Consider the following 135,774-nt stretch of genomic DNA (forward strand, 5'->3'; position numbering starts at 1 on the left):
TCTCGAAACATGCGACCCGATTGCAGGCGTTCCACCGCCATCTGGCAGCCAATCAGGAAGCATTGTTTTGTTTTGTTTTTAAAGTGTCTGAGGCAGGGTCTACATTGTAGGCCTCTGTAGCGTGTCTACGGAGATGCATAGCCACGCTTAAGCATGCGGCCTGGTTTTGACCAGAAGTGGCCTTGGGCGGGCTTAAGCATTGGTATGCGTCTCTGTAGACGTGAGATAGACACCTTAAATGTAGGCCTGCAAAATCATGGCTTACATTTAAGGCATCTGTCCAGGAGTGTAGACACGATCCTTAATAGGACGTTGATATGTGATTGACACGTGATCGGTGGTCGCTTCTTAGGCAGCTGCCAATATCTGTATCCTATACAGAATCAGGCCCTATATGCATCCTTTTCTCCAGAAAATTGGTGTTTATTTGCATACCTACCAAACAAGTTAGACAGCCTGTTATAAAATAGCCAACCCGAATTAGGGAAGGATTATCATACGGAACACAGTATAGCAGGATGGGTAGTTAGTTTAACTTTTTTCTTTTCAACATTTTCCTTTGTGTCTCCACCAGACTTTTGATTTCCTCCTTTTTGCTTAATCAGTACACGACTGTGCTACAGTATAGGTTTAAATATGATTTTTTTTATTGATCCTCTGCGTGCTTTGTTTCTGTATCAAATTTTCTTAAGAAGTTTTGTGTCGGTATGAGTATTCAATTTTAAAAAATTAAAACAAAATTTATCTCCCTGTGATCAAAAGTACAGGTGCATTTTCCAAAGTTGCTAAAAATCCACTTGCCTGGATATAGTTGACTTAGGCAAATTAACGCTGTTGTTATTTGCATAAAACATCGAAGCCTATGAAAATGTACCCTTATAAATATTGCACTTTAAATTCTGTATATTTTATATCACAGTATATATATATTTTTTAGACATTTAAATTAATAGCTTTGAAGTAGTCATATGATCAAACAATCCTGATGTGTATTTAAGGCAAGTGATCTTTAGGTTTACAAATCAGCCCATAACCAGAGCATCTGATACTAGAGCAGAAACAAAAGTCCCCCACAGTGTGTGCATGACCGTGTCAGCTAGAATCTTCTGGAAGCAATTACAGAGGTCAGGCACATCTGACCGAGTTCATAGTTCAGCACCGCTTGTTTTTTAAGGCATTCAGAATCTTTTGGTTTTTAGTCTTGAAACTCATGACAAAGTTGTTGGGTAGAACTTTAGCTCGGCCATCGTCGTCAACCTGGCCCATAATAATATAATTTAAGCCTGCAGCAAGAGAACATAAGAAAGAAAAGACTTCAGAAAGATCGGTCAGCACAGTGAGTTAATATGTTCATCTTGTATGCAAGAATATAAAAACATTTTGAATGAATGAACACAGTTTGGAATTACAAATCAGTTTATCATAAAAATCTTAGTTTGGTGGATTGAAAGTATCATGTGGCAGGTTGCTCAAAATGTCATTTTTAATTGCTGAATTTGGATTTGTTCTTCAACCTACCTTCTTTGCTTCCTGGGCATTCCCACTTTGTCTTCCATGCCACCCTTACCCCCCTGTTTAGCCCATCCATAACAGCAGTGGTCTCAAACTCAAACCCTTTGTAGGGCCGCAGAAAAAATAGTTAATGTCTTATTAAAGAAATGACAACTTTGCATGAGGTAAGTACCTACAAATCCAAAATGTGGATTATCTGAAATTATCAGAAGCAATTAAGGAAAGATTTATAAACTGAAAGCAGTGCAACATGCAGAAAGTGAAAAACTATCAAAGTATCAACTGCAAGAGACAAGATTTTGGACCATTTTGAGGCCCTCGGTATTATAAAAAATAATTCTTTATGGAAAACTTGTGCCTTAAATGTCCGGCGGTCGTGTCCGCTACCGCCTTCAACTCTCACCTCCAGCACCGAACACACAACGCTGCACTGCTTCCAATGGTTATCTTACGTTCTGGAACGTTGCCTGCCTCACTGTTTAAAACCTCATACAAGCGCTTTCCTGCGTTTGTACGTGATTGTGAGGTGGAGTGGAGAGGACAATCGCGTACAGACGCAGGAAAGCGCTTGCGTGAGGTTACAGCAGTGAGGCGGGCAATGTTCCAGAACGCGACCGCCGGACACTTAAGGCACAAGTTTTTCATAAAGAATCATTCTTTATAATACCTCAAAATAGTACCTGGCGGGCCACGAGTTTGAGACCACTGCATTACAGGAACAGTCAGGCTGCAGTTCTTGAATTCAAGAACTGATGCACCCCAACTCTTACCATTAGGCTTCCCATCCTTGTTTGGAATAAATAGTGCGCAAGTTATATTTCAAAACACAAACATGCAACTGACCCCTAAAATTCTTCACATTCTTTTATATGGCATTTTCTAATTTATGTATTTCTTTTTAGTGGCTTTTAATTGCTGTATTTTAAATAACTTGTACTGCTTGTATCCTATCCAATTGTTGTGAACCACTTAGAACTCCCATACCCGGGAGTTCTAAGTGGTTCACAACAATTGGATACATAAATTATAAAATGCCACTTAGAACTCCCGGGTATGGCGGTATATAAAAATAAATTAATTATTATTTATTATTAATATATCACAAAATAAAACAGGGGAAACAAAACCACAAACTCAAAAGCACAGAACCAAAGTGGAATTGTCCCAATCAGAATGGTGCACACTAAACAAAAGTGTCCTTCAACTCATCTGATAAATCCAAATGCCTTTATTCATCCAAAGCCTCATAAAATTCATCCAATGACTCAATGACCCGACATGCACATGTTTCGGCCTAACCGGCCTGCCTCAGGAGTCTTTTGAGTCTTCGACGGGTGTATTTTGAAAAATCGTATGGAATACAGAAATGCATGCACCCACAAAATGCGACTGCTAAAGTGAAAAGTCGTAAATACACCCGTCGAAGACTCAAAAGACTCCTGAGGCAGGCTGGTTAGGCCGAAACATGTGCATGTCGGGTCATTGGATGAATTTTATGAGGCTTTGGATGAATAAAGGCATTTGGATTTATCAGATGAGTTGAAGGACACTTTTGTTTAGTACGCACCATTCTGATTGGGACAATTCCACTTTGGTTCAGTGTGTGTTATTAATATATCACACATTAGCACTGGGAATTCAATATTAGTGGTCACACTTGACAGGATCCTCAGGGCGCCACCCGAGCAATATAGCTCAGTATGGAAGCACTCCTCATCGATCCTTACAAATAGAGTATGATGTTACAACTTTCTTTAAATTTTCTTAGTACTTTTTCTGTTTGTCATTTTGCATCTTTTTTTTTTTTTAAATCATAACTTATAGTAATAACTTGTTATATCTACGACTGAACTTAGCTTCAATTGCTGCACCAGCCCCACCGACGTGTTTCATTACGTCATCGGGGTCGGGGATAATGCCGGAGCAAGTCTGAAAAGCTGATTAACTTAGGGCTCCTTTTAGCTGATTAACTTAGGGCTCGGTTTTAGCGCGCGCTGCATTGCCACGCACGTGAGACGCTAACACCAGCATTGAGCTGGCGTTAGTTCTTGGTGCGTATGCAGGGTTAGCGCACGCTATAAACACTAGCGCACCTTAGTAAAAGGAGCCCTCAGCCTTTCAAAACTGAACCGCCGTATTTCAGACACGTTCCTTACATAAGTTGCCATTCGTTTGCTTTCAGGTTGCATTCATAATTTCTATGCAAGTTAGATGTCTGCTTGGTGATCGGATAATGATCAGCATGATATGACTTCCATTTACTTCATATTCAGAAACATAAGAGCAGCTAACTACAAGAAATTTTCCAAGGTTTTTTTTTTTTTTCTCTGAAGTAAAAATTAGAAGGAAAAAAGAAGGAATTTTTCTAACCTGCTAACTGCATTGTTAACGCTGCTTTTGTTAGTCCTGTAGCTGTAAATATGGTGTACTTTAATAGCATTACCTATAAGACTTGATTTACTAACATGTTAATGATTTAAGGGCCCTTTTACTAAGGGCACACTTGCATGCACCAAGCCCATTTCCCTGTCAAAAAGGGCTTTTTTTCCTATTTGTTTTTATTTAGGCAGTGCTAAGGACTCCTATGTGATCGACGCACTAACCAATTGAAGACTGGCCGCAGAATTAGCACCTAACTTCCCTCCCCCTTTTACAAAACAGTTGCATGTTTTTTGGCGGCAGTAACAGTTCCGATGCTCCTAGGAATTCTATGGGCCAGCGCTAAAAACCGTGCTACAGTTTTGTAAAAAAAAAAAAAAAAAAAAAAGGGGGGGGGTTTAAGCACTATTTATAGAATTCCCTAGTTAATGCAGCAAAATTGGCCTAACATGGAGCATACTAAAGTGTTCTGTATTATTTTTGGCATCTGCATACACTAAGGGCTCCTTTTACAAAGGTGTGCTAGGGCCTTAACATGCGGAATAGCGCACGCTAAATTGCCCCGCGCACTAGCCGCTACCATCTCCTTTTATGCAGGCGGTAATAATTTTGCTAGCGCACGGTAATTTTGTGCGTGTGCTAAAACCACTAGTGCACCTTCATAAAAGGAGCCCCTAATTGCATGATGATTATTTTTGCAATTTTGGGGAAGGGGTACGATTGCACTAATCAGCTAGCTTTAGCTCCTCATTGCCTATTTTTTGCACACAGCTACCATAATAGTTTCTTATAGTATTGTTGAGTGCAAATATTGAAATTAGAAATGTTGCATCGTCTTTTGCCCAGGCTTGTGGTAACTATAACTTAGGATATTAAAAATTAGTCAAAAAACAATGACTGGTCAGTACTAATGCTTCTATAGTATCATAATATCTCTAAAATTCAAATGCTATTTGGATGACTGATAATAATCAAATGCATTCCTCTATATATCTGTCTTTGTGAAGAATAAAAAGGAAAGCCTATGGGTCCTTATTTACTGGTGAGTTATTCCTGCAGCCCCTTACAGTTCTGCTAACTATACCTCTTTACTCACCTCGTCTGATGAGAGGACACTTCTTACAAACAACAGTAATCTTGGCGCTCATGTTCTTGCCAGCTTGCTGGACTGCCAAGTTTCCTTCTTTATAAATATTAATAATAGAAATTGTTGCATACAGGCTTCCTCCTCTGCTCAATGTTGTGATAATAGTACCAGTTATCACTAGAGAAACACATTCATGTTGATTAGGAAAAGAGAATGAGAGACGTGGTAGTGCAATTTTAGCAATATACTTTTTTTTTTTTTTTTACCAGCTGTACTGCAGTTCTAACAATTATTTAAAGAAATGCTTTCATTCAAGCCGATGACCTGATTCATCAAGGGCCTGCGCAGCTTCCATTCACGGGTGCTTCTATGGATTTGGGAAGATAAATGTGGTGGTTTTGTTTTTTGTCCTAGTGATGCCACCTGCCAGGTCCATCAAAATCAGTGTAACAGTCCTCCCGAGGCCAGGCGGTACACACCAGAGCTTCTTCATGGACTATGGTTTAATATGTTTATTGATGCAAGCGTGAACATGTACACAGCAACAAACAAGGAGCAGCATCAACATTTTCAAATAGCATTTTACAAACATCTCTTGTACCCCCTGTAGAACTACAGCGATACAAAAAAAAAAAAAAAAGCACACCAGACAATAATGATAACCTGGTGTCAGGAGTGTGGCACATATGTTCCACCTCAAAGATATGTAATACCCTACTCCCCAGTTAGATCTCTTAGATCAACAGATCAGTATTTGTTGACCATTCCATCACTGAAAGTAATTGGCACCAGAAGAACCACAACTTTTTCTATTTGCGGACCTCAGCTTTGGAACAAATTTCCAATCTATTTGCGCGCTGAAACCTCCTTAGAAAAATTTAAAAGTAATCTAAAAAGCTATCTTTATAAAGATGCTTATGAATCTTAGATCAGACAATCTTTTTGATTCTCCTATTTACTTTTAGATCAGGTCTCTTCTTAACAATTACGCTTAGACTAAGTCTTCATAAAAATTGTTCTTCCCTAATTGTTATTCTATTTTAATTGTTTATTTTAAATCAAATGTAATTTAACCTCTAATTCTTTACGTATCTTTAATATAACTATGGATAAAATTGTATGTATATGGTTTTAAACTGTTTTATTTGTCCCCCCCAAATTATTATTGTTATACGCATTGAAAATACTTGATATTGCGTTTAAATCAAAATCTCAATAAACTTGAAACTTGAGGTGTAATTGATTGAAGAAACATAGCCCCTGAGAAAACTTGGAGTGAAACGGCCGGGCAGCTGTCGGGCTTGAGTTAAGTGCTCTTTAAAAATTTTTTACACAAATATATACACCAGATTGTTAATTTAGAGCCTGTCAGAAATGACTAAACCTATACAAGACCAGTGATGAACACGTCACCCCTGTAAGGACACGAAAAAATAACTGAGTAGTGTCTTGGGTGTTTGAGATCTTGGGCAGAAAAATTTGAACTTTGCATCAATTTGTTCTCTGTCTATTGGGATAATTGTTGTTTTTAACACGTTGTAATTTTTTTCCATATTGTGTTTGGATTACAGGAGCACTGCAAGCCACAAAAGCGCCCTGTGCAACATGCCCCCAAGTGCTCCTGTTGCACTCCTGCCCCACCCACTTGAGTGACATAAAGCAAGGGAATCCAATGGCATTCTGCCCCTCCCCCCCGGCATCCTCTTAATAGTTTTTATGATTATAGCTCCAAGATGTATTAATGCTATTCTCATTTCTTAGAATTTTAGGGCTCCTTTTACTAAGGTGCGCTAGCGTTTTTAACGAGCGCTAACCCAGCATATGCACCAAGAACTAATGCCAGCTCAATGCTGGCATCAGTGTCTAGCGTGCACGATAAAACCGCTAGCGCAGCTTAGTAAAAGGAGCCTTTAGTGTTGCAGTCACTTCCTGCTGTGATATGTGAGTAATGCACAGTGTCTAATGTAGGTCTCTTCCATGCAGCAACCACCCCTGCGTATCTGTACATAGGGTTACCAGACGTCTGGATTTCCCCAGATACGGTCCTCCTTTTGAAGACATGTCTGGGGGTCCAGACGGCTTTTCAAAACCCGGCACTTTGCCTGGATTTTGAAAAGAAATCACAGCAGGAGGGGGCATCTGCGCATGAGCAAATGCAATGTGGTGACGTCGCATCTGTGCATGCGCGGATGCCTTCCTGCTCGACGAACAGGCATTGTGAGGGGGGCTGAGCTGAGGGCAGAGCTGGGTGGAACTGGGCGGGGCTGGATTTTACTGACGTCAAATCTGGTAACCCTGTCAGTATAAGCCTTGCTATCAGTGGTTCTTTCAAGTTTATTTTAAAATTTGATAAAACGCTTATAAAAAAAATGTCTAAGCAAAGTACATAGAAATGGAAAATATCAAACAATTAAGATTAAAAACAGACTTAATGAAAAATGGACGTTTTACAAATAGAAACATGACGGAAAAAGGAGGGTAGAATGACAATGTTTATAGGAGAGATAACACTAATGGAAAGAGGAAAGGGATCGGGGGCACAACAAAATCAAAATCTTTTGGAAGAGGTAGTGTAGGGCCAAGGAATAAGCATTGTTCTGTTTGGACAGGACTGAATTAAAGGGCTCCTTTTACAAAGGTGCACTAGCAGTTTTAGCACGCGCGCTTTTTCGGCTAGCACACACTATAGCATGCGCTAATCTGGTGCGTGCGCTAAAAACGCTAGCGTACCTTTGTAAAAGGAGCCCAAAGTGTTTAAATTTCTCTTGCAAAGACCTTTGCTCTCTCTCAGCTGAGCTTGATTCTTTTGTCTACTTTCTATGCTAAAAAATACGATCATGTTTCCCCCCTTTAATGTAATGCACATTGGCTGCCTGTCAAACACAGGATTAGTTATAAAATCCTTCTACTTATTTTCAAAATACGCATAAGTAATCAACCCAAATTTATCAATAGCCTCCTTATTCCCTACTGTCCAGCCTTCGCTCTATGAGTCAAAACCTCCTTGTAGTTTCATCATTAAAGCAGATTAACACGTTAAGGCTGAACAATTTTGCAGTGACTGCACCATCTCTTTGGAATTTTATTCCCAATTATATCCGCGAAGAAATATCTCTGCCCCATTTCAGAACAAAGCTGAAAACATTCCTGATCCAGGATGCTTTCGAAACTTAACTGCCCTTATAAGGGCTAAATACTTATTGACATTTTTATGAAATCCCCTCCCTACTGTTAATCCCTTGACTGTTCTCTTTCCTCAAAAATATTGTAGTTCTTCCCCTTTTTCCCTCTGTTTTTTTTTTTTTTTTTGTCTTTAGTCAGTTTGGTTGTTTTTTTTAAATCTCCCCTGTTCGTTTATTGTCAAATCTTACATCAATTTCATTATTGTAATTCTATTTTTATTGTACACCGCTCAGAAGGTTGATTGAGCGGTATAATAACTTTTAATAAACTTGAAACTTCCTGTGCACCTGGTTTCAGGTTCTGTTCCCTATTGGTCATTTTACCTCACCCCTCTGATGTGGGTGTTTCTTTGGATCTTTGTGTCAGAGTGAGCCCAGGCGAAAGCAAAAAACACTTTGGAGATGATATCCAAGATGCAGGCTTGCACTCCTGAGCAGGATCATTCTTTTTAGCTTTTTGATCCACGTGTTTCCGCCTTAGGATTTCTAGGGACCCCTGAGGAAGACAGGGTAGTCCCGACACGGACCGTGTCGGGTCCAAAGTCCCCATCTTTTGGGTCCTAGACATCTATCATGTGGATTATATGATTGTACCTTCAATAAAAAGCCTGCATCTTGGACATCTTCTCCACAGTGTTTTTTGCTTTTGTTGTTCTTTGGTTCTGTGGAGCACCCAGGGCCAATTTTTGTTTGTTTGTGGAGTGAACCCTGGCCCCAGACATGTTTCACCTTCTCTATGAAGCCCATCTGCTTCTCTACCCTCCCCTTTGGAACTTTTTAACACATACGCACACACGTAGCGCATATATACAAAACTCAGCATTTCACTTCTGGAACTACTTTAATCTACCTGACGACTCTCCAGCCTCTGCAATAAAACCTCTTTGTCTTCAGAATTTCCATCCTCACTTAGTACCACAAAGGGCTGCTTTTATTAAGCTGCGATAGAGTTTTTAGCGCGCGCTAAGCCTGCGCTATGCGGCTAGAATTAACGCCAGCTCAATGCTGGCATTAAGGTCTAGCACGCGCTAAAACCGCTACCGCAGCTTAGTAAAAGGAGCCCAAAGTCTCTTGCCTTAGGGCAACAAACTTCTGAGTATCTATAAACCGGTGGGTAACTACATTTATTCAATAGGCTGACCGGCAGCAAGATGCTGCTCCCTCAACAGTGCCACACGAGGCCACTGCCTCAGTTGGCTTAATTATAGAACCGTCCCTGCTCCCGAACCCAACCTGCGAAAAGACGAAAGAACCCACATATATAGATTTCAACTCCTTTTGCAGAGAACTTGCTTCTGCTGTGGCACCCAGTATTCAGTGGCATAGTAAAGGGGGAGGGGGAAGAGAGTGGTCTGCCCCGAACGCCGTCTTGCTCGGGGTAACAGCACTCTTCCAACTCCCCATGCCAGGCGTGCACCGCTTCTCTTTCCCCGCACCTTTTTAACTTCTGCGCAAGCAGCCACCAACTTGCTGCCTGCATCGGCTTAGGCGCTCTCTTCCGGGGACCCGCGTCTATGAAGTGATGTCAGAGAGAGCACGCCAAGGCTGACGCGGGCAGCAAGTCGGTGGCTGCACTCGCAGAAGTTAAAAAGGTACAGGAAAGGGGGGGGTGCACGCACGGCAGGGTGGGGGAGGGGTTCCGCTGCCCTGGGCGCCACTCACCCTCGCTACTCCACTGCCAACATTCTCAGCATCTTCCTCCTGATCTTATGCAAAAGAAATCCCCCAGCGATTGTAGGCAGGGCTCTGAATCAGCTCAATCAAGTATCATCGCCCACAACTTTCAATGAGGCTGATTTTGCACATCAACTTGGAAGAATGTTTTCATATGTACAGCAGTAGCTCCCAATCCTTTAAAAAAAGATTTTTACCTACAAACTGAATTATGGACTTGTGAGGAAAACATTTCACATGACAAACACATCACTGTGAACTAAATATATGCAAGCTTCCAGCGAGACAACGTGCCAGCAAAGGAGCTGAATCAGTACTTTCATATAGCAACAGTTTCCCTTCTGTTTGGTCATTTATGTGTTTAGATTTAGAAAGTGGGTTTGTTTCTAACACATTTATGGTTTTTCCTTCAAAACATCTGAGATAATCTACAAATACAGACACTGTGAGGCACAGATAGTATAGCTCTAAAACCTAGTATTATGTATTAATGGTTGTTTACAATCAAATTCTCCGTGACTTCCCCAAGACTAAATACACAGCCACAAGTCTTTGATCAAGAAATAGGAAACTGGCTTTTTCTCTTACCAAAGTTACTTGAACAGTAGTTTTTCTCTAAGGTTCCACTTCGTCTGCATTTCTGTTGGCACAAGGTGACTGTTGGTTTTAAGCCTTTTCAAAACAGCAAAATATTAGATTTAAAAACAAGAAATATATTTTAAAGTTTCTTCACAATGTCAGTTCTTGATATTTGCGTCCCAATGTGTTAAGACACATGTGACAAGCATAGAGGATTTGTTGTTGCAAGAAGTGAGTAACATCAGAGAGTTCTAGGCAGGCATCTGGAACAACACTTAAAGCACCCTCCTCTTGAATTCTCCATCTTACCAATCCTTCAGAAAATCTCTGAAATCCCACTTATTCAACAAGTTTATCTGATTCTTCGAAACCCTTCCATCCCATGTACAATCCCAAAACGCACCCCCTCCTACCTGTGTATCCCCACCCTCTTCTCCCCCCCTCTAAACCAATGCTATAATCTTCATTTGCATTGATACCTGCAGTATTCATACTGTATTTCTACTTTACTGTATACCGTCTTGAAATGAATAGGTATGACGGGATATAAATAAAGTTATTATTATTTGCTAAGGATAGGCTGATCCAAACCTAGTTTTACTTCTTTGCATGTATTATTGCATTGGGAAATCAGAACAGCTACATGAATACAGTGGAAGGAATGGATTAAAATGTCCTGCTGGAGCCATTTCACTACTCACTTCTGGGCAGAATAAATTTATTGCTATGATTATACATTTTAAGATTCATTTACGAGGGTCAATAGAAAAGTTTCCAGCCTGACCAAGAAAGAGCAAGATTAGCATCACAATTCTATAGCTGTCTGACAGATGGCATTGACAAACGTCTACAGTTAGATTTTCAAGTCAGTCTTTTGTCTAGTTTTGTCGGGTCAGCCATTTAAAGTGAACAAGTGCTCTACTTTATTTAAAAAATGGACAAAACTGAGTATCCCGCTGTGATATAATGCCTTCAGTTGCCTAGCAAAATTAGATCTGAGTTAGATGCAATCTATGGCGATGCATATCCTTCATTTTCAATGGTGAAAGCATGGGCTGCTGAGTTTAAATGTGGCTGGACAAGCATTGTTGATGCAGAATGTTGAGGCGTTCTAAAACAGTAGCTCACCGAATCGTGATGAGATAGCAAAGGCTACTGACATTTCATCAGATTGTGTACACACCATCCTACATGAATATTTAGGCATGAGGAAGTTGAGTGCACGATGGTTGCCGCATTTGCTAGCCATCGACAAAAATGAGTTTGATTGGACATTTCGAAAATGTGGCTTGAGTGTTTTAAGCACAATGAGAATGACTTTTTCTGGTATTTTGTGACTGTGGATGAGTCTTGGCTTCATCTTGTACTCCTAAGACAAAACAACAATCCAAACAATGGACAGCAACAGATGAATCGACTCAGAATAAAGTGAAAACAGCTCTCTCAGCTGGGAAGGTGATAGTGGCCGTCTTTTGAGATTTCCATGGGATAATTTTTATTGACTATCTGGAAAAAGGGAAAACCCATTAATGATGAATACTACGCTGGCTTAATAAAACATCTAAGTGCTAAAATCAAGATGAAATGTCCTCATTTGGCCAAGAAAAAAGTTCTGTTCCACCAGGACAATGCATTGGCTCACACATCATAAGCGATCATAAGCATTGCCTCTGCCGGGTCATACTAGGGGTCCATCGTGTCCAGCAGTCCGCACCTGTGGCGGCCCCCCAGGTCCGTGACCTGTCATTGGATCTTACCTAAGTCTTTCATCCCCTATTCATTTAATACCTGTACCTATACCCTTCAATCCCCTTATCCTTCAGGAAGTCATCCAATCCCTTTTTGAAGCCCAATATTGTACTCTGCCCTATCACCTCCTCTGGGAGCGTATCAAAAACACAATGATGAAATTGCATGAATTATGGTTCAAATTAATTACCCATCCACCGTACCCTCCAGAGTTGGCCTTGTGCAACTTCTTTCTGTTTCCAAACCTGAGAAAATGGCTGTCTGGGAAGAAATTTTCTTCAAATTCTGCAATCATAGATGTAAATAGCTATTTTTCCAGTTTAGACGTTTCGTATTTTACTGAAGGCATGAAAGGTCTGGAAAAATGTTGGAGCAAATGTATTGAATTAAAAGGAGACTATGTTGAAAATAAATTCCATTTTCCCCATAAAAATGTTTTCTTGATTAGTACGGAAACTTTTCAATTGACCCTCATAAATAGGGTCTGGATTGCTATTGTAATAGGTTGGATAAACTACACTCCTGGAATTCTGCACAACACAGAATTTGTGCAGAACTTCCCAGCCCCACAGAATGTACAAAATTCTGCAAAGCTGCCACCATCTGATCTCTCCCTAGTCTGTCTCCTCCTTCCCTGTAGAAATCACATGGCAGAAGGAGGAGGAGGAAGAGGAAGTCCTAAACATCGGGTCAATTCCTCCTCCTCTGTTAACATGGGCCAGACTGTTTATGAAAATTGTAGGGGTCCCATGGTTCACATAAAGTCGAGTCTAAATTGGCAGAAGAAGAGAAAGTGATCCAATTTGCAGCAGTTCACTTTCTCCTCCTACATGTGATCTTTACAGAGATGGGGGAGAGCTAGCATCTTCAGGCAGACAAGTAAATATGCCATGGAGAGGGGTGGGCAGAAAAAGATGAGTGTAAGGAGGGTGGGAGGAGCAGACAATGGAGATGTGCAATGTGCTATGGAGATGGTGGGAGCTGGGAACAAACAAACGTTAATATGCAATGGGATGGGGACAGAGCAAGGTGGGTTTGCCATAGAGTGTGCATGTGTGTGGGGGGGGGGGAGTGGAGCAGCCCAAGGTTAGTGTTCCATGGAGTGGATTGGAGAAGAGCGTGCTGCTGGGATTTTTGCGAAGGGGCAGAGAAAGCTGAGAGTGTACCATGTGGATGAGAGGGGGCAGCAAAAGTAGAGTATGCATCATGGGGGTGGGAGAGGGGGCCAAGATAGCTGAGAGTGTGCCACTAGTGTGGGGAGAGATCAAGCTTGAGGGTGTGCCATGGGGAGGGTGGGGGAGAGATATAGTGGGGGCGAGGAGGATAAAGAATAAGAGGTGGTATGTGCCTGGTGGAAAGAAGAATAAGAGGTAGGGATGTGTGCCTGGAAGGGAGGGAGAATGAGACCTCCATAGATAAAAAAATACCTACTCTACCTGTATGTACATGGCTTCAATAGCCATTGCATTTGCAGGTTTGCAAGTTTGGAAGCTATTGAAGCAGTGCACACTCAGATACAGTAGGTATGTTTCTGTCTTTGGAGGGCTCATAATTAAAAAAAAAAAAAATCACAAAGAGCCAAAGTGGGATTTCAACCAGGATCCCTGGGCTCTCAGCATTAGTCTATGTGGCCATTTGCTGCCACAATGATGTCCATAAGAACATAAGAATTGTCGCTGCTGGGTCAGACCAGTGGTCCATCGTATCCAGCAGTCCACTCCCGCGGCAGCCCCTAGGTCAAAGACCAGTGCCCTAACTGAGACTAGCCCTACCTGCATATGTTCCGGTTCAGCAGGAACTTGGCTAACTTTGTCTTGAATCCCTGGAGGGTGTTTTCCCCTATAACAGCCTCTGGAAGAGCGTTCCAGTTTTCCACCACTCTCTGGGTGAAGAAGAACTTCCTTACATTTGTATGGAATCTATCCCCTTTTAACTTTAGAGTGCCCTCTCGTTCTCTCTGCCTTGGAGAGGGTGAACAACCTGTCTTTATCTACTAAGTCTATTCCCTTCAGTATCTTGAATGTTTCGATCATGTCCCCTCTCAGTCCCCTGTTCATAATTTGGAGGTTTCACTTTGTAAAATGGATGCTCACTAGAACATGGGTGTCCATCTCTCATGTACAGTAGTTTAGAACAGGCTATATGTCATCAGATTCTGTTCTAAAATACTAGCACCACCAGTGACATACTGATCTGGACACCTTTAATCTGAGCTGGGCGTCCTTTCTAAAAGGCCATTCAATATAAGCAACATTACATAATGGTATATTTTGCTAGGACAATAAATGTTAGCTTTGAAGGGGAGCTCCACCTTGTGATATTTCTTTACTATTCAGAGTAATGTCTTTTATCTTCGCTGTCACATAGTGTCTTATTTTCAAAAATTCAGCAATTGTTTTTCCAAAATAACACATGTTGCATTTTAGCTATGAGCCAGAGGATGCTGATGCAAGGAGTCTTGCTTGATGCTGTCCCCCATAGTTGGGTGACAGAAAGGGGTCAAAAGGAACAGAAGAGTCAATGACACGCCAATAGAACTGGGAGAGATGATTATTCACATGCAGCGTGCAGGCATCTTCTCAGAATAATGCTTTTTAATCTCCCTACCAAAGGCTCCATAGAAGCTGACTTTTGATTGGACACTGAATGAAGTAGAAATCAGCTGATGAGTAAAGCTCCCTACCAAAGGCTCCATAGAAGCTGACTTTTGAATGAACACCGGAATGAAGTAGAAATCAGCTGATGAGTTTTAAGTTAGCAGCAAAAGAGACGCCACAGCCATGCTGTTCAAACTGTTCAATTTACTTCTACAGAGTCTTTGGTAAGGAGATTTATTTTTGTGTGATGTTAATTAACAGCGACAAGTAAACGTTTGAGGCTATTGTGAACAATGCTATTTTACCATGCTACCATTACAACACTTGCTGTTATCTGGACTCATTTTTAACTAGTGTTAGCTTTCACCCCCTCTAGGTTTGTTTTATTTTTTTTATACTGGTTCAGCATATGCCATGGCATTTCTTCCTTTTTCATTGGAGTGAGTCACGTCTTGGAATGAACTTATTTTAGTTTTCTTTCAATGTGATTCATACCTTTAGAGGTCCACCACAGGCTCTATGAATGCTGCTATTTGCTTATTGATTTTAAAGCCTTCCACAGCTGTTCTTTTACATCGGTTCTTATGGTTATGGCTTAGGCCATTTAGCACTCAGCATGATGATCACACATTTTTATACCTAGTGTATGAGTTTTGATGTTATGACTGTCCATTTCTTATCAGCATTTATACAGGCTTGCCATGAGTTTTAAATAAGCTCTTATTGATTTTCATTTATGATGTGATTTTTTTAATGCCTGGTTTATGAGTTTTTTTTCCCTGTTATGACTGTCCATTTTTTAGTATCTAAATGTTCCTGTTATCTGTTTTAAGTCTGCTCTTATTGATTTTATTAATTTTTATGGATGATGTGATTCTTATGCATAATTTATTCCTGTTGTATGGGATCTTTATTGTTATGACTGTTTATTTTTAAATTGGTATTTTAAAGTGCCTGCTATAAGTTCTAAGTCTGTCTTTTTTTTATTTTCATGTATGATGTGCTCTCACACATAATTCATTTCATTCACAGCTTTACATGTATGATGTGGGTCTTATGTATAATTTATTCCATTCACAGTGTAAAGACATTCATTCTGTCTTTAGTCTACATTTGTTTTCTGTGGGAATAGAAAAGGAGAATTGGGCATGGGTGGACAGCAACAGAAGGATTTACATAAGATGGGAAAGCGGAAAAAAGAAACTAGGACCAACTTGATGGAAAAATAAGTCTCCAGACAACAAAAATAAAAACCGGAATTTATTGACTAAAATATGTCAGCTTTGGGAAATGTATATAGCAGATGTCTTTGTATTGTGTTCAAAAGAAAAGGAAATGCATTTCTGGGTTTATTTCTACTGTTGCTGACCCTTGCTGTGACTGGTGGGAATCCCCAAGCACCGCCAGCAGAGGACCTCCTCTAGAAATAGCCAGAACTCCCCACAATTAAGCGCAGCAGTCGCTGGCAGTATCCATGAGCTACTGAGGTGCCAGCATCTGTGACTCAGGGACGCTACTACTGCTGGTCAAGCTTGGCAAAAGGGACCCCCGGCCAACTGCAGAGGAAATCCTCAGCTGACAGTTTAGGGGTCCTCATCAGCTGAGTATTTATATTTTATATTTACATTAGAGGCTCTGGTAGAAACCCGTTTACAAAGTATGTATTCTTCCCAATTAATATTTCCCAATTAATAAAGTGTCTTTGCTTATTTGTAAATGGGTCTCTACCAGAGCCTTTAATTCAGTAGCATAATTCAATGAAATAACTACTTCTGAAGTTTATGGGGACGGGCGGGGACGGATTTGATTCCAGCGGGGACGGGTTTGACTCCTAGTGGGGACGGACAGGGATGGGTTTGATTCTATTGGGGACGGGTGGAGATGGATTTGATTTCTGTCCCCACGCAGCCCTCTAGTGTGAGCCTCTACCATTACCTATTTTGTAGGCGTTTGGGATTTGCACTCTAAATCAATTGTAATTGGTTAGGATGTGGCAGTTTGGCTGCGTTAACTGATGAATGTAGAGCACACCCACTCTCCATCCCCAGACCTGTCCCCAACACCAAAAACGAAATATATTGTTAGAGCACGGGTAGCTTGTGCTTATGGCAAAATTACCATGGAGCACTAGGGTGGTCCATGGTAGTATGCAAAAAAATTAACCTTGTCAAATCTTCAGCTTGGTTAGACAATATTTAGAGGTCAACCCAGCATGTAATGCTTGTTTGTGTGTTGTGTTTTAGGTGACTGTGCATAATTAGTTTGTATGGTGTCATCTAGTTTGCGATCTGTACCCAATAAATGGCTTCTTAGAAAATCAGTCTGTCAGCTGTCAACTGTTAGACTGCTAAGTGGATTGGATGTTCTTCGACTGGTCAAATTTTCATCACTATGACGAAGGAAAACCTACACTGGAAAGCTATAAGTTGGCGTGTGAATTAGCGATGAAGGTATGCGATCAAGCCAGGATACCAACACAACACATAAACTCTTGCATTAGGAAGCTAAAGAAACTACACAAATAAAACTGTAGCAAACAAGACACTCGCAACCATTTCCCTATGGTTTCTGTTCGAGCGCCTAGCAGCACTTGCCTTTTCGATGACAGAATCGCACAAATCTACGAATTGTGGAAAACTTACAGCATCCACCGTTGCCAGACATTCCACGATGTCTCACGCATACAGATGAAACAGAACCTGTGACCTTTGAAAGACTTGTAACACAGAGAACACAGTCATTTTTTGATCTCTTGATTGAAGGAGGATCAACAAAATTGAAAATATTCCTGAAGAAACATCCCCCAGACTGGATTGATGATCCGGATTTCAAGGAACTGTGAAACTGGGCATCCAAACTGACTGTTGTTAATGATGCAGCAGAATGAGGGATAAGCCTCATTGAAAAATACAATGATACTTTTTACAAAAGTTGAAGAATAGAAGTAATTTGTTCTTTGGCTATTGGCCGGCCACCGAAATAAGTTTCCTTCTGCATCAAAGATGGCTCTTATATCATAGACAGTTGATTATTTGTCAAGTGCACAAGAATTACAATATACTGTTATGCCTAGCAGTAGTTTTTAAAAAAACAACGAGTTTGGAGTGACCCATAAACTTTGTTTGTCTTAAGTAATATTTTGCGTGTTTTACATTTTTATATAAAGGAATAGAATTAGCCTTGTGAATAAACAAAATGTGTTCATTTTTTGGGACCACCCTAATGAACACCTCAACACACCCTGCGGCAAGCCCTTTTTTCGGACTACCCTAATGAACATGTCAGCTCGCCCTGTGGCAAGCTCTTTTTTCGGACTGCTCTAATGAACACCTCAGTGTGCCTTGCGATATGCCCTTTTGGACCACCCTAATGAACACCTCAGCGTGCCCTGCAATATGCCCTTTTTTCGGACCGCTCTAATGAACACCTCAGAGTGCCCTGCGATATGCCCTTTTGGACCACCCTAATGAACACCTCAGCGTGCCCTGAGATATGCCCTTTTGGACCACCCTAATGAACACCTCAGCATGCCCTGTGATATGCCCTTTTGGACCACCCTAATGAACACCTCAGCGTGCCCTGCGATATGCCCTTTTGGACCACCCTAATGAACACCTCAGCATGCCCTGCGATATGTCCTTTTGGACCACCCTAATGAACACCTCAGCATGCCCTGCGATATGCCCTTTTGGACCACCTTAATGAACACCTCGGTGTGCCGTGTGGCAAGCCCTTTTTTCGGACCATCCTAATGAACACCTCAGAGTGCCCTGCGATATGCCCTTTTGGACCACCCTAATGAACACCTCAGCGTGCCCTGTGGTATGCCTTTTTTTGTTGTTGTTGTTGTAAGCACCTGTTAGTGCTTACTCCAACTTTGTAAAAAGGCTCCATATGTTACAAGAGAGTATATTGTCATGAATTACTAATAATATACTTATTGAAAAATATAGAAAGGTAAGTTGTGTTCCTACTCCTAATAAAATTAATAAACGTTCATTAAATCCGCTCATATTCTTTTAGATCACTGAGTGTTGTCTCACCATTACTCAATTTGATTTCTAATTCTTGTGCTCTAATACATTATTCTCAACATGAGCATGTAGTCTTCTCTAAGTGCTCTGATAAATGTACATGATAAGGGAATAAAGCACTTTACAATCTAGTCACCAATAGATAATTCTTTTCTCATAGTGAGTCCATTTTTAGAGGCTGGAGCCCAGTAAATGTTGATAATAAATGAGATCGGTCAGCAGATTAGTTGATGAGACAATTCTGTTTGGACTCTACCAACCAGTCTTAAAAACATTTCAGTGCAAACTAGAAACAGAATCCATTTCATAGTATTCTGCTTATTTAAAAATAATAGGACTGAATGCACTTTCCTGTTAGCTGGGTAGGATTTTGTGGTACAAGTATAAAATGAATTCCACAGAGTGCAGGGGAGAGTGTGGCGCAGTGGTTAAAACTACAGCCTCAGCACCCTGAGGTTGTGGGTTCAAACCCATGCTGCTCCTTGTAACCCTGGACAAGTCACTTAATCCCCCCAGTGCCCCAGGTATATTAGATAGACTGTGAACCCACCGGGACAGACAGGGAAAAATGCTTGAGTACCTGAATAAATTCATGTAAAACCGTTTTGAGCTCCCTTTGGAGAACGGTATAAAAAATTGAATGAATAGAATAAACCTATGCAGTTCACTCCATATAGAAGTATCTTGAAGTATGAACAAAATTCTAAGATATCATGAATATAAAAAAGAAACACTGAGAAAATCACAGCTGACACTCTTCTGTTGCCTTGCAGTGGTTAAAACTACAACCTCAGGGTGATTGTGAGCCCACCAGGATAGATTGTGAACCCACCGGGATAGACAGGGAAAACTGCTTGAGTACCTGAATAAATGTATGTAAACCGTTCTGAGCTCCCCTGGTATAGAAAATTGAATTAAATAAATAAAATAAAATAAAATTATATAGAAGCTCATTGTCAAAAAAGAAAAACATCCAAAATGTGGCATAAAGGGGCAAATGGATGTTTTTCTTGCCAAACCTTTCCAATTTGCTATTTTAGAAATAGATTTTGAAGACAAATGTCTATGGTGCTTGTCCGCAGTGCATCTAAATCTCAAGAGGGTATGTTTAGAGGCTTGGTTTGGATGGGATTAGGGCAGGCTTATGATTTGGACATTTTTCTGCAATAATCAAACATTTTAGAAAACATCCAGGGCACAATTTGGTTGCCAAAAAGGTGCCAAACTAACCAGATGACCCCAAACACACACACACACTCTTCCAGGGGTCACCAATCCCTTTCCACCCTGCAAAGATGTGACTGAAACAGTACATACCAGCCTGTATGATAGCTTCAAATGTTATGGCCAGTTCTAGTAAAGCAGCAAGCAGGTTCCTAGAGTAGCCTAGTGGGCAGTGGACTATAGAGATGGGGACCCAGGTCCATATCCCACTCTACTACACTTACATTGTAGCATGATATAGTTAATGTTGCTGGGGTTATGAATTTTGAATATGAATTATTGCCTGACCCAATAGATCATTTATTCTGAGGGACTTAAAGTAAAAATGATATGGTTTTATAATTCTGCTTGGAGTTAAAGTATATTAATTTGATGGATTTAAAAGTGAATTTCTGATGTCTTTGAGCCAGCACAGCCATCTGTTCAGAAAGGTGTTAAATGCCCCATTCAATAGAACATAAAAGAAAGGACTGAGCCATCTGCCTTCAGAAAGTGTTAAGTTCAGAAAGTGTTAAGTTCAGAAAGTGTTAAGTGTTAAGTTCACATAAGACAAAAGACATGACCAGGGTGAATAGCAGAGCTAAACAGAACTTTAACAGGATGTAGATCAAAAAGAAGCCCTTCACACCAAATTCATCTCTGGACTGCAAGATCAACAGAACCTCTTATACCATTTTAAGCTACTCAAAGAAGATTCGATCAGATGACCTCATCTGCCTAGAACAGAGGGAAACCACTCAGACATAGATTCACATCACATCCAGTAAAGACAGTACCAATACTCTGTATTGGGACATCCTTTTAAGCTATTGTGATTCAATCAAAACACCACCTAGGAACAGAGAAAAAGGCTGAAATGCTATAATTCAATCATGAAGTTGTCCACCTAAAATTCTATTTTTAGAACAGGTCTCAAGTTAACCCTATAAATATGAAGTGGAATCCTTTCTAACCAGGGGAAGATGCTCTATCTCCCTCTGGAACCAGCCTGGATCAAGCTACAATTCTTCTTCTCCCTGGATCACCATGCTGCTTCACTAGGCCATGCGGCCATTGTGAGTAACTTTTTGAATCCAGATAAATTAATTTTTCTGCTTTAGCAACATTTGTCTTGTGCAATCCTACTGTCTTTGCTCAAAAGGTCCCATGTGTAACAGCTTTACCTGCTTGATTAATGCTTTTAAATAAATTTTCAGTTTGCTTATAAATGTTCTGGGTCTTAGTTCTTGAATAAATATTCATATTTTATATATTTAATTATGGTTACAGAGTTAAGTTTTAATGAAGCGAGCTAACTTTCCCCAAATTAATAGTGCTTTATAAGTTATATTCCTCTCTTTGAGAGCAAGATAGCTTATTGTGGAGTTCCAGCCATTTAATAATAATTTTTATAACAATGTGAGCCTTCCATAACCCACCCAGATCCTACTGTATCTACATGTAGGCAGTGGTGTAGGGAGGGTGAGAGCGCCTGGGGTATTGGCGCCCTACCCTCTTCTCCGCCCCAACCTCCACATGCTCCTTCCTCACCCCCTACTGCCAAACACACACCACTTCCCTTCCCTCATACCTCTGTAACATTCCTGGCGCGAGCAGCAATCCCCAACCTGCTGTGATGCCAGCATTGGCTCTTCCTCTGATGTCATGTCCTAGGCACGGGCCAGGAAGTGTCGTCAGAGGACAAACCAAACGCTGGCACCACAGCAGGTTGGGGGTTGTTGCTCACGCCAGGAACTTTACAGAGGTACAGGGGAAGTGAAGCAGCACACACGCAGCAGTGGGGGGGGGGGGGGCAGGGAAGGAGAAAGGGGCAGAGAGGAGGATGGGTGCCTGCGCTCTTACCAAGATGGCACCCGGGGTATACCACCCCCGCCCCCATCTTACTACGCCACTGCATATAGGTGACACCTGCTGGCATAACGGCTATTGGGATGGTATGCAGTTGTATACAGTAAGTTTTGGGGGAGTGGATTTTGGAGGGCTTACCACACACTATAAGGGGATTATGGTGAGATGTACATTTGAACCTTTTATGTGAAGTTCACTGCAGTGCCCCTAAGGTGTCTCACTACTCTGCTGGGATGTCTGTGTGGCTAGTCTACTAAAAATGATGGCCCCTCCTACATCACAATGGCTTGTTTTATGTGTTGGACATCATATCGAAAATGCCCCTCTACATGGCACAGAATGCACTGGATGTATGTATACTTTGTAAAAATATTATTGCACTAATGTAATAAGCATCCTCTAAAGTAAAAATAAGAAATTTATTCATTGCAAAAAAAAAGTGTTAATATCATTAACCCCTCTTTTAAAAGGCCAAGTTAATTTAGCTCTGTGGAGAGATGATGTTCCTGAAATGGACTTTATTATTTAAAAATATATATAAAAGTCAACATAGCAAGCCACATAAAAACTTTAAGGACCTAGTTCGCTGGGAGCGTTGGACCCAACATGGTCTGTGTTTCGACAAGAGAGTCCTAGGGGTGGAAAATACATGGAAAAGCTAAACAATCCAAAAGAACCAATGTGTAGAAGCTCCGCATGAACCGCGATGCAAAAACAAATTCAATAAGCGGTATATATTTTTTAATAATAAAGTCCATTTCAGGAACATCGTCTCTCCAGTGTTTCTTGGTTTTTCTTGGACTCCATTCTCTGTGGATCGTCCAGGGTTAATTTCTTTGTTTTCGTTCAAGTTAATTTAGCTACAATTAAACACATTTTAAAATGCATAAATAATATTGACCTAAACTATGTGAATACTTTAGAGTGAGTAAAAACTCTAAGGGCCCCTTTTACAAAGCCGTGGAAGTGATTCCCACGTGGCAAAGGCAACAAAGCCCATAGAACAGTGTGTTGCAAACTTTTTAAGCTGCGGCTCACTAATCTTGGGGCCGCAGCTGGAGGGCACCCGGAAATGCGTGAACATCGACGCAATGACATTATGCGCATGTGTGATGTCATCACGTCGACAGCCACGCATGCACAGATGTCCTCCAGCCGTGGCCCTGAGCCTTCTATTACCACCGCTGGGGGGGGGGGGAAGGGGTGCTGCAGAAGGATAGGTGAGGAAAAAGAGCAGAGGCGCTGGCGCAGGCTCAGGCTGACTGACTACAGGACATGCCTTTCACGGCAAGAGGCACGTACTGTAAGGAGTGAGCCGATGTCGGCACCTCTCCTCCTTGCAACTCGTGGCACACCTGGAATCTGTCGCATCACACAGTTTGCAATACACTGCCATAGAAACTGAATTGTCTTCAGTGCATTTGCCGCGGGGGAATTGCTAACATGGCTTTGTAAAAGGAGCCCTAAGTTTGTACCATTTGGAGCAGTTTAAAAAGAATGGTATTCCGATTAATATTGCTAAACATGCCCCTTCTACACCAATAACATTTCTTCTAGCGCTAAAATTTCAAGTAAATGATAGAACGTACTTGTGGTTGAAGAAGCTCTGGTGACTGCTGGAACTGTAGTGGTGGGTAACTTTTTAGGCCTGAATTTGTAAGAACCGATGAAACCATCAGCAGTTAAGCTCAAATCGGATAAGAACTGAATTAGCAGTTCATTTTTCTCTGATACAATGGTGCTGAAATAGAGGAACAGATCTTTTATAATAACCAGTCAAAACATTTAAAATTCCCTTTCCTGGCCAGCCAAAACCAATATAATGTATTTATAATTCTAATGGCTATTTCAATGTAATTCTAAATTATGACTGCTAGAAATGAGAAGGGGTAGGTGGTGAACATCTGCCCTGTGTTTTATTCAATCCTTTTTCTAAGCATTATCCATGGACAGATAATTGGGTTGAGCAGCCTTTTAGTCTAACCTTTTAAACAGCTCCATTTTAAAAAGGGGAGGGGGGAGAGGGGCTGGCAAAAATCAATTTTTCCAGCTGCAGTGTCACGTGACCGACAGTTGCTATATCTGGTGTTTCTGATACCTTATAGCCACTGCGAGTACCACAGCCTGCAGAGTCAGACAATTTACAATGAAATCAGAGAACTGTGAGCAAATAAAAGCACCTTATAAGAATTGCTCTGGAAATATTTCCTGATGTGTTGAAGTTTTGTGTTCAGAAACTTTGCAGCAACTTTTTTCTGCCCCTAACCCATCGTTTCCCCTTATTTTCATATTCTCCACCCCAACTGGCATGGGTGATTCTCAGTAGATTTTTTTTTTTTTTAACTCTTCTCCAAGAACCCTTCAATGTCACTCTTATGGCCATCTGGGATCTGTTTTCCTCATCCCCCAGCCTTAATTGTATTGTCTTTGTTTTGAGTCACTTCCAGACCCTACCAGCTCTAATGGACTCCAGACTCAGTCAAAGCTCAGTTCTTTTCTTTTTTTTTTCTCATACGGTCTAGAGCAGGGGTCTCAAAGTCCCTCCTTGAGGGCCGCAATCCATTTGGGTTTTCAGGATTTCCCCAATGAATATGCATGAGATCTATGTGCATGCACTGCTTTCAATGCATATCCATTGGGAAAATCCTGAAAACCTGAATGGATTGCGGCCCATCCGTCCCCGTCAGGATCCTCTCCATCCCCACCCATCCCCGCCAGGATCCTCTCCATCCCCACCCGTCCCCGTCAGGATCCTCTCCATCCCCGCAAGGACCCTCTCCATCCCCACCCGTCCCCGTCAGGATCCTCTCCATCCCCACCCGGATCCTCTCCATCCCCACCCGTCCACGTCAGGATCCTCTCCGTCCCCACCCGTCCCCGTCAGGATCCTCTCCGTCCCCACCCGTCTCTGCCAGGATCCTCTCCATCCTCACCCGTCCCCATCAGGATCCTCTCTGTCCCCACCCGTCCCCGTCAGGATCCTCTCTGTCCCCACCCGTCCCTGCAAGGATCCTCTCCGTCCTCACCCATCCCTGCAAGGATCCTCTCCATCCCCGCCAGGATCCTCTCCATCCCCACCTGTCCCCACCAGGATCCTCTCTGGCTCCGTCAGGATCCTCTCCGTCCCCACCCATCCCCGCAAGGAATTACCTCCATCCCCGCCCGTCCCCATAAAAAGCAGCAATTACTTCTGACGGGATCAGCAATTCCACAGTTTCTTTTGCGTTTGCGCTGCTGTTTTCCTTGTGGAATCTCTTTGGTGGAACCCTTTTTTGTTTTCTGTTCAGGTAATTAACTTATAAATCCCCTCTTTTACTAAGGCTGACGTGTCCATTATATTATATGAACGAACCCTGCTTCCAAAGCCTTCCATCCCCATGGGAGTCCCGTGGGCCAGAGGGGGGGGTCCCCGTGGGAGTCCCGTGGGCCAGAGAGGGGTCCCCTTGGGAGTCCCATGGGTTAGGGGGATTCCTGTGGGATTCCCGAGATCCCCGTTCCCGTGCAGACCTCTAGTCTAGATTCATTATAAACATATATATCTTTGCAAATAATTTCCTTTTCAGGCAGTATACATACACAAGGGTCAGAAATAGGTCAGATTTTCAAGATATTCCTAATGTATATAGGAAATAGATTTGCATGCGTCCCACCTCCACTCTATGCAAATCTCATTCATATTCTTTAAGAATATCCTGAAAACCCAACCTGTTTGCAGTCATGGAGGACTGAACTTGTATACCCCTGAAATGCACACATATGCAAATTCAAATTTCAATGTCAGGAGACTTGATTTTCAAGTATTTCTGGTTCTCAAACTGCAATTTAACATGGACATTTGCTTAAGCAAATCAACTGCTCTTCTGAGGTAAGAACTGCGAAATAATACATATGGAAATTGGTAAAAGGAGATTCTTTGTGGCTACATGTACTGAATCTGTTCATATTCATTAGTTGTCTTGATTCAGCAAATGAAGTTGACAGATTCCTGTGTGATGCTCTTTGAATTTTGCACTCAGCTGAGTCCAGAATCCCTATGGAGAGGCTTTTCTTTCATGTTCAGGAGAAGAATCAGAGGAGATGCTATGAACAAGATTTCCATTTCACTCAGTCTGCATGGGGCTAATGTTTGATAAATGGGTTCACATTTGAAATATCTAGTAACTATCACTTGTATGAAATATTGTGAGATCCATAAAGGGGCATTTTTGATAGGACTTCTAAGTCTGACTTTGGACATTTCTACAAAGACATCCAAAAGTTGGGTCCAAAAAATGACCATTTTTGAAACCGCAAGATGTTTATCTTTTTTTTTTCCTTCCAAAAATGACTTATCTAGACCAGGGGTAGGCAATTCTGGTCCTCGAGAGCCACAGGCAGGTCAGATTTTCAAGATATCCACAATAAATATGCATGAGATAGATTTGTATCTCAAGGAGGCAGGGCAGACAATTCCATCTTGTACATATTCATTGTGGATATCCTGAAAATCTGACCTGCCTGTGGCTCTTGACGACCGGAATTGCCTACCCCTGGTCTAGACATTCTGTCCCTTAGGACGTCTATCTTTTTTGGCCATTTTTGAACATCAAAACATCCAAATGCAAAATGTCCAAAACAAAGCCCATTTGGACCTGGGACGGGTCAGCATTTTAATGAACTGGCCACACAGATATGCCAACAGAGCACTGGGGCACTGATGAGCTTCACATAAAGCAGTGGTCTCAAACCCACGGCCCAGGGGCCACATGTGGCCCGCCAGGAACTATTTTGAGGACCTCGGTATGTTTATCATAATCACAAAAGTAAAATAAATCAGTTTCTTGATCATGTGTCACTTTAGCTATAAATTACAATATTACTATTAAGACTTAGCCAAAAGGAAAGATTTATAAACTATAAAAAGTTTTACCTCATTCAAAATTGTCATTTTGTTAATAAGACATTAACTATTTTTTTCTGAGGCCCTCCAAATACCTACAAATCCAAAATGTGGCCCTGCAAAGGGTTTGAGTTTGAGACCACTGACATAAAGGGTGCCAGGGACACATTTCACCATAATCCATTTATGGTATATGGTGAGCCCTCCAAAACTCCCTCAAAATCTATATGCCCACCTGTCAACCACCCCAATAACCCTTATGGTGGCAGGTGTCTCACTGGTGGCCACAGTAATTCATATTGGTTGCCTGCTGCAGCCCCATAGGTGTCTCTGTGTCATGTCCAGTCAGGAAGGAAACAGGAAATGATATCAGCAAGGCAGAATACATCAGGGAAAAACCTGTGGGCAGTGGCGTAGCAAGGAGGTAGGGGCGATCCATCCCAGGCACCATCTTCGTGGGGGTGCCGGCACCTTCACTTCTCCCCCCCCAAACATACCTCTAGCTCTTTGCCGGTGTGAGCAGCCAGTCCAACCTGCTGCTTGCACCCGCATCAGTTCTTCTTCCGAAATGACTTCCAGGTCCTGTGCCTAGGATGCAATGACAGAGGGACAGCCAACACCGACGTGGGCGGCATGTTCGTGATGCTGCTCGTGTCAGGAAAGTTAGAGGGAAGGGGAAAGGGAAGAGGCATGTGCGGCAGGAGGGGCAGAGATGAGGGTGGGGGCGCCACCCACTCTAGCTACACCACTGCCTGTGGGGCCGCAGCAAGCAACAGATATACGGTAAATTACTGCATCCACAGGTGACATCTCTTTCCAAACACTGAAAAATTCTAATTCCGAAGCCTCTGGTCCCGCGCATTTCGGATATCCGATCGTGAACCTGTTTTACCAAAAACTGGGGCTGCAGTGGTTGAATTAAAGGGGGATGAGATTGGCGCTTAAGAACACCCTAGCAGCTACAAACAAAGGCTTTCTGTGCCTCAGCTCGTTTCAAGTTTAATATGGTTTTGATTAATCGCTTAATCATAATTCTAAGCAATGTACATAACACTAAAATTACAAAATTTAGGGAACAATACAACACATGACAAGAACTGAGTTTTGCATGACTAATGACAAACTTAACAAACCCAGAAACACAGGGAAAGGAAGGGAAAAAAACTACAAATTATTTGATAGTAAGTAAGACATTCAAGGGAAATACATGAGGAAAGGAAAAGTCTGTATACTTCAGTGAAGCTGTACAGTGAAGTTAAAATCAGGCCAGTGAATTGGCTTGCTAATTATCAAAGGCATCCTTAAAAAGGAACATTTTTAATTTGCTCTTAAATTTTTCCAAGTTGCGTTCTTCCCTCAAGTAGATAGGAAGCGAATTCCATGTTTGAGGGGCTGTGATAGAAAAAATAAATTGCAGTCTTGTATTAATAATTTTAAGAGAAGGAATCGCCAATAAGTGCTGTTCATTCGATCTCAATGTTCTATTTGAAGTATAGGGAATTAATAGTTTATAAATGAAAGCAGGAGTTTTATAAAGTAGGGTTTTGAATGTAAGCAAACATCATAAATTGCAGTGAGTAGGTTTAGAACAGGTTAGTTATGACAGGGTTTGAAGATCAGGTGGGGAGGACTATAAGTAAACCACAAAATAAAAATAAGGCTTGGGTCAGAATTACAATCTACATATATATTATTCTTATGGCCTGGGATGCTGTAGAAAAGATGGAATTTTCTTGATGATCTCTATCACTGTATTGTTAACATTTTTTTTAAATTTACAAGCCATGTTTTTGTGATCTGAAATCAAGAAAATCCCATCATCCTCTTAATGCTTTAATAGAGAAAGGGGAGATAGATCAGGTGTTGAACATTTGACTTTTAAGAATTTGCTTAAGACAAAGTTATTTGTTGGCGCTTATTTCTGACAAGGTTACATAGCTATTATTCTGAAACTGCTTTATTTTTACTGGCTATTGCCAAAGAGTTTTACTGATAATATTGCCATGGGTGACATCTGATGTTAAAGTTATATGTATGATGATTTTGAGTTTTTTTGTTTTCAGTGTATGTTTCAAGTTTCAAGTTTTATTAGTGCTTGATGAATCGCTTATTAAATATCTAAGCGATGTACAATTCAAGTAAAATAGACATACAAATACACTGACTTTAAATAAAAAAACATACTGGGTTAACATACATGAACCATGAGGGTAGAGGGGGAAAGTTACAATATATTTGTAGAAGAAAATATACATTAAAGGGAAAAATAACTCAAGGAAGGGAAAAAAGAAAAATTGTGGGATATAAAACCTAGGGTTAAAAAAAATTATAAATCTGAGAGTCATATATTAAAAGCATCCTTGAAAAAATAAGTTTTTAAAGCTCTTTTAAAAGAAATGAGGTCCTTTATGTCTCTAATGTACTGAGGCATAGAGTTCCATAAGGTAGGGGCAATAATTGAAAACATGTCTTGTCTTCTAGTTCCAATTATTTTTAAAGATGGGACTGTTAACAGATTGTTTGAAGCTGATCGGAGGGTCCGTGAAATGTTGTATGGAATGAGCATTCTAGTGATGAACTGGGGTTCATTATAGATTATAGATTTAAAAACTAGCAGTAATATTTTGAACGTAATTCGATGAGCAATAGGAAGCCAATGGGAGTCTATCAGCAGAGGGGTGACATGGTCAAATTTATACTTTATATTTTTTGTGTGTATCGGTTCTGAAAACCACTTAGTTTTTTGGGTGGTATAAAATTTTTATTAAATAAATAGTGATTCCAAATCATAAGTTACTGGCTTCTAATGCAGGGAGAATGCATAAGCCTGAGGGACTATAGGATAGATGCTGCTACCTTATTACCTTCAAGTTCCCTAAGAAATTTAAACCTTAAGAGTCTCTCAAAATAAACTCTGTAATGAGGAGCTGTTTGCTTCTGAGTTCACTCAACCTGTAAAAAAAAAAAAAAAAAAAAGGGCAACTGGCATTTCACTAATTATATGCCTGGCTTTAGCATATTGGCAGTAGTACAACTTGAGCTGCATCTCTAAAAGGTTTTTGCTGACATTGGTAATGTACTGCTTCAGTCTCTTTTCACTTTTATAGCTGCACATGCTTTCCCAATGCTGAAATTCCTCAGAAGAGGCTATAATTGCCTTTTCATTCTAAACATGTATGTTCTTTAGCAAACACAGTCCATGGTATTATTATACAAGTACAGCCTTCAACCACAGCAAAGGTCATTGGCTGAGATTCCCCAAGGATACAGCAATTCCTGGTTTCTTCCACCAAGCTTCTGGGAGCCATATGTAACCCTGACCCAGATTCAGGGGTGAGTTTCATTTAGGAGGGTGTGTAGCTGGTGAAATGAATCTTCAGTGGTCAGGAACAACGAGCGATACTGCAAATACACTCCAGGAAAATGGGCAGGTATTCCCTAAAAACCAAGCAAGTTGTGGAACCGCTGATCTAGGGTACGTGGGGTATGTGGCACCCAGGGCCCATCAATTTTTGACACACCCCCCATGTAAAAAAAATATTTTTTGTAATAACCATGAAACGGAATAAATGATCAGAATAGAAACGGGCAGTGAAAATTTTCTTTTATTGAATCTCATATATGTAACCATTAATCCAACATAAATTATGTCTGAATTGTCATAACATTAGAAGTACATATGGTGTAGTTGCAAGTGATGCTTGGGACATTTCTGATTGTGTTAGTTCGGTTTTATGTGTTTTTTGAATAGAAGGGTTTTTATTTCTTTTTTGAAGGTTTTGTAGTCTGTGGTCGAGGTCAATAGGTTGTAGAGTTGGGGGTCGAGTGTTGCAGCTCGAGTGGCTAGGAGGTTGTCGTACAGTTTTTTTCTTTTGACGTTTTTGGTTGGAGGGTGTATGAATGGTGTGTGGGTTCTCCTATGTCTAGTTGAGGTGGATTGAACTAGTCGATTGTTTCAAAAGGCTGGGCTGTCTCCGTTTATTGCTTTAAATAGTAGGCAGGAAAATTTCAAGTGTATTCTCACTTGTATTGGGAGCCAATGTGAGTCGTGGTATGCCTCTGTGATGTGGTCGAATTTCTTCAGTGAGTAGACCAGTCCTAGGGCTGTGTTTTGTATTGTTTGTAGTTGTTTTATCATGGTTGTGGAATCTTGACTGTTTTTCCTCCATTTTCTTTCTAGTTGTCTGCATTGTCTTTTTAGTAGGAGTAGTTCATTGCTCTGGGAGTTGGTAAGTATGAGAGAGAAAGATGAATGTAGGCAAACTTGTTGGAGACAAAAGACTTTTCACAAGGTACATAAGAAAGAGAGGAGGAATAGGAATAAGATTGGAAAGGTGGCAATTTGAACCAGTGGGGTAAGAGTTTAAAGATTTAGGATTGGGACTGATAGCCCAAGCAGAGGAGAACAAACAAGAGAGTATGGAGAACAGAACGGAGATGGCTGAATGAAAAGACCAGCAAAAGCCATCACATTGTTTCAGATCAACTGTGAAAAATATGATCTACTCTGGTATTTGCCAGCTACTTGTGATGCAGACTGCCCCAAGAACATGGCTTATCTTAAGAACATGTGAGGAAAGTGGATACTGGGAGGGGTGAAAGAAAGAGGAAGATAGGTAAAAAAAAGGAGACATTAAAAAGTTTGGGAACCTCTATTCTAGGGATCCTATACTGTTAGTATATCCATTTTTAATGGCCTGGCTTCTGAACACCAAAGTAAACTTATTTAGCTGAAGAAATTAGTTACCCACCCCCCCCACCCCCATTCCACACATATTAATTCTCTTCCATTTTTGTTCCCATTATAAAAAACACTGATAAGTTCCCAGAAAAAAATACATTAAAATAAGAAGTGAAAACAAAGGCCCCTACAGATGAGAACATAACATAAGAATAGCCTAACTGGGTCAGACCAATGGTCCATCATGCCCAGTAGCCCATTCTCATGGTAGCCAATCCAGATCATTAGTACCTGGTCAAAACCCAAAGAGTAGCAATATTCCATGCTACTGATCCAGGGCAAGCAGATGCTTCCCCCATGTCTTAATAACAGACTATGGACTTTTCCTCCAGGAATTTGTCCAAACCTTTTTTAAAACCAGCTACGCTATCTGCTTTTATCATAACTTCTGGCCACTTCGTTTTTAAGCTTAGATCTTTCCTTCCAAACAGAGACCTTGATAGATGTCAAATACAGAACAAGGTAACTTCACACGGACTTAGCTGTGCAGGAAATGTGAATCTCCTCATACACCCACCATATAGTGCAAAAATGTGCAAAGATCTAGTTTTTTCTTTCGATCACTACATAGCCTAATGCCACACAAGCAGCGCTGTTACAAACATATTCTGAAGGTCAATGCTAAGGTTAACAAAGTTTCCTTCCTTGGTCCACAAGGAGATACTGACAAACCACTGGAAAAGATCCCAAAACAACTCCCCAGGCACAACACCCAAAGACCCACTCACTGTGTGAACCAGTTGAGTGGAGTGGATTAACTGGGGGGTGGAAATGGGCCCGGAGTTTGCTCAGCAGAATTTCCCAGACCACCTCTTCCTCTCAACACAGTGACACGCTGCCACCACCACCACCACTAGGAACACCTCACCGGGTAGGCCAGCAATGCTTATAAACTTTATAAAACAAATTATTATATTTTTTTTATAAAGCACATATTTTAACTAAACTCTCTGACATCCTCAGCCTTGCCATTCACAAAAATATAAGGACGAAAAGTTCCCATTTCCTGCTGTCTCAAGTCCCTGGCCTATACAATATTTTTCTTCTGCAGACCCTTCAAAAGTCTGACCAAATCCTCGTTTCACTTGCATTATAAAGTACTGAGGATGCCATATCTCCCCAATCCCAGGTCCTAAAGTCTAAGACAGTAGCGCAAACTAGCTGCCCAATTTAGGTAAAAAAATTTTGATTCAATTCAGCCTATTGAATTGGTTTTTCAATTTGATTTGATTTTCCTGCCCAATTGGGTGTTTTTTTTCAAACATCCTAGTGGGTTTATTTTATAGCTTTTTCACCCCCTTTGGCTTCTCCTAACCACACTGGCTCTGTGGTGTAAACCAGTGGTTCCCAACGCTGTCCTGGAGGACCACCAGGCCAATCAGGTTTTCAGGATAGCCCTAATGAATATGCATGGAGCAGATTTGCATGCCTCTCACTTCCATTATATGCAAATCTCTCTCCTGCATATTCATTAGGGTTAGCCTGAAAACCCGATTGGTCTGGTAGTCCTCCAGGACAAGGTTGGGAACTAGTGGTGTAAACAAAATAAACAAAAAGGACTTTTCCTTTCTCTGTTAAATCCTAGCTCACGTTTGCGGTCTAACACCAGCTCTGGCAGGATACACTTTTCAAATCTGACATATTGTAATCACAAAATAGAAAATAAAATTATTTTTTCTACCTTTTGTTGTCTGGTCAATATTCAAATCTTGTTGGTCCCAGGCTCTTGTTGGTCCCAGGCTCTGGTTGTCTTGCTTGCCATGGTCTCCTTCTTTCTTCTTTCTCCGTGCTAACCATCCATCTGCCATCTTTGTCCTCCACTTCCGTTTCCCTTCCCTCCCCCGGAGGTCTGACATCTTTCCTTTTTTTTGTCTCCATCCACAGATTCACCTTTTCTCAACTACCCTTTCATCCAGCATCTCTCCCTCCTTCCCCAGCACCCCAGGGTCCACCATCTTTCCCTTTTTCTTCCCAACTATCCTCCTATCCAGTATCTCTATCCCCCCTCCACACCATCCCTTGTGTCCAACTTCTCTCCCTTTCTGTTCCTTCCCTCCCTAAATCCCATTATCCACCATTTTTCTTCCACTCCTCTATTTTTAGACCCATTATTTCTTCCCCCCAAAGTCCGGCATATGCACGTATCTTTGAACCTCCCCTTCCCTCCCTCCCTCCTTGCACTTCTACACCAGGATCCCCTCCCCTGGAGGTCTGTCCCCCCCACAAAGGACTGCACCTCCCCCCTGAAAGTCTGTCCCCCTGAAGGCCTGCACCCACCCTGAAGGCCTACACCCCACTCCTGAAGGCCTGCACACCACCCCAAAAGCCTGTACTCCCCCCCAAAGGTCTGTCCCCCCGAAGGCCTGCACCCCCACCTGAAGGCCTGTCCCCCCCGAAGAACTGCACCTCCACCCGAAGGTTTGTCTCCCCTGAAGGCATGTCCCCCCCCCCCCTCCGGAACCTCTGCACCCCCCCGAAGGCCTGCACTCCCCGAAGGACTGCACTTCCCCCCGAAGGTCTGTCCCCCCTGAGGGGGGCTGTGCAATCATTTCTAACACCCACTCTTAGTCTCCCCCCATGCTGTGGGGGAAAGAGGGAGAAACCACTTGTCTGAGCCAGATATGTTTAGTCACTATTGTAAGTTGCAGTTGGCTTCTTACAAACATATAGCCCACAATAACCCCTGAAGGCCTGTACCTCCCCCCTTCCCCAAAGGACTGTCCCCCCTCCCCCCACCGGGAAGACCTGTGTGTTCCCCTCTGGCCTCCCTTTACCCAATTCCTGCAGAAAGCAACCTGCAGAAAGGATCGCGGATACTTCAGCGATTCTTGCAGGTTGCCATAGGCCTCCTGAGTTGTCCCTCTGCTGCGGTCCTGCCCCTCCTCTGACATCAGAGAGAGGCGGAACCGCGGCAGAGGGACAACTCAGGAGGCCTATGGCAACCTGCAAGGATCGCTGAAGTACCCGCGATCCTTTCTGCAGGTTGCTTTCTACAGGAATTGGGTAAAGAGAGGCGAAAGCCTTGGGGTCGGGCCATGAGAAGGGAAGTTCCCGGGCCATGACTCCAAGACCGGGAGCACCCCCCTCATGGCTTGCACTCGGGGCAGACCCTCCCGCCCCGCCCCCCCCTTGGTACGCCACTGGATCTGGTTCAAGCAAGTTTATTTCAAATTGAAAAAAATGACAAAAGGTAAAGCTGATATGCTCATGCAGTAAAGGTCTGTACATATATGGAACATTGTAGCAAAGGGACCTTACACAGTCTTTGTTTTGCCTAATCAATAGCCTCTTCAGGGGTCCAATATTTTCCAGCCAACCAAATTAAGGCAATACACCAAAACAGCAAAGGTAGCCAGGTAATATCTTGAATTTAAAAAAAATGCTCCAAGGCTTGTATTTATGCATTCTGCCATAAGTATGTGAATGTTATACAGAAGAACAAGCAAAAGACAGTTTATTTACATTCAGTGCTTTCTTGAGTTCTGATTTAGTACAATTTCCATTCCTTGTTCTTCTGAATGAAGATTCAGATTTCTGACTGACATGTGCGTATGGAGCTTCCTAACTCACAAGGAATAGCTTTAGGGTTAAAAGTTTGAATCTGTAGATATATACTTTAAAGAGTAGTCTATTTGCTTTCTTACTCTTCTGTAAGCTCTTCTTTATAGGTTGTGGTAAGAGCGGATAGCGTAGCTGGCTTTAAGAAAGACAGAGGGTAGCCCTGGATCGGTAGCATGGGTTTTGGCCAGGTAGCAGTGGCCTGGATTGGCCACTGTGAGAACGGGCTACTGGGCTTGATGGACCATCGGTCTGACCCAGTAAGGCTATTCTTATGTTCTTATGATTTGTAACTTTTTTTCTATTTTATTTAGACTTTTATTGTAAACTGGTAAAATTTAATTACAGATAGACAATATATCAAACTAGTTTTTGAGTCCGTTACATTAACAGGTGCTAGAATAGATGTGTAGACTTAGGCATTTCTTTCTTTTTAAATCCCTGCCCCCTGTCTTGTCTTTTTTTTCTTTCTGTCTCTCTCCCTGTCTGTCTTCCCTTCTCCATTTCTTTTACCTCCCCCCTGTCCAGCAGCATCGCTTCCCTGCTCCCCCTGTCCAGCAGTAGCCTTTCTCCGTTCCTTTTACCTCCCCCCTGTCCAGTAGTACCCCTTCTCCCTTACCTTCTCATCTGCTAGGCCGGGCAGCCTCGGGACTTTTGCTAGGCCAGCCCGCCTCGCATTATCAAAGTGGGACGGCCTAGCAAATGCCCCATGGCTGCTGCCTTGCTGGACCATGGGTGAGAAGGAGAGGTGTCATCAGAAGGCAGCCGGCGTTGGAGATTGGGGCAGGAACGTTGTGGGCGAAACCACCGCACGCGTCGCAAACCGCCGAAGGCTCCTATTGCGCATGTGGTGACACGGAGCCATGGATCAGGGATCATGGCCACATGAAGTTTCAACTGTGCATGTGCACTAAGGGTATTATTATAGCGGATGCATAACTGAAACTGCCCAATGAAGTCCAGAAGTGGTTTGTGGAATAACCCCAGTCTAACACATCAGGGTTATCTCTAAGGTTAATCAATTAAAGGTCTGTTCATTAGGAATGCATGCCACTACAACCATATATGAAGGAAAAGGATCTCTGAAATCCAAATTGTAGACTACATTGATGTCTAATGGTTATAACTGGATTGAATTTTCTTTCACTGATGCTGAAACACCTTCAAAAATCACTTTTAGATATTTTTTCCTTTTTTTATCTTATTTTATCTTTTTGACTTTGTGTGACAAAATACAACAAAATCTTAGGGCTCCTTTTACTAAGCTGCGCTAGCGGTTTTAGCACGCACGCTAGATGCTAACGCCTCCATTGAGCTGGCGTTAGTTTTTCCGCATAGCGCAGGGGTTAGTGCGCTAATCTGCAGCGCATGCAAAAAATGCTACCGCAGCTTAGTAAAAGGACCCCTTTATGTGTTGTTTGACACTTAATATAATAAATAGTGGTTACTGAGATCCTTTTCCTTCACATATGGTTGTAGTGGCAAGCATTCCTAATGAATAAACCTTTGGTTGATTGACATTTTGTTTTTTTCAGTTTATTCCCATTTTTAGCTTTGATATACATTGGGTTATCTCTATAGTCTCATATCTTAAGTTCTGAGTTGCATATACAGTACACTCATTGGGTTGCATTATGGAACCTGAAGCATTGATTTAAGTGGATAGAATCGGGGACTTCAAATGTCACATTGCTTTGAGAAGTATGTTTAAAAACCAGGACTGGCTGAAGTCTCACTCATGGAACTGAGTAATTTGACAGCTCTGCAGGGTTGACTTTAAGGGGACAACCAGGCAATTCTCTACGCATCCACACCATAACTGGAATAGCCCACTGATGCAGATTGCATATTAAATTCTGTTTGGCCCTATAGAAAGTCAGCCACATAATCTGCTATAAAGCTAAATCCAGGAATAAGTAGTGCTAGTAGTGAGCTGTATGCCAAGAGTTAGAAGTCATCCTTCAAAAATAGGTAAAACTACCATCATATCACAAAAATCGAAAGGAGAATCTAACGAACAGGGTTTTGATCTGAGCGCTTTCTTCTTTTCCTTGGCATGCTGTTGGTAGAAGGGATGTAAGAATATACTTTAGTTCATAGAAAAGGAAGGGCTTGTACAGTTCATGTGCCAAAAAGCATCTAATGTGCATATGTTCTCTTAGGATTCCATGGCTGGCATCATGCTTATTGCAGTTTTCCGGATCTTGCTGCATCTGGTCAGGTAAAACTAACGTTTCAGTCATCAGGCTGTGGCTTTCTTCAGGGCATGCTGTGTGGTCTGCAGTTTGTCTTTATATATAGTGGGTCCTCAAACTGGATTAGTTGGGGCTTGAGGTGAATGAGACAGAAGTCCATTGGTCTTCAATTTGAATTTTGGCAGGAAACATGGATAGTTTTATGTTCGTTTTAACAGATATAGTCTTTGGACCAATTTTAAAGTAAAATTGAATGTATATTCCTTCATTACTGTGTTCAATACTAGCTTGGTCCAGGTAGTTTATATATATATTTTTTTATTAATATGGATTACTTATTACTTAGGTTCTGATTTATCAAGGGGTTTTCAATATAGAATTACATTACATTAGTGACTTTTATTCCGCCATTACCTTGCGGTTCAAGGCGGATTATATAAGAGGTTATCTGGACAATTCCAGAAGAGTTACATAGTTGAGCGGATTACTTCAGGGGATTGAAATGCTTCTTGTGGAGTTAGTTTGTCTTGATGGATTTCTTGAATGGCAGGGTTTTTATTTCTTTTTCTGAAAGTTTTGTAGTCTGAGTAGACAAATGGTTACACCAGTGAGCTGGAAGCCTAGTCCAAATCTTACTGTTGCTTCTTATGATCTTAGGCAAGTCATTTTAACCTTCTTTGCTTCATATACAAAATTAGGCCACACAGCCGAGTGTCGCACAGCAAATGCTCCAACGCCCATTCAATTCCTATCATCATTGAAGCATTCACCGCACCAGCCCACGTTATCAGGCTTAGTAGAAGTGTGTGTGTGTGTGGGGGGGGGGGGGTAGATTGTAAGCTTTGCAGGGACAGGAAAATGCACACTATTAGGACCAGTGATAAAGATGCGGGGGCCTAGGACAAAAAATTAGGGAGGGGCCCCAAAGCCAGTTGTCAGACTACATTTTCTTCTGGTTTGGGGACCTCCTTGGAATGGGGACAGAAGGCATTTGCCCTCTTTGCACCTTCCTAATGAAGCCCTACCCACTGTACCTGAGCATAACTTGCCTTGAGCTATAGTTGAAAAAGGCAGATGTTAAAACAAAAATCCCTTCCCTCTTCCAAAATGAAATAGAAGAATCCCCTGGTGGAATTAGATCTATACAGCCTGCAGCAAAATATCATTGCCAAGTGATCTAGGAGATCTTTTACTAAAGCTTAGCATGCTCTAATGGGCATGAGCATGCACCATGAGTGCTAAGAACCCCATTATATACCTATAGGCTTCTTAGAATTTAGTATGTACTATCAGAATTAACTTCACTAGAAGGGCCCCCTAGTGTTTAGAGGGGGACATTACACCAGTTCTGGCCTTTTGACACCCTTGTTTCATTCACTCTGATACCTACAACACTGGTTTTCAATAGAACAAGCAGAGATCACAACTACAATAATGCATTAGGAGGTGACACTGCCCCCCTTCTCCCTTCAGAAACTGGCCAGTGATCTGTTTGTTACAATCACAATTACAAGCAAGCTTAAAAATTAAATGTATTATGTACAGTATAAATATAATAGGGTTTTTGCCAGGTACTTAATCCAGGTCACAAGTACCTGGCAAAACCCTAAATAGTAGCAACATTCCATGCTACTGATTCAGAGCAAGCAATGGCTTCCCCCATGTCTGTCTCAATAGTAGTCTATGGAATTTTCCTCCAGGAACTTTTCCAAACCTTTCTTAAAACCAGCTACGCTATTCGCTCTTACCACAACCTCTGGCAATGCGTTCTAGAGCTGAGTGAAAAAAATATTTCCTCCTATTAGTTTTAAAAGTATTTCCCTGTCACTTCATCGAGTGTCCCCTAGTCTTTGTCATTTTTGATGGAGTAAAATTTGATCCACTTGTACCCATTCTACACCTCATATCATATCTCCCCTCAGCTGCCTCTTTTCCAAGCTGAAGAGCCCTAACCTCTTTAGTATTTCCTTATACCAGAGGAGTTCCATCCCCTTTATAATTTTGATCACTCTTCTTCGAATCTTTTCTTGAGATAAGGTGACCAGAATTTAATGCAATACTCAAGGTGAGGTCGCACTATGGAGTGATACAGAGGCATTATAACATTCTTAGGGGTCCTTTTATTAAGCCGCGCTAGCGGGGATTAGCGCGTTGGACATTTCATCACACGCTAACCCCCGCGGCCAGCTAAAAAACTAACGCCTGCTCAATGCGGGCGTTAGCGGCTAGTGAGGCAGGCGGTTTAACGCGCGGTATTACATGCGTTAAACCCCTACCGCAGCTTGATAAAAGGACCCCTTAGAGGTCCTTTTATGCAATTGTTTATTTATGACAAGAGGTCCTTTTATTAAGCCATGCTAGTGGAGTTAGCGCGTTGGACATTTCATTACGCACTAACCCCAACAGCCAGCTAAAAAACTAATGCCTGCTCAATGCAGGCATTAGAGGTTAGCGCGGCAGGCAGTTTAACGTGCGGTATTACGCACGTTAAACCCCAACCGCAGCTTGATAAAAGGACCCCTTCGTCTTGTTTACCATCCCTTTTCTAATAATTCCTAGCATCTTGTTTGCTTTTTTGGCCACCACCGCACATCAGGCAGAAGGTTTCAGCATATTGACTACAATGACACCCCAATCTTTTTTGGGGGGCACTAATCCCAAAGGTGGACTCTAGCATCTGTTAACTATGATTTGAGTTATTCTTCCCAATATGCATCACTTTGCATTTGTCTACATTAAATTTAGTTTGTCATTTGGATGCCCAGTCTTCCATTTTCCTAAGTTTTGTCTGCAATTTTTCACAGTCTGCATATATTTTTTAACAACTTTGAACAGTTTTATTATCATCTGCAAATTTAATCACTTCAGTTGTCGTTCCAATTTCCAGATCCAAGTTTCCAAGTTTTATTAAAAATTTGATTAAACGCTTATATAATTTCTAAGCAATTTACATTATAAGTTAAATATCACCGGTCCCAGAACAAGATCCATGTGACACTCCACTATTTACCCTCAGGCAAATTGGTGTGGCAAGACCTCCCTTGGCTGAACCCATACTGACTCTGTCCCATTAAATCATGTTTGTCTATGTTTTCCACAATTTTATTTTTTATAATTGTTTCCACTATTTTGACTGGCACTGAAGTCAGACTTACCAGTCTGTAATTTCCCCGATCTCCCCTGGAACCCTTTTCAAAAATCAACATAACATTGGCTATTCTCCAATCTTCAAGTACTACAGACAATTTTAGTAGCAAGTTACAGATCACTAACAGCAGATCAGCAATTTCATCTCTGAGTTCTTTCAGTACGCTGGGATGTATACCATCCCACAGGTTTGCCTAAATCTGGATTTCAGCTTTCTAAGAGCCTAAATTTGGTTTCCAGAATCTCCCTCCCACATTTTCCTATACCATTGGTACCTACGTGTATGGTACCTATGTAAATGTGATACATCTTTTCCCTCCGTCTACTTGTCTGGTGGACCTCAGATACTGACTGCAACCCAAGGATACACCATGAATCACACTGAACTTGTGTTTCCTGTTTCAATGTCAATGCTTTTAGAGATCCTGAATCAACCTTGACACAAGCTTCTCCGACACATTCATTTTTTCTATTACGTCCAAGAGGCTTGTCGCCCACTAGCATAAGGAGGCTTGTGTCTCTCTGTAAAATGAACTGATACTGAAACAGCAGAACAAATGTCCTTCTGATTTCTGCCTACAGGATGCCCTCAGTGCATATACTAACCACTATTTCCTAAATGCATTCCCTACTGTGCCCATTTTGCTCTGAATCTGGAACTCCTCCAGCCCGAACCATCACTAAGCTAAATGACATCCTGGGCTATTGGGGTGGGGGGAGAGGCACCATCTCTGACATTACATGGGCTGTTGTATATCCAGTAATATTCCCTTCCTGGCAGTGGCAGAAATGTTAATTGAGGCTCCCTTCCATCTTTATTTATTTCCATACATTTTATTGCCTTATCCAATGAAACTTGAAAATAGTTAACCACAATAACATTACCACAGACAACAAAATAATCATTACTGCATAGTGACTTAATCAAATGTGCCTCCGCTTCCTAAGTGACATACACACTTCTCTATTCATTTTTCTAAAGGTCCCTTTCATTATTTTATGGCTGAAAAAATAGCGCCTTGTGATCACATAGAAAAGCCAGGTACTATACTGTCCTTCTCCAAATTTATATAGAGAGCACAGGTACTGAATCCAACACTGCATGCTAATGAGCAGGCACTCATGATACAATATTAAATGTCTGCCCCCTATTTGGGCCTTTATCCTTTTTATTCTTCCATCTTTGATTCTTTTGTCTATTGGTATAGCCAGACATGATAACATGAGTGGCCACTGGACATCTTTTTCTCTTTCCTCCCATATCCTCCTCTAAAAATAAAAAAAATACCTTAGCTGGTAGGGATCCCCCAAACCCTACCAGCTGAAGAAACTGAGCCCCACAACAAGTCAGTTACATCATGGCAGTCAGTAGCAACACTTTGTGTCGCTGACACTGGAACCATGAACATGCTCAGTTCTTGTGGAATCAGCAGGAGCTACATTTTAGCTGTACCCTTCTCCTCCACTGCAATTCCAAACTTCGTTCCTTTCATTTAGCTGCCCCCTATGCCCGCCTAGCCCCTTCCCTTCCCTTGTTTAAAAGCAGACTGAAAACCCACCTGTCTGATATAGCATTCAATTCATAACCCTGTGCCCCACTGCCCACCAACCCAGCCAACAGATTAACCGTTCCCCTAACTGTATCCATGACATTCTGTTTGTCTGTCTTGGCTGTTTAAATTGTAAGCTCTTTTGAACAGGGACTGCCTTCTTTGCGACTCTGTACAGCGGTGCGTATGTCTGGTAGCACTTTAGAAATAATTAATAGAAGTAGTGTGAAGAGTTTCAGTCTTTGGAAGCAGAGATGAGATTGTGATGTCATAATGCCTCATTCTACCAATAAGAGCCAACCTTATCAGTGATGTCACAATGGCTTGATTGTCCTGTACTTCCCTCTGCCCATCAATCCAGAAAGCAGATTAACTGTTCCCCTTAACTGTATCCATGACATCCTGTCTGTTTAGATTGTAAGCTCTTCGAGCAGGGATTGTTTTCTTCTTCTTTGTGACTTTGTACAGCACTGCATACATCTGGTAGCGCTATAGAAATAATTAATAGTAATAGTAAGGTGGGTTCTGGATTTTTTCTGCTGAATGCTGAATGTTCGGATAATCGCCCTTTCAGTTGATAGTGCCATGGATCATCATGGATGGAACACAAATTTTTTTTAGCTTACTTGTGCTTTAGATGTTTAATATTGTCGATATCACATGTTTTACTAATAGAAAAACCCAGAAGAGTGATTAAGAAGTGTATGTGACTCCTGAAGCAGGCATCCTATGCCAAAACATGATCCCATGTCATGCCATTATTCAGTTTGAAGCTCCAGTAAAGATTGACTTCTATTTCGATCCTGGAGTGTTTTCTTGGACTGTGTCTTGAAGGCTATTTGTGCAACCTCACATTTAGAGATTTTTTTTGTCTGTTTAAGCCTAAATTTAAGAGTATAACTTTTACACTCCTAGATGTAGGTGAATTTTCAGCTGAAAACTTAGGCTGCAAAGTTTGGCTGAAAATAGAGGACACATTTAGGAGTCTAGATTTAAGAGCTCTATATTTGACTTCTTGTGTGCTATATTACTTTTTTTGTAGTAAAATGTAAGAACAGAAGATGTGATCAACTGGGCCAGATCAATGACTGATCAAGCCCTGCATTCAGAGTCCAACCCTGTCACTTGATCCTGTCCGGGTCACTTGAAAGCACCTGAAAAATCCCTACTGTACTATGGGGCTCATTCTCAAAAAAATGACCTAAAGTGGCTTTTGGACTTTTTTCTTGCTAAAACATGAAAATCACTATTTTCAAAACCCATATTTTAGACGTCTTTCTAGGCTGTTAGTCTAAATTCCAAGGGTGTGTGTTTTGGGCAGGCTTAGGACTTGGGACGTTTTGCAGTGATAATCAAACATTTATCAAAACATCCAGGCTACTATTTAGACATTTGGAGCTAGACCCATTTTAAAAATGAATAAGGGCCAAAAAGGAGCCCAAACTGACCAGATGACCACTGGAAGGATTAAGGCATGACTCCTTCCCCTTACTCCCTCAGTGGTCACCAACCCCGTCCCACCACCCAAAGATGTGAAAGAAACAGGCTGCCAAATTTGCCAAAACTTACTGTACCTACATAAAGATGATACCTGCAGATATAAGGGCTACTTTTGAGGTATACAGGTGGTACAGTAAGTTTTGGGTGGTTTTGAAGGGCTCATCGTAGTTTCCAAGTTTATTTAATCTTTGATATACCATTTATCAAACGGTTTACAATGATCAAATATTATAAAATAAGAGTAAAGAATTAAAAAGAAAATTGGAAAGGGGGGGGGTCAAAACATGCAGACTTACTGGAACCAAAGGGAAGAAATGGGAAATGGTAAGGGATTAAATACATTTTTTTTAAAAATTAAAGAGGGAGGGAAGTGAGGGAGGGGGAATTGAAACAAGAGGGTAGGGTAGGTTCGCTTCAAGAGAAGCGTTTTAATTTGGCACTTCTGACTGCATGGAAACTGAATGGGTTATGATAAGATGTGTACCTGGGACTTTTTAATTTGACATTCCCCTAGAGTGTCCCTCTGCTCGGGTGAAATGTCTCTGTGGTCACTCTGCTAAAATGCTGGTTGCTCTTACATCCCAATAGCATGTTGCGTGCGTTTTCCTTTTGGATTTTTTTTTTCAAAAAAGGTCCTAAAAGATAAGAAGCACTAAGCCAGTGTATCACAAAGCGCGGCGAGATTCTGGATGTGCCGCGCAATGCCAGCGAGGAGAAGAGGCGCCGGATGACTGCTTATAGGACATGCCTCCCACGCCAAGAGGCAGTCAGCAGACGCCTCTCCTCCTTGCCGGTGCCTCTCAAGTTCAAATTCAATTTATTTGATATACCGCAAATATAAAACTGAGGTTGCAATCTCAGCAGTTTACAATGTAAAACCAAAATATTTATAAAAAAATCAAAAATGGGAGGGAAGACAGGCAAAATTGGAGAAATAAGGAAAGGAGAAGAATAGGTTGGTTACAGTAAAAATCAGCACCCTCACCGGCATAGTAATTGCATGAGCGAACGTCAACATGTTGACAACACACAAGCACGTGATGTCATCGTGTTGACGCCCATGCACTTCCAGATGGGCACACCGACAAATCCAGGTATCACAACTGTGCCCTGAGAAGTGCGCACACGACAATTGCGCCCCGTGAAATGCGAACACCAATCTGAATCTGGCATACGTGGATATCTGGAAGGCCCTGATTTGCTCAGTCTCTTCAGGCCCCATCCCATAATCATCATGTAAGCCTTACCCTAACACTAGATAGCAAAGACAAAATAGTATTTGCTGTGGATTGTCATCAGGGCAGTATGGAGCTCAATTGTCAGGGTGCATTTGACGGGTCACCTCCCATTCAGTGCGTGCATTTGTCAGGGCGCATTTGTCGAGGCGCAGTTGTCATGCATGCATTTGACAGGTCATCTTCCAGTTGACCTCCAGCTCCGGACCCGCGTTTAGTATCCTGCAGCTTTAAAAAGTTTGCGGGACACTGCACTAAGCTCAAAAATGTCTAGAAAACGGTAATTTGTGAACAAAAAGTTAGACATTTTTTTTATTTGAAAATGCTCATTTCCTCTATTGGATTTTTGGACATTTTTCCCAAAACGTCCAAACTTATCTAAAATGCCTCTCCGCATTATCTCCAGTTACCATAAGATACAATTTCGCAAGAAATAGGAAAACTACATAACAAATATTCTTCTAGCTACAGCAATTATAAAGGAACGGGGGTTGTGGCGTATGGTACTACTTACCCTGGGGGGCTGTCTCCACAGAACTTCCCAATTCTTTTGGCATCGTTGACTTCTCCTCCATTAAACACGGCCACATAATCATACCTGCAGTAACTATCTCTTTCAACATCAAACTTTTCAAACTTTAGCTCAATCAGCTGTAACATAAGCACACAAGAAGGCTCTTTAGGTTTGCTGGAACACTAAACCCAGAGTATATTCCTGTTAGTCATTCTTATCAAACCCAGTTCCTTGCATCTTCCATTTTATGCAATACAGAAATGCTAAATAAAATATATGAACATTTATCATTTTTACAGTGCTAGATATATACAGCACTATACTGTGTTTTAAGCCCTTCTCCCAAAGAGCAACATGAGAGATTAAGGGAATCATTCTCCTTAATCCCTACGCCCTTATTTCTGAGTTGGTCCCTGAAGCAGAAAGACATTGGAAGTGTATTTTTCTCACACCAAAATTCACAGCATTCTGCTCCTCATTTCACTTTTAATTAATATTATGCATTAAAAAAATCATATTCTGGCCCTCAAAAATATCCTACATTGTTGGAAGGATCTATCCCAGACAGACTATACCACTTGGTGGAATACGATATGCCTCTCAGCGAAATATGAAAGCATTATAGTGGAAAAACACAGGTTCATGAGTTCCTATTTTAAGATTTGGAGCCCGGTCAACTCCTATTGCAACATTGGTTGATGACATTCATTGAGCTAGGACTTGGTTATTTACAACAGAAATTATCCCACATCATGGCTCATATCTCGATCTGCTACCAGATTATAGTCCTGCTGTCTCTCTGTACTTTGGATATTCTAGATGTTTATGGCTACGAATTATGTTGATATTCTTTTTCTAAATAGGCTTGGAACAACTTGTATTACATGGATATTATTGCATGTTCCTTTTTCCTTTGTACAACTTGTCTGTGTCTTGCCTTGTTAACATTTCTCTTTTGTACTTCTTGTATATTAAAATCAATAAAAATTTTTGAACTAAAAAATCATATTAAAGATTCCACTCTATTGTCTCCTAAAAAATTATCGCTGAATTTCTTTGGCATCATTGCTTATAGTGGGGTGGTGTTCAGTGGTGTCACTAGAACAGACAAGAAGACATCTTTAAGTGTTTGATAGCACCTCTCCATGCTGGTTTCAAGTAGATAAGTTTTCTTTCTTGTTTCTGTTTCTGCATCTCATTTTCCCTATGGAATTAGCATGGCTTTATGTATAATTCTGATGGAATGTTTTTGATTATGGATTTTACTACTAAAGTTTGACCTAAGGGGAGATTGACTGATTGAATTTTTTCACTATCGACCTTACTACTAGACTGAAATCAGTTTGAATTGTTTTTTCGACATTTTGAACTTCAGTGATTATTTTTAGGAGACAGTAGAGTGGAACCTTATATGATATTTTTAAATGCATAATATTAATTAAAAATGAAATGAGGATTCTTGGGGAGGCAGAGTTAAGATGGCAGACGGACCTTTGGCAGCGTTCTAGAGAGTTTTCTACTTGTGAATTTACCTCCTAAATAAATTACCTTCTGGTTTTGGGTTTCTGCTGTTGAAGAAAAGATACTGCATACTTAGCATAAGGAAACGGTGCGGGCTGTTCCACCGCCAGCCATGGAGTTATCTCCTTTACAGCTGTTGATTCCGAAAACTCTGGATCACTTTGCCACTGGTCTCCAGATCGGGGTGGGGGCCCTGCAGAATGGATGGATGGAGGAACCCCTGACCTTCAGAGGCATGATATGATCTTGTCCATCTCAAGGATAACCCTCCACATTGTCCGGCAGAATCAAGGAATGGGACGGAGGGCTCAGTCACACTGGAAGTTCTTAGGACTGAGCCTGGTGTCAGTGGAATTGACTTAGTAGAGACAGAGAGATTGTTCACCCTCTCCAAGGTGAAGAGAACAAGAGGGCACTCGCTAAAGTTAGAAGGGAAAAGATTCCGTACAAACGTAAGGAAGTTCTTCTTCACCCAAACAGTGGTGGAGGTCTGGAACACTCTCCTGGAGGCTCTTATAGAGGAAAGCACCCTTCAGGGATTCAAGACAATGTTGGATAAGTTCCTACTGGAACAGAACATACGCAAGTAAGGCTAGACTCTAATAGGGCACTGGTCGTTGACCTAAGGGCCGCCGTGTGAGCGGACTGCTGGGCACAACGGACCACTGGTCTGACCCAACAGTGGCAAATCTTATGTTCTTAATCCACCCTCTGATGAAACCGGTGGAAGAAAAGAACATTGGGGAATGTGGAAGTATAATTCCCATAAGGGTGGTGACTATAGAGTCCCTTTTGCAAGCTATTAGGAAGCTTGATTTGATGGTTGAAAAACTGCCCAAAATATGGCCACTCTTGTAAATAAGTAGACATTATAACATAAACATAACATAAAAATCAACTGCTAGACCGCATATCCTTGCAAATCTATGCGGTTTACAAAAGATTACATCTACTTACAACTGAGCAATCATCATGGAATTTAATTACCCAAAAATCTAGATAATAAGTACCGTAAGTTTTCAAACATTATCTCTCAAATAGTTGAAAAAGTTCAGCAGAATATTTCTGAGAAAATTAAACAATTACAAACTGAAACTGCTAACCTTAAAGACTGTTTCAGCAGTTATTAAAGATCAGAAGTTCATTACAGGAAAGATTGAACAGCTGAAAAATTTTAAGAGAAGATTGAACTTGAGGGTGCTTTATAGGTATGACTCCTGTAGATATTTTTAAGAAATGTCTTATGGTGTGTATTGAAAGAATTGTAAAATTGTTTGGGAGTCTCATCTCCCTCAGTCCAGATCATAAAAAACGTCATCAATGTTTTTTAGGGGTTTTGTCTGATATGTATCCAGAAATGTTTCTGCCAGTTCTATCATGAAGATGTTTGCTTATTGTGTTGCCATCTTGGTGCCCACAGCAGTGTCCATGATTTGCAGATAGATATTGTTGAAGCGGAAATAGTTGCGAGTTAGAATGAATTTGATTAATGTTGTAATAGCGTTTAGTGAGTATTGGTGGCAGCGTTTACATATGTAGCTTTATGAAATAGGGCAGCTACTCGTGAAAGTGCCAACATTTCTACCGGGAAGCAGCTGGGTTTGTGCCATTCATTTTATCCACATGTATAGTTCTCAGAAGGGTGCTCCGCTATATGAGTGAACTGGCAAATATATGTGCATCCTGCAAGTATTTGTGAGTCCATTAGGGAGAAAGAAAATACTTGCATATAATAAATATAATCCCTTTTGGTTGTACCACAGAAAGGTGGTATTTCAAATCCTTAAACAAATAGGAAAAAATATTTTTTAAGCTCTGGAACTCTCCTACTAGAGGATATTGTATTATTGGTTAGCGTAGTTGGGTTTTAAAAAGGTCTGGACAAGTTCGTGGAGGAAAACTCCATATTTTGCTATTGAGACAGACATATTGGAAGCCATTACTTGACCTGAAATCGGTAGCATGGAATGTTGCTGCTATTTGGAGTTCTGCCAGGTACTTGTGACCTGGATTGGCCTCAGTGGAAACAGGATACTGGGCTAGATGGACCATTGGTCTAATCCAGTATTGCTATTCTTATGTTTCATGATCCTTTATGAGTATCGACACAGAGCCGTTTCCAAAATACTGCTGATACTGAGCATGTCCCAACCTGGATGCCCCATTTATGATTTCTACATCTTAGGTAAAATTAGTCTTTCTATATGCCACATTTTCCTTCATACTGTACGTACAAGTGTTATTGAACTGAATAAAAAGAGGAAAATTTTTTTTGGCACGCATCCCAATAAATAGTTACCAGCATGGATATATTCTGTAAGTGAATTAAAGTCTGATGTCATTGTTACCCCTCTATATGTTAAAACTCACCTGATTTGGGGGGGCTATAATATGCCAGGAACAGGTGACTCCTGCAGGATAATCTCGGTCTGGCCAATTTGGAGTTTTAAAGGAACCTGAAGGCTTATCCAGTCGTCCACCACAGTACTGATCCCCTGTAAAAGGGAACCAAAAATTGGAAATAATATATGACTCAGCAGCTTATGGTCTGCTTCAACATATAGCAAAAATGGTAGCTCCTGAGGGCATTGAAAGAGGGAAAAAGGGAAGGGAAAGGCGATAGGACTTGTATACTGCATTTTTTGTGGTTACACATGCAATGCGGTTTATAATAATAATAATAATAACTTTATTCTTCTATATTGCCATAATCAGATGACTTCTAGGCGGTTCACATCGAAGAGGGCTGGACAATCAGCGAATTACAGAATGCAAATAGTGAAAGTACAACATATTACATAAGAAATAGACAAAGGAAAATGTAAATTTAGTGTGGCTTCTGTTTAGGAGATGAATCTGTTAAACAGTACGATTTTATTTACTCTCTGAAAGGCGCCATAGGTCAGCCTGGCTCCATTGATGTAGTTACCCAGCCAGGACTGCTGTTTGCTTGCTTGAAACATGAAAGACCTGTCCAAAAAGGATTTGTATTTACAGCCAGTGATCCTTGGGTATGCAAATATATTACAGTTTCTGGTTGACCGTGTGGGGCTGCGTAGTACGAAATGTGGTAGAAGATAGGAAGGTACTTATTTTGACCTGGGGCAATGGAGGAGTAAGTGACTTGCCCAGAGTCACAAGGAGCAGTGCTGGGATCGATTCCGCAACCTCAGGATGCTGACGCAGCAGCTCTACTACTAGGCCTCTCCTCACCTCAGTGACTGGCATTTAGCCTAGGCCTTTTCAATAGCAGCTCGTTGCAAGTTACATTCAGAAACCCCAGAGGGCTCATAATCTAAGTCTGTACCTGAAATAACGGACGCTTAATTAATTTGCCATAGATCACAAGAAATGTCAGTGAAACCTGGAACTGAGAATCCTGAAAAAAAAAACCAACCTTTGAGACTTGTAGGATTCAGTGCCAGCTCCAACCTTGACATATTTAGAGACTCACTGGAGGTCCATTTGTCCCAGTTTACTTTGGAAAGAGTAATGCTGTGTTTGATTCCTTGTCCCAGCTACAGGATATATCTGATCATAAAGGCTCTAGCACAGATGCATTTCTAGCCTGTGGCTGGGACAAAGAATCAAAAAATATATACATAGAAATAAAGTATGTCAGATACATTAACCTTTTCCTATCGTGTGTCCCGGATGACGGGACATTCCAAAAATGACATAGACAGTGGATAAACAGTCTGTATGGACTAATAAAGAGCCAGGAAATACAAAATATTTGAATTTACAGACTTATGACTTATTTACATTATGTTTACAATAGCCGTAAATGATAAAGGTGAATAATACAAAACTTTGCTAAAATAATTACGATTGGAACCAGCGTAACATAAAATTTATTACGATAGGAAAAGGTTAATTGTAAAACACATTGAGATCCAAGAGGAGCAGCCTAATGGTTAAAGCAGTGGGATGATAAGCAAAGAAGCCCACATTGAGTCCCATTTTGACTCCTTATGATCTCGGGCAAGTCACTTAGGGGGGTAACTCTCATCTAGAGTGTATGCGCAAAACATGAATGCTACTATGGCATAGCAAGACTGAGAGGTGCCCAGGGCGGTGGTGCCCCTCCCCCACCCTCTTCTCTGTCCCCCTCCCACCTCCACATGCTCCTTCCCCCCCTGCACACGCCACTCTCTTTCCTCCCGTACCTCTGTAACGTTCCTGGCACAAGCAGCAACCCCTGAGCTGCCGTCGCGCCTGCATTGGCTCTCCCTCTGATGTCACTTCCTGGGGTCCGGGAAGTGACGTCAACGGAAGAGCCAACGCTTGTGCGACGGCAGCTCGGGGGTTGCTGCTCGCACCAGGAACGTTACAGAGGACGGGGGGAAGGGAAACGGCGTGCTCGTGCAGCAGTGGGAGGGCAGAGAGGAGGACGGGTGCTTGCACCCTCCTTCCAGATGGTGCCCAGGGAAGACCCCCACCTCCCTTACTACGCTACGGTGTGCATGTAACTGCTATTATAAAATACTAGCGTGAGACTGCGGTTACGGACCTAATTTTAGCTGCAAGCGTTTATGCTAGCTCAACAGCTGATGTAAATGCTTGTGCCTAAAAGCAGTCAGTTAAGTGCATAACTGCCGTATCCTATAACCTGTGCATAAGTGCAAGGGATTCCCCTGACTCGTCCATGGCCCTCCCTGCCCCTAGCAATTGCATGCTAAAGAAAATAGGTCCTAACTCCCAAATCCTATATATGGTGCCTAATAAATCTGAGCCAATCAAAACAGCACTTGGTGAGATTCTATAAAATGTTGCGCTTAGCAACCGTATGCAACATAATCTTTAGGCACACCCATCTAGGACAAGAAAAGCCAGGCCTAAATACCTGCATCTATATTGTAAGCGGATTTGGGCATAGTCTATAACACTGCTCCTAACTTAGGATTGCCCGAGATCCGCCTATGCTCCTCCCCCGGCCACTCCCCCTTTTGAGATTTGCGCACTAGAAGTAACGCTCACCATTTTATAAGAGTGTGCTTAGAAGGTTATGCGTGTAACTTCTTAGTGCCCATTAGGGTCAATGATTAGGCATCAATTGACAATTATCAGCACCGATTGGCTGGTGAAACAAGTTGCATGTGCAAATCGGCAGTGCGCACCGATCTGTGTGTACAACTTAGGACACCATATATAGAATTTGGGCCTAAGCTTATAGAATACCAACTAAGTGCAGTTATGTGCATGATTGCTAATTAGCTCCTATTATAGCCAAATATTGATAATTATCGCCAAATAGCACCAAATTTAATAATTAAGTTACATGTGTAACTGGCAGTATTTTATAACCCCAATCGTTTCTTCTAGTATATCTACTATAGTCTCCTATACAAAGGCTAACTTTAGATCAAGAAGATCTTTACTTAGTAATATCTGGAATAAAGACTACAGGTCTCAAGTGCCCAAGGTCAGTTACCAGAACTAATCTTGGTTAATTGGCCATTCATGTAGGCTATCATTGATCTGAGTCTTTCCCTTTTATTCTGGTAACTGACCGTGGGCACTTGAGACCTGTAGTCTTTATTCCTGATATTACTAAGTAAAGATCTTCTTGTTCTAAAGTTAGCCTTTGTATAGGAGACTATAGTATTTTATAACCTGCATGTGCAATTTAACACACTATGTGTGACAAGAGGCACACAAAATTGTAGAATTGGGGAGGATTAACCCTCAATTGCTTCATCTCCAAACTTATGAACCAATGCTCAGAACTCGAGAAACTTGAGAAACACACTGATCTAACAGTTAGGAAAAGCATCTCGGTGCTCTGGAAACTCCGCACCTTAAAAAAATACTTTGACAACACCTCATTCCGCCTGTTAGTACAATCCTCCATTCTCAGTATCCTGGACTACTGCAACATAATTTACTTGGGCTCCATGAAGAAAACCATCAGGAGACTTATATTCGGCTTGAACAAATGGGAACACATCACCCCCTTTTACCAAAAACTACATTGGTTACCATTTGAATCCAGAGTCCTATTCAAGTTCGCTTGCTTCTGCTACAAAACAGTATTTGGTTTATCCCCAAGCTACCTCAACTCACACTTCAATTTAAATTGCAACATCAAGAATTCCCGCGGAATTCATCTGTTCGCCTTCCCCTCCCTAAAACTATGTCATTTCAAAAGGTTCCTTGACAGAACCTTCGCCTTCCAGGCGGCTAAACTGAACTCATGGCTAGCCCAAATTGTGTTCGATGCACCCACCTACCTCGACTTCAGAAAACAACTCAAAACTCACTTATTCCATGGACAGAACCCTTAATTGCCCCCTCTTCCACCTCTCTCATCCCCTCCATCAATGTACTGAAATCTCCACCTACTCCTTCTTATTGTACATTCCTAACCTGCTAACTTCTTGACTTGTACATTCTTATCCTGCTGACTTCAACAAATTCATTGCTTGTAACTTGTCTAACTGATGTGAACCGCTTAGAACTCCCTGGGTATGGCGGTATACAAAATAAAGTTATTATTATTATTAACTCCCATGCTATAGGGAATAGTATCTGAGACATGCGAAAAGCAGCTGCTTTTAGGGCGGCTGCCTTCACCGTTTAGAGCAGTGTCTCTCAAATTTTTTTGAGCAGGGGCACACTAAAGGTAGTGGACACGGCTTGAAGCACCCGGAAGTGCGCGGACGTTGCCGTAATGACATCACGCATACGTGTGACATCATGACGTCGACGTCCGCTCATGTGCAGAAGCCCTCCAGATGGGCCCTGTGACACCAGTAGGGGGTGCCAGCAGGGAAGAGGGCCGGAGAGAAGGAGAGGCACTGGCGCCAGCTGATTGCCTACAGCAGTGTTTCTCAACTACTTCAAGCCAAGTACCCCCTAAGTCTAACAAATATCAACTGAATACCCCAACCACAGACCTCCCTAGGCCCACCCAAGTTCTGCCCCAGATCCCATCCCCTTTACTAATTCTAATGCAATTTTAACATTCATTTTTCATATACACACAATATACACAGCACATATAAATTCTCAAAACTGACACGTTTCAAGCATTATATTTAAAATAAAATCATTTTATCTACCGTCGATCCTCTGCAGGCTGCTGTAATTAGCTTTAAAGGTGAGACCGGGAGGCCAGGGGGGAAGTCGGAGGATGCTAGAGAGAAGGGGGAAACATGCAGGCCTTTGGCAAATCATTCAGCGCTGGCGCTGTACCGTGTAGGGAAGTCAGCTGACAGGCACCTCTCTTCCTCCTCAGTGTGCCGCGGCACACTTGGAATCTCAGGAGGCACACAGTTTGAGATACACTGGTTTAGAGAATCAGAGCCCAATTGCCTCTACCATCAGTGTTAGGTTTTGAGCATCAGCCCATTAGATAAATCCTCGGGGGAAGGGAAATACTTATTATACCTGAATGCATTTCACTTCAATAGCTTGCAGGTGGTATATAAGGATAAAATTAAATATATAAGAGCAATATGGCATTTACGTTTACAGCACATACTGTCATACATGCACAATAACTATTCACTTTGAAGCAACAGGTATATTTCATTTTTGTATGCCTTCAATGACACCAACTGTGTGCGCTCTTTATATTTAACTTTTGAAACTGAATTTAAAGTACCTCTTTCGTTTGGCTTTGCTGCAGAAAAGATAGCACTGAATCCACTTCCTGCTGTGTTGGCATCTGAAATCATTTGTACCAGCATTCTATTGCTGTTTGACACGACAGCACCGGGATTGAGAGTGCCACAAAATCTGCCGATGCGCTCTCTGCTGGTGTGACCACTGTATACGTCCACAAAATCATAGCGGCACAAGCTGTCACTTTCCAAATCCATGAATTGGAAAGAGAGGACAACCACCTTGCCCTCAGGAACCTACATGGGGCAAAGGAACATCATTGTTATTGATAAAGTGCCATTAGAATATGTGGCATGGTAGATATGGGACAGAAAGGGTTAGGAAAGATAGGGACTAGCATGGATTAAACGTATACAGTGAAAAGTGGCCCCATTCCGTAATGAATCCAATTTTCAAAGGGAAACCCTTTTTATGATAATAGTTTGCCGACCTGTGAGGACATAGAAGAACACCAGATTCATCTGGTGTGATATAACATTAGCTGAGTTGCATACTCGGAGACTGCAAACTCGGTTCACAGTCATAAGCGCGCGGGACACAGCTGCGCCGACATTAGAGAGCAGACAATTAGAAACATAGAAAATGACGGCAGAAAAGGGCCACAGCCCATCTAGTCTGCCCACTAATGGCCCACCCCCCTAACTACCTCTATGAAGAGATCCCACATGCTAATCCCATCTTTTCTTAAAATCTGGCACGCTGCTGGCCTCAATTACCTGTTGTGGAAGATTATTCCAGCGATCAACCACCCTTTCGGTGAAGAAATATTTTCTGGTGTCGCCATGAAATTTCCCACCCCTGATTTTCAACGGATGCCCTCTTGTTGCCGTGGGTCCTTTAAGAAAAAAAGAGATATTTCTTCCACCTCGATACGCCCCGTGACATATTTCAACGTCTCGATCATGTCTCCCCTCTCTCTGCGTTCCTCGAGTGAGTATAGCTGCAACTTACTCAGCCGTTCCTCATACAGGAGATCCTTGAGACCTGAGACCATCCTGGTAGCCATTCGCTGAACCGACTCAATTCTCCGCACATCTTTTTGATAATGCGGCTTCCAGAATTGTACACAGTATTCCAGACTCAAGCGCGCCGCTGTAAAAGTTTATTTTAAAAAGCTCTGACGGGGGATGTGAGATAGTTTACTTAATAGTGTTTGCGCTGATGTTGGGGGTAGTTTTGGGGGGGTTATAACCCCCCATTATAGAGGAAACTACTTTTTTCCTATTTTTTAGGGGAAAAGTTAAGTTTTCTGCATAACCCCCCCAACAGCAGCGCAAACACTATTAAGTAAAGTGGGGGGTTCCCCCCCCATCGGAGCCCTTTAAAATAAACTTTTACGGCGGCGCACTGAAGTCTTGCGCGCAATTGTCTGCTCTCTATTGTCGGCGCGGCTTTGTCCGTCGCGCTTGTGTCCAGTCACTGCAAACTCAGGGCCCAGATGGGAGTTGATGGGTGGGAACTGTCTGGGTAGCTACTGACCTGATTCACAAGTTCGATTACACAAACTAGCATTATAATATGTGTCATAATCCAAGAAAAGGGGCCAAGCCTTAGAAACTGAGTTATTCAGCTGGTTAAGTCATCAAGAAGATGCTGATTCAAATCTTTCCACCATTTCATTTGCCAGAGATATACCATTTCAATTAACTAAAAGTATTTAGTTATAAACAGAACCCAACTGATATTGTTGCCTTGTTTCTCAAGTAAGCATGCATTAAAACTTGGTACATTTAATGCTAGATTGTGACACATATTGAAATCTAAATATACTAAAACATCCTCTTCATATACTAATAGTGAAAAACTAGACTAATCCTGTCACTGAGAAAATACAAAGAAATCCCCCTCCCTCATGACCCGATGTCACGACAAAGTAACAGGAGCCACTGTGAGCTACCGTAATTATCAAGAGACTAGACATTATGTATGGGACGATTGATGGAACGAGGCAAAGAGGACGACCTGCAATCAGATGGCTGGATAGGTGTCAGGTCAAAAGCGCGCCGGGACAAAGGCGCGCCCAGACAATTGAGCGCAGCACGGGGGTGTGCACCGCAGAAAATTACTGTTTTTAGGGCTCCGATGGGGGGGCGTGTGGGGGCGAACCCCCCCACTTTACTTAATAGAGATCGCGCCGCGTTGTGGGGGTTTGGGGGCTGTAACCCCCCTACATTTTACTGAAAACTTCACTTTTTCCCTGTTTTTAGGGAAAAAGTTAAGTTTACAGTAAAATGTGGAAGGTTACAACCCCCCAAACCCCCCATAACGCCGGCGCCATCTCTATTAAGTAAACTGGGGGGGCTCCACAACAAAACCCCCCGTCGGATCCCCTAAAAACTGTAATTTTCTTTGGCGCACGCCTCCATCTTGCGCTCAGTTGTCGGCACGCGCCTTTGTCTTTCGCGGGGTTGTCTATGAACCGGCTGGATATGTTGAAACCAACCACAGGGATAACACTGGAAGATCCCACCGGACTAGCACCAAACCGAACTCATTTTAGATCTGCAATTCATCGAGTCACTAGATCTCGAACATGAGTCGATGGCACCTAACTAACTAGCCCTTGATAGTCATGTAACAGAGCTAACCGCATGACTCAGAAGGGACTTGATTCTTATAGCTCTCCCCTCCAAATAGTTCCTGAATATGCAACGAACCAACCACTGACCCCCAGCAAGAATCCCCCTACCCAAGCATTAAAAATTAAATTAAATGAGAAAGAAATATAGAGGGAGAAAAGAAAGAAATGGTAACCACTAAATGCTGATATTTTTATTTATTTTTTTTTAATATCTTTATTCATTTTGAAGGCCAAAACAAGTGCAAACATATTATACAATCATATTACATTATAATAGCACCTAAATTCAATCAAAATTGTAATCTATGACAAATATATATATCACACTCCATCTTCATATTCAAAAATTGCACTCAAATTAAAGATTAAAAATACTTTCTAACCTCCCCTCCCATCCACCCACTCTGGACGTGCATAATCAAGGGGCAAAACCCATAATCACTCTTTGCAATATTTTGTCAATGGCTCCCAAATATCCAGAATGCTGATATTTTTTTAAAATAAATAAATAAATATTGATTGACCTGGGATCTTCATTGAAGATGCTTCAGATATGTTTCTTTACTCATTCGCATATGGGTTACATGAAGATTATGTTTGTATTATTGTAAACTGCTTAGGTCTAGGTGGGTTAGAAATGTTTTAACTAAATAACTAAATTTGTGCTTGATGCTGGTAGTACCATAGCTAAAAAGAAGAAGAACATTTTAAATCCAGCTTTAAAATGAACATAATTAGATTCAGCTCATAAACGGAGGGCAGCAAGTTCCAAGCTAAAGAAAGTAGATAGCCATGTAGATTTAGAATGAGTACGCTGACAGGAGGAAGGAACAAACTATTCGGAATGGGACGATTCAGCGTGGCCCTTTCATCACAGCCAGTTTGGGACATTTAGGGCTCCTTTTACTAAGGTGCGCTAGCGTTTTTAGCGCACATAGGAAATTAGTGCACGCTACGCTTCTAGAACTAACGCCAGCTCAATGTTGGCATTAAGGTCTAGCGCCGTGTGCTATTCCGCGCTTTAAAGCCCTAGCGCATCTTAGTAAAAGGAGCCCTTAATTGCAGCTGTTTCATTGTGGTCCTTTAAAAGTGGACTGTTCCATCATGCTGAGTCGGCCCCCACCCAGCTCACCTGAACAGGCAGCTCGCGAGGAGTCTGACAGATGCCGAGTCCCGAGTCGACCCCCATCGCGCTGAGTCAGCCTGCACCCATCTCGCCTGAAGAGCCGAGGAGTCCAACAGATGCTGTCCCAAGTCGACCCCGTCGCGCTGTCGGCCCCCATCCAGCTCACCTGAAGAGCTGAGGGGTCTGACAGATTCTGTCCCCACTCTGTCAGATAACCATGATACAGTGGGGGGCGGGGGCTAGGGCGGGCCTGGGGCGGGATTAGGGTGTTACAGGGCAGGTTTATAGTTTAGTGCTGACGTCCTGCGCGCTCTTACTAATTGTTAAATCCCAGATCAAAGTACTACTTCTTCCCTGCTTTGCTACACAGCTCTGCAAACACCCAGCTCTCTTTCCTGAATACTAGTGCCTTAAAACGAGATACATTTATGTGAATCAATAAATGAAAATACTTGAAGAATATTTACAGGGCTTGCATTTATCTTAAGGTCCTTCTGTCTCATACATGCTGGGGACTGTTATTAAACTGTCTGCTAGGAACAGTATCTTCCCTCGTAGAGGCTAATTTAAGATTGCCGGTATGCACGGTTCTATAAATGATAACAATTCACATTAGCAGCAAAGGTTGCCTCTGGCTAAAGTAATTTTGCATCAAAAGGACTAAAAGGCACTTTGCGATCGAGTCTTACCGTGATTCTCCAAGTGCATCTGCTGTTGGGAGGATAGACACCACGGAAGCCTTCATTCCCAATTAATCCACTTTCTCCAGAGAGATTCCCTCCACATGGAAAAGCATGCCTGGGGTGGAGGAAGAACAAGAAGCAGAATTTTGTTGAATAACAAAATGTATAGTGCACTATGATGCCCTGTTAAGGAACAGCTTATTATGAATTTATTTTTTTTATCGGATAGAATAAAAAAAAAATATAAAGCTATCCTCTTGCTATAAAATTTACAATAAAACTAAAACTCTTTATTCATTCTCCCCCCCCCCCCCTCTTTTACAAAACCATGGAAGTGGTTTTTAGCGCAGGCCGGCACGCTGAATGCTCTGCGCTGCTCTCAATACTAAGTGCGTCGGGAGCACTGCAGAGCATTCAGCGCACCGACCTGTCCTAAAAACCGCTTCTGTGGTTTTGTAAAAGTGGGGAAGGGGGGTTGACTTTCCATGCAGACACTTCTGTAGATGCTTTACAGCAGGGGTTCTTAACCTGGGGTCGGTGGACCCCCCTAGGGTTTACTTTAAAGTTTAATATACTTTGTGTATGTCATATATGTATAAGACAAATCTCGATAAATAAAGTACATTATCCCCTTTTGCAAAACCGAAGCAGGTTTTTAGCGCAGCCACAGTGGTAACAGCTCTGACATTCATAGAATTCCTATGAGTGTTGGAACTGTAACTGCTGTGGCCGGGGCTAAAAACCATGCTACACTTTTATAAAGGAGGGGGGTATATTAATTGCATGAAAAGTCATGTTTGTGTACATATTTCTGGGGAGGGGGGTCCATAGCTTTCATCAGATTCTTAAAGGGGTCCATGACTCAAAAAAGGTTAAGAATCACTGCTATAGTCTTCCAGACCTATAACAACAGAAGTGGACGCCAAATTTTTTAAAAGTTTTGTTTGTGGTCTGTGGAAGGTAGAAAAACGGACTGTGTGAACAAATTGCTCATATTAAAGCTGCAAAGTTTGGTATAAAATATTAACTTTATTACATTTCGGAACCACGTGTGTTTTATAGGTGCTAAAAGCGCCTCTTCTAACAATGGATTTTATGAACGTTATTAAATCAAGAAAGTAACTCAAGAAAAGAGTTTTAAAACGTAAGACGTAACTCTCTTATATTGTACACAACCTCTGGTGCAAGTTTTGCAAAAGAAAATAATGTATTCATAAACTATATAAAATAATTAAATTACAGTCTATTATGTTTTCAATGCTCCTTTCTTGAGTTCACTGTTCAGCTGCTGGTATTATAATGTTTGCAGGGGAATCCTCCTGGCAAGATCAGCACAGAAACACCCAGATTTAGTAAAACTTAGGGCTCCTTTTACTAAGCTGCGGTAGCGTTTTTAGCGCGCGCTAACCCACGCGCTACACGGAAAAACTTACGCCAGCTCTATGGAGGTGTTAGCGTCTAGTGCGCGCGGCATTGTAGGCGTGCTTAGCGCAGCTTAGCAAAAGAAGCCCTTAGTGGCAACGAAGGGACTATAACTATACGTAGCTCCCTATGTAAACATACGTTAGGTGGGGGGGGGGGGGGGTGTTTAGAAAGAGATCATAAGAAGAAACACCAGAACCACAAATGACCACTTGCCAGCTTGAAGAATCCAGCTAGTACTGTCCCTTTAAAACCAAATAGATAAATTCAGAATTTGCTCCATGGATTCGCCTTCTCTTTAGCTTCAACTCAGCTCAAAGCTTCTCACGGAAATAGTTTCATTTAATGTAGATAATCGATTAAAATCCTAATGCTGCAGGGTGGCGGGTAAAGGGCGCCATCACTTTACCCCTCTTTCCCCTTCCGCCAGAAGCCAGAATTTAAGTCGTTAAAACAATTCAAAATCTCATTCAGATCTCAAGATGCTGCAGGGCCTCTTTAATCTAGTTCTGCGCCTCCCCCCATCCCCCCCCCTAAAAAAAAGTTTCAGGAGAGGAAATAAGGCCACTTTCTGCTGAGGTGAATTATGACTTTTTTTTTTTTTTACTTGCTGTGCTTGTGAGAGCTATAATTCCTTCTAGTCAGATAGCAAAAAAAAAGAGAAAGTTTTAAGAGAAGAAAATGCAGAATAGGATGGTAGAAAAGACGCGGCAAGTTTCTCGCGCCAGGAAAAGAATCGGATTCTGTCGCTGAATGAGCCACGTGCGGCGAGACCCAAGTCCCGGGCTCCAGACAAAAGACGAGCAGGGACGGGGACGGGACAAGGCGCGCGACAGCCCTCTCTCCAGGGCTCGACAAGGGCTGCAGTTACCTCTCGTTCGCTCGCTGGCTGAAGCCTCGATCAGCCAGCAGCAGTCCCAGCAAGAAGCAGAAAGCTCTTCTCATATCCGATGACAGGAGCCGGCAGGTTGCTATTCACAGCTGGAGGTCTTCTGGGGGGGTTTGCAGGAGATCGTCTTATAGTCGGACTCTGCACTCATTTCCCTGGGGGGTTTCTCTGGTGGCGGATTGCAAATGATGAATATACCATTTGTTCTTAAAAAAAAAAAAAAAAAAAAGAGGAGGGGAATAAGTTTTCCTAAAACTAGAACCTCCCTCCTCCTCCTCCTCCCTTCTTTCTCTTTACTGAGAAGAAGAGGAAAAGAAGCCACCTCTGAGTACGTGTTGAAAAAAAAATTTGATTCTGTTTCATTTTTCTTATCCCTTCTGAATTTTTGTTTTGTTGCGTGTTAGGAAATCATTCTGGGTATGTATTTCTTCTGTGTTCTTGCTCACTTAAGAATAACCACTCTAAGGGGGCTTTTTACTAAAGTGGGTTTAATTTTGGTGCAACTTGCCTTCATGGAAAACACAAACACAGATAAGTGGGAGCTTGCTATAATTGTTAGAGGCTTACCCAGCATATCCTTTCCAAGCCCTACAATAAAATGTCCTTTGAAAGGTGTTATACCTGTTTGTAATAACATAGGCACTCTGCACCACCCTCCCACTCTACACCTTGTACGGTAATAACCAAAAACAAAGGTGGGTATGGGAATAACAGACCACAGATTTATTAATTCAATTTGCTCAGAAAATTCTAGGATGCACCAAAGCTATACTGCAAGTTCAGTGTTCCTGCTGCATTCTTCCCATCTTGGCTTGCCAGCTAGGGAGCAAGACCCATGAGTCCAAGCAGTGGCCCAACATTAATCCTTCTATATATAGTAACACTTTCAATTTAAATTGATGCTTAAATGTCCGATGGTATGATGTAAGATACAGCATAGGCTGATGCCTAATTCAGTTGTTGATTTTTTTCATGATATCTGAGTTATCTTTGGCCCCCATTAATCCTTCTCATGCTAGGTTACAATATATGTTGACTTTTCTGGCCACAAATTGTTCAGCTATTACAACATGTTATAATGCTTTTGTATCAGTCCATAGTGAAACTGCACCTCAAATAGAGTGTGCAATTCTGGTCACCAAATCTCAAAAAATATAGTGGAATTAGAAAAGGTACAGAGAAGGGGATGGTAGGACTTCCCTATGAGGAAAGGCCGAAGCTGTTAGGATTCTTCAACTTGGAGAAGAGACGGCTCAGGGGAGATATGATAGATGTCTATAAAATACGGAGTGGAGCGTAACACGTAGAAGTGAGTCACTTGTTTACTCTTTCCAAAAATACTAGGGGGCTCCTTTTTACTAAGGTGCGCTAGCGTTTTTTTAGCATGCGCTGCATTGCCGCACGTGCCAACCCCGCACTACCCGCCAAGAACTAGTGCCAGCTCAATGCTGGCGTTAGCGTCTAGCGCGCACGCTAAAATCGCTAGCGCGGCTTAGTAAAAGGAGCCCTAGGACTAGAGGGCATGAAATTGAGTTACTCGGAGAGAACATGAACTCGCAGGCCTCGAGCATGCGCAGATGCTCATGGCCTAGCAAGAAGAGGAGGCCGATCTTCGAGCACCGGCACCAACGCACAGGACATGCCGATGCTGGTGCCCAGATGATGGTAAGAAGCGGCGGGGGGGGGTGCCAAATCACGGTGGGGGGAGGTGCCCAATCGCGGCCGGGGGGGGTGCCGGATAGTGTCAGGATCGCGGGGGGGGGGAGGCGCTCGTAAATCGAGCCACGCTCGGTTTCCGAGGTGCCGATTTTGCAAATGTTTTGTAAACCGAGGTACCACTGTAATCTGTTTTACTCTTTTAGGCCCCCTTTTATCACATTGCGTTAGGTTTGTTTTTATCATAGGAATTCTATGAGCAACGGAGTATTTACCGCAGCAGCCGACGATATAACCCTAACCCTAATGTTACTTGATAAAAGGGGGGCCTTAGAATCTTGGTGGGTACTTGTGACTTGGATTGGCCACTGTTGGAAACAGGATACTGGGTTTCATGGACCTTTGGTCTATCCTAGTATGACAACTCTTATGCTCTTATGTAATACAGCTGCACCACTGTTACGAGGGGCCGCTGAAAAGACCTCAGCCCAACCAACAAAGTTAGGCCAGTCTTAAGGGCTTTAAACACTTAGTCCAGTGATTTTCTATTTTTGTTTAAATTCTTTATTCATTTTTGCATATTACAACAAGTGTATTAGATAAAATCATATGAACTTATAAATACACACTTGATTAACTCTCATATAACACATTAAATATAACATTTCATTACATATTTATATTCTATAATATCTTGAATATTATGTAATACACCTAATATCAAAACAATTATTATTAAATAGAAACCCTCCCATCCCCATCCCTTCCATTTTTCTTTTTCATTCCTTCGGAAAAATAAGGAATGAAAAAAGTGGAAAATCACTGGACTAGGTGCATAGCTCTGCCCCAACTTTGTTGGTTGGACTGAGAACTTTTCGACAGCCCCTCGTATTCAGGAAGATGACATCTAATCATGTGTCTCCTCTACTTGTGCGGCTTCCTTCGTTGGTTGTGCAGGCTCATTTCTCATTTGCTGTTGTTTGATTAAAAAAAAAAAATTAAGGGGATACTCCTCTGCAAGTTTATCTTCGTAGTGTTTGTTAAGTTTTGGTTCACTGCTTATTCCTAGGATAAGCAGCATACCATCTGTTATACTACTTGGGATCTAGCTAGGTACTTGGGACCTGGGTTGGCCACTGCTGGAAACAGGATACTTTGCTTGATGGAACCTTCGGTCTGGTCCCACTATGGCAACTCTTATGTTCTTCTTGCTGTAGTGTGAACTGTCTTTCTTTTGGCTTTTCTCCAGCAAAAAGTTTAAGATTTAAAAGTTTAATGATAACTCTCTTCTTTTTCAATCAGCAAAAATTTGGAATTCATTACTGCAGGAAATTGAATTAGTCTCTTATTTGCAATTTCATAAATGACTGAAGACTTTTTTTTTTTTGGTACATATTGTTACAGTATGGTTTTTGTAATTTTTTTTATTGTTACCGGTATCTCAGTTTTGGTTAAATTATTGATCTCTTAACTCACTCTGAACCCTTTTCATGGGATAAAGTGGGCTATGAAAGCTCAACATAATGTAACCTGCCATGAACCCCAATTAGGAGATTCATCCTTCTCCACTGAGTTCAGAAGTCCTCACCCCATGTGGATGAACACCATTTCTTCTGCTGCTTGTGCACAGCTGGATGTTTTTAGCTCGGGTGCCTCTGCAGCTGTGACAAATTAGATCACGTATAGCAATGGATGACAGAAACAGGGATGCTAACTAACTTAAATCGCCTACTATGAAGGGGAAGAGTTCTACATTAGCCAGGGCCGGTGTTAGACATGCTGGGACTCAGGGCAGAAATTAAGGAAGGGGTTTCCAATTCCTCTCCTCCCTGCCCCTCCCCTGATTTCCCCACCCACCAAATGTCCACTTATCCAGGATCTGGCCTCAGCTCTTCCTCTGATGTCACTTCCTGGTCCTGCAACCAGGAAGTGATATCAGAAGGAGAGCCAAGGCCAGTGTGAGCAGCAGATTGGAGATGCTGCTTGCACTGGTGAAGAGCCAAAGAGGTATGGGGGGGGGGCAGAGAGGTACTGGCACCCCCACAAAGATGGCGTCCGAGGCAGTCCACCTCCTGCCACCCCTTACTATGATACTGTTAACATGCTATAGTGCAGAATTTTAATACATGGCAAGCCCAAAACTAAATTTGAAGTGGCACAGCCCCTGAGGAAACTGTAAAGTGAAACGGTCGGGCATAAGTTAAGTGCTCTTCCTTAATAAATTATAAACACACTATTAGTTTTGAGCCTGCCACCAAGAATTAATATCAATCTTTGTATATGTATGCCTAAAAAGACTAAAGATGAACACATCACCCCTGTAAGGGCACGAAAGAATGTTGGAGTAGTGCCTTGGGTGTTTGAGGACTTGCTGTGGAACTAGTTAGATATTACACAAGTGTGTTCTCTGTGAGTTTGCAAGCCCACAACTAAGCCACATCAAGAAGCGTCATTCCCACCATTTTTTTATTGGAGGCCATGCAGGTCAATTTGATCATTGTATAACAAAACAATCAAAGGAGGAACTGGAGAGAAAATATATAAACAACTTTCCAAAAACTCCAGTAAAATACTTGTGCTGGGAACTTATGCACTCAAATGTCCAACCCCTAATATCATCAGACATTTAAACTGTAGATTGAATTCCCCATAAACATCAATCATGAGGGAAAATGCCTCAAGCTGCAGGGCAAACTTCTCTCTGGAGCTATGAAAGGGAGTTTCAAGTTTCTTTATTTTTTATATACCGTCTATCAAAACAAGTGTCTAATGGTGTATAATTTAACAAGGTTGTCGAAACAATTAAAATAGGTAAATAAAAGCAATATTTTATCAAATATTAAAAATACTAGATGAATTCACATTGACGTACATGGAACAAAAGGGATGTTGGGGAGGGAAAGGTTGTTTAAATACATCAAAGTAAAATTAATTTAAAAAAGGAAGATAAATGGGGAGTGGCAAAACATTAGGATGGGGATCGCTTCAGAAGAAGCGTTAGATGTTTCAAGGCTTCACAAGAATTAAACGTTTGAGAAACGGAAGCTGGTACTAGAAAGTAAAGGCATCTTTAAAGAGAAAAGTTTTAAGTTTTAAATTTTTCAAGTTCTCTAATCAAAGAACTAATGGGAGGGTCTAATGGGACCTTAAGTTGCTCACTCTCTCCCCTCCGTACTTCTATCATAGGCAAATCAACCCCAGTATGTGACTTAACGGGTAATTCAAAACAAAAAATAAACAAAAGCAAGCAGCACTTATCTTTTCCTTGGCAACAATTTAAGTGAGAAGGCATACGATGAGCTAGCACTAAACTGAAAAGTTTTACTCCGTGCTTTGGCACAACTGTGCTTGGTTGCAAATAGTGTGGAGGCATTAAGTAGACACAGAGAGGGCCATAATCAAAACTGTGCCTAAGTTTGAGGCTGGACGTTTTGTGCAAGACGTCCACAAACCCAGTAGGAAAATGTCCACTTTCAAAGCTGCCAAATGTCTATCTTTTATTTTGGAAAATGAGCTAGGTCTAAGTTTTGGTCCTTAGAACGTCTACTTTTTTGCCCATTTTCAAAAATAACAATGTCCACGCGAAAAACGTACAAAAGCTAGTCTTGTAGACGTACCCACCAACTACATTGTCTGATTGCATCAGAAGGAATCCCCATCAGTTGAGCCGATTTCAGGGATTCCTGGCGGCTCAGCTGATGGGGATGTCCCCCGTCAGGATCAGTTGAGCCATAGACCCTTACACCCCTCCCCCTGACATCCTGCTGACATCCCTGACATCCCCCACATCCGCCTCACATCCTTCTGACATCCCGTACCTCCTTCAACATCCCCTAATATCTCTGCTCCCCCCATTCCTGGACCCCCTCCCATATCCCCAGAACCCCCTCCCATACCTTCGGAAGAGCAAATGGCAGGAGGGAAGCTCACTCCCTCCTGCGTACAGAGCCGTGTGCTGCAAATGATGGGGCTTCCCCCTCCCGATGTATTTGATTGGCTCAAAATGGAATAGTGCATGCTGTCCATAATACAATGCAAACAGAAATTTCTGGGGGGTTTCTATCATTCTGTTTAGAAAATTACATGAAAAGATGTAGAATATGCCAGTGACACTTCTTATGTTTTTTCAAAGGACTGCATTTCTCTATTATATACAGGACCTATTAATCATCTCAAAACATGGCACAGATTCAATTACCAATAAAAAATTAGAAATACAAACTCAAATAGCCATCAAATCTTAAGAAAATAACAAAGGCCATAGTCAATGGCGTAGGGAGAGTGAGAGGCCCCGGGGTGGTGGCACACCTCCCCCTCCCTCCCCTACTCCTTCCCCGATTCGCCTGCCCTTGTACCTCTAGATGAAGTTGTTGCTCACGGCCAGGGATCTCAATGTCCCTCCAGATCTCATACATATTCATTGGGGAAATCCTGAAAACCCGACTGGATTGCGGCCCTCAAGGAGGGACTTTGAGATCCCTGCTTACGGTGGTCAGCAATGTGCTCCTCGCAACCCCGTCGGCTCTCCCTCTGACATCACTCCCTATGCGTGGCACCCAGAAGTGACTCAGTGTGCGAGCCGACAGGGTCGCAAAGATCACGTTGATTCTATAAATGGCACCTAACTTATGATTAACATGCGCTATGTGCTGCGTGTCTCACGCCATTTATAGAATCAGGGGTCTTTGTGCTTAGCGTGCATCGTCCCAGTGCCTAAATTTTGACACAGTTTCTTGAATCTATGTCATAGTTGTTGCAGCTTCTCAAGGTAGATCCTCTTGCCTTAACTTCTACCTGGAGTGTGCTCCACCATGAGAGAAAAGGAGGTTACACGGTGTCACAAGCCCAGCACTACAGCTAGCCCTGTTCCAGCTAGAAAGCATAGGAACTTAGCCCTGAAGCTGAAGAGAGCTGATCAGTGCAGCAGCTCTCCAACTAGCAGGGATCAGGACTCTGATTCTGGGGAGGTTTCCCAAGATCAGGAGCCCTGGGAGGATTCAGGACATTATGAGGACAAAACTCCTTTAAACCTAGGCTAGTCACTGGTAGGACACAGTCTAAGAAACAGGCTCTAGCCCAGGGGTCTCAAAGTCCCTCAAGGGCCGCAATCCAGTCGAGTTTTCAGGATTTCCCCAATGAATATGCAAGAGATCTATTTGCATGCACTGCTTTCATTGTATGCTAATAGATCTCATGCATATTCATTGGGGAAATCCTGAAAACCCAACTGGATTGCGGCCCCTTGAGGAGGGAGTTTGACACCCCTGCTGAGACTAATTGCAGAGCAGGAGAAAGCCCAGGGAAAGCTGAAGCCTGCCCATCCCCCACACAGGCTTGGGCGTGGCTCCCACAGAGAAAGGCAGTTTGAGCAGTGCAAGCCAGGGAGAGATAGGGCTGAGCAAGCAGAGGAAACAGACCCATGTCTAAGTGCCCCCAGAGGTTAGGCAAGAGAATGAAGTTGAAATGCAAGATTGGGAGGAATCTTTGCCTGTAAACCAGCCAGACTGCTTGAGGCCAGAGGAAGCTATGGACATTACACTGCAATCAGTTTGTGACCGGATGGATGAGAGTTAAATTTTTCCTTTTATTTCTTTTGGCTGGAAAAGCTTTCAACTGCACTGTGTTTTTCAAAGAAGGAACTGTGTGTTTGCTGGCTGTTTAGGGCATTTAAAAGACAATTGAGGGGGAAAACTGCCCTGCCTGAAGAGGACTTTGTAATGGGGGGTTTTCTCCCCTGTTTTTGAAATTTCCAGCCACTGATTGCTACAGTGGGGATTGTGGGGCAGAATTCACACAAGATCCAAAGGGTTGGGATTGCGGGGCCTACAAGGCTGTTTTGATAGTGGATTCAGCAATTCCCTACCCCCACCAACTTACTAGGGTTGGTAGGGGAAGCTTGAATACATTTTGGCAGGCATAGTGAGTCTTGTAGGGAAACGTTTGTGAGTAAATAGACTGTGGAATACTTACCAATTTTGGATGGTTTTTTTTTAACTTGGAAAAAGCCAGCAAGGTAAATTCCTGGACTTACCCTGAGGCAAGAGGTGTGGCCAGCCATGTGCTGATCCGGCAGCCAGAAGGGCTGCAGGGCTACTAGCCAGAACAGGTGAGCTGTTTGGAGGGGTTTTTTTTGTCTTTATGTTGGATACTTTTGTAGTCACCTGCAAGTAGAGACTGTGAAACCTTGATTTACAGGGAATGGAAGGAGCCAGGCCACTAGACTAATTCTAACTTTTGTTGTTATATGTTTTGGACATTGGCTGAGTACACAAATAAAGCCTATTTTATTTTCACAGTGGCTGGACTGTGGCCTTATTGTGTTTGGGAACTTTTGCCATTCTGACTATTATTTTCCCAGAACATTACTTTCCCAGCAGGGCTTTCAACTTTTGAGGGCACGCCATGATCAGCGATTGCGCTCAGCCAGGGTACCTGCCTCCGGACCCGGTACCGGCTGCGCAACAACAGACAATGGCCTAGTTTCTTTAAGAAGCAAATTGCACATGAAGGAAGCTGCAGGCGAAAATTTTCAGGGAAGTCTTCTGTCAGGTTGATAACTAAACTCTACAATCAGTATTGTTTAGGGGTAGGTTACATTCAGACACTGATGTCACATCTTTGTTTCTGCTACGGGACATGCTCTACGTTCTAAACTTCTCCAGCGGTGCCTTCATTCTTCACAGGGGAAGAGTCAGAGATGAGCAAATTCATTTCAGGGAGGAAATGGTTGTCGTCCTGCCTGCTGACACATTCTGGCTTGACGTGCTTTCCACTGAGTCATTAAAATCCAGTCTGAAGGAAAAGATGCTAACCCTGACCCCACCCTCCTGGTCCAGTTCAGGCCTTTCCTCCCTGGTGGATATAGCTCATAGAAAAATAAATATGTTGTGTGTAATAGTGTGACTTTTTTTTTTTTTTTAAATAAAGGGAACGGGACTTCAAAGCCATGTACATATATACAGGTACTTATGTTTTAGCAGAGGCAATGGAGATTAAGTGGCTTCAAGAGTAACCGAAAAATTGACCCCAGTGAATCCACAGAAGGGTGAAAGGCCAATACAAAGAAAACTGTGGAGTCTGATGTTACTGACACAGGCTTTATTAAAACAAGACAGTAATCCACAATCTTAAAGGAATAAAGTTCCTTTTCAATTCACTAAAGTTGTGGATGAACTTTATTCTTTTAAGATTGTGGATTACTTTCTTGTTTTAATAAAGCCTGTGTCAGTAACATCAGACTCCACAATTCTCTTTGAATTGGATTAAGTGGCTTGCCACATATGTAATCAATTATGTTTCTAGATAAGGATCAAATTACTTTGCAGGACAGTGGAGCCAAACATTAAAACAATGATTGCTAATAGCAACAAAGATACGACCAAATACTAGGAAATTTTCATAAAGCGGTAAAGAATGTGGCACATAACCAGTTGTATAATTCTCTAACAGAAAATGACAGGATATTCCAGAGGAGCATACTTGAAAGTCAAAAAGATATAGAGCTGAATGGGAATTCTGAAATACTCAGAGAGGGGTGGACGCTTTACCTCTACACTACTACTACTACTATTAATTATTTCTATAGCGCTACCAGACGCACGCAGCGCTGTACAGAGTCGCAAAGAGTAAGAAAACAGTCCCTGCTCGAAAGAGCTTACAATCTAAACAGGCAAGACAGACAAACAGGATGTCATGGATACAGTTAAGGGGAACAGTTAATCAGCTGGCTGGGTTGGAGGGCAGAGGAGGTACAGGACAATCAAGCCATTGTGACATCACTGATGAGATTGGCTCTTATTGGTGGAATGAGGCATTGTGACATCACAATCTCAGCTCTGCTTCCCAAAGACTGAAACTCTTCACACTACTACTACTATTATTATTAATTGTTTCTATAGTGCTACCAGACGTACACATCACTGTACAGAGTCACAAAGAAGACAGCTCTGCTCAAAAGAGCTTACAATCTAAACAGGCAGGACAGACAAACAGGATGTCATGGATATAGTTAAGGGGAACGGTTAATCAGTTGGCTGGGTTGGAGGGCAGAGGAGTAGGGTTAAGGATTGAAAGCTATATCAAAAAGGTGGGTTTTCAGTCTGCTTTTAAACAAGGGAAGGGGCTTGACGGACAAACTCAGGTAATTTATTCCAGGCATAGGGGTCAGCTAGATGAAAGGAACAAAGTCTGGAATTGGCAGTGGAGGAGAAGGATAACATTAAGAGTAACTTATCAGAGGAGTTCTCTGGAAGGTGTATAAGGGGCAGCAGAATGAACATACCTGTAGGTCAGAGAAGAAACAATAATGGATCATTTTAAAGGTAAACTAAAAAGCTTCTTATTTAAAGATGCCTTTCCATCTTAAACCTAATATTGCCTTTTAAATTTTTATTATTTTCCATTATTCTCTTTTTCTTTTCTACCTTGAAATCATTTTTTTCTTTTCTTCTTCCTTCATTCCCCACACCCAGTTGTGTTAACTGGTTTTCTTTTCTATAATTATTGTAGTTCTTCCCTTTTCCCTTCATGTTCTTGTTCGTTTTCCCTCCAGGGAATATCATTTTATGTACTCGTTGTTTTGTCATTGATATATTTGTATTGTTTTTACCTGTATTTTATACACACTTGTAATTCGCCTAGAAATTCATTGATAGGCGATTATATCAAATTTTAATAAAACTTGAAAGGGCTCAGGAACTTGATATATCAAGCGAATCTGCTCCATATGACCTTGAGCAAGTCACCTCACCACTGCTGGTAGAACAAGGTCTGTAGAAGAGATGTTGCAGTAAGGTGTAGTGCATGTCCCATGATGATTCCCAAGAGAAGAGAGCGCACATGTTTCAGTGATGGTCAGAAGAGAGAGAGATACACACACATGGTTCCAGCGATGGTCCAAAGGGATGAGAGAGCATGGGCGAATCTTCTGGTTTTATGGATGTTGGTGGATTGAAATTTGGTCCAATGAAGCACCAGGATCAATTGTCCAATCCCAAAGCAGGAACTCGGGGAGAGGGGGCTATGTCTCCTCCCTGAGGCTGGCATTGCATCCAATTGCAGAGCAGTTTAAATTCAAAACTTTCCTTATCTCTGTCTGAGTAAGCTATGTATTGTGTTCCAATACTGAGCATTGTCCTTGCAAATTGGGGAGGGGGGGAGGGGAGTAGTTCATGCTGTCCTTAGCTGAATGTAGAGTGAAGAGATACTGGCATACACCCTGTTATCCTTTTGTTCTCCACTGATATTACCTTCTATTATGGTGCAGTAAAGTTTTGTTTAGCACTGGTATCCACCCTGGCTGTTTTATCTTTCCTGAATAGAGGCACCTAACACTTTTGACAGATGGCAGTGCTGGCTTAAATGTTTCAAAAACCAAGTTAAAAATATACTCTATTTTAAATCCATCAAAATGAATCATTTCTTGGTTCAAGCAATTAAATTTATACTTTAACTCCAGCAAAATTAATCATATCATGTTACACTGACAAAATTGGTTTGAAAGCCTTTTACTTTAAACTTAGGCCCTCTTTTACTAAGGTGCGCTAACCGATTAGCGCACGCTAATCAATTTAGCGTGCGCTGAATGTTAACACGTGCATGTTAGTCTATGGACACATTAGCATTTGGTGTGTGCTAATTTGATTAGTGCATGCTAATCGGTTAGCGCACCTTAGTAAAAGAGAGGATTAGTGTTTGTTTTTTTTAAAAAAAAGGTGCTCCCTAAAATTTTACTTTAAAGCAAGGGTTTTCAGCCCAGTCCTCGGAACACACCTAGCAAGTCAGGTTTTCATGATATCCACAATGAATATGAATGAGGTAAATCTGCATGTGCCACCTTCATTGTACGAAATCTATCTCATGTGTTTTCATTGTGGATATCCTGAAAACCTGACTGGCTGGGTATGTCCCAAGGACTGGTTTGAGAACCATTGTTTTAAAGCATTGCTTTTCTGTACACTTGAAGTTGCACAGATCCAAATTACTTAAAAAAAAAAGCATAAAGAGCTTCTGCTCAATTGCTCCATACCCTTAGACGGTAAAAACAGTAAGAATCACTCACTGCATTTGCCCACAGAATAAATGGACACACATGCAGATCATTAATAAAGCTACAGCTGATTTAAAATATTCTTCATGTTCCTTATGTAGGCTTTTTAAGGGGCTTCTGTTATAAAAGTTTCTAAGAAAAGGAGCTTGCATGAGATAAAGGTTTGGTGCTAGCTAAGGTCTGTTGAGCCACATTAAGAGGCTTGCTTTCATTGTGGCACAGTGGTTAAAGCTACAGCCTCAGCTCCCTGAGGTTGTGTGTTCAAACCCATGCTGCTCCTTGTGACCCTTGGCAAGTCACTTAATCCCACTGGGACAGACAGGGAAAAATGCTTGAGGACCTGAATAAATTCATGTAAACTCTTATGAGCTCCCCTGGGAGAACAGTATAGAAAATTGAATAAATAAATAGTGTGAAAAGCTTCAGGATCTGATAACCAGAGCTGATATTGTGACATCATAATGCCTCATTCCACCAATGTCTAAGAGCCAACCTCATCAGTGATGTCACAATGGTTTGATTGTCCTATACTTGACTCACTTTTACTACATTTTGATTTCTAGAGTGGTGCACCCTGAGGTTGTGGGTTCATACCTATGCTGCTCCTTGTGACCCTGGGCAAGTCACTTAATCCACCCATTGCCCTAGTTACATTAGGTAGATTGTGAGCCCGCTAGGACAGACAGGGAAAAATGCTTGAATACCTGAATAAATTCATGTAAACCATTCTGAGCTCCTCTGGGAGAACAGTATAGAAAATTAAATATCAGGAAAACTTATAGGTTCATTTTACTCATAAAATTGCCCTAATGAATATGCATGAGAGAGATTTGCATATAATGGAGGTGACAGGCATGCACATATGCCTCATGCATATTCATTAGGGCTATTCTGAAAACCTGACTGGCTGGTGGTCCTCCAGGACAGGGTAGGGAACCACTGGTCTAGATCACAGGTGCCTAGCAGCACATAGCCAAATTGTGTGCAGATTCTAATTTTTTTTTAATTGGCATGATAATTAAACACATCTGCTTTGTTCACACAAACTTCAACATGTATATTTTAGTGACCTATATAGGTAAAATATTTTTATTGAATATATTTTAATAATACAGTATAGAGTATCACAGTATAATACATCCCTCTTAAAAACCATGAATATTTGCTGAGTCTCCACTTAAGTATTAACATTAAACATTAACCACTTAAATAATAAGAATCTAATAAATACCAAATTCTTCTAAAATGCTGTAGGCAACAATAACCTATATAGAATTCAGGGGAGAAAGGCTAAATGTTAACTTCTCACACAGAATGTGTAATTATAAATTGGAATTTGATTCTTATAATTTGGAATTTTTATTTTAGATTGTTCTCCCAGAAGAGCTCAAGTATTTTTCCCTGTCTGTCCTGGGGGGCTCACAATCTATCTAGTGTACCTGGGGCAATGAGTGGATTAAGTGACTTGCCTAGGGTCACAAGGAGCAGCAGGGGTTTGAACCCACAACCTCAGGGTGCTGAGGCTGTAGCTTTAACCACTGCGCCACACTCTCCCCTGGAATGTAATTGATGATTAAATTTGGATTTGAAGCATGGTTTTTCATTGCTATAGTAAAAATCAAATAACTGGCCAGGCTTCGAACACACTTATCCCATAGTTCTTTCTGAAGCAGTTCTGGAAGTCCTCTTTTGTGAGTGTCTTTAGTTGTACTGTTTGGTTGCCTTAATGTCCTGAATCGATTCAAAACGTTTACTTTTTATGATTATTATGACTTTGGGGAAGAGCCAGAAGTTGCATGATCCAGTGAATGGGGTGGATGAGGACACACTGTAATGTTTTTGACAGAAATTGCCATACCAGAAGCGATGAATGACGTGGAGTGTTGTCATGATGGAGGATGAAACCGTTTGCCCATTTCTCAGGTTGCGCTCGCTCGCCTCATATTCAAATCTGTTGCTAAAATGTTTTGAATGGAACCATAAGGCATGTTCAGATCCTTAGAAATTTCCCTAATAGTCAATCGCCTGTTTGATTGAATCATTTCACTTACTTCTTTCAACATTCTCTTGGGTTTTTAATGTTGATCGGGTTTTTAATCCCGATCTCTCTTTGTCATCAACCGATTCACAACTACTACAAAATCGCTCGCATCACTTGTAAACCGTCTTCATGGTAACTGCTGCATCACCATAAACTAATTTTAACATTTTGTGTGTTTCTTCAGCACTTTTTTTGCAGTTTGAAACAGAATTTCATTTTGTTCGTGATTCATGATTTACGGCACACTTTAATAATAATAATTTATTTAATAGTTCTTAATATCCATAAAAGCGCATAACTTTTTAAAATTAATAAATCTGTATGTTTCCTAAAAGTTAATGTGCGATCCAAAGTAACCCCCAGAATTTTCAAATTAGACACTATCTCGAAATTTTGGCCCTTCAGTTGGATACTTTTTTCTTGAATTTTTTCATTAGGGTTTGCCATAAAAAAACTTGTTTTTTCAGGCTTAAGCTTCAACCTACCCTGTAGTATCCATAATTCTACCTTTTCTAAGATTATAGAAATTCGAGTAATCAATTCTTTTGAGATGTTCTTACAAGGTAGCAATATAAAGATGTCGTCTGCATAAATGTAAAACATTACTTCTAGACTGGAGTAAATGCGCCAGGGACACTAAATAGACATTAAACAACGTTGGGGATAAAGGAGAGCCCTGCGGTACTCCGCATGAGTTCATCCAAGAGGGAGAATATTTCTCATTAGAAAACACTTTATATGTTATTTGTTCTAAGAACCCTCTGAACCAATTTTGTACCTTACCACTGACTGCACCAAAGAAATTGAAACTTGTCACACACTGTTACTAGGGTTTGACGCGCTGCTTCCCAAATTGAAGATTTCTGCCTTTCCATTGGATGGTGCTTGGCAACAGCATTCACCATATTTTTTTTTTTTTCTTATCACACCTCGAAGAATTGGGCCCTAAGGCTCATATTCTATAAACAGCACTTTAACATAGGCGCCAGTAGGCACCCTAATGGCAGCTAAGTTAAGTGCAAAACACCATTTAAAAGCGGTCTTAAAATAAAGTTCAAGGCGCCTACCGACGCCTAAAAAACAACACCAGAATTGCATCTATAGAGGCACTTTATGACACCTAATGCCACTGTGGGTGTAGTTAATGCCAGAAGTGCTGTTAGGTATTGCAAAGCATCGGCGTAGACGCAATTCATGTAAAAGGCAGGCACCAGAAATGTAGGCCTTGAAAATCCTGATCTACATTTTTGGCACCTAGCTTTCTAAAGCTGCAGTTCTATAAATGGTACCGTCGTCTGATTGACACACAATCGGTGGCTAATTTCAAGGTGGTCACTGACAACTGGGCCATTTTATAGAATCTTGCCCTGACTGCCTAAAACCTCCCATCATTAGTTAAGGGAGGAGTCCCGCCACATAGTATCTGGGCATACACTGGGATCCCCCTTACACATACCAATGCATTAGTTTCTATAGAAACATAACTAGACTATTTGTGTCTACGTACTGTGCTCTCTCTTTATTTGCCATTTGATCACTCTACCTGTAGGTCCTCCCTTGTGTCTGTCCCACATATAAATCTTCTAGTGAAAATCAACATATGCAAAGCAGAGAAATGTGTGCATTTTTTAAAGTGTCATTCTGTTTATACGAATGGCATCACCATTCCTTTCTTGAAATTCTCTTATCACCTGCTGAAAGAGGTTGGTGTATCCTAGAGATGATCCACTCAGACATCATGATATGAAGCTAACTATCGTTTATTTATACTACTAGCTTTATAGCCCGTTACATTAACGGGTGCTAGAATATATGTGTGTGTCTGTCTTTATTTCTTTCTCTCTGTCTCCTTAGCTGCTTTTTCTTGTCCATTCTCCCTTCTTTTTACCTCCCCTGTATCCACCACCACCCCTTCACTGCTCCCCTTATCCAGCAGCAGCCCTTCTCCCTTTGTTTTACCTCCCCCCTGTCCATCAGCACCTCTTCCTGCTCCCCCTGTCCAACAGTAAGCCTCCCTTCATTTCCCCCCCCCCCGTGTCCATCAGCACCTCTTCCTGCTCCCCCTGTCCAACAATAGGCCTCCCTTCCTTTTTCCCCGTCCATCATCACCTCTTCCTGCTCCCTCTGTCCAGCAGTGGGCCTCCCTTCATTCCCCCCCCCATGTCTATCAGCACCTCTTCCTGCTCTTTTTGTTTACCTGGCCACTCCGCTTCCTGCATTCGGCTGCTCTCCGCCGACAGCCGCCTGCCTCAAAGCCCTCCTTCCTACCCTACCCCACCCCTAGCATGGCCACTGGCCTTGAGATTGCCCTGGTCTTGGGGCGGGCGAGGACGGCCCCTTGCCCAGCAACGCTGCTTCTCTCCATCCCTGCCAGTGACGTACTAAGTGCGCATGCGCACTCGTGCTGCCACACCCTGACAGAAAAGGGATCAGGGAACACGCGGCGCAAGTGCGCATGCGCGGCTAGCATTTTATTATTTAAAATAGAACAGCAGAAGTTCTTTCTTTGTCTGTTTGCTCATTAGATTGGGGTGCAAATGCATACCATGTCCAATGTTACCATGAGAAAGTGCAAGGTCCACAACCTGGCAGAAGTGGGAGGGTTATGGGCACGTCCCCACAGCTCTCTCTTCACATCCATTGGCAGGGCTCTTATAATACTGTGAACCTCTGCCCCACTAATGCTGATCTTTTAGTTTATAACAGTGTTGGGGTTCTAAACCTCTATCATAAGAACATAAGAATAGCCTTACTGGGTCAGACCAATGGTCCATCAAGTCCAGTAGCCCGTTCTCATGGTGGCCAATCCAGGTCACTAGTACTTGTCCAAAACCCAAAGAGCAGCAATATTCCATGCTACTGATCCTGGGCAAGCAGTGGCTTCCCCCATATCTTTCTCAATAACAGACTATGGACTTTTCCTCCAGAAAATTGTCCAAACCTTTCTTAAAACCAGTTACGCTATCCGCCCTTACCACAACCTCTGGTAATGTGTTCCAGAGCTTAACTATTCTCTGAGTGAAAAAAATTTCCTCCTGTTGGTTTTAAAAGTATTTTCCTGTAACTTCATCGAGTGTCCCCCTAGTCTTTCTAATTTTTGATAGAGTGAAAATCGATCCACTTGTACCCGTTCTACTCCACTCAGGATTTTGTAGACTTTACTCATATCTCCCCTCAGCCGTCTCTTTTCCAAGCTGAAGAGCCCTAACCGTTTTAGTCTTTCCTTGTACCAGAGGAGTTCTATCCCCTTTATCATCTTGGTTGCTCTTTTTTGAACCTTTTCTAGCGCCACTATATCTTTCTTGAGATAAGGAGACCAGAATTGAACGCAATACTCCAGATGAGCGATACAGGGACATTATAACATTCTTAGTCTTGTTAACCATCCCTATTTTAATAATTCCTAGCATCCTGCTTGCTTTTTTTTTGGCTGCTGCTGCACATTTCTGACTGCTCTTACTGCTCTGGTAAGAAGTCTGGTTGCATTGGGAAAGTGGCAAGGGGGTGCTCGGCAAAGGAGAGTCTGCATAGCAAGACCATTCCTGGGACCAGAGTTGCAGCTTTCAGCAACAATGCATGCTATCATGGAACTTGTGTGCCATGTCTTTGCTATCAGCTGCAGCTCAGAAGGAGATGCAGACAATTTGGGGCACTTAAAAAGCAGCAGGGAGCCTTGGGAAAGCTTCCACTGCTATTGGAAGACTGAGGAATCTGTTGGAAGCTCTGACCTGATGAAGAAAGAAGTGGCTGGGATGTGAGCTGGTGAGAGACTGAATGGCAGAAAGATGAGTGTCATATGTGATGGGGAGCCTGGAGAAAGGATGCTGATATTACCTGAATTAGACCATGTGTGATATGGAAAATAACATGCCTGGAAGTCCAAGAGGGAGGTCTAGAAGAGGCAAGCAGTGCCAGGTTAAGCCTTTGGGGATGGTGGGAACAGAGAATACTTGGAAGGGGAGGGGGGGGGGGACTTAAGAAGCATTCATGGAATTTCTATGAGTGTCAGCTAGAAACATTGTGGAAGTGCTCCAAGGATTCATCCAGCACAGGGAAGGAGAGAAAGAGAGATACTGCAAGGGAAAAGGAAAGAGCGTTGAGATATTAAGAAACAATAAGTGACAGGGATAGGAAGGGGAGCAAGCCTTTTCTCTGAGTTTCAGCAGGTCTTTACAACTTTATTTAAATTTATTTAAATCCTTTGTTAAAAGCTTCTCCAGATCTATATAGAAAGGAGTTTGAAGTGATGTACAGACTAAAAAGAAATTATTCAACAAATACTTAAGAGCCTGTTGCAATCCTATTCCCAACTGACACAAGATTAGCAGGAAGGACTTCTAGCTGTTTTCTGGGAAATGTGCTCAGATTACAGGGAATACTATGGAGGAAGCAGTGTAAAAATGGGGAAAAGAATTTAAAAAAACTGCTTGTAAAAGTAATTTCCAGCCTGCTAGTATATCATAGTAAAACAGTGGGAATAAATCTTTTCATATTTCACCCATCCTGATGGGATCACTGAATACAGATGTGCATAGGCTAGCCAAGTGATGATTGGAAATGCAGCTGTGTACAGATGAAAACCAAAAAGGAGGGAACAGTCAAATCAAATCAAACTGCAAAACACTCCATTTAGCACCACCCTACAATGTATACCAGAGCCGGGAAAGGTAAAGTTTAAGCGAAAGAAAAGCCTCACTCTTCCATCACAGGCAGAAAAACTTTTGCAAAACTAATAACTGGCAGGTGGGAGCATGAAAAATAGCCAGGAATATCACTAAATGTGGACAAGCCACTATAAAGAAAAAAAACGAAAGCCAGGCCTGGCCTCTCCGTTAATCTGAGGCTGACACACAAACCTAACGGCCAACCTGGTATATTTATAGTTAGTGTGGGGTAAGTCGAGAGTTAAAGCCATTTTTTTTTAGAGAGGCAGAATTGCAATGAGGTTCATGGAAATCCCAGCAGATCAGTCATTGAAGAAAGCGACTTGACACATGTGCAGAATAGGTCACAGAAAGAAGTATAAATATGTGCCCCCAAAAACTATGCCATAGGCACGCATGGGCATCAGTCATAGGTGTGTCTTATTGAAGTGCATCATTGGTAGATGTCATAAGCGCACATCAAGGAGGAGGAGAATGTAATGTAATGTAATTTATTTCTTATATACCGCTACATCCGTTAGGTTCTAAGCGGTTTACAGAAAATATACATTAAGATTAGAAATAAGAAAGGTACTTGAAAAATTCCCTTACTGTCCCGAAGGCTCACAATCTAACTAAAGTACCTGGAGGGTAATAGAGAAGTGAAAAGTAGAGTTAGAGGAAAAATAAAAATAAAATAAAAAATTCTGGAGAAATTTAAATGATAGAAATAGAACAAAACAAAGACAAAAGGCAAAACAATAGATAAGATTAAAGATAAATCATAAGCTGGAAAGAAAAATAAAATAAAACTTTGTCTTCAATCCACGGTTTCAGCGTCAGTGATGAAGTGGAGCAAGTAAGTTTAGGAGGAGCGATTGACGTTTCCAGAAAGGGCTTCTTCAGGGAAGAGACTTGGCAGACAGTCCCAGGATGCCTATGTCTCCTCCCCTGCGATGTTCTCCCATCCATGCATTCCCTCCCAGACACACTGCCCGTGCCCCAGCCGCTCCAAGGAGGCTGCCCCAGATGAGGCCCACGGTGAATGCAGGATTCTCTCCTCTGCGGGAAAGCCGCCCGGAGCCGACAGTCGATCTACCAGAAAACCATTTCAAATGTGAAAACGTAAGATATACTACAGTATATATGCTTTTTTTTCTGCACAACTTCTATGGGACATACCCTATGTTTTCCCCTTATTTTTTTTAACTTCCACTCTCATGTAATTGTTAGCCCATCTTTTAATGAATGTGCATGATATGCTCCTTTAGCACACACACCTGAAAAACATTTATTATTTATTTATTCATTAAATTTTCTATACCGTTCTCCCAGGAGAGCTCAGAATGGTTTAAATTAATTTATTCAGGTACTCAAGCATTTTTCCCTATCTTTCCCAGTGGGCTCACAATCTATCTAATGTACCTGGGGCAATTGATGAACTTATTGTAATACATTTCCATACAATTATCGGAGGCTGCTTCAAAGCACAGAAAAGACCGCGATTAGCCATTTTGGGCATCGGTAGATGAAATACTTTGATGCTAAACCAGTTAGATCTGGCTTAGTGTCAATCGTTAAAGACATGGTAAGCTTAGAACATCGGGGCCTAAGAGAAATCTCCCTAGATAATGTCGATAGAGCAAGTGTAGAGGAGACTTGAGTCTGAAAGTAATTTCCTGGTGTAACAAAAGAGCCCAAAGGATCTCTAGCAGCCATCATTCCAGAGCTTAAAGTGATAACAGTTTGCCATTTACTCATGCCAAAACGGAAAACTCTTCACAATGAGTTTCACAACTACTTTGGTACACAGCAAAGTCAACATTTGATTCTCCCCATTCGGCCTATGCTTGGGATCCGTAGGGGTTGAATACTGCAGTAAAAGCATTATTCTATATAAGCCAAGGCAACCCCATTGACGGTCTGGGGTTAGTGGTCAGTCATAGTAGGTGTCTCAGTGGAGGTGGGGAGGGAGGGAACATCTCTTCAGAATCTCTCCTCTGCTTCCACAGAGACATCAGGCCAGTTCTCTCTAACTATGTGAGCATATATGACCCCCCCCCCTGGATAATATCTTCTTGGATTGATGGCCAACCATTGTAAGTGTCTCAATAGGGGATAAAGTTCTCTGAAACAGAAATGACGTATCTTCCTGTTTCAGAGGCGAAGGGAAGCATGCAGTTTTAGAGCCCTGAGGCCTGGGTTCAGTTGGCTTGCAGGCGAGAGGGCAGCAAGGGAGTGGAAAGGAGGGAAGCTGACCTCACCAGGCAGTCGGGGGCCCCCGCCCTGTTTGCTTCCCCCTAATACTGGCCCTGGGGGCATGTGCCTACTGAGCCTACCCTTTAATCCGGCCCTGGGGGACAGGAGTGAGAAGGATGCTGGTTTAGGAAGAATAGGGAGAAGATAGAATGCTATCTAGGAAAGAATGGGAAGAGAGATTCTGGCTCGGGGGAAGGAGGGACAGGGTGAGAGAAGGTATGAGATCCTGGCTGGGGAGAGATATGGTGGCATTTTAGCATTCCAGAACCTCAAAGAGCCCCTACCACCTTTCTCTACTGTGGGCAACTGTATCCACCGAGAAGCCTCCCCAGTGCCTAAGCTTTTATGGTTTCCTCCATATTCAGGAAAGAAAATGCCAACTGAGCAATAGACACTGAGGCCCATCCTCCGTCATATCACTTTAACACATCTCGCAGTTTAGAAGCAGGCTGCACAATTCTGCATGAATTTTAAAAAATATATATAAAGAGGGATCATTTGGAGTCCTGCTACTCATGGATGTGTACATATGCCTGACATGAACCACTTTGCATTTTCCTGTACAGAAAGAGCTAATGCTGAACTGGATTAGTTGAGGAAATGATGTGGGTTGATCATGGCAGTGCCTGTTCAGCCTGTGGAGTGAGCCTTCTGCTGCAGTCATATGGATGCTTTCATGCCATTCTCCAGAGCCAGGGCACAAAAGCACAAATCTCCCACACACTTGTGCAGATTTAGCAGCAGATGGAAGAGCAGCATGGGCAGGAGGGCTATCCGTACATAGCAATGGAAATGCTGCAACACATTTATTTATTCATCCGTTCATTCAATTTTCTATACCGTTCACTCAAGGGAGCTCAGAACGGTTTACATTAATGTATTCAGGTACTCAAGCATTTTATGAGACGGTGATGAAGTAAACTTTTTTTAAAAATTTATCAAAAAGTATACAAGCTGAATATCCAAAAAAATCAAAAAAATAACCAACAAATATTCAGAATAAAGCTGCTAATAGTGGAAGGAAACAGGCTGAAAGGCAAGTAACTAACATGGAGAAAAAGACCTCAGTGTTTCAAGGAAACAACCAAGAAAGTATATGTTCAGTTATAAACTGCCATACAAAACACATCCCAGGTCAAAAAACTCCATGGAAAAGATTCATAAAGATACAGTTTAAAATATACAAGTTAAACTGCAAAAAAAAAACAGCAAAAAACTGTAAAAACTTGCACTTATCTTCCATTCATCTCCCACAAGCAGTGGAAATAAATATCCGTTGCTCCAATACGGAACCAGACACACTTTTCAAAGAATGAACTCAGTATTCCCTCCCGACAGGCCCTGTTTCGCCAAGTGGCTGCGTCAGGGGAATATCTTTAGAAAGAGAGCAACTGCTTCAAAAAATCTTCCACGGGAAATTTTTTAAAAAAAAAATTAGTAATCTAAATAAAACTTCATAATGTTTAATATTATAACTTCAATAGAATGTTAATTTTAAGAGTATTTGACTGTTGCATTTGACTATAAAGAAGTTCTTAAAATGCCTGCTAAGCTTTGACTCCCACTTTTTGGGGAATCCATGTCTAAAAATCAAACTCCACTCACCTTAAACGATAATGGGAAGATTGATAATTTCGCAGGTTCAATTTATAGATATTTTGACCATTGAATTTACCTAACAAGGAGAGAGCTAAGCCCACATCCACTGAGTTATATAGAAAAGTAGGTAACCCCCCAGCAACTCACTTCATCTGCTGAAGTGGAAATTTGGGTGTTAGCACGAGCGCTCAGACCAGAATACTAGACAGCCCAAACAAGACTAACTCTGAAGCTTCTAAGGGAGAAAGCTGAAGAAGCAGATGAAGAAGGGGGGAAGGGAAGGATGTGCTTGAGTCTGAAGACATGCCAATGCTAAAGTTCACATATCACATATCATATTAAGTTAAAAGATGCATTAACCCTTGGATTCTGTATAGGTTGCCCATATTTGGGTGTGAAAATATGGGCACAGATCCCAGATCTGTCTGTAAACGAATTAGTCAATTAGGTGCTAGCAATCAATTATTGGAGTCAACAAGTATGTAATTGGCAGTAATTAGGAATTACAGGCAGTCCCTGAGTTACAGACACTCGACTTAAGTACGACTCGTACTTAAGAACGCGGTTGCGGCTTCATTTGATTTCACTGAGCAGTATTTTCAGTGGCATAGACTCCTACACTTCTCATGTAGCAGATTCAGGAATGATGCATGGCCACATTAAGAACGGCGTTTGTTCGTGCATGCTGTACCTTAGAGGGAACACTGGGACGGTTGGCCCTTTTGTCAGCTGGGAGCAGAGGTAAGCAGCAAGAATCTTAATGTCTACAAGTTCTGAGTTACATACAAATCCGACTGAAGAACAGCTTTAAAAACGTAACCCGTTCTTAACCTGGGGACTGCCTGTATGTGCAAATCTACCCTACACCCTATTCTAAAACATGCATGCCTAAATTTCATAGTGTGAAACTCCAATGTGGGTGTGTCCAGGGGAGAGGCATGGACAAGTCAGGGGTAGTCCCAGAAATTAGGTGCAATCCTATAGAATCTAGGCTAAAAGCCCACTTTTTCGATGCTCCTAACTCTTGCCAATGTCTGTTTTTATCATTCCCTCTGAGAGAAATTCCCTAACCCCTATTTGTCCCATTTGCCTGTTTTGATTAGATTGTAAGCTCTATCAAGCAGGGATTCTCTCTTATGGTCTGTGTCCCTCATGTGGCAAGAGACAGATAAGAACATAAGAATTGCCATACTGGAACAGATCAAAAGTCCATCAGGATCTGTATCCTGGTTCCTACCCAGGTCCCAAGTGCCTAGCTAGATCCCAAGTACACATTAGTAAAACAGATTTAATGCTGCTTATCTTAGGAATAAGCACTGGATTTCCCCAAACCGTTTCAATAATGGCCTAGGGACTTCTCTTTTAGGAAATTATCCAAACCTTTTTGTCCACCACATTGTCCGGCAACGAATTCCAAAGTTTAATTACACGTTGTGTGAAGAAATATGCTCTCCAGTTTGTTTTCAATCTACTACTTAGTAGCTTCATCGCATGTCCCCTAGTCCTAGTATTTTTGGAGAGCATGAACAAGTGATTCACATCTACCTTTTCCACGCCACATTTTATAGACCTCTATCATATCACCCCTGAGCCGTCTCTTCTTCAAAATGAAGGTTCGACAACTCCAGTGTGTTGATCGTAGCTAGAAAAAGAGCGAGTGCTTTTCATTCACATCTCTTATTATGAGAGCTTTATTCAAAAGGCAATCTTTGTCTTTCTACCTTTGGGAAGGCAGCATCTCCTGTTTTGTTGTGATCATTTGATTGTCACATACTGCAAGTGAGGGTACTGTGCAGCTTCAGAGGGAGAGGAAGGCATCTTGACTGGTAAGTTGAATACAGTCAGCAATGTACCACATATCATCCCCATCGTGGTTGGCATGGTGGTGACTTCACAACCAGCATATAAACATGGGTGACCTGGACCTACATAGAGTAGAGGGCGAGGCTTTGGTCACCATGTTGGGCAGACAGGAGGAACCGTAGGGGTCTTTTTCTGCCATCATTTACTGTGTTACCGTGCAACAGAAAACATAACATAACATTCTGCTTACATACCACAGGACCGTGAATCTCTATGCGGTTTACAAAAGAGAAAGTTGTTACACTTGAATAGAATAACTTAGTTTCCTATATACTTGGTGAACAAATATGTTTTCAAATGCCTCCTGAAATTTAAATACCATATTTCCCCATGTATAGACCACCCCCATATATAGGCCGCAGGAAATGCCGATTTAGATTTTAAAACTTTTAGATAAGCTGCCCCATGTTACTAGTCGCAGCTTATCTAAGCGTTTAAAACCTAAAACGGCGGCTGGGGCTCCCCCAGTAAATACCTGCTTCCTCAATGCCTGCATCAGTTCTCGCGTGACTCTTGAATCCTGTGGGAACTGGCACAGGCATTGAGGTAGCAGCGCGGGGCCGGCTGGATGTTGAAAAGATCACTCGTGCCCTGCACCGCTGGCCACGACGAGGCAGGAGGCAGCCGGTAGCCGTCCAGGGGGGAGCTGCAGGTACGGGGGACTCCGCGGCTGATCTTCCAATGAGGCAGCTTATCTACGATGCCTTTAGATAGGCTGCCCCATATATGGAAGCCGCACCCACTGCAGGGGATTGTAAAACCCATGTATAGGCTGCGGCCTATACATGGGGAAATACAGTAAGTGCTGGAAGTCGTGATTAAGAAATTTAAGTCTTTGTCCCAGCACGATGCCTGATAGGATAAGAGACGTTGGAGGAATTTTTAAAACTGACATCCTTTTTCAGATGGAAAAATGAAAGTAGCATGTTAACGTCTAGTACAGTGTTCTTCAACCACCAGTCCATGGATCAGTGCCGGCCCACAGAAATTTCCTGCCGGTCCACAGGGCCAGCATGTGCAACAGGCCCAAAACAGTGTTCTTCAACCGCCGGTCCACGGTGCGATCGATGCGGCGTTATCTTTGAGCCAGCTCCCTCTTCCTAACTGATTCAGTGCACAAAGCCACGGGCAGTGGCTCCTACGGGCATCCTGCGCCTGAACCGGAAGCCTTCTCTCTGACATTGCAACGTCGGAGGGAAGGCTTCCAGAAGAGGCACAGGACGTGCAAGGTGCAATTAGTACTATTATGGGGGCGGTGTCTGGGGTGGAGATTGGGTAGAGATGGGTGGGGTCTGGCCCACAACTTAGCCCGGTATTCTTCAACCGCTGGTCCATGGACCGATGCCGGTCCACAGAATAATTATTTTATTTCTGCCGGTCCATAGGTGTAAAAAGGTTGAAAAACACTGGTTTAGTATGTTTACTAGTGGCAAGTGAGAATGAATTCAGGAGGTAACTAAGGGTGAGACCAAATAGGGTTTTATAGCAAAAACATCCGAACTTAAATGTAATCCGAGCCTCCACTGGCAACCAGTGCAATTCGCGAAAAAGGCAGAGCCATGGAAACACATATTTTTCATTATTCAATTGCATAGGTATTGTTCTTACAGCAGTCAGCATTGAAAACATAAGTGTACTGTTCTCCCCTCCCCCTGAAAAAAAACACACAGCAACCCAAAAGCTTCATTAATTTTGATCAGCAGCATGCACAGAGCTGGTAAAAGTGACTCAGTACTATCACATATGACATGAGTACAGTGAGCTCATCTATTTTATGGAAGGATGCAATTCCAATGCTTTTATAGATGAAAGCTTAACGAGACACCATCAATCTGATTGCCCTGCAACGCATGATGGGGTTTTTTTTTAAACTAAAGCCAGAGCTTTATCTCTACTGTATATGCATATATCTAAAACAAGGTTTACGTCTTCATCACAACAGCACACAGAATTGCTACAGAGAGGCTTAGGAACCTGTTAACACTCGGGCTATAACCAAAGTAAAATCTGTACTCCAAACCAGATGACACTGATAAATAGGATCTCCGATATAACATGCCAATTATTAGTAAACACAAAAAGGCATGATTCAGACTTTAATTGCTGACATATCTCCCTAAAACAGAAGACATTAAATCTGGAGTCACCCAAACTGAACAATTAAATGGGCGATTTGACTCCCCCCACCCCCCAGCATGGACAGCAGTTCTATGCAGGGGATGTGTGTCAGGGACTAAGCTCTGTTTCAGGGTGATATTGTGTGAAACCTGTCAAATACAAAGACAAGCTGCACATTGGTTTTAAAAAGGTGAAAGCTATTTGACTTATAATTTTAGTTAGAATTTGTATTAGATTTAATTTATAACATTTTTTGAAGGAATCCAATAAATATACAATAATATAATACAATAAAATAATCATTACATTTATATTCACAGCATTACTTTCAAACATATGTCTATCATTCCTTCAAAATAAATTTCCATATTACCCATTACATACCTCTATACCCTCCCCCTATTGCCTACCCTTCCCTTTCCCCCCTCCCTCCCTTTCCCCCCATTGTTTTAATTATTATTATTATAACATTGTAAGAAATGAATTAAACAAAAATACAATTCAAGTAATTCCACATATATTACATTACATTAGTGACTTCTATTCTGCCTATGCCTTGCAGTTCAAGGCGGATTACAAAAGAGCTAACTGGACATTTCCAGTAAAGTTACAATTGTTTTTTGGTTACAAAAGAGGTAAGATAGCTGGATAATTTCCAGGAGAACTTGCAAATTGGATAGTTTACTATCATTCCTCCTATTCCCACCCCTATCCCAGAATTTAAAAATGTTGGTTCTCATTTAAAATACCCACTACCTTCTGAAGGAGTAAAATACATTTCTTATGGTGATACCTATATTAAGGATTCATAGGCAACGTGCAGCTCTTCCTAAAGGGACATAGCCCTCGGGGAAGAATTTGCATCCTGCTGGAAGGAAATTAAGAAGACTTCCCATAAGTGATTATATTTGGAAACTGGTGCCATAAGTAGGGGGCGATAGCCCAGTGTCTCTCAAGCATTTTTAGCTCTGGCACACTAAACAGAGCAAATGTTTTTCACGGCACATTATAATTGAAATTATAAAATTGCAAAACCATCAAAAAATTAAATTCGAGAGTTATTTATTTAAAGTTATCTAAGCTATGTATGAGTAATTGTAACAATGGTGAAACTAAAGAAGATAGAGTAGATTTGCCAATCAATGCAATGGCTCGATGGTCGACAAGCAAACACACATTTCATCATCTACCATCTGCAGTGGTTCTCTTTTTTCAATTTAATTTCGGTCAGAGCTGAAAATCCAAGTTCGCAAAGATAAGAAGATACAAATGGTAATAAAGCGTTGATTGGCTTTGTTGCTCAAGTTAGGATAACTACTGCATAAAAAATTAAACTAAAATTACTTGATGTTAGTTTTCAAAGACCAATCTCATCAAAGAATGATGCTTGTCTGGGTGGTTGTATCCTTACACACACAGATGCTCATAACATTGACAGACTCTTGCATACATGATGTACATGTCATCTAGTCTAATGTATACTTATGAAGGGAATTTTAAAAAATAAAATAAAATTCTAGAATCTGTCATGGCATACTTGGAATCTCTTCGGAGTATACCAGTGTGCTGTGGCACATGGTAGAGAATGACACATGGACAAATTTTTCCCCATCCCCGCGGAAATACATTTTCCCGTCCCATCCTGGAGAGTTTTTTTCCTGTCCCTTTCCTGCAAGCTCTGTCCTCATCTGCACAAGCCTCAAACACTTTAAAACCATAAGTAGCAACATTCTAGAGCTCAGATTGTAATGTCATAATGCCTTATTCCACCAATGCCTAAGCCCTGTCCTCATCTGCACAAGCTTCAAACACTTTAAAATCATAAGTAGTAACATTCTAGAGCTCAGATTGTGATGTCATAATACCTCATTCCACCAATGCCTAAGCTCTGCCCTCATCTGCACAAGCCTTAAACACTTTAAAACCATAAGTAGCAACATTCTAGAGCTCAGATTGTAATGTCATAATGCCTTATTCCACCAATGCCTAAGCCTTGTCCTCATCTGCACAAGCTTCAAACACTTTAAAATCATAAGTAGTAACATTCTAGAGCTCAGATTGTGATGTCATAATACCTCATTCCACCAATGCCTAAGCTCTGCCCTCATCTGCACAAGCCTTAAACACTTGAAAACCATAAGTAGCAACATTCTAGAGCTCAGATTGTGATGTCATAATACCTCATTCCACCAATGCCTAAGCTCTGCCCTCATCTGCACAAGCCTCAAACACAAGTGGTTGAGACTTGTGCGGTTAGGGCAGAGCTTACAGGAATGGAGCAGTGATAGGGACAGCGACAAAACTCACGGGGAAATTGAGTTCCTGCGGGGACAGGGACAGATTTGTCCCCGTGTCATTCTCTAGCACACGGTTTGAGAGACACTGGGTTAGCCTAAGCATGTCTGACCTTAAATTTTTGTCATCCATAAAAATATGATTATACAATAGAAATGGCAAATAAAATGTGAGTCTGACATCTCTTCAGCTTCTTTTGTTTAAAGAGACACTGACAAATGGCTTCCAGAGCACTTTCTGGACATTAGGAAGAGATAGGCGTTAGCAAGAATTATAGCAAATGCAGCAGCCCGATGCCCGTTCCTGAGGTTAAAATGCTTTTCATTCTTTAAACCACAATGTTTGCACATCCCAATATAAAAGTGAGCCTGTGTGTTCATGGCCTTAATGATGCAATAAAACCTCATAAGAGCTGTGTTACATGAATACACATAAAGCCATCTTCTGCATCTGTAACTCAGACATTGAACACGATGTAATTTCAACCAGCTCAGATCTGCGCCGAGCTTATGTGCCACAGAAATGCTTTTTTCATTGCAGGGCACTTAGAGGACACCATCTGTGAGCAACTGAACTTAGTGTCTGGCCAAGTGAAAGTGTCTGCCTGACCAGATGGTACAGTTTAAAGCTACACAAGTTCCCAGCCATTCTGCCTCACAGGGGAGGTAACAGCAAAGAAATCGGTGACACTGTATCCCCAAAGGAAGAAGGGTGACCTCCCTTACTGATTTTCTGATGCTGCTGCAGTCCAAATCACCTACTAAAAACCAGGCTGTGAGGTTCAGTTTATAAAATGATTTGGAGAGTATTGGGGGAGGAAAAGGGCCCCTTGTTGAAGATCCACACTGAGGACAGTCCCGTCTTGATCTTTATGGCTGAGCCTGAGAACGTGTACAGTGTGGGGAATAAATACCTTATCACTAGAGTTAGCATATGGCTCCAGAAAAAGGAGCTCTATCACCTTAGATAATAATAAATATAATGATAATAATCACCTTAGATAATAATAAATATAATATATATAATTGCAACTGGCTCCGTGAAAAATCACTAGAGTTCAGGTTGTGGGTCTGAGCGTTCACTTAATAGCACTTTGTGAAGCCAGTTTGATAGTGTAATTTTATTATATATATAATATTTATTATTATCTATTTAAGGTGATCAGAGATAGAGCTGTTAGTTTATCACCATTGGGTAATTTGAATCTCCCTAGTATATAGTCCAGAAAAAGGAGGACAGATTGAGACATCCGGGTTTTACTTCCATTGCTTTCAATGGAAGTAAAACCTGAATGTCTCAATCTGTCCTCAGGGCAGGATTAATTCTTCGAGGGCCCCTAGGCACCCAAGTACACTGGGCCCCCCGGGCCCTGCCCCGCCCATGCCCCACCCCCATTTATCTGTTTTCTTATTTACTTCTTTATTTCTACTTGCATTTCTTTTTTTTTTTAAATTCAAAACAAAGATTAGCATACCAGTGCACAGTTTTTTTCTATGCAACCCCCAAACATCTCTGAACAAATCCCCCTTCCTTCCCTTCCTACCTACTTACCCAGAGCTTTAACTCTGAACCTTTTCCATGAATATATAAAAGTGTTCAAATATTTGTAAAGCAGTAATATTATCTGAAATATAAGTCTATATCAGTGGTTCCCAAACCTGTCCTGGGGGACCCCCAGCCAGTCAGGTTTTCAAGATATCCCTAATGAATATGCATGAGAGAGATTTGCATACCTGTCACTTCCATTATATGCAAATCTCTCTCATGCATATTCATTAGGGATATCTTGAAAACCTGACTGGCTGGGGGCCCCCCAGAACAGGTTTGGGAACCACTGATCTATTTTAATAACCAAGTTTACAACGCCTCTCAACTCCTCTGTATCGACAAGCTGTAACTATGCATAAACAACCAAATCTAACTCCTCTAGTATATTCCACTCCATGTATGTTAACTTGTAACGAAACAACAAAGCAAGCAGTCCACCAAAGAATCCAACATGGAACAAAAGAAGATCGGCAGACAATAAGGAGATTCAAATCAGGTGCTCCCAAGAACCATATGCCCGATGAATTTAGCCAAAGCTAGTCAATGATAACAGAAAGCCATGTCTTTCATACACACAGAACACAGATACACCCTCACCCAGTATGGAATAAGTAATCAAACTAAAAATAGAAATATGTAGATAAAGGTTAAACTGAACCACCAAGAAGCCAAACTGCATACAGCACAGAAACAATGTCACATAGCCCCCTAATACTCTGCAAAATATACATATAGCAGATGTACATTTGAAGAAACTGACAATCACCAGTTTACAAATTAACAAATAGAAATAAAACAAAAATTGAAAATAAGAATATACCATTTTATTGGACTAATCCCTTTTTCAATTAACTTTCAGAGACCATAGCCTCCTTCTTCAGGTCAATATAGTATACTGCTGTTACATTATATTGTCCTGACCTGAGAAAGGGGGTTTTGGTCTCTAAAAGTTAGTAAAAAATATATAAAAATTAGTCCAATAAAAAAATTACCTTATATTCTAAAGCAACAAAAAAATTTTTTTTCTACCTTTTGTCATTTTTGCTTTAATCATCTTCATGGAAATAGTATCTGGCTGTGGTTCCCGGTGCCTTCAGCATCTCTCTTTTTGTCCTTGGTTGGGGACAGCAGCAGCAGTGCCACTGCCCCGTCCTTCACGTGTCCAAAGGGAGGCCATCTTCCCTTTCTCGCTCTCTCTCACTCCCTCCCCCGGGCTACCTGTTGGTGGCTTCCTCTGACTGGCGCGCCTGCTGGAAACATGAAGTTACACCGGAGGGTGGGTAGGGCGATTGCATGCACTGGCTCGAGCCTGCCACTGAGGTTTGTCTCGCCTTCTGAGCCACAAGCGAGGTTGGGTCTCGGTGGCCTAACATTGGCCAGCGGGCTGCGGAGAGACGAGGAGCACGAGGTAGTTAACCAGAAAAAATGAAGAGAGAAGCTGTGGGACCTTTCCTCTTGCCTGCATCGCTCTTCCTATAAGCTCCGCCGGTCTCAATCCAGACCCTCAAAAAAAGGAAGTCACTTCAGAGGGGGGCGGGATCAAGATTGGCAGAGCCTATAGCGATGCAGGCAAGAGGAAAAGTCCCGCGGCTTCTGTCTTTGTTTTAGCTGTACCGTAGCCAAAGGCAGGACTGATGGCAGCTAAGTGAGCTGCCTGTATGGTGGGCCCCCTTGAGCTGTGGGGTCTAGGGCAGCCGATCTGTTTGCCACCTCCTAATGCCAGCTCTGGGGCCCCCATGACTATTTTGGGCCCTAGGCACGTGCCTCTTGGGCCTATCCTTTAATCCGGCCCTGTCTGTCCTCCTTTCTCTGGAGCCAAATGGTAACCCTACCTATCACCCAACTGCAATCATTGCTTGGTGTGAATTAAATCTGCATATATATATATATATATATTTTTTTTTTTTTAAAGGATATTCAACCAACATGAGGGGCAGGTACTTTCACCTGAGAGAACAGTAAAATCATCTAGTGTCATTTGTTGTAAAAATTGTTCTTCATAGTTCCAGTGAAATAAATTTATTGATGTAATCAATTTCCAGAGTGCAAAACAATAAGAAACTGTTCAATAACTTTCCAATAAGCCTTTTAAGGAAGCACCTACTCATGCAGCCCATGAAAGAATATATCTGCTGAGCATTGTGTAATTGCAAAACTGATTTGCATCATATACAGATTATATTCTTGTAGAATTTAACAATATTAAAATCCAAATGCAGATAAATATTTTCTAAAAAAAAAGGTTTCCTAAACTTGTCCTGGCTACCCCACAGCTAGTCAATTTTTCAGCATAGTCCTATGGAAGATGCCTTTGCATATACTGGGACTCCAAATGTATGCAAAGTTCTCTCATGCAAATTGATTGTGGGTCTATTCAAAGTCTTATTGCTCAGTATAAAAGGATAACATGAAATGCTACCAGCACTAGGAGAAAGCAAAACTGGCATTGATTTTGATTCTGCTTGCTCTCCTTTTCTAGGATTACCATAGGGCTCCAGGAAAAGGAGGACAGATTGAGACATCTGGGTTTTACTTCCACAATGGAAGTAAAACCCGGATGTCTCAATCTGACTTCCTTACTTCCATTGCTTTTAATAGAAGTAAAACCCAGATGTCTCAATATGTCCTCCTTTTTCTGGAGCCGTATGGTAACCCTACCCTTTCCTCTTCTAAAAGTGAAATTATGTAGCGATGTGAGCCCATTGAACTGTTCAGGGGTCATCTTTAGGCCCTGGAACCATCATGGCAACAGCTTTTCCTAATACTTGGAATCCATCTCTCACCAGGTTACTGCAGAGAGCTCAGTCTTCTTTGTATATTATTTTACATGGGGGCAGTTTGGTGAAATGTTTCTATTTTACATTTCCGTTATTGGATGTATTTAATACCGTTGGATTAATTAAATGTTTGAAATGATTGCACCTTATTTGGGAAAATATATGTCCAAATACTAAAAGCACTAGATTGAGAAATGTTTACCAAAAGTTGCATTATACTGTACTACCAGGTTTCTCTGAAAATAAGACACTGTCTTATATTAATTTTGGGCCCAAAAAAAGGCACTAGGTTTTATTTTTGGGGTATTATTTTTCATATACAATGATCATCTCTCCCTTCCTCTCCTCCACCCCAATTCTTCCTATTTCCTTTCTCTCCTCCACATGTGCATCTTTCCTCCCCTCTCACCCATCCCCTTGTGCAGTATCTTTTCATCCCTACCTCCCATCCCTTGTGCAGCAGAACCCTTGAAGCTTCTATCCCTACCTTCCCCTCGTGAAGCATCTTTCTATCCCTCCCATCCCCCCACGCTGCCGCTGAGCACCCCCCCTCGCTGACTCTTTAATCTCTCCCTCCCATCTGAACCCCGACTGCAAGACTGAAATACCTGATAATAAATGGTAGCATCGGCAGCACAGGCTGCATTGCGACATCACGCCCGGGCATTTCTCTGCCACATCACTGATGATGTCATCAGTAACACGGCATACGGAACGCCCGGGCGTGAGAAGGCCGCGATGCACAAGTTTGTTATCAGGTATTTCGGTCTCGCAGTTGGGGTTCAAATGGGAGGGAGAAATGGGAGGGTCAGCAGGGGGCCGGGAGGGGGGGGGGGAAGCAACTAGGGCTTATTTCCAGGGGTAGGGCTTATTTTCGGGGAAACACGGTACTAAGATTCTAGGAAAAGTGAAGTAGGAAGTCCAGCTCTAAGATGCAAACCTTTCATCTTGTTGTCTCATGTAATATATAGATAGCCTGGAAAAAAATGATACTTTTTCCTTTCAGAATTGTTCAATAAATTCTACTTGAGCTCTGTAAGAGCCTATAGCTGTACAAAAAGAAAGAATTGAAAAGTAGAAAGAAGGATTTCACAGAGAAGTTGTTGCTACTTTTTGAGAAACTCTTTTCTACTGTGTTTCCCCAAAAATAAGACCTACCCCAAAAATAAGCCCTAGTCATTGAATTCGCCAGCAACAGCACCTCCACCCCACCACACAGCCAAACTCCCGCTGACTCTCCCATCTTTCCCTCCCATATGAACCCAGCCGATCCTCCGACCGCGAGACCTACTACCTCCCTCCACAGAGTAGAATCGGAAGCACTCTAAACAGGCTGCTTCGTGGCTTTCTCCCACCAGAGCATTCCCTCTGCTGCATTACTGATTTTGTCATCAGCAACATGGCGCACGGAAGGCCCCAGCGGGAGAAGGCCACACAGCAGCTTGTTTAGAGTGCTGCCGATGCTACTCTGTGGAGGGAGGTATGTAGGTCTCGTGGTTGGCGGGGTTTGGACGGGAGAGAGAGATGGAAGGATGGGATGGTAAGCGGGGGTTTGGCTGCATGGTGGCGGGCTGCTCAAGGGTTCTGCTGCAGCTGCATGGAAGGGAGGGATAGCTGGGCACGAGGGATGGGAGAGATAGAAAGATGCTGTGCACAGCGCAAGGGTTCTGCTGCACAGGGGAGGGAGTGATAGAAAGATGGTGCAGAGGGAAGGCACAAGGGGATGGGTGAGAGGGGAGGAAAGATGCTGCACATGTGGGGGAGAGAAAGGAAAGAGGAAGAATTGGGATGGAGGAGAGGAAGGGAGAGATGATCATTGTACAAGATAAAAATAAGACCAAGTGTGTTCTTTGGGCCCAAAATTAATATAAGATATTATCTTATTTTCGGGGAAACATGGTATTGCCATGCTGTGGTTGTTGTAACAGAAAGTTTCCCAAGGGCCACCAACTGGTATTGTTTGGGGGATTTTCATGATTATATATGAAAGTCATAGAGATATAGCCTTGATTATGACCTTTCCACTGTTGTGCGATTTCCTTTGCAATTTCTTACAAATCTCTTGTGATGGGTTAATTGAAAGAGCACAACATGCACTCACCCTGCTGTGCCTTTGGTGACTTGAGTTAGTGGACTAATGGATCATTTTTTTCCCTCTTTTTTTAACAGTCAGAATTTCATAGGCGATACATGTTCGGGTTCAGCAATCTCTGGACATAACAGTTGTTACCATTACCGATCTCCCATTTCTTATGATGATTGTATTTCATCTTTCTAACTTACCCCTCCTTTTACAAAACTGTAGCGTGGTTTTTAGCGACAGCCGTGGCGGTAACAGCTCCTACGCTTGTAGGAATTCTATGAGCATCGGAGCTGCTACCGGCGCTAAAAGCCACACTATGCTTTTTATAAAAGGGGGGTAGTTAATGTATGTGTTTATTAATTATTATATTCTAAGCTGCCTGTATTGTCTCTAATAGGCAGGATATCAAGTTATAAATAAACGTGAAACTTGATTTTGCCACCAGTGGAGCATGGTCATCCGAAGTTATGTCCCCACTGAAAGAATTTATGGGAAAAAAAAAAAAAAAAAGAGTGTCAGTGGTAAAAATCCAGACCAGGACCTCTCACTTCACAAGCTGAACAGGAACTGTTCAGCTTGTGAAGTGAGAGGTCCTGGTCTGGATTTTCCCCACTGGTGGGTGGCACACAAATATATTGTATAATGAATAACAAGAACTAAGATTCATTACTGAAGCTGAGATCAGCCTGTAGCCCCTGACGACGCCAACAGGCGAAACACAGATTTGTGTTGGACAATTGTGCTCAGTTTATGGTGAACAGCGATACAAGGAACATGAAGATAACATCTATTGGAATACCATTCATGAAGTGATACGTTTGCACAATATCAAGAACTTTTTGGCCAGTATATGGACAGTACTGCAATAGAATAGTTTTGATATGAACTTTTATTGAGTTGGTTGGGTAGGTTGTTAAGGTTTTAGCAAGTTATTTATGTGTATATTTATATGATATGAAGTATTCAAAATACACTTTCACGAGAAAAATATATATAATGTCAAGTGGAACATAAACAGTACTGCTTAGCTTTAAATGTGATGTGCCATTAAAAAGTGGAGGAAAAAGCCTCAGACTGGGACCCTCCCACCTCCACAAAGGTGGTTAACAGGTGGTTAGGCGATAACCTCACTAGCAAAAAACCTCCATTGCACTCCCAAAACGTAAAAACCTTAAACAGGGCTGTTAGTGCTGAACGATCGGAGAAATAACTTTCAACTTATCTTCTGTTGATCGGTACACCAACGGTGGCCAGCGTTTCACAAGTCTGCTGCCTCAGGGTGTAACGTATCCGATCAAACTTCAGTCGGGACGCCTAGACGCATTTCCTACATCAGCAGCAGAAGTATGATATGAAGTATTAACACATGTGTGTGGTGAAAATTTTTTTTTTTTAGACAAACAGTATAAAATAAAAAGAAGTGATTAATGAATGTGTGGGAATTTTAATTTATAAATTTGTAGCAAATATAGTTCTTTGTGTTTATAAAATGCATATTCATTAGGGATATCTTGAAAACCCGACTGGCTGGGGGTCCCCTAGGATAGGGTTAACAACCACTGGTTTAGGACAATAACTCTGATACTATATATTAGATGTTGGACTCTCAAATTCCTTATTCAGATGCCTAAGCTAATGTACAATAATTTCTAAAAATGCATTTGATCCAGACTGTACTTAATATCTCAGCCAACAAGGCCTCTAAAGCCAGTGCTAGAATGTGGGGGGAAACCGTTAAGCTGATTGGATTTTGTTTTGTAAAAGCAACCAGGTTTTAAAGATTCTATTCACTCTGTAAAGATTGTTTTCAATGCAGGGTTCTCTAAACAGCAGCAAAAGCTGCAGATTTTACACAAATACATTCATAAATTTTCTCACATACCTATAGGCTCTAGGCCCCTTCAGAGCTCTAAGGGGCTCTTTTACTAAGCTGCATTCAGTGCCAATGCGTGCCTAAAACAACAAAAAAAAAAGTGTACTGGCATGGGATGCGTCCAAGTATCCTGTGGTAACTGTGAAATCTGCACCCACTAGTTATGTGCTAAAAAGAAATTTCACATTTATTTAAAGGGGCATGTCAGGCAGAGAGTAGGTTTTGCATGGATAATTCAGGAGTCCTCTCCATCCAGTGGCATAGCAAGGGTAGGAGGCACCTGTTCCCTCCTCTCTGCCCTCCCTACTCCTTCCCCGCCCCCTCCCCCAGGCCACAATTGCGTCCTCCCTTCCTCCTGTATCTTTTTAAGTCTTTGTCAGCGTGAGCAGCTTCTCTGTCCTTCTGCTAATGCCGGCATTGTCTTTTCCTCTGACATCACTTCCTGGCCCCATGATCAGAAGTGATTTCAGAGGGGAGGAGGCACCTGTTCCCTCCTCTCTGCCCTCCCTACTCCTTCCCCGCCCCCTCCCCCAGGCCACAATTGCGTCCTCCCTTCCTCCTGTACCTTTTTAAGTCTTTGCCAGCGTGAGCAGCTTCTCTGTCCTGCTGTTAGTGCCGGCATTGTCTATTCCTCTGACATCACTTCCTGGCCTCATGATCCGAAAGTGATTTCAGAGGGGAGTCAGGCCAGTGCAAGCAGCTGGCTGAAGAATTTTCTTGCACTGAATATTTAAATAGGTATGGGGAAGAAGGGAGGGCATGAGCGTGACGTGAGGGGGCATAGAGGTGCCAGCACCCCCTACCAAGATGGTGCCTGGAGCGGTCCGCCCCTCTGCCTCCCCCTTACTAAGCCAATGTCTCCACCTACAAAATGGGTGCTGGTAAGTACTCATGTGGTAATTTTTAAAAATGGCTACATGCCATTGATAACATTACAATAAGGAGACAAGTAAAGTATACTATTATGTATACTAAACGTATATAAAATAAAACTTACTCCTATATATTAAAAAAGATTATGTCTCAATAGATTGATCCAGTTCTCTCTTATACAATCAGAAAAATGGAACTCTAATGGGGAGTGGTAACCCCCCTCGCGGAGTTCACCGTCCAATCATAATGTTTTGATCAGGCAATCAATTTCTGAAGCATAATAATAGCTTTTTGCTTTTTCTTTCGTGTTTTTTTCTTTTTCTATTATATTGCTTAAGAGCTAGTTGCAAAAATCAGATGGCAAACAGTCACGAGTCTAAAAGAGTCCTTCATTTAGCTCTAAACATTGTCCGGGGGTCTCAGCGTGGTCCCGTTTTGGAATCTGCTTCAGGAGACCTGAATAGGAACTTCCAACTTTTTCAGTGATTCTGCAAACGTTTCTATAATACAAATATATTTTAAAAAATTTGTATGCTGTGCGGTAACTTCTCTAACCCAACACTGCAAAAACAGCTCAACAACGGTATGGGCAAGCTTTCGCTTCCCTCCTGTACTTGTTTGCAAAGTTTTTACAGTGTTGGTTAGAGAAGTTACCGCACAGCATACTAATTTTTTTTTTCTATACAGTGGTACCTTGGTTTGCGAGTAACCCGGTTTGCGAGTGTTTTGCAAGACGAGCAAAACACTCAGCAAACTTTTGACTCGCAAACCGAGCACTGCCCTGATCAACGAGCACTTACAGGGGATTCCTCTTCCGTCCAGCCTTCTACATCGGGTGCCTTCTGCAGGTTGGAGGACCTCTGTCTGGGCCTGCGCGGCCGGGTACTGTCCCGCCTGTGCATTGCGTGTGACGTGCACAGCGTCAATCATCGGCATTGTGCGTGTCGTGCGCAGCGTGCTGGTGGGGCGGCTCTCGGCTATGTGGGCTCGGGTGGGGGCTCTCCAGTATGCGAGGGGCATCCGACATGGAGGGCTGGCCGGCAGATGGAGGAGGCATCCCTCTGAAGGCACTGCGAAGTTCTCCGGCGGCTGGCATCCCCCCCTGAAGGTGCACTGTGGGGTTCTCCGGCAGTTGGCATCCCCCCCGAAGCGGCACTGTGGGGTTCTCCAGCGGCTGGCATCTACCCCCCCCCCCGAAACGGCACTGTGGGGTTTTCCGGCGGCTGGCATCCCCCCCCCGAAGTGGCACTGTGGGGTTCTTCTTCAGATGACCCACAGAGGAGGCAGACGGAGGAGATGGCGCTGCAGCACCCGGCATCCGACAGGTATAGACCCTGGGTTCTAGAACGAATCGTTGCTGTTGCCACTATTTTCTATGGGGAACTTTGTTTTGATAAACGAGCATTTTGGATTACGAGCATGCTCCTGGAACGGATTATGCTCGTAATCCAAGGTAACACTGTATTTGTATTATAGAAACGTTTGCAGAATCATAGCAAGTCTTCTCATTGAATGAGTCATATACTTTCACTGAAAAAGTTGGACGTTCCTATTTGGGACTCCTCAAGCAGATTCCAAAACGGAGCCACGCTGAGACCCCCGGACAATGTTTAGAGCTAAGTGAAGACTCTTTTAGACCTGTGACTGTTTGCCATCTGATTTTTGCAGCTAGCTTTTAAGCAATATAATAGAAAAAGAAAAACCACAACAGAAAAAGAAAAAAGTTATTATTATGCCTCAGATTGATTGCACGATCAAAACGCTATGACTGAACGGTGAACTCCGCAACGGGGGTTACCACTCCCTTTTAGTTCCATTTCTCTGAGCGTATAAGAGAGTACTGGATCAATCTACTGAGACATATAATCTTTTTGAATACATAGGAGTAAGTTTTATTTTGTAATGATAACATTACTGCATGGCCATCAATGTAAAGAATAGGAAAATGGCTTTAATGCATGGGAAAGACCAGGCGTAAAGGTATTCTAAGCCCATGTTTTACAGCAAGTAAAAAGGACCCCTAAAAAAAAGCAGTTAAAGTATCTAATTTACAAGACAAACTTGGTTACTTTTTAATTTTTTGCTAATAGAGATCACATACACTGCTTTTTTAAACTGTGGACTTTTACTGTTGCTCTCCTGTGCAATATTTAACGGCATTATTTGATGCCAGATTTAGAGAATGGCATAGTTTCTGGCTGCCGGAAGCCTTTCTCTACTGCTGAGTCATCAGAGATTGGTTTGCACATGGTAACAAGAAGCTTCCTTGTGACTATTTCTTACTGTAGAGGTGGACAATAAGCCAGGATCGCCTCTCACTCTCCTTCTCATCCTACATATGATGGCTTTTTTTACTACACCACTGCTTCTTTTAACCTTGATCTTGTGTGAGGAAGGTTATGAAGATAATCTGCCCATACCCAGCCTTTGGGGAAGTTAACCGCTTCCAGTGGCACGGGAATGAAGGGTGGAAATTTGACGTAACAGTATACATTATAAAGGAAATAATTATGTGTCTTTTTGCCATTAAATCATAAGCAACAAGGATTTGAATATACTGTATAAATTTTGGTTCCCCTAAAGGGGATCTGAGGGTATTGCAGTCTTATTTTTTTTTTTTCTTCAACCATTTGCCTCCCACACTGCTGAAAACGGTCCTTGTGCTTCTTTCTATACATGAAGTCATCATTTACAGAATTTCACTTAAGAGGAACATGAGTAATCAAGTTATCTAATCTGAAAGGGTTGGTATAACTATCAGTGCATAGAGAAATGGATGAAATAATAGAGCAGATCACTAGAACTCTATTTGTACACTAAAGAAAAAAAAAGTCTGAAATAGCACCACAGATCCCCCCACTCCCACCCCCATTTTATTCAGCTATACTTAGTTCCCTTTTATACTGAAGCTGTTTAATACTTATTATGGGCCTCTCACTGACCTGTTCAACCTTTTCTAATGTTGTTTCTGTTTATAATCCTCTGGAACTGCTAAAATCCCATTGCCATAAGCACCTGTCAAACCCACCTGCTTGATCTTATGCAGGCGCTTTTTTTTTTTTTTTTTTTAGATTGAACACACTGTATAATGAAAAGTAAGCATTCTGATTATGTTCCTAAGGTCAAACAGATTCCGAATCGAAGCGGATTAGATTGTGATTTATTGAATGAGACCACCTGAGTGCTTGGAGACGCCCTGGTTATGAAAGGAAAGTAGGGTGTTAAATATGAGGGCCCCTCTTCACACAATCTTCTTTGTACTTCACTGCTAACAAGGAACTGCAGTGCAGTCCAATTCCTAGAAGCAGTTACTGCAGCTGGTGGGCTGTTCCCTTGCAAAATCTAATCCCCCCCCCCCCACCACAAATGGGAGGCTGGAATAACACAGCAAATAATGAGGTAAAAAAAAAAAAATCAAAGAAATCTAGTGTAAATTAGGCACAAGACTCGAGGTGACCTGATGCCTAAAAAATGAGAAGTAATCTTTTCACATATGAGTAATGTCCTAAAACGGTTAAAATAAATAATGCACTAATTTTCCTGTTTCATGCGTTTCAATCTAATAAAGTACTGTATTTAACTAAAAGGTCTCTTGATTTCCTGCAGTTTGCAAGGTTCAAATGCCCCGTTTAACTCGAATTTTTTTTTTTTTTTGGCATCGAATGTTCGCAGCCGAATTAGCTCGAGCCGGCTTATTCTTCTTTGCAGAGATTCGGTCGGCCCAAAAACTGTCTCACCACCATCCCCAGACAAACGATTAAAAGCAGCATGAACCCCAGGGTCCCCGAAAAGGTGGGCGCCGCGGGCGGCGATTTTAAAAACTGGCCGAGCCCGTCTTCCACGTAAAACATCTGGTCGTGGATGCTGAGAAAGGTGAAGATGTGGAACAACTGGTGGCTGTGCCCTACGATGTCAAAGAGCCCGGGCTGGATCCTCTCGGGGATTTTGCTGACGTTGAAAAAAGCGGCGACCAGGAGCCAAAAATAGCGCCGGTAGAAGTACAGGAAGAGAGTGGGGTTTTTCCGCTGCAGGTCGAAGAGCAGGCTCTCGATCATGACCGGGCAGGCCATGCTCAGGGGCATGACGAAGACGAAGGTGCGCACGGCGAACGGGTACGCGCAGTCCCCGGCGCGGCTCTGGCAGCACGCGAAGGTGCAGGTCACGGCGAGGACAAAGGCCACGGGCAGCACGAAGGAGCTGTAGAGACGCAGCAGCTGCGCGTAGTCCACGTGCCAGCCCGCGCCGCGCAGGTAGGGGGTCATCGCGTTCGAATCCAGCAGAGTCAACTGCGGCAGCAGGTAGTAATAATAGGCCACCGTGCTGCCGAAGCCGTAGTAGCTGATGGAGGCATAGTCCAGATAGAAGAAGGCGGTGCGCAGGCGCAGAGAGTGGCAGCTGAACACATGGGCCGTGCAGCTCATGGCAAATGTCAGCACGACCCCTGAGGCGTAGCACCAGAGCGGGAGCAAGGACGGGTGGTGGAAGGGCAGGTCGGTGGCCAGGAAGAAGAGGCGGCCGAACTTGCTCAGGCACATCACCAGGGGGATGAAGTGCGTCCAGAAGTTGAGGGTCTCGTTGGTGGGCTGGAAGATGGAAGCCAGGCACTCCTGTGCGGTGCAGTGCAGCTTCCTGTAGCCCGAGAGGATGAAGCACTCGACGAAATCGTCGGGGACCTGGTCCCATCGCAGCAGGGGCGCGCTGCCCTTTGCCCGGCCGTAGGCTGGCGGTGGCATCATTAGAAACTGCAGCAAAATAATTAAAAAAAAAAAAAAAAAAAAAAAAAAAAGAGGGAAGGGTTAAATACCTCCTTCCCGGCACCTGAGTCTCTCTCGGCGATGGGAAGCAAATGCTGGAGTTGCAACTAACCGCTTCCCTGCTGGAAGGAGAAAGGTTCGCTCTTCTGCTTCAGTATCATTGCGGTACTTGCACCACGTCTCTCTTCTGCATAATTGAGCATCGCGGTAATTCAAGACCTGACGGATTGTGGCTGGAGAAAAGTGCGGCCCCAGCTGACGTGCCTAGTCGGTACATTCGCCTGCACGATAATGTAACCGTTTGGTTAATGTATCAGTCTCCCCCCTCCCCCCCCCCCCTCCCCTCAGATAGGCTGAAGGCTGGCCCTTTAAGAGATTTAAAGACCGCAGAGGCAGGACAGGCTGCAAAAGTGATAACCCAGAAATGAAAGCAGAGATAATAGAGAGGGGGGGATGAATTTTGTGTTTTGTTTCTATACTGCCTTCCATAGACCAAATGAAAGCATGCCTAATAAATAAATAACACCACATAAAAATGATAATACGTTTTTGTTTGGCGATAGGAAGGGAAGAGTGGTGTGAATGAATCGTTCCATGCTGTTTAAGCATACGATGAAAGGATGCCAGACAGGACGATGCAACCCATACATACAGAAAGGCATTGCTAACAGAACCGTCAGTGGCAAGCAACCATTTTGTACAATGTATGGAGAAAAAGGAGATCGTCTGACAGGGTTTAAATTCTGCTTCTCCCACTGATGCTTCTTGTGATCTTGGACAAGTCACTTCACCCTCCATTCACGCCCAACTTGGATTATAAGGCCACGTAAGGACATAACTTGTGCGCCTGGTTATGTCCCCGATTGCACTCTGATTTGTAAAGGTGAGCCATTAAATTTAAAACCCAAATACAAAATATGCAATCGGAGACCAAGAAAATGCAGCACAAAGGTACAGCGATATTCCCAGTTGTACTGGGCACCATTGGCCTGATTTAAAAACATCCACGTGCACTTCATAAATTAGTTCTACATAGTGGACTCTATGAATTCTAGAAGGCTGTTTCTCTTTGACACAACGTAATTATCAAAGCAAGCACTGGTGATAGTTTTGAGAAATTCAAATCATTGCAAAGTAACACTAGTTTATGAGTGAGGTTAATTCCGGTTGTGGCTTGCACAAAACAAACACGCCAATAAGAGGAACAAGCAGCTATTTAACCAGAAAATCTATGTGTAAACTGCTCAATCTAGACATTGCCCCTAGTGTGGAGAACCCGCCCCCCTCAAAATCAGAGCTGTATTAAATACACTAACCCCCCAATTCTATAAATGATGCCTAAAGATGTGCACGCCACAAAGCCAGTGTACTGTATACACACAATTGGAACCAATGATTAGCAATTAACACTTTCTAATTGGCACTAATTAAAAGTTACGTGCATAACTCAGAAAGCACGATTCTGTAAAATATATGCGCCAGTTTCAGTGCGCACATTTGAAAAGGGGGCATGGTCAGAGGCGGATTGGGGGCATTCCTAAAAGTTAGGTGCGTTGTTATAGAATATCCTGAAAAGCACATACCTTAGGCGCAGGCTAGAGAATGACAGGGGGGGGGGCACATTTTTCCCCATTCCCGCAGGAACTCAATTTCCCCGACTCATCATTTTTGTCGCTGTCCCTGCCCCATTCCTGTAAGCTCCGCCTTAACCGCACAAGCCTCGAGCACTTAAGATTTTTTAAAGTGTTTGAAGCTTGTGCGGATGAGGACGGAGCTTGCAGGAACGGGGCAGGGACAGGAAAAGAACTCTCCGAGACGGGAAAACGAGTTCCCGTGGGGACGGGGAAAAATGTGTCCCCATGTCATTCTCTAGTGCAGGCATTTAGGCCTGGTTTCAGCTGGCCTAAATAGCTGCACCAAGCCTATGTGTCACACAGTGGCGCTAAACCTGATTCTATAATAGGTAAGTGCACCTTGTGGAATCACGCTGAGCGCCATTCTAGTCAGCGCCAAAATTTTAGGTGCAATATATAGAATGTGGCCCTAAGTGCTCCAGGTACTCCAGGTTTATATAATCACTTGTCAGATAAAACTCCACCAAAACCAATTTAACTCTCCCCTTTACAAAACCATAGAAGCATTTTTTAGCGCAGGCCAGCGCATTGAATGCTCTGCGCTGCTCCCGATGCTCATAGGAACTTTATGAGTGTCAGGAGTAGCGCAGAGCATTCAGCACGCCAGCCTGCGCTAAAAAACGCTTCTGCAGTTTTGTAAATGGGAAGGATTAATGCATAAGCACAAAAAAAACAAAAAAAAAAACCTTTTAATATGCCAAATATGGCATTAATGTACTGCAAGGATCAAACCAGTAATTATACAGGAAGAAAAAAAATCTATCAAATTAGTCTATGTTACCATGTGAGAAAAATTGAAAAGCCACTTATCTAAAAAAAAAGAAAAGAAAAGTGAATTGTAGTATAAACTACAGACTTCTTGAAATCCCAGTCCCAACAGGGACCCCCTGTTTTGTGTAGTCACTGCATCAGGGGAAAGGAGCCACCACTTTTCTTTCAACTTGCTTTCAAAATGACGCCCAACTTGAGAATTGGCTATTCTGGGGTCTTGAGAATGACACGGGAGCAAATTTTTCCCTGTCTCTGCGGGAACTCATTGTATCGTCCCGTCCCCGTGAATTCTTTTCCTGTCCCTGCCCTGTTCCTGCAAGCTCCGTCCTTATCTGCACAAGCCTCAAACACTTTAAAATCGTAAGTGTTTGAGGCTTGTGTAGTTAAGACAGAGCTTACAGGAATGGGGCAGTGACAGCGACAGCGAGAAAATACACGGGGACGGGATGGGGAAATTGAGTTCCTGGGGGGGATGGGGACAAAATTGCCCCATGTCTTTCTCTAGTTTTTTTCTCTAAAATACCAAAATAACAAAAAGATCCCACTGTTCAGAGCATAAGGTGTAAAAAAAAAGGTGAGGAGAAGGATCTCTGAAACCTGCTTGGTGACAGGGAATAAACCTCAGCCAAGTCCGACAAGGTTCCACGTTTCATTCATTGATCCTGAAAAACCTTCCCCTTCCTTTATCGTTCTATTTCTTTTCTATTTATTATGATTCTTTCTTCCTTTTAATATTAGTTTTTATAAAATCTTCTCCACTGAGTTTTCTCTTAAAACTATATTCATTTGAATTACTGTTCAATGTATCTTGGTTCATAGACAACAACGCGGAAGACAAAGGCGCGCGCCGACAACTGAGCGCAAGACGGAGGTGCGCGCTGAAGAAAATTACTGTTTTTAGGGGCTCCGACGGGGGTTTTTGTTGGGGAACCCCCCCCCACTTACTTAATACAAATCGCGCCAGCGTTGTGGGGGTTTGGGGGGTTATAACCCCCCACATTTTACTGTAAACTTAACTTTTTCCCTAAAAACAGGGAAAAAGTGAAGTTTTCAGTAAAATTTGGGGGTTACAACCTCCCAAACCCCCCACAACGCCCCCACAACGCGGCGTGATTTGTATTAAGTAAAGTGTGGGGGGGTTTCCTCCCCCCCCGTTGGAGCCCTAAAAACAGTAATTTTATTTGGCGCGCGCCTCCGCGCTGCGCTCAATTGTCTGCTCGCGCCTTTGTCCCGGCGCGCTTTTGACCTGACACCATGTATCTTCATATTTACTTATCTCATATGTTGCAGGCAGCCACAGCCCAATGGGACCCGTTTCACTAGAATTGCTGGCTTTCTCAAGGGTTCACATAGACTGCTGCATATTTCTGTAATGCATACATATACAGTGCTCTCCCTGCGAATTTGCGGTCGGTGATTCACGGTTCCGGTCATTTGTTGCATTTTCTGACAGCGAACCGCCGACCAGGAGAGGACAGGAGAGAGCAGCCGGAGCTGTATGCTCTGACCGCCTCTTCCTGTACTAAAGTCAGGCCTCACCAATCAGGAGCTGCTTTGACACGCAGATCCTGATTGGTAAGGTCCGACTTTAGTACAGGAAGAAGCGGTCGGAGCATACTGCGAGTGAGTTCCTTCACTTACCGGCGCTCTGGCTGCTCTCTCCTGCCTCTCCTGCTGCCCTCTCCAGTCTCCCCCACAAAAAAACGTATTTGCGGTTTTTCAAGGTTCGTGGGGGTTCCTGGAACGGAACCCCCGTGAATATCGGGGAGTACTGTATATTAATATATATATTCCTCATGCTTAATGCTACTACAGCTCTTGTAGCCATTCACGCTATATATATATATATATACACAATCATCATAATGTTATTCAATTCTTTGATGTCAAATCTTATCCAGTATCATATTCATATTTTGCATTTTGCTTCCTGATTCCTTATATAGCCCCAGAATTTTGGAACCATATATGGAAACTTAGATCCATTAAATCTTATTTCGATACGTCAGCATTCAGAATCCTGGTACAATCCCTCGTACTAAGTCAACTTGACTACTGTAACATCGCATATCTAGCAACTTCCCAAAAGAATATGCAATGTTTACAATTAATGCAAAATGCAGCAGTCAGACTAATCTTCGGGCTAAAGAAATTCGATCACGTGACACCTTACTACCAGTTGCACTGGCTACCGATGGAAGCATGCGTAAAGTTCAAATTCACCTGCTTCTGCTTTAAAGTACTATACGGACTAGCCCCTAAATACATAACTGACCTTTTCTCCTTCTCAGCCAACAGACACAAGAGAAGCTCACATTCGAACTTCGTTCCCCCCCCCCCAGTCAAAGGTTGTAAACAGAAAAAACACCATGAACACCTTCTCTCACATCAAGCAGCATTATGGGGTAAAGATCTAGATCAATTGCTTTCGCCCACTACTTATGAGGAATTCAGGAATTGCCTCAGGGTTTCCAAACATATCTGTTCCTGAAGTATCTAGACAACTGACCCATATTTCTCTTTCTTCTCAACAACGGTTTTCTTGACCTATTAATCTCTTTCTTACACCTCTCCTAAGTTCAATCAATTTGTACCTTCTTTTAATCTTTTGTAAACCGCATAGAACTTCACGGTACTGCTATTATTAATATTATATATTCCTCACGGTTCATAGACAACGGCGCGAAAGACAAAAGCGCGCGCTGACAATTGAGCGCAGCGCATGCCGCCGCGCCGCTCTAAATTACAGTTTTTAGGGGCTCCGACGGGGGGTTTTGTTGGGGAACCCCCCCAGTTTACTTAATAGACATCGCGCCGGCGTTTTGGGGGGTTGTAACCCTCCACATTTTACTGTAAACTGAACTTTTTCCCTAAAAACAGGGAAAAAGTGAAGTTTTCAGTAAAATGTGGGGGGTTACAACCCCCCACACCCCCCACAACGCGGCGCAATGTCTATTAAGTAAAGTGGGGAGGGGGTTCCCCCCCACGCCCCCCCCCGTCAGAGCGCTAAAAACAGTAATTTAGAGCGGTGCTGCGGCGCGCGCTGCGCTCAATTGTCTGGGCGCGCCTTTGTCCCGGCGCGCTTTTGACCTGACACCATTCTTCACTGTCTCTCCTATATCAAAATGACCTAGGAATTAACTCCTCAATCCACTTCATTTACTTAATATTCCTTTCTCAACACTAGTTTCTCACGTCTGTTCATACTACTGACTCACTCACTCATACCTATCAAAATCTTACCGCCTCCTTTACTAACACATAGCGCGGGTTTTATCGCCGGCAGCGGCGGTAACTGCTCCGATGCTCATAGGAATTCTGTGAGCGTCGGCGCAGTTACCGCCGCTGCCAGCGCTAAAATCCACGCTACGCGTTAATAAAGTAGGGGAGTTAAACATCCATACTCATGTAGCATAGCTTTCTAAATGTTAGTGCACAGTAAAAAAAATCCTCCTGCCTTGATTTTCAACACTTCCTACTTCTACATAAGGACTATAATAATCTTTTTTTGTTACTTTAATCGTAGTCAATTCCTCTATTATTAATTGGATAGTATCTTCTTAGGCATATGAGCTATAGGGCTCCTTTTACTAAGGTGCGCTAGCATTTTTAGCGCACGCAGCAGATTAGCAAGCGCTAACCCCGCGCTGCGCGGCTAGAACTAACATCAGCTCAATGCTGGCATTAGCGTCTAGCTCGTGCGGCATTGTCGCACACGCTATTCCGCACGTTAATGCCCTAACGCAGCTTGGTAAAAGGAGCCTGTAGTATTTTTTTCCCTAGCACTGTCTCATACACCAAACTGCTCGCTTCCATCAGCACTTGATCTCTTTTTGTTCTTTTTTTTTTGGCCAGTGGCCAGTCTTTTTCTCTATCCCACGCTTTTTGTTAGATCACATTAATTTTTCAGTTGTGGGGACCACGCGGTAAGCTCTGAATTGAGCAGTTTTGCACAAAATTAAGCTATTTGGACACACCTTGCTTGAGAAAGGACAAATAGGATCAAAATCAGAAAAATGTTTGGAGATGGGTGTAAAAGAGTTTATGTGTGTATATATATATATATATATATATATTTATATTATGGATGTAGTAGTCTCCAGAGGTGTGGAAGTGATTGGGCTTCTGAGGCCTGCCAGACAGGAATACACATCCAGAGGGTCCAGGAGCACCTTTCACATCCAGCCTCCACAAAGGACATTAGGTCCATCTCCAGAGGCATTAACTGATTCCTACTTGTAAGAACTGTAACGAACAAAAGAAATGAGTCTGTGAACCTAATACCCAAAAGGTTACACATTATCATCGGTTTCACTCTTTTAACATAAATAATTTAGAAAAACATTTTATACAAGGAAGTAAAAAGACTCAGAAAATTGACAAAGCCTTCTTCACTAATATGTTTAAAGATTCGTATCAAAGGCATTAAAAAAACCTTCCTATATTCTTTTACAATGACCAGTTATGCAAACATAATAAATGTGAGAATGTATCTAATTTCATTTAATAAAGCAAGTGGTATGTTTCATATCTAACAATGGCCAGTTCTTGCTCTATTCCATTGTTAAATTAGGACTTGTGTTCATATCTCTGCATTGAGGAGTAATAACCTTAATTAACATAAGGCTCCTTTTACTGAGCAAAAAAAAGAAAAAAACAGAAGCAGGGGTGGTCCAAGAATTTTCCTGCATACAAGTATAAAATATATTATAAAACACTCTTTTATTAGCAAAGCACTGACAAATTTAAAGACCCAACATGGGGGCCGTGTTTCTGTGGATAACCATCTGCTTCAGGGATCACCAGTACGCTGTTGGATGTGTTATGTCAAAAGATGTCAAGCAACAGAGTCCACATCTGATAGTACCCCCCTAAGAACAGTGTCTCTCAACTTGGTCCTGGAGTACCCCCTTGCCAGTCAGGTTTTCAAGATATCTACAATGAATATGCATGAAAGACATTTGCATATAATGGAGGCAGTGTATGCAAATCAAGTTTATGCAGATTCAGTGTGGATATCCTGTAAAACCTGACTGGCAAGGGGGTACCAAGACTAAGTTGAGAAACACTGCCCTAGAGAGTGACGCGGGAAACATTGCTGCGGTAGTGGGAGGCACGTTTGGAAATCCCCCAGGAATGCCATGGGAACGGTAGACCATTCTGCAGTAGTGCCACGGTAATGGGAAAGCTGAGGGTACGGCACTTTTCTTCACAGGTCACACCAGCAGCAGTTCCTACAAGTTGCCAGTGGCTGATCCGGAAGCCTTGTTGCATTTTGCAACAGAGGGAAGGCTTCCGGGTCAGCCACCAACAGCATAGTTTATTTAAATTTTAGTTTCATAGTTTATTTAAATTTTTGATTAAACCAGCAGCCTGTGAAGAAGACAAGTGCAGTTAGTGGGAAAAGGGAGTGAAGAGCGGGAAAAAGATACTGTATGGGTTGTGGGATTGGGAAGCTAGGGATGGATATATGCTGCACAGGCTGGGAGAGTTGGGAAGGACAGATGCTGCATGGGCTGGGGGGGGGGAAGGAGGGAAAGAGAGATGTTGCTTGTGGGGGAGGAAAGAGAAAGGGAGAATAGTTGGACATAGGTGCATAGAGCTGGAGAGAACGAGTGATGGTGCACATGGGGAAAGGAAGAAAGAGGGGGAATTGTTGGACATGGTGGTGGAGCAGAGGGAGAAATATTGCATGTTTTTGTGGAGAGGGAAGGGTGGGAGAGATGGAAAGGGATGCAAGAGGGAGGAATTTTGGATATGGTGGAGGGAAGGAGAAATGCAGCATGGTGTTGGAGAGGGTTTATAGAATGAGAAATGTTGGGCATGGGGCTGGTGGGGAGGGGCATAAGATGCTGTACAGGGGCCAGGGGATGAAAGAGGGAGAAATATTGGACTTGGCAGTAGAGGGAGTAGAAGAGATCTGCTCTGGATCTCTTCTCTCTCTCTCTCTTTTCTCATTCCCTGTGCAGCAAAGGAGAGAATGAGAGAAATGGTGAACAGTGAGAGAGAGAGAGATAGAGGGAGACTTTGCACATGGGGGTGGAGGAGAGAGAGGAAGAAATGCAGAAGACAGGAAAGCAGAAAAAAGAGAAACTGGAACTGACTTGATGAAAAATTAAATCTCCAGACAACAAAGGTAAAAAAAAAAAGTACCGGTATTTTATTTTGAATTTATTGACTGAAATATAATACTTTGGGAAATGTGTATAGCAGATGTCTTTGTATTGTGATCAACAGAAAAGGAAATGCATTTCTGTTTTTCTCCAATGTTACTTGCTGAGTTTAACTTTTTGGGGTTCCCAGTTCCAATTTTTCTCTACTTATTTTTGTTTCTAATTTATGATCCCATGTTCTGTATTTGGTGAGTTCATCTACAGTGCTTTAGGCCCATAAAATCAAGATAAAAAATAAAAAAAATAGAAATAAAGAGAGATTAAAAAAAAAAAAAAAATCATAGATAGTCTCTGAAGTGGCCTGATAGTAAGGATTAGTGCGTGCACCCTAACCACCTATAACATAGATGGTGGTAAAGGTTCAAATCCTAATTTTTGATTATGGCCATTTGCTAATGACACATCATTAGCATGTGGCAATTAATTCAGATAATAGAAAAGCAGCCATTTTTCCAGCAGTGGTAAAAATGATCTTATCACATGCGAAAGACCCTTGTAAGGGCATGCTAAGGTCATTTTCTATGCCTTAGGACGGGGGTCGGCAACCCGTGGCTCCAGAGCCGCATTCGGCTCTTTTTCACCTTTGCCGCGGCTCCGGTAGTGTGTCACGCGGGTCGGAGTCTTTCAGTGGCTGCGGCGCGCTCCTGAAGAATGGGAGGCGCGGAGGATGACGTGTGATAGAGGTCTGCACGGGGACGCCCCCTGGCCCACGGGACTCCCACGGGGATGAAAACAGCCTACCTAAATTCTGGCGATGCAGGCATGCAGCTTACAAGTCCGGCGTCGCGGCGGGAAATAGCCATGCTGAGCAGTGAGCTCAGCACGTACACAGATGAAAGCCTTGCTTGCTGATTGGTCCGGCAGCCCCGCCCCGCCGTGCCGCCGGACCAATCAGCAAGCAAGGCTTTCATCTGTGTACGTGCTGAGCTCACTGCTCAGCATGGCTATTTCCCGCCGCGACGCCGGACTTGTAAGCTGCATGCCTGCATCGCCAGAATTTAGGTAGGCTGTTTTCATCCCATGGGAGTCTCTCTCGTGCGCTATGGCTCTAAGTCAGGGGTGCCCAACACGTCTATTGCGATCAACCGGTAGTTCAGGAAGGCAACGTGAGTCGATCACAGAGCCCATCCCGGGCTCCGTGATAGACTCATGTTGCCTTCCCGATCTACCGGGCCTATCAGCCTTCCTATTAACTATTAATGTGCAAAAATATATTTTACATTGTTAAGTAAAAAAGTCCTTTTTTTCTTCAGATTGACAGCTAACTGCATGATCCTGTATATAGCATTAAGATAAGAAACAATATATGCAGTGTTAGATTTGTTTTATAATGGTTTTGCGGCTCCAAGTTTTTTTTTCTTTTCGAAAATGGGTCCAAGTGGCTCTTTATGTCTTAAAGGTTGCAGACCCCTGCCTTAGGATTTAAATATCAGTATGGTAAAAGGTGAACACAGTCTTGTGCATATATCTTTTTGAGTGCAAAAAGTCCTACCTGTGTCAGGTGTTGAGCACTCGTATTTATACAAAATTGTGCACACAGGTCAGCACTTTCATTACATCAGTCTACCAGTGTGGCTACTATTAATTAAAGAAAAAACAAAAAGGGATAAAGGAGATTGGAAATGAAGAGTTACGGTACATACCTGGCAGTTGAGTTAAAATGTTAGTCGCTGTTTGCTTGAGATATGAGGTCAGAGCCCTTGAGATAGCCTAGGGCAAAATAGGGCCGCTGTCGGGCTTTGCTGAAGCTTTATTGGTTTTCTTTCCTCGTGTTTGGTTGGGCTAATGCCTTTGAGAAGAGGAAGTTGCGACTGGAGTTCTTGCACGCCAGTGATTAACCGTCCCCAACAACTATGAAGATAAGTACCTGGCTGTATTTTGGTCAATGTTTGAGAAATTTTGAAATATACGAGATGAAGAGTGGAGGGTTTTTTTTTGAGAGACCAATGACTGTGCTACACTCTGCTACAGAACTTACATGTACTGAAACAGAGAGTAAATTGGTTATCTGAGGTCTCTTTTTTCTCCACTATTTTTTGGATATCTAATTCTTTGAACAGTATCTATTGTTACAGTAGTCTTTTGATCATAGTTGAGTTATAGGCAGTGGCGTACCTAGCATATGTGACACCCAGGGCCCATCATTTTTTGACACCCCCCCATCAGGCCTTAGGCTTCGCGGGATGGGCCAGGAAGGGGCAGGCCCGCCTCATTTTGACGAGGCGGGCCTGCTGGCTGGATAGGCAAGACTCGTCTGGCCAACAATTAAAGGTTAGTTTGGTGGGGGGGGGGGAGGTTTGGGGGCTGTTAGCGCGGGGGTGTGTGCAAAGGGGGGACGTCTTCCGGCAGGAAGGGTTGGGCACCCTCCCGCCAGCAATCGGACAGGCGGCCATGGCCGCTATACTTATAGCGGCAGAGAGATCCCTTGCCGCGATAAGTATAGCGGCCGCGTCTACTCTAACCCGATTCTGTAACCGGCGTCTGTAACATGGACGCCAGTTACAGAATCAGGGTTTAGTGTAGGCCCAATTCTGTATAGGATGCCTCTCCTGGGCCGTCCTATACAGAATCCGGCCCTAGGAGTCCATTGGAGGCATTTGTGAAGCAGCAGAATGATTAAATCCTAGATTTACTTATCCCCTGTTTTACTATGGTGCGCTAATCGAATTTGCATGCACTAAATGCTAACGTGTCCATAGACTAACATGCATGTGTTAGCGTTTAGCGCATGCTAATCAGTTAGCACACCTTAGTAAAACAGGGCCTTAGATTCTATACACATCCAGTGGGGGGAGGGGATAGGGTAATTTGTTTCAGTTGTTTGCAAGAATATAAGTGCTGTTATTTGATATTTTTGAATGTATAATTGTTGCACTTTTTATAAGTTTTGAAAATCAATAAAATAAAAAAATAATAAAATAAAGAAACCTCTACCGCAGCTTAGTAAAAGGGGGGAGTTTATTTCCATACACTTAAATTATAGTGTAAATCACCTGAGGTCAGGGAAACATCTGCTAAACCTTAGTATAACTTGACCCAAATTAGCAATGAGGAGGTGTGAGTTAAATCTAAATAAATAAGTATGTAGTTGATCTGTGTTTATTAAGTAAAATGGGGATTTAAATTTATATTAGATAATCTCCATATCTTTCCAACCAGCTGTATATTAAGGGCTCCTTTTACGAAGCCGCTTTAGCGGCTTTATTGCACGTACATTTTTAGCGCGCGCTATCCCCCGCGCTAGCCAAAAACCTACTGCCTGCTCAAGAGGAGGCGGTAGCGGCTAGCATGGCCGGCAAATTAGCATGCGCTATTACACGCGTTCAAACGCTAACGCGGCTTCGTAAAAGGAGCCCTAACTGCTCATGAAATAACAAAATACATTTGTGATTTATTTCAGCTGTATCTCTCATAAGGTTTATAAAATATAAAATCAATATTAGGTAAGTTTGATTTGTTAGATAAACTAAACTCATAATAATGCCACAAACAGGGAGGTAAAAAATAAAGAAAACCACAAAATCCAACAAGGAAGTGGAGCTGATGGACTGGATGAACCAAGTTTATTTAAACAATTTAATCAAGCTGAGTAGCTACAGTAAATGGTGACTCGATGGCCAAATGTGGGCCAACAAGTATAACAATTAAGCTCCAAATGTCAATATGATGAATATTGGCATAAAAACTATTAAAGACTATCCTATATAATAAAACCCTAAGCGCGCATGCGTACTTAGGGTTACGTATTCCCTGCCGCTGTGTTTTTTGATCCGTGGCCGGATTCTATTTTAGAACGCGGCGGCAGGGAACACTCTGGCCACTCCCCTCCTCCTGCCCTCACTCACCAACCGCTGGAGAAGCGCAGGCAAGCTCTCTCCCTGCATGCATCCTGGCCGCCCCGATTGCCCTCTGTGGCTGTATTCGGCGGCGGCAGAGGCGGCTCTCAGTCCTTCCTGCCAGGCGTTGCCGGAGGAGTGTCTCTAATCTTCCCGCAGGGAACACTCTTTGGAACACTCATCTTCGTTATACTGGGGTGGCTGGATGTAAGAAGGCCAAATCTGCTAAGTTAGTATATAAACTGATTGAATCTGGTGCAAAAATGTCACTGTCCCAAAGTATTAAAGATCAACAGGAACTGAAGACCTCTGGATGATGTGCAATATAAGGACTGGAGATGCCAAAACCACACATGCAGTTCTAAAAGTAAAATAAGAATTCATCATACTGGCACCAATAATCAAATACCACCAAACAATCATCAAAAATCTCAAACACCTGTCCAGCAAACCAGATAAACTCAAATACCGCCAAACAAGTTCAAATACAACCACACATAATTTAATAAATTCTGCACACAGTGTAGAATCAACGCAAAGGCAAGGTGAAATAAAATTGCAGTGTAGAATCAACGCAAAGGCTAGGCAAAATAAAATTGCAAAGGCAAGTAAAAGTCACAGTGGTTTGAACCAATTCGAAGGCAAGCTATAGGCAAGTTAGGACAAAATTGGAAAAGCCCGCCAAAATCACCACATCACTTTGTTGTGTCTGTCCAAAAACATTTAATGAAAGCGAACTATAAAGCGACCAACGACCAGCACATGACACAACTAATACAGTAATTGTATTCAGGTAAAGCCCGGGCAAATGGATATTGCCCGGTATATAACACACTTCTAAGGGGTGTTGGGGTAGGGGCAGAAATGGGTGATTCTGAGAGGCAGGAGACCAGATATGACACCAGGCCTGTGGTGTATCATTGCAGGGTGCGGGTGGCGGCCCCCCTGGAGTACCCATAAACTATTGGCACGAAAACAACAAGCGCCCCAATACACCGCAGGCAGGAAAAAAAGACAGGCAAAGGATCAGGAGCGGTGGCAAGCCCTTGACAGACGACCTGCTGGCATGAGCTCTTTCCTAGCGACAGGGCAAGCTGCTGGAGAGATGGAGCCAAGTGGGGTTGGTGATCTACCTCTGACCCCTCTGCGATCTACTGGTAGATCGCGATCTACCTGTTGGACATGCCTGGAATAGTTCATGTCTTTTAGGGAAAATATTGTGACAAAAAGTGACAAAGTAAGCAATTTACGGCCTCTTTTACGAAGCTGCGCTAGTGGCTGCGCTGCGCTAATGGCCCCGAAGCCCACAGAGATTTAAAGGGCTTCGGGGCTGTTGCTGCGCGGCAGCCACTAGCGCAGCTTTGTAAAAGAGGCCGTTAATGTGAAAGAAAATATTTTTTTACAGTTTTAAAGCAGTTTTCTAACTTGCATTTCTTAATAACTAAAAGGACAAAGTTTACTGTTTCAGTAGAGCTGTTATCAACAAAAATCGATATGCTTACTTTTTCTGCCAGCAGAGCACATAAAACAGTATGGCAGAGTTCCTTCTTTGTAAATATGAAGGCATTTATGTGTAATGCAATTTATTAGTGTTTTTCAGGAATAATAATTGGGCCTCACCAGAAAGAGGTGAAGAAAAGGAAATTAAAGAAGTACCCCGTTAGATTACAAAAATTAGATAGCTCTTTGTCTAATAGATGTTGGCATTGTCATTTGGAAGCAGGAACTTTAGATCATTTATTGTTTCATTGCCCATATATTATGAATTTTTGGAAATCAATTTGGGACCAAATTAATAATTTATTAGATAATCCAGTGGCATTATCCTATGATACTGTGATATTTGGTATGGAAATGAGAGCAAAAAGTAAAATTTCTGCAAATAATAATAAATTGCTGCTTATAATGACGGGTGTTGCCATTCAGCAAATTACATATAATTGGAAGGATTGGAAGAGATTGAATTACACCTTTTGGTGGAATTCACTATGTCACATCTATAAAATGGAAAGATTTATCGCAGTGCAAAGAGGATATTTTAAGAAGTTTCAGAATGTGTGGAAACCATTGACAAGATATTGTACAGATTAACTAGAAATGTTTCCCTTAAATATATCAGATTAATAGGGTAGGGTGGGGATTGTGGTATTGATGTGTATTTATATGATTATTGATTATGTGATAGGGAAGGGTGGGAGGGGGGAGGAGTAAGAAGTTATGTAATTAACAAATGACAGAATGTAAGTGATATTTGTATTGTTTATCTGATTGAATATGTACTTACACTTTATGCAATTTTGAAAATGAATAAAAATTTTGGAAAAAAAAAGAAGTACTAGCACAAACAGAATATGTATTTTATTTACTACAGGTTTTTTAAAACCTGTTTTTTCTTTTCATTTGTTCTTTGGGGGTTAATCACTGTGTGAACAGATTGCAGTCTGCAAGTTCAATTTTTGTTTTGTTTTTGGATTTAACTTTTAAACCAAAAGGCCTTTTAAGTTTTTGGGTTTTTTTTTGAGTGAATGATCATTTGTGCTTGTGTGTATCTGTGAATATATGTAATGAAGGAGCTCCTACATATACTGCATGTGTATAAAATAATAATAGTCATATCTTGTCTGATGTTGTCTATCATAAGACTACTCTTATTAATGAAAAAAAAGAGGGTTTCTGGCAAGCTTGCAAAAAAACAGAATATATATTTTGAATGTGATAATTTCTGGTGATGGAAGGGAAGTTAAATTAAGGGCCTCGTCTATCAAACTGCGCTGAATGGCCCGCGCTGCTCCCTAAGCTCATAGAGTTCCTATGAGTGTCGGGAGCAGCGCAGGCCATTCAGCGCGGCTCTCTACACTAAAAACTGCTAGTGCAGTTTGATAGAAGAGGCCCTAAGTCTAAAAGTTTCATTCTAACTTGGGTTAAATCTTAAAGTTTTATAAATAAGGAAAGTTTATATTATAATTCTTTGGGTTCTGAATTTATTTCATATGTATAAACACGTTACTAAGAAGAGTCTATCTTTTTAACTTGCTTATGACATTTGTTTCAAATTTTAATTTATAAGCAATATTTTTTTATGTTATTAAGATTGAATTTATTTTAATTAAGGGGTTCTTTTATTAAGGTGTGCTATACGATTTAGAAGCGCTAAAGATTAGCACGCGCTACATGCTAAGATGCCCATAAGAATATAATGGGTGTCATAGCATTTAGCACACACTAATCTTTAGTGTGTGCTATATCGGTTAGCGCACCTTAAGAAAAGGACCCTTAAGTTTTTACTTTTAATAAAAAGTGTGTATTTTTTAGAAGTGATAATACTTGTAAGTGGAACAACAGTAAACAGGAAGGAAAAAATTTGAAAATGGTGAAAAATATTTTGCAAATTGGAATTTATTTAACTAATTGATAACATTGTGTTTTCAAAGACTACAGCTTTCTGAAAATACTGCCACTTGTTTAGTATATGTTGAAAAGCCAGTTAGTTATTCAATACATTACCCGATGTGAATCCCTCTAGTGGTGATGTGATGCAATTACATTACAATTTAATTATTACAGTTCAGATGTTTCAATAGGTTTCCCCTTCAATTCACTCCAACACAGAGGTTAAACATTAAAATATTTGTTGCAAATAAAAAAAAAAACAACCAATAACAATTGAGGATGAAAGAAAACTAAACTTCTACTGTGGCCCTGAGTGCTAAATGCTCCGAAGCTGTTCCGATGCTCTTAGGAATTCTATGAGTGTCAGAGCAGCATTGGAGTATTTAGTGCTCAGGGCCATGGTAGAAAAATCTACCACAGCTTAATAAAAGGAGGGGCTGGGGTAAATAAGTATGCCGAACAATTGTTATCAGGTGTTGTTTAAACAAGGTAAATTAATTTTAAATATAAATGACTAGCAAACCATTCATGTGTGGTTAAATTTACTTTGATTACACCATTATAGTTAGTGATAATATTCAAACCTCAAGCAAACATGTCATGCCTTTCAGCTTAATACCAATTTTGTTCCAGGATTTCTAGAGCCACAGGTAAGTATTTGATTCTGTTAAAACCAGAGAGTGTTTCTCAATCCCAAAGTTCAATAAAATACAAAAAGTCTATATCTGCAGAGATATTTTGAGATGCTATTAGGTGGCATCTTTTTCACCGATCTTTTGAAGGTGGTGAAGATTAAAAATATTTTATTGTTGCATATCTTTTGACCCATCAATTTAGTGGACTATGGGGTCTTTGAGCCTTAATAAAAGACCCCCTATGTGAAGATATTTTTGGACTCCTGATGCAGGCTTAATAGCCGAAACATGGTCTGTGTCAGGTCCCTGTTCCACTATCGTATATGTATTGGATTTCATTAAAGTGCTTTACCAGATTGTTGATTTGGTCATCTCTGATCTTCTTTTGTTTGTTCTGATATTTGGCACAGAGTTTGTTCTCCTTTATTGTTGCAGTCTCAGCTGACGTCAGACAAGCACAACGGCAATGCAGCAGGCCTAGAGCCCCTCTAACCTGTCCTTCCTGTCGCCAGTGCGTCTCTTGCTCACCTGTTCGTGGCTCAGATCAGCGGTTTGAGCTGTTTGGTGCTCTAGAAATTTCTAGTGCCCTATCTACCCGTTTCCTAGCTAGAGGGTGCCACTGAAAATTACTATAAACTGCCTCAAGACAAAGAGTGCTGAAAGAGGCTGGACTATTTGTATCAGGTTAACTCACCTTCTCGAAGTGCTATACGTCCAGATCAGTGGCGTAGTAAGGGTGAGAGGCACCCAGGGCGGTGGCGCCCTTCCCCTGCCCTCTTCCCCACCCCTCTGCCGTGCGCACGCCCCTTTCCTTTCCCCCATACCTTTTAAACTCCTCTGGCATGAGCAGCATGGCCACGTCAGTGTCAGCTCACCCTTTGACATCACTTCTTAGGTGGTGGTCCTGGAAATGCCATCAGAGAAAGCGCTGATGCCAACGCAGGCAGCAACATCATGCCAGGGAAATTAAAAAGGTATGGAGGAAGACAAGGGGTGCGTGGCAAGGAGCGGGGAGGTGGGGGGGAAGAGGAGGGGTGCTGTGCCCTTACTACGCCAGATCCAGATGTATAAAGCATAATGTGAGCGTTATTGCTCAGTGTCAGCATTAAATGCCACAATTTTCGGTATGATTATGTTACATCAGGACTCCTGATGAAGGTAAAGAAAGCTGAAACAATGTAGCGCGTGCTAAAAACGCTAGCGCACCTTAGTAAAAGGAGCCCTATAAATTCAAGCAATTGTTTTGGTTCAAAAACCATAAAATTCTTCCCCTCAAAAGAGACACAGCATTTAACAGGAAATTTCAATACAAAGGATGCGCCCAAGGCCAGTACCCTTGGGGATAGATTCATCAACCTGCCCGATCAGGTCCAACGAATTCTGGAAGCGAAAATATGCAGATGGGGGCGATCAGAGGAACGCCCCCATCTGCCTGCCCGGATCACTGGTGTGCGTACCCCACTCATGCGCAGACCATCTGCTTTCCCTGTAGATGGTCTGCGCATGCATTTTGCGTCTGTGGGTTTTTGGAGTTTTTTTACTGTTGTTTTTGGGCCCCGACTCTCCTGTTCCTGGCAGTGGCAGCCTCTTCCTGGCGGCGGCATTCAGCTGGTCATGCCCTGCTCTCTGCGCTTCCCTGCAGTGCGAACCCACAGGTTTAAAGAGGGGCTGCACGCCGCAATGCAGCCCCACTTTAAACCCGTGGGCTCGCACTGCAGGGAAGGTGACAGAGAGTAGGAGCTCGGGGCAGAAAGCAGGGCTGGAAGATCGGGGCAGAGAGCAGAGCAGGGACAGGAGCCACACGTTTTTATTCCCCCGGTGCTGCAAACCTCTTCCTACAGATCAGGGCAGCGAGCAGGGCTGGAAGATCGGGGTGAGCAGGCAGGAGACATGGGGCAGAGCAGGGCGGCATTTGGGGTGAGCAGGCAGGAGAGCAGGGCTTCTATGAAGCTGGAGAGTCAGAAAGACGTTTTTGACTGGTCTCCAGCAGTCGCTTCTTGGGTTGATCAGCCAACCCAGTCGGTTTTAAATTTTTGGTTGATGAATCGCATCGCTGTCCAATTTGCATGTGTTTCTCATTTGCATGCATGGATTCGAAGCGGATCGCTAGAGAGGTTAGTGAATGGGGCTGGAGGGAAATTTGATTGTATAGGGGGTCGCAAACCGATCGGTACACGATCGGTTTGCTTTGTGAATCTAGCCCTTGGTCTATAAAGCGAGAAATCTCCTGTGCCATTCTTTAGTGTCTATCTCAAACTCAATCCTTCTACACCAGCATTCTTTAATGCAAGGCTTGAAGGTCAGTGGTTGTGTCCATTTATACTCTGATTCTTCCCTGTCTCCTTAAAGAATGACATGGGGATGCTGACAAATTCTGTAAGATACACAAAAGGTTAATCAACCAGGAGATTAAATTAGTTAAATGAAGGAAAGAATCTCAGAATTGCCACTCCAAGGATCATAATATTATTATCCATATAAGGAATTGTGGCATGGGTATCTTTCATCGATCCATTGGATGAAAGATACCCATGCCACAATTCCTTATATGGATAATAATATTATGATCCTTGGAGTGGCAATTCTGAGATTCTTTCCTTCATTTAACTACCTCTTTAATTTTCCCGTGCAAGCAGCATCATGAACTTGCCGCCCACGTTGTGTTGGGCTCTCCCACTGATGTCACTTCCTAGGTGCGGGACCCGGAAGTGACATTAGAGAGAGCCATCACCGACGTGGGCAGCGATACTACTCGTGCCGGGAAAATTAAAGAGGTATGACGGAAGGAAAGGGGGGGGGCGCATGCGCTGGCAGGGGGGTCAGATAGGAGGACAGGTTCTGACGCCCCCACCAAGATGAAGCTGGGGTGGATTGCCCCCCCTCCCCTCAATACGCCACTGGCCATATGTGCTTTCTTCTTTGGTTTTCTTCTTTCATATTCCATTCACATAGACTAAGGAAAAAGTTTTAATTAATTATTATTATATTTTTTTTCATCTTTGGGGACACTTTGTAGAGGTGATGGGTAAGGAATGGGTGGACTGGAAGGACTGAATTGTGTATAGGTGACTGTGGTAGGGGGATTGTGCACCTTTAATTTTCTTCTGGTTAGGGGTGTGGGGTGCACTGGCTTAGGGAATCTCAGCTGTCTCTTGGGGGGGGGGTCAGGGAGGGGTTGGAGGGGGGCTGGGGGGTGTTGGGATTCAGGGAGGTGGGTGGTGAGGGGAGTTTCTGGAGTGATTTCTGTAAAATCTGTTTAACACTGTTTTGAGTAGTTTTGGGATCTGAGGTGCTCCTGTGAGTGCACCATTGTGATGTGTTCTTGTATTTGTTTGTAAGAGTGTTATAAATAAAGAATTAAAAAAAAAAAAGTTTTAATTGTGTATGCTTTATTATAACTCGCTCAGAATCGTTGGATGTTTGCGAATAATAAATTTATATTTCCGGTGCCCAGGGTCCTTCCTGCCGGAAATAAATCAATCAAATAAATGGCAGGAAAAGAGGCTCCAAAAACAGGTTCCTTGGCAATTTGTATCACTGCTTTCTCCACCAAAGATCACAACACATCTTTCTAAAAGCACTTTGCTAGACCTAACCGACTGCACAAGCATCCTAACACTCTCGCTAATCCAGCATGTGCAGAGATCACTATGGTACTGCTGGGGCTGGGTGTGGAAGAAATTACAAGATATTTTATTTGTTTTGTATTATAATAGTTGATCGTATTCAATCAACTCTGCTCTATCTCAGGTTGATAGAAACATAGAAATAGACGGCAGATAAGGGCCACGGCCCATCTAGTCTGCCCACCCCAATGACCCTCCCCTACCTTTCTCTGTGAATAGATCCCACGTGTCTATCCCATTTGGCCTTAAAATCAGGCACGCTGCTGGCCTCAATAACCTGAAGTGGAAGACTATTCCAGCGATCAACCACCCTTTCAGTGAAAAAGAATTTCCTGGTGTCCCCGTGCAGTTTCCCGCCCCTGATTTTCCACGGATGCCCCCTTGTTGCCGCAGGACCCTTGAAAAAGAAGATATCTTCTTCCACCTTGATGCGGCCCGTGAGATACTTGAATGTCTCGATTATGTCACCCCTCTCTCTCTGCGTTCCTCGAGTGAGTACAGCTGCAACTTATCCAGCCATTCCTCGTACGGGAGATCCTTGAGTCCCAAGACCATCCGGGTGGCCATTCTCTGGACCGACTCCAGTCTCAGCACATCCTTACAGTAATTCGGCCCCCAGAATTGCACACAGTATTCCAGGTGGGGCCTCACCATGGATCTATACAATGGCATAATGACTTCAGGCTTATGGCTGACGAAACTCTTGCGTATGATTTGCCTTGCCTTGGATGAAGCTTGCTCCACTTGATTGGCAGTCTTCATGTGCACAGTTCCTGTCCCACTTCTTCTTGGTTGTATATTTTCTGTGGGGTTGCTTGCCTTGTTTTTTTGGACTGCTGCTGCTCCAGAACCTTCAACACTCTATCAGAAAGAGAAACAGTTCTAACCTGGTCCCCTTTGCTTTGGAATTCCTTCCCTGATTTCATAAGACCCGAACAGTCATTTCCTCATTTTAAGGCACTATTTAAGACATATTTTTTTACTCTCTTTTCAACTGAGACTGGAGAGTGATGGGATGAGTGGATTTTTTTTTTTTTTTGGGGAGGGGGGATTTTTTTCCCATATTTTTAGTTTCATGGATGTAGGGGCCTGGAGGCTTGATGTATATTTTCTCTCATTATTTGGTATTCTTTTCCTCAATAAATAATAATAAAAACAAGTTTCTCTGCTCACAGCTCTAACCATTAGGCTACTCTTGAGGTTGTATCTTCCTTCCTGACTGACAGGGTAGGATGATCCATCCCTTGGTGGGAAAACAGGGTGCCTATAGAAAGACAGTACAGGGTAGGGTCTTTGGCCTACAGTCTTGAGCCATTGCATCAGCATTGTGGTAGGGGAACTAACCATCACTATTAGCCTCCAAGCTTCAGCAGCTTCTTTAGTGGGAATAATGCAAGTCGAACACAGTCATTGACCTGGAGAAGTCAGGAGTGAGAGCCAGCCTCTGGGCCTACCAAGTTGCTGAACTGCTTCCACAGAGCATATGTATGGGCACCCTATCTGCTAACACTGCCTGAGAGGAGCAGAAGGAAGGCAGAGACAAGAGGTGCTAAGTAATCCGTCTGGAGAAGAAGAGCTGTGCCCAAGGTAAAGACATGTTCATCTCCAGACTTCCCTCTGGAAGGACCCACCAACATCCTGAGAATGTAAATGTAAGAGGAATAAGGAAGAAGATTCCACAGGAATTGTTAAGTGGATTTTTGGGCGGAATACACAAGGAGATGTTATCCCTGTTGATTATCCAAGTTGCAGTAAACCTTTCACAGTTGGAAGCAACCTTTATTTTGTGAACTGTTTTATTGCTTGAGAGACATATGTTGTGACAGCCAGCCTTCTAGCATTGCTAGCCCCAGGCTATGATGATAGGTGGAACAAAAAAACAATTCTCTTTGCTGGAGGGTGCTGTCACACAAATGACAGCATGCTTTGGAAAGGGAGACTATAGACTTCTGCATTTCATTAGCAAAGGCACCTAGAGGACTTGATTTATTAGTTTCTTTGCCCATAGACACAAAATAAGAAACCAAAATCTTAGTAAGTCATTTTCTGATTACTAAACCTTATTAAGTGGGGATGGATAATATGTATATTTGTTGAGCTTTTGATGTAACTTAAGTGGATTAAGTTATTATGTGATTGCGATTTAACTGTTAACCGCTTAGTTATAGGCGGTTTAGAAATTCTATAAAGAAAAAAACAAAAAAGATATGATGGAAGGGTGGAAAAGGAGAAATGAGAACAATCTTAGATGCTGGCTGCTAGATTTAATGAAAATTTGTTGAGGTTTGGCTTATAGAATAGCACTTGGAACTGTGCCTAACTTTAGATATGGCTATTTACACCAGATGAAACGTGGTGTAAATCCTCACGCCTAAATTAGGCACGGACCCCCCCCCCCCCTTATTCTATAATTTTATATGTAAATTGTAGAAACCTCCTGATCTGCCCATGATCCTCCCACAGCAATACCCCCTTTTTGGACCTACATGAAAAATGTAGGTGTGGATCCTGCACCTAAGTATACGTGCCTAGGTCTGGAGATGCAGAAGGCACATATTTTAAGGCATCCTCATATGTTTAAAAGTGCTTGTACAAATCCTACAGAAATCATGTTTAGACTCAAGGTGGGGCGGGGATATTATATTAGAGAATAGCCAAATGTTAGTGCATACTTTGTGTACATACCTTCATATTTATATCATTTGCACATCAAATCGCCCCCAGTCTGCCCTAACTACTCTTCCCCTACACAGTCTACTCTAGAAGTACCGAGTTAGACACCATTTATACAATTAGGATCTTACTGCCTACAAAATGGATGGTAAGTGCTCACACGGTACAATTTTTTAAATGGCTGCATGCTAATAGCACTCCAACTTCAAAAATATGTAGGCTACTGCAGAATCACATATCCAACATCTCATTCAATAAGATTCCTTGAGTAATTTATGGTGGATCTCAAGTGTTCACAGTTATACCGCCAACATTAGTACATGGCCATTAATACAAGAAATAGAAAATCAGCCACTTTATGGCTGTAGTAAAAATGGCCCTAATGAGCAGGAGAAACCTGTGTAAGGGCGCACTAAGGCCACTTTTTACCACAGCTTAGTAAAAGGACCTCAGAGTTAGGAGAATAAATTATTTGAATATTAGGTCCAGTGTTTTTGCCTGTAGCCTTCCTCATGCCCACTGCCTGTTCAAAAGCTAGCTCCTAGTGATATGCTTATAAGAAAGGAAAGTTAGACTTTAGCATAACTTAGATTTTGCATTTAGCAATACTTCCTGCTGATGCCCAATGTGTTGGGAGTTTGTATGACAATGAAGATTCTATGGTAATTAAGTTTCAGTTTACAGAAGCAGATTAGTTTATTATGGGATGAGGCATCTCTTGGTGGGCCAAATAGGAGGGCAGTCAGTACTGACCTGAACCATCTCCAGGTTGCTTGTGAGTAGGGTCACCATATTTGTGAAGACAAAGACACATGACCACGTCCATACTCCACCCACCTTTTGCTCATTTCCTTGGTCCCCCCTCCCTCCCTCCTTATCCATGGATGCTTCTCTTTCCTGTGGGTGCTTCTTTCTTTCTCTCTCCTTTCAACCCAACTTCCCCCACTGCAGGTACCCCTCTCTCTCTCCTTCCAACCTTTTCTCCTGCAGTTTCTGTCTCTCCCCTCCCATCCAGCACTACCCTACTCCATGCTCTTTTCTCCAACTCTCTCCTTTCCATAATGCTTCTCCAGCCCTCCCTCTCTCCCTTCATGCTGTTTCTCCTGCCCCCCCTCCATGACACCGGCTCCTAAGTTGAGTTAGGCACCATTAGGCGTGATTCCACAAATGGTGCCTAGCAGTTGATTGGCAACTGCACCAAGCAGCGCTTGGCTACTAAGCACTGTTTATAGAGTCGGGGCCTATGTGCTAGCCTCATTACCATTGATCTGAACATGCTGTGTGTTGATGTCTCACATAAGGTTTTAAGCAGGGTTAACCTCTGCACAAAATCTTTTTTTGTATCGTCTGCTCAGAAAATTGAACATGGGCATTGCATTAACTGTGTGCTGTGAAATCAAGTAACACACCAGGAGGTCTATTTATTTATTTAAAATATTTATTACTTGCTTTATCTGCTAGTTCTAAGTGGTACAATAAAAACATTCACAGTAAAACATAAAATAACAAACAAATATACAAAGGCAATCACCCATCAATATTTTCACCCAAAAAACACCCATTCAAATATACAAAGGTGTCTATGAAATGTAATGTAATGTAATGTAATTTATTTCTTATATACCGCTACATCCGTTAGGTTCTAAGCGGTTTGAAGAAATGGTAGAGAAAAGACCTCAGTGTCACCAAAACAGAGAGGCAATCAGTTTGCTTTCATCAAGCCTGCCTCTAACATAGAGAATGACACGGGGCCAAATTTTTCTCTGTCCCTGCAGGAACTCAATTTCCCCATCCCCGCGAGTTTTGTCTCTGTCTCTGACCCTGCCCCATTCCTGTAAGCTCTGCCTTAACTGTACAAGACTCAAACACATGATTTTAAAGTGTTTGAGGGTAGAGAATGACATGGGGAAAAATTCTGTCCCCGTCACTGTCCCGGACCACCATCCTCTGCACCGCCCCGTCCCTGCTGGTCCTTTCCCCACCCCGTCCCTGTCTCTGCCGTCCCCTTCACCGCCCAGTCACCGTCCCCGCTGTCTCTTTCACCGCCCCGTCACCGTCCCCGTCTTCAGCGTCTTCTCCTCTCCATCCCCTCTTCCCCAGCACCCTTCATGCGGTCCAGCAGCTCCCTCCCGCCGGCCAGCCGTGCATTTCCTTCCCTCCCTCCTTTTCCCTTACCTTTTCTTCTTGAAACTGGCGATTTCTATAAGGCTACGAGCTGTATTACAGCCAGAGCCTTGAAGTCTCGTCGGGTTGCCTGATAGAAAAGTCTCCTCCGATGCAACCGGAAACAGGAAGTTGCGTCAGAGGAGACTTTTTCCAGCAGGCAACGCGACGCGACTTCAAGGCTCCGGCTTTAATACAACTAGTAGCCTTATAGAAATCGCCAGTTTCAAGAAGAAAAGGTAAGGGAAAAGGAGGGAGGGAGATGCATGGACGGCCGGCGGGAGAGAATGGGCTGCCGGATCGAACCCTCGTTCACCGCGCGTTCACTACTTGTTCACCGCCCCGTGCTACCATTCACCGCTCCACGGGGCGGTGAATGGCCTTGTCCCCGAACTAGCGGTGACCTTTTTTTTGGTCACCGTTTTGGCGGGTTACCCGTGGCTAGCCGCGGGTAACAACCACCGTGTCATTCTCTATTTGAGGGTTCAGCAGACAAGAGCAGAGCTTGCAGGAATGGGGCAGGGATAGGAAAATAATTTGACAGGATGGGAAAATGAGTTCCTGCAGGGATAGGGAAAAATTTGTCCCCGTGACATTCTTTACTGTGCGGCTTCTTACAGTGTGTGGCTCCACCCTATAAAAAGCTGCACATCTTGAGTACTGTTAGAGGATTGCTGCACAGATGAGAGGTGTGTTATTTTTGTATATTTTGGGGCTGATTCCTTATAGGATGCTGGTCTTGGTGGCCACTTAAGAAGCCGCTGAGAATCATGTACCAGCATCCTATACAGAATCGCTTCTGTCTTAAAAAATAGACGCCTTACCATCTGATTCTCTAAACAGTGCTCATGTCACCAGTGCCGGTTACAGAATCGTGCCTTAAATGTTAAAAGTAGATGTAGCCGGCTGAGCTGATCGTGGCAAGGGAATCTCCGATCAGCTGAACTGGCAGGACTCCCCGAAGCCTTGGCTTTGGGGAATCCTGACAGCTCAGCTGATCGGGGGAAAATACCCCATCATGATCAGCTGAGCCAGCTGTGGCAGGGGACCACCCTCTTGACAAATACCCCCAAAATTGGCAGGACGGATGCCCACTCCTGCTGCTGATCCTCCTGAGCAGCCAACACCCCCCTCCCAAAATTCAAGAATGGCCTCTGGCCCTTTTAATCCTCTGAATCCCCCACCACCCACTGAAGATTGGCAGGTGGAATGCCCACTCTCTCCTGTTAACACTCCCCCTTTGAAGATTAGCAGACCGGATGCCCATTCCCTCCTGCTGACCCCCCAACCTCTGACACCCTCAAACTGCTGACACCCTCGAACCCTAAGACTCCCTCGACATCCCTTCAATTATGCAGACCCCACCCAGCACCCCCTTCAAACCTACCCCACACCCCTAAGCCTATCCTGACACCCCCATACCTTGGTCAATGAAAGGCTGACCAGAGGGATGCTTACTCTCTCCCTCCGACCGGCAGGTCTTCCGCTTTCCGGTGCATCCTGGGATATACTGGGGAGGGGCCTAAGGCCCTGATTGGCACAGATGCCTAAGGCCCCTCTGGGAAGGGGAAGGCCCACCATTTTGAAGAGTCAGGCCTGCCGTCTGGAAGGAGTGAGCTCCCTTCCTGCTGATCAGTGCAAGGCCAGCCGAAGGGAGACTGCAGGAGCTGTGCCTAGTCCTGAGCACATGGTAGCAGAGTTCTGAGCACATGGCAGAACAGTGAGCGGAGAGTGTGCTAGCAGGAAGAAGCAGAGAGAGGAGCAGAGAAGGCGGTGCTAGCAGGGGAAGAGGCGAGAGCTAACTCCGCCCACCCCTGACATCACCAGCCAAACTCCCCCCATAAAAGGGGACGAGCCAACGGCGCGCAGCCGTTCGGCGAGCGGCGAAGGCAAGCGGCAAAGGCGCTCGCCTTAGCGAGAGCGCCTTTGCGAAGGGCCTCAAGAAGGGCATCAAGAAAGGGCTATCAACTATAGCCGGACTCCCAACTTATAAGACTAGCTAACTAATCAATTGTCTTCAGTCTTTCTTTAGCGTTCTACCAAGTCTTTAACTATCAATCTTACAACTTTCTATCTCACCAACAAGCTACTAAATCTTTCTCACTAAACAGGCAAACTAACAAACAGACGTTCTTAACTGACAATTAACTAACTGTTAACTAACTAACTACTACTACTAACTAACTAACTAACTACTCCATCCCTCAGACCAAGAACTAACTAACTACCTCTATCCCTCCCTCAACACTTACTGACCAACACCTAACAGCCCCCACCCTAACAAACATCCTAAAAAAAAATAAAAAATTTTAAATTAAGAAATAATAACAATAAACCTTTGTAATGGCAGGTAGGACTAGAAGCAGCAAGACTTCAATCAAAACAGGCAGTTCAGTCACCGAGAGCACCCAGGGGATGGCTATGGTCCGAGTACAGATGGAAGGAGAACCAGGACGGAGGGCAGAGGTCTCTGTACAGACCGAGGCCATCCCCTCAAAGATGTCTACAGTCTCAACGCAGACAGAAGTAATGGTTCAACCGGACGAAAGCCTTTTGATGGAGCTAAAGAGCCTGAGAGAGGAGGTTCAGCGCTTAAGGAGCATCCGAGACGACGAGACCTTCATCGATGGAGTCATCCAGGAGCTGTCTCAGATCGCTGAACAGGAACCTGACAAGACCACCCTGGGAACACCCATAGCATCCAAAACGGCCACCTTGAGACAAACTACCGGAATGCAGGAAGTGGTTGGAGACGCTGACTCTTGGCAGTTGGTGACTTCCTCCACAAGAAAATGCAGAGGACCTAACTCTGTCTCTTTTTCCCCCATACAGGACAGCTCAACATCGACACCTCATATCGCCCTGAGGAACAGATATCAGCTGCTACAGGAAGGTCCGGAGAAAGAGCTACAAGTAGTTGTTCAGCAGACGGTTCCAACTCCGGAATCAACAGTACAGCCCACCCCTAAGAAGCGCAGAGTGGTGGTCATCGGAGATTCGCTGCTGAGGGGCACCGAGGGACCAATCTGCAGACCAGACCTACAATCAAGAGAGGTCTGCTGTTTGCCAGGGGCCAGGATCCGGGATGTCACTGCTTGCATTGACAGACTCATCAAGCCCCGAGACCACTTCCCCATGGTTCTAATCCACGTCGGAACCAACGACACCGCAAGGAGCAGCCCGGACAGCATACCTGAAGACTTCAGGGCCCTGGGGGAGAAGCTGAGGAGGATGGATGCGCAGGTAGTCTTCTCCTCGATTCTCCCAGTGAGGGGCAAGGGCAGAGCCAGAGAGGATCGAATACAAAGGGCGAACGACTGGCTGCGAGGATGGTGCAAGGAGATGAACTTCGGGTTTCTGCACCATGGAGAAGCATTGCAAGGAGTACAGGGACACGACGGGCTACACCTAACCAGAAGAGGGAAGAATGTCCTTGGACACCGCCTAGCCCGCCTACTCCACAGGGCTTTAAACTAGGTAAGTCGGGGGAGGGTACAGGCACAAACAACATACCAGGCGAACTAAAATGCCAATACATTTATGAGGCTGAGGAAAGTAGACACCGAAATTCTGGGTCAGGGGTGAGTGCACACACTTTTGAGTCGGGAGTAGGGTCACATCATATTTATGGGTCACATTGTAATTCCGGGTCTAGGGGGAGTACACACTGTAGTTCTGGGTATATGGGGAGTACACATTGTGGTTCTGAGCCTCAGGAAAGCACAAATAACACAAACAATGCTAAAGGTGTTCAAATAGCTCAAACAGGAATATCCCCACTGAGACATAACAAAAATATAACATGGAGGGCTATGTACGTCAACGCACACAGTTTAGGAAACAAGATCCTGGAATTGGAAACAGAAATAAGGAATGCCGACCTGGATGTGGTGGCGATATCCGAAACCTGGCTCACAGACTCCCACGGGTGGGACATGGTCATACCGGGTTACAACTTGCTTCGCCGGGACAGAGAGGGTAGGAAGGGAGGGGGTGTAGCATTATATACTAAAGATGACATTAAGGTCACGAGAATCTCAGATGTCCAGTATACTGGGGAATCCCTTTGGGTTAATTTGGCCAGAGGGAAGGACAAATGCTTGTATCTTGGCGTAATTTACAGACCCCCAAGGCAACAGGATGACCTGGATATGGAAATAATCGAAGATATAGAAAATATCACCTTGCGTGGGGACACAGTATTGCTAGGTGACTTCAACATGCCTGATGTGGATTGGGTTACACTTACCTCTGCTTCCGGCAGCAGCAGGAGGCTATTAAACTCTATGAAAGGAGCAAGCCTCAGGCAACTGGTGTTGGAACCGACAAGGGATCAGGCAATATTGGACCTGATACTTACCAATGGAGAAAGTGTCACAGAGGTCTCGGTGGTGACACATTGGCCTCCAGTGACCACAACATGGTATGGTTCAATATCAGGAAAGGTTTCACTAAATCTACTACACTAACCAAAGTCCTCAAATTCAAGGACACAAATTTCAAAGAAATGGGAGACTTCATTCACCAGGCGCTACAAAGCCAAGAAGAAACCGATAACGTGGAAGACATGTGGTCGACTTTGAAAGCAACCATACAAGAAGCAACAAACCGCTATGTAAAATCAGTAAGTAAACGGCGAAGGAACAATAAGCCACAGTGGTTTACTGCGGAGATCTCAGACCTGATCAAGGAGAAGAAAAAAGCATTCATCTCTTACAAACAATCAGGGAAGCAGGACTCTAGAGCAGACTACCTGGCCAAATCAAAAGCCGTCAAAACAGCAGTCAGGGAGGCTAAATTCCTCATGGAGGAGTCTCTAGCAAAGAACATCCAGAAGGGAGATAAATCCTTCTTCAGGTATATCAGTGATAGAAGAAAAAACTCAGGCGGGATTGTACGTCTTAGGAAACCAGACGTAGACTATGTGGAAAAGGATTCGGAAAAAGCCCAACTATTAAATGAATACTTCTGCTCAGTCTTCACCCGAGAAGCGCCAGGGCTCGGCCCTCAGCTACAGACAAGGGTTGGCTCAGTTGACCCGTTTAGTAACTTTGAGTTTACGCCCAGCAGTGTCTACGGTGAGCTGTCAAAGCTCAAGGTTAACAAAGCAATGGGGCCGGACAACCTGCACCCAAGGGTGCTTAGGGAGCTGAGTGATGTCTTGGCGGAGCCACTGTCCGCGCTCTTCAACCTCTCCCTTAGTACAGGCAGCGTCCCGTTGGACTGGAGGATGGCTAACGTCATTCCACTCCACAAGAAAGGCTCAAAGATGGAGACAGCAAACTACAGACCAGTGAGTCTAACATCGATAGTGAGCAAACTAATGGAAACTCTAATCAAACACCAATTAGATAAGATCCTGGATGAAGAGAATCTACGGGATCCCCGACAACATGGATTTACTAAGGGGAGATCCTGCCAATCCAACCTGATCAGCTTCTTTGACTGGGTAACGGGGAAGCTGGATATTGGGGAGTCCCTGGACATCGTGTACCTGGACTTTAGCAAAGCATTCGATAGCGTACCACACCGCAGGTTACTGAGCAAGATGAGTTCTATAGGATTAGGTAACACATTGACAAAATGGGTTGGGAGCTGGCTTGGAGGTAGGCTCCAAAGGGTGGTGGTGAACGGCACCCCCTCCGAAATGACGGAGGTGATTAGTGGAGTACCACAGGGCTCAGTCTTGGGCCCAATCCTATTCAACATCTTTATAAGAGACTTGGCAGAAGGGCTTCGAGGTAAAATAACATTATTCGCCGATGACGCCAAACTGAGTAATGTAGTGGGCAAATGCACAACAGACGAAGATTCAGTGCCCGACAACATGATGCACGACCTACTCCTACTGGAGCGATGGTCTAGGACATGGCAACTCAACTTCAATGCCAAAAAATGCAAAGTTATGCACCTGGGCAGCCAGAATCCATGCAAGTCTTATACCCTTAATGGTGAGATCCTAGCAAAAACGGTAGCAGAACGGGACTTGGGGGTAATCGTCAGTGAGGACATGAAGTCTGCCAATCAAGTGGAGCAGGCTTCGTCCAAGGCAAGACAAATCATGGGCTGCATACGAAGGGGTTTCGTCAGTCGTAAGGCGGAAGTCATTATGCCATTGTATAGATCCATGTGAGGCCCCACCTGGAATACTGTGTGCAATTCTGGAGGCCGCATTATCGCAAGGATGTGCTGAGACTGGAGTCGGTGCAAAGAATGGCCACCCGGATGGTCTCGGGACTCAAGGATCTACCATACGAAAAACGGCTTGACAAATTACAGCTATACTCGCTCGAGGAGCGCAGAGAGAGGGGGGACATGATCGAGACGTTCAAGTATCTTACGGGCCGCATTGAGGCGGAGGAAGATATCTTCTTTTTCAAGGGTCCCACGACAACAAGAGGGCATCCGTTGAAAATCAGGGGCGGGAAACTACGAGGTGACACCAGGAAATTCTTTTTCACTGAAAGAGTGGTTGATCGCTGGAATAGTCTTCCACTACAGGTGATTGAGGCCAGCAGCGTGCCTGATTTTAAGGCCAAATGGGATCAGCACATGGGATCTCTTCACAGGGCAAAGGTAGGGGAGGGACATTAAGGTGGGCAGACTAGATGGGCCGTGGGTCCTTATCTGCCGTCTATTTCTATGTTTCTATCTTCTAAAAAAAAGTACAAGAGGGGTTCGGGGGGACGGGGATGGTCTATTAGATCACCAGGCTTGTGTGGTGGGGGGCTATGGGAGACTGTTGGAGGACAGTTGGAGGGAGGGATGGCCCACTAGACCAGTGGTTCCCAACCCTGTCCTGGAGGACCACCAGGCCAATCGGGTTTTCAGGATAGCCCTAATGAATATGCATGAGAGAGATTTGCATATAATGGAAGTGACAGCCATGCAAATCTGCTCCATGCATATTCAGTAAGGCTATCCTGAAAACCCGATTGGTCTGGTGGTCCTCCAGGACAGGGTTGGGAACCACTGCACTAGACCACCAGGATTGTATGGTGGGGGGGGGCTGTCAGGGAGGGAAGCTTGCTGTGTGTGTGGGGAGGGGAGGGCGGGAGGGGGTTTATAGGCGCAGCTTTTGTATGTGTGTTATGCTTAGATAATCTGACCCTCAATGTTTGCATCATACATTCATGGACTTCCTTTGGATGTAGAGAATGACATGGTGACAAAATTCATCACATTCCTGTCCCTGCTGGAAACAATCCCGTGTCAGTCTTTAGTGACTATCTCAACCTCAGACATTTTACACCAGCATGCTTTAATGCAAACCTTGAGGGTTAGTGGCTGTGCCCATTCTGATTCTTCCCTCTCTCCTTAAAGCAGCATCCTGCAAACTTTTTGGCCGGAAGCATACTAAAACCCAGTGATCCGTCTGGAAGGCACCTGGAAGTGCATTGGCGTCGAC

At 42.8% G+C, this 135,774-nt stretch overlaps 2 protein-coding genes across 2 annotated transcripts; both read right to left on the minus strand.

The window, feature by feature from the left end:
* Nucleotides 1-625: 625 nt before the first annotated feature.
* On the minus strand, nt 626-61,207 carry PCOLCE2 (procollagen C-endopeptidase enhancer 2). Its single transcript, XM_033957612.1, has 9 exons — nt 61,018-61,207; nt 58,731-58,839; nt 54,315-54,570; nt 49,076-49,200; nt 45,185-45,321; nt 23,455-23,606; nt 10,423-10,506; nt 4,988-5,155; nt 626-1,283 (listed from the first exon to the last, which is right to left on the minus strand). Exons 1-9 carry the CDS (start codon nt 61,089-61,091, stop codon nt 1,153-1,155), a joined length of 1,236 nt encoding a protein of 411 aa, XP_033813503.1. The 5' UTR covers nt 61,092-61,207; the 3' UTR covers nt 626-1,152.
* A 40,554-nt stretch (nt 61,208-101,761) lies between these two features.
* Nucleotides 101,762-103,444, minus strand: PAQR9 (progestin and adipoQ receptor family member 9). The gene has a single exon (XM_033959477.1). It carries the CDS (start codon nt 103,442-103,444, stop codon nt 102,404-102,406), a length of 1,041 nt encoding a protein of 346 aa, XP_033815368.1. The 3' UTR covers nt 101,762-102,403.
* Between the last annotated feature and the right edge of the window lie 32,330 nt (nt 103,445-135,774).

Source organism: Geotrypetes seraphini, chromosome 9 (assembly GCF_902459505.1).
Source record: "Geotrypetes seraphini chromosome 9, aGeoSer1.1, whole genome shotgun sequence".
NCBI classification, from domain to species: Eukaryota; Metazoa; Chordata; class Amphibia; order Gymnophiona; family Dermophiidae; genus Geotrypetes; species Geotrypetes seraphini.

Coding starts and splice junctions, on each gene's coding strand:
- PCOLCE2 (XM_033957612.1), bottom strand. CDS start 61,091: ATGAGAAGAGCTTTCTGCTTCTTGCTGGGACTGCTGCTGGCTGATCGA. Junction 58,840..61,017: donor AGCCAGCGAGCGAACGAGAG/GTAACTGCAGCC, acceptor CCTCCACCCCAG/GCATGCTTTTCCATGTGGAG. Junction 23,607..45,184: donor TGTGGAGACAGCCCCCCAGG/GTAAGTAGTACC, acceptor CCTCTATTTCAG/CACCATTGTATCAGAGAAAA.
- PAQR9 (XM_033959477.1), bottom strand. CDS start 103,444: ATGCCACCGCCAGCCTACGGCCGGGCAAAGGGCAGCGCGCCCCTGCTG.